The 122,081-nt window shown below is 43.7% G+C and overlaps 1 pseudogene; it reads left to right on the top strand.

Moving 5' to 3' along the window:
* The first annotated feature begins 50,950 nt into the window (after window positions 1–50,950).
* LOC115205746 (extracellular serine/threonine protein kinase FAM20C-like) lies at window positions 50,951–118,739 on the top strand (annotated as a pseudogene).
* The last annotated feature ends 3,342 nt before the right edge of the window (window positions 118,740–122,081 follow it).

Here is a 122,081-nt window from a genome sequence, read left to right on the forward strand (position 1 = left end):
CACATTCAGTGATTTATTTAGAATTCAAGGCACACTGAACCAGCATGGCTACCACAGCATTCTGCAGCTTAGTGAGACTATAATAATGACCCAAAACACACCTCCAGGCTGTGTAAGGGCTATTTGACAAAGAAGGAGAGTGATGGAGTGCTGCATCAGATGTCCTGGACTCCACAATCAACCGACCTCAACCAAATTCAGATGGTTTGGGATGAGATTGACCGCAGAGTGAAGGAAAAGCAGCTAACAAGTACTCAGCATATGTGGGAACTCCTTCAAGACTGTTGGAGCTGGTTGAATTATATTATTTTATACTAATACAATTGTTCAGAAAAATAGATTTTGTTAAACAAGTCATATTTTATTCTCTCAAAGGTAGGTGTCAAACTTATTGAAACCCTCTAAAGATTCTTATAAATAAAGTAGTGAAATGTTTGGTATTTGGTCCCATATTCCTAGCACGTAATGACTCCATATGGCTTTTGTGAATCTACAAACTTGTTGGATCTATTTGCAGTTCATTTTAGTTGTGTTTCAGTTTATTTTGTGCTCAATAGAAAGGAATGATCAATTCTGTATTGTGTCATTTTGGAGTCACTTTTATTGCAAATAAGAATAGAATATGTTTCTGAACACTTCTACATTAATGTGGATGCTACCATGATTACAGATAATCATGAATGAATTGTGAATAATGATGAGTGATAAAGTTACAGTGGGTCAAAGATCATATCCCCAAACCATCCTAACCTCTCACCTTTACCAATAACATGGGTGGTTAGCATGTCTTCGGGGTATTATCTTTGACCATCTGTAACTTTGTCACTCAACATTATTCACGATTCATTCAGGATTATGCGTAACCATGGTAGCATCCACATTAAGCTGAACTAATTCTAGTTTCAATCAGAGGACCTTACCTCTCTCAAACAGTGACACATTCGGCCACATAATTATATTCTAATCCCCCCTGCTCCACCTGAATCAGTGTTGTACTTACCTAGCATTCAGTGTGGCAGGTAATTGATCACTCCAAGACTCTGCTTAGCAGTCAGCATGTCCTCAATTGTAAAGCCTTGTGATGTGTGTTATACCTGTAGAATGTTATACCCTAGCCTGCAGAGCGGGGCTGAAAGCACTTCATGTGGGGCTGGCAGGATATTTATTTAACCTTCCACTGGAGCAGAAACATGGGCGCCAATGTGAGCCAGTTAGAGGCCTAGGCTCTGCCTCAGGGTGACATTATGTTGAGCAGCAGGGGTGCTGTGTGGGGGCTGGGGGGTTGTGGCTGAGGCGACCCCCTGGGGGTGAGAGGAGCTGGATGTCGGGTGACGGGTGAGATGGGTGACAGGTGGTGAGGTGCACTCCTGGGTGACTCGACACACGGATCACGTCCCGGTACTCCTAAATGGCATCCTTTTCTGGTCTAATGTTATTCAAGAATAGGAAAGGATTTTTTTTTCTCATTGTTTGGCCGTAGCCCCTAGCTTACAGTTTTTTTTAAGCAACTGTCATAGCGACAACAATATACCTGATAGAATAGAATAACAAACACTGGGACTTCCATGTGTACTTCATAACGTCCTTGGACGCAGTAATTCAAAGCTAGCTGTCGATGTCAACATATTTTCCACTTAAAAAATGTATCAAAACAAGGCCAAACTACACATTGGCATTGGTATCACATTATTCTAAACTCTCAAAACACATTATGCACAGCAAATTCTCCTCATCCCTGAAAATCAGGATATAAGCTTTTTACTACAGTGAAAGGGGCAAAATACAATATGTCAGCCCACTCCTTTATGCAGTGCATAAAACATTCTCATCCAGTCTTTTTTCTATTCATTTTTATTCAACACGTGTTGTTCTCTGCTATCTTGGGTCCCACTCTCTGACTCTCTGACTCAGTGCATGCATCATTCATGACTACATCTAACACTATCGTACCCCAAGTAGATTTCAAGATAAAACATGCTCATCAAGTTTACAACAACTGCTTGCAAGACCTTTCCTTTTCTTTCTAATTGAAGGAGAGCAGAGGTCCACGTTTTGTTGCACCAAGCTGGCCGGATTTACCGTTGCTTCTTCTGTTAGGAACAAGGTACTAGCTATATGTCTCAGGTGAAAAGCCAGTTGGTTTGTTTTCACGTGTCATTGCCCTACATTGGCAATTCACTGTAACCTTTCCCTCTCTGCCAGGAAATCAAGTCTTGTAAACCGTAAAGGGTGTTATCAAGACATTGCTCATGTTTTTCAGAGGCGAAAGGCTGCCAGACAGACTCTGGCGTGGGAAGATACAGAGATGGAAGAATCATATTTCTTCGGTATTGACCGCCTCGTCCCTCATCTGACATGTGCGTTAAACATTATTACAAATACATCAGCCTCAAAACCTGGCCCGGTCAACTGATGGCTTTTCAATAGCAGCAATTGTACACCTCACCTCGTGCACTTGCCCTTTAAGTTATTGATTGTGGTAATAGGACGTTCTGGTTTCAAAGCTTTTGAAAGCATATGAGACTGGATCTCGGAGCAAGACAGGCCTTGCTATTTAAAATGGTCAACTACATGAATATCAGCTAGAATATGATATTATATGGTATCAATGAACATTTACAAAGTAAATCAAGTTGTGAGGCATGACCTCACGATGCATTTACTGTCCCTGCTGTAAAACGGGAACGAAACATGACAATGTCACATAGAAATAACAATTCCCCACAGGGATATTCCCAGTTGCCTGATCCAGCACTATCCCTTTACGTCGCACATTGAAGTGAATTGTGATTAACTCGAGTCAATAGCAGAGTTCACCCATAGAAACGACATTCATTTTGATTTATTAAACCAGCATGGCCACCTTTTACTTAAAGGCCAAGTGCATTCAAAAACATGATGTTCCTGTGTTTTAGATACATTTCCATACTATGAAGTTGGAATAATACAGTGAACTTGTGAAAATGATGATAATGCCCTTTTAGTGTAAGAGCTGTTTGAAAAGACCACCTGAAATGTCTGCCTGTTTAGTTGGGTGGAGTTTTGCCTTTCCATGGTAACATGGCGACATTTCAGTTTTCCCTCCCAACTCAGACCATTCCCAGACAGTTCTAGCTAAATTCTTGTTTTACCATTTTTAATTCAAAACAATCACAGTAAGGTTACTTAATTGTTACCCAGAAATTATTTGAACCTTCGTTTACAATGTATCTTATTTCGGTTTGTGTGTTTGTTTGTTTAGCTTTCTCTAACTTTGTAGCAGGTATGGTCTGCATGTGTAGGTGCTTATTGCATCGTGATTTCAAGGTGTCCCAATATCTTTTCCAACTGTCCCCTTATATGGTTTTAATGCCCGTTCTAGAATGCCCTTCTAGCCAATCAGAAACTAGTACTCAACAATTCTGTGGTATAATTAATCAATAAGGCACGAGGGGGTCTGGTATATGACCAATATACCACGGCTCAGGGCTATTCTGAGGCACAAACAATGCAGAGTGCCTGGATACAGCCCTTAGCCATTGGGTGGCAGGTAGCCTGGCGGGTAGGAGCATTGGGCCAGCAACCAAAAGGTTGCTGGATCGAATCTCCAAGCTGACAATGTAAAAATATGTCGTTTTGCCCGTGAGCAAGGCAGTTAACCCACTGTTCCCCAGGCACCGATGACGTAGATGTCGATGAAGGCAGACCCCCGCACCTCTCTGATTCAGAGGGGTTGGGGTAAATGCAAAAGACACATTTCAGTTGAATGCATTCAGCTGTACAACTCACTAGGTATCCCCCTTTCACAATATTGGCCACAAACCCCTGAGGTGCCTTATTGCTATTATAAACTGCTTACCAAAGTAATTAGAGCAGTAAAAAGTAATGTTTTGTCATACCTGTGGTATTCGGTCTCATTTACCATGGCTTTCAGCCAATCAGCATTCAGGGCTCGACCCACCCAGTTTATAATTGATATCGAATACAGTAAAAACAGCTGCATTCGACCTTTAAAGAATAGCTGCAAGTATGGAAAACAAATCATGTGCCATTTAATTTAACACTTCATTTAGCAGGCTAAGCAGATAACCCATTATTTCTTTGTGGCAGAAGGCTGGCTGCCTCCGAAGAGAATGTTGCCTCTTTAATGGCGACGGAGTTAACAGAGCTAAGTGTTTCACACTCCGAAGGTCAGGAGCTTACAGTGATGGAATATTAGCTTGTGTTTCATTTAATGAAATCAATTATCTCTGTGCTCATAAAGGGAGATTATTGGGGACTATGAGTAAGAAAGAGCGAGAGAAAAACCTGAATGTTGCTGGACATGTTTGCCTCAGAAAAAGCTGAGGCGTTTTGGGGTTGTTGGAATGTACCACCTCACACGCCGGGGTTGTACCGGGTTGGATCGGACCATCACAGCCCACCAAGTATTTATCAAATCAATTTGTATACAAATGAGTATACAACTTAATTACACTAGAGCCTAAGTATATCACTACAGTAAGTAGCTCTGGGTAAGACCGTCTGATAAATCACTAAAATACAAATAAAAAGTGTACTCACTGAAACAGAATGTGCTTAAAACAAACAATGGAACAAAACATAAAATACATCCTCGTAATGGGATGTTTCAGACCCTGTTTCCTTAGTATCCTTTATACAATGTACAATTGGAATGCAATACAAAGAAATCCCAGTAACTGCCCACATCGTTAACAATTTGTGGTGTGACTATAGCCGTAGCTAGCTGCGTGGGCCCTATGCACTCAGCAGGATGCCACTCCAGGAAGGCCATTAAGCATCAGTAGTCAAGACCCTACTTCCTCTTCAATCAGAGGAGTGATTTTGTGTGGCTGTCTCTAACCTTCCCTCCAGCTAGTGAGAGACTGGGAGGGACACAGCTGATCAGAGCATCAGAGCCCATTACCTGACAGTCAGTGTCTGGCCAAACACTCCACACTGCCTTGTATTTTTTCTGTTCTGTGTTCCTGTACATCAAGGCCCTCTTTAGGTACAATTCATCACAATTGAATTGAAATGAATTGCATTTGCTCAATGAGTTGGGTTTGAACTATATATGAATTTGTGTTTGCGGTCAAATGGAAATTAGATGGGTTTTTAAGACTGTCACAAAGTGTTTTTTGAGTGTTTTGGGTGTGACATAATTCAGCACAATCAGAGCCATGTATATATATATCTAAACACATGGCTCTGAGCACAACTAACCTAACGTTGCAGGCCTAAAAAGACTCATGAGCGGAGTCCCCACATTCGTTTTTCAGGGGAAACGGGAGTTAGGTTGAAAATATTGTATCCCTGAAAACCAGAAGCATACGCTTTCTGCCCACTCAAAGGAGAGGAGAGCACAACCAGCAGCGATCTTGCTTTTCACTGGCCCTGCAACCAGGTGGGGGAAACTATACACATTAGGAACAAAACATTAGGAATATTGAGTTCCACCCCCTTTGCCCTTTAGAACAGCCTCAATTCGTCAGGGCATGGACTCTATAAGGTGTCGAAAGCATTCCACAGGGATGCTGGCTCATGTTGACTCCATTGCTTCCCACAACTTGTGTCAAGTTGGCTGGACGTCCTTTGGGTGGTGGACCATTCTTGATACACACGGGAAACTGTTGAGCGTGACAAACCCAACAGCGTTTTTATTTTATTTAACCTTTAACTAGGCAAGAACAAATTGTTATTTACAATGATGGCCTACCAAAAGGTAAAAGGCCTCCTGCGTAAACGGGGGCTGGGATTAAAAATAAAAATATAAGACAAAACACACATCACGACAAGAGAGACCTAAGACAACAACATAGCGTGGCAGCAACACATGACAACACAGCATTGTCGCAACACAACATGACAACAACATGGTAGCGACACAACATGGTGGCAGCACAACATGGTAGGAGCACAAAACATGGTACAAACATTATTGGGCACAGACAACAGCACAAAGGGCAAGAAGGTAGAGACAACAATACATCACACGAATCAGCCACAACTGTCAGTAAGAGTGTCCATGATTGAATCTTTGAATGAAGAGATGGAGATAAAACGGTCCAGTTTGAGTGTTTGTTGCAGCTCGTTAAAGTCGCTAGCTGCAGCGAACTGAAAAGAGGAGCGACCCAGGGATGTGTGTGCTTTGGGGACCTTTAACAGAATGTGACTGGCAGAACGGGTGTTGTATGTGGAGGATGAGGGCTGCAGTAGATATCTCAGATAGGGGGGAGTGAGGCCTAAGAGGGTTTTATAAATAAGCATCAACCAGTGGGTCTTGCGACGGGTATACAGAGATGACCAGTTTACAGAGGAGTATAGAGTGCAGTGATGTGTCCTATAAGGAGCATTGGTGGCAAATCTGATGGCCGAATGGTAAAGCACATCTAGCCACTCAAGCACCCTTTCCTGCCGATCTATAAAGTACATCTCTGTAATCTAGCATGGGTAGGATGGTTACCTGAATTAGGGTTAGTTTGGCAGCTGGAGTGAAAGAGGAGCGATTACAATAGTGGAAACCAAGTCTAGATTTAACCTTATTTTGCAACTTTGATATGTGCTGACAGAAGGACAGTGTACCGTCTGCCATACTCCCAAGTACTGCGTTGCAGTTCTTCACACAAACCGGTACGTCTGGCACTTACTACCACACCCCGTTCAAAGGCACTTAAATCTTGTGTCTTGCCCATTCACCCTCTGAATGGCACATATACACAATCCATGTCTCAATTGTCTCAAAGCTTAGAAATCCTTCTTTAACCTGTCTCCTCCCCTTCATCTACACTGATTGAGGTTAATTTAACAGGTGACATCACATAGCTTTCACCTGGATTCACCTGGTCAGTCTATGTCATGGAAAGAGTAGGTGTTCATAATGTTTCATACACTCAGTGTACAATGTAGGCTACACTCTTAGAAAAAAGGGTTCCAAAGACAGGAGATTCCCAACACCTCTGTATTAGGGTATAACTAGGCCCTCAAAGAAAGGCATTGTGACATATGGACTGTTTTATCATAAATAATAACATTTTTAAGGCTAATAAGGCTGGTGGAACCCTTCAGAGAGGGTTCTACACTGAACTCATATATAAACGCAGCATGTATATATTCCTGAGGGCCACAGAGACAAATATACTGAGTAAAAAATATAAACGCAACATGTAAATTCTTAGTTCCATGTTTCATGAGCTGAAATAAAAGATCCCAAAAATGTCCTATATGCACATAAAGCTTATTTATCTCAATTTGTGCACAAAATTGTTTATATCGAAGTTAGTTAGCGTTTCTCCTTTGCCAAGATAATCCATCCACCTGACAGGCGTGGCATATCAAGAAGCTGATTAAAGAGCATGATCATTACACAGGTGCACCTTGTGCTGGGGAAAATAAAAGGCCACTCTAAAATGTGAAGTTTTGTGTTCCCACTTGCCTCCGCCACTGATTCTAAGTTCAATTGCTTTCTAACTCCAACATTGGAGTCGTATGAATGGACTGGAGTGAAATGAACACAACGTAATTTGACAGACGCCCCAAATACATATATCTGATTCTCCAACCTGTCAGTCAAACCAGGATCCAGCCACTGAGCCTCTGCAGGCAGCGATGTTGCAATCTCTTCTCTAAGACAGACTAGTGAAAAAACAAGCATCAACAGAGAATTGTATTATAACAGACCTTGTATTGAAATGGAGTGACACAAGCCTGACAAACAAGCATACTATCGCTACTTTTGAGGAGCATATTTGAAATTGTTCTGCGGCCGCATGCTCGTCTAGATGTAGTAGATTGAAAACAGTGTGTTTTCTTGTCCGGACATGACAGCTGTTTTCAAAGCAAGTCTGGTATCTGACAATAAACAAAGATGGAGACATTGATCCTGTTGCGATACGCAGTATCTTATAAACTCTTTCAAGATAGCAGTGTCCTATTGAGGTGACTTTAAATTACCAACAAATAAGAACTCCTGTATTTGGAAGGTCATTTTGTTTTGTTTTCTCATATAATTCACAGTGTAATATTAAAAACATATTGCACATCTGTCACAAATACAGGTATTCACTCTCATCTACAACGGGTCCAATACATCATACCTCACAATGTATTGAAAAGTTGCTCCATTGAACACAGTTAATGGAGATAGATATTCAAATCATGCTGTCCTGTACCTCATCCCAAATCATGTTGTCCTGTACCTCATCCCAAATCATGTTGTCCTGTACCCCATCCCAAATCATGTTGTCCTGTACCCCATCCCAAATCATGCTGTCCTGTACCTCATCCCAAATCATGTTGTCCTGTACCCCATCCCAAATCATGTTGTCCTGTACCCCATCCCAAATCATGTTGTCCTGTACCCCATCCCAAATCATGTTGTCCTGTACCCCATCCCAAATCATGCTGTCCTGTACCTCATCCCAAATCATGTTGTCCTGTACCCCATCCCAAATCATGTTGTCCTGTACCCCATCCCAAATCATGCTGTCCTGTACCCCATCCCAAATCATGTTATCCTGTACCCCATCCCAAATCATGTTGTCCTGTACCCTATCCCAAATGATGTGGTCCTGTACCCCATCCCAAATCATGTTGTCCTGTACCCCATCCCAAATCATGTTGTCCTGTACCCCATCCCAAATCATGTTATCCTGTACCCCATGCCAAATCATGCTGTCCTGTACCCCATCCCAAATCATGTTGTCCTGTACCCCATCCCAAATCATGCTGTCCTGTACCCCATCCCAAATCATGTTGTCCTGTACCCCATCCCAAATCATGTTGTCCTGTACCCCATCCCAAATCATGCTGTCCTGTACCCCATCCCAAATCATGCTGTCCTGTACCCCATCCCAAATCATGTTATCCTGTACCCCATCCCAAATCATGTTGTCCTGTACCCCATCCCAAATCATGCTGTCCTGTACCCCATCCCAAATCATGCTGTCCTGTACCCCATCCCAAATCATGTTGTCCTGTACCCCATCCCAAATCATGTTGTCCTGTACCCCATCCCAAATCATGCTGTCCTGTACCCCATCCCAAATCATGTTGTCCTGTACCCCATCCCAAATCATGTTGTCCTGTACCCCATCCCAAATCATGATATAGATACACTTTCTGTCCTTTAATCAGGAGTTATCCATTTTTATCTGTACCCTCGAAGGTGAAAGACACACTAACGTGCGGTAAGTCTTTTTATTGGCACATATCAGAGAAATGAATTCTATATGAAACTAATATAGGAGCTTAATCTGCTCTTAGACCGGCCTATAATGGGATGTTGCTGTAAATCTATACACACCTTTGCAGAAATGTAAGCAATAAAACTTTTTAATAGGACCATAACATTATCAAATTGTACCAATACCGCCATCACATCCCCTTGTGAGAACCATTTTTCTTCTCTGTTAGACCAGGGAGGGCTATGTACAAACACACACACACACACACACACACACACACACACACACACACACACACACACACACACACACACACACACACACACACACACACACACACACACACACACACACACATACAAATACAAACAATGAAGAGCCAGATAACATTGCCACGACAAATAGAATGTCCTGTGATTTCACCCAAATCACACACTCTTAGAAAAAAGGGTTCCAAAAGGGTTCTTCGGCTGTCCCCATAGGAGAACCCTTTTTGGTTCCAGGAAGAACCCATCTTGGTTCCAGGTAGACCTCTTTTGGGTTCCATGTAGAACCCACTATGGAAACACAGAGTATTTAAAAGCATCCCAGAGATTTTCAGACACAGCTTGATATGGCATACACTTAGAGATAAATGGCTTTTCAGAATGTACTGTTTCATTTTCACCAGTCACACCTTGAGTCTAATTTCCATCATCAAACATCCCACTCTCCTTTCTTTGCGCGTCAACCACTGCAAAATGAGTGGGCTTGTCAGCACTTGGTGTGCCCCAGCACATCACCTCTCTGGAGAAAAACACATAGTGACATTTGGGCCTGCCTGGTTCTGTAGGCCCAAAGCCAGAGGCCACGGTATACGGGCCAGCCAGACGGAGGCACTGCGCGTGGGCTAGAAATGCCAGACTGCAGGGGTGAGGCACGTCACTCACTCTGCAATCCACTGTGTAATTAAGGAAAAGGCTATTGCCTGGGCAATGGACTGCATGGCTGCTGCCAAGGAGTTATTACTGCCCCCCCCCACACACACACACATACACAATCACACACACACAAAATGTGTGAGGCTGGGTGAAGAAGAGATTTTTCAGTAAGTACCTGACTCCTTTGATTGCCATTAACTCTGGCACCAGTATGTTATTCCATTAACTCTGGCACCAGTATGTTATTCCATTAACTCTGGCACCAGTATGTTATTCCATTAACTCTGGCACCAGTATGTTATTCCATTAACTCTGGCACCAGTATGTTATTCCATTAACTCTGGCACCAGTATGTTATTCCATTAACTCTGGCACCGGCATGTTATTCCATTAACTCTGGCACCAGTATGTTATTCCATTAACTCTGGCACCAGCATGCTATTCCATTAACTCTGGCACTGGCATGTTATTCCATTAACTCTAGCACCAGCATGTTATTCCATTAACTCTGGCACTGGCATGCTATTCCATTAACTCTGGCACCGGCATGTTATTCCATTAACTCTGGCACCAGTATTTTATTCCATTAACTCTGGCACCAGTATGTTATTCCATTAACTCTGGCACCAGCATGCTATTCCATTAACTCTGGCACTGGCATGCTATTCCATTAACTCTGGCACCAGCATGTTATTCCATTAACTCTGGCACCAGCATGTTATTCCATTAACTCTGGCACTGGCATGTTATTCCATTAACTCTGGCACCAGCATGTTATTCCATTAACTCTGGCACCGGCATGTTATTCCATTAGCTCTGGCACCGGCATGTTATTCCATTAGCTCTGGCACCGGCATGCTATTCCATTTACTCTGGCACCGGCATGTTATTCCATAAGCTTCTATAGGCTTCAGGGTTTCTGCAACAGGAAATGTTCTTGGTACAGTGGATTGTAAAGCCTATAAAATGTCATAAGGTACCAACCAAACCAGGCTGATCAATTTCCTGCCAGACATAATGAATGAAAAGCAAAAAGAAGGTGACTATAGTTCCTTGAGGGAGTGTTTGTTCTTTAGAGTGGCTACTGTCCAAGAGAAATAAGTGTGGTTTGTGTAAAGCTCAGTTTGTCCATAACCATAGAGGGTAAATCCACCAAAGCTGACTGCTCACACCCACTCGTCTGCATTCCAGAGCACAACCTCAAACCTCCACAGCAAGTCAACATGACCCTGGGAGTACACATCACACATACTGTAACACACACACAATAACCTGCCTGCCACACATACACACACACAAACAGACACACACACACACACAAACACTCACACACACACACAATGAGACATACCTGCCTGCCACACACACACACACACACATACACACACACACACACACACACACACACACACACACACACACACACACAGACACACACAGACACACACAGACACACACAAACACTCACACACATACACAATGAGACAAACCTGCCTGCCACACACACACACACACACACACACACACACGCACACACACACACACACACACACACTACCGTCCACCCCTCCCTCAGCTCCATAAAATACTTCATACAGATATACTCTTCTCTGGTTCTCATGAATACTGAAACATGCTGAAAACTCTCTGGACTGGACACAAGTACACAAAGGCACAGTAGCACATCTTCATCCATATACAGTGAGGAGTACAACATGAAATATGCATGTTTTCGCATGTCCACATCCACTTACATATGCATGAATACATACTGTACATGGAGGTTCACAGCATTCTCTCTCTGTCACACACACACACACATACACACATGCACACACACACACACACACATGCACACATGCACACACACATACACACACACAAACACACATTCACACACACACTGGTCACTAAGTCCCCTGACACCTGTCACCTCTCAAAGTTCAAAGTCAGCACTTTCTACAGTGAGTACAAACCACTGGGGGAATACAGGGGTCTCTATAATGGCCTTACGTTATGTATGAATGAGCATACATTTGGACATTGGGTGTTGGCTCATACATAGAGATAGATGTATCCTGGTCAGGTAAAGCTATGGGCCCTTGCTATAGCCTACAGCTGGGACCCAGAGTGGTTCCTGCATGGCTAGGTGACTTGGTCAGGAAAAACTACTAGCCATACTTGTACCCAATGATCGACACATCTCAAGAAGTTGAGAAAGATGCACACTTCTCAAGTTTCAGGATTCGATCTCAAACTTTGATAGGTGCATTGTGCAGTATTGTCAAAGTTATTACTTGTAATGGGTTTATAATGGGTTTGGAAGGAAGTTGGGAGTTCTTTTCTGGTTCTGGAGTTCTGCTCTATTTCTCATTGGTTTGTGTTGTGCGTGTCCAGCCCTCCGTGACTGAGTGGCCTGCCTGTGATGTCGGCCTTCTCACCCATGGGATTCACACCTTCTACACACACCAACATCTTTTCCGCCTTACTGAAGAAGCTAATGGCTTTTATCACAGCTCAGGTGTTTTCTCCTCTCTCTTTAATACCCCCCCTCGCTCTCTCTCTCTGTTTCTCTCTTTAATACCCCCCTCGCTCTCTCTCTCTCTCTGTTTCTCTCTTTTTATACCCCCACTCGCTCTCTCTCTCTGTCTCTCTCTCACTCACACTCTCCCATCATCTCTCTCTTTCTGTCTCTCTCTCACTCACACACTCTCTCATCATCTCTCTCTCTTTGTCCTCCTCACTCTCCCTCTTCCTCCATCTTTTGAGGAGATGTGAGAGATTCTCTGATGCCTGCATGAGGGTGAGAGTAATTTGCACAAAAGGGCCTTTGAAAATGTGTTTGAGGCGGCGAGGAGTGGGGAGGAGCTGGGAGGAGTGTCAGACCCGATGCAGTCAGAGTATAATGCACATGATTTCCATTGAGTAACACGTTGCCTGGCGGAGCCGCTGGACCCCATAGCCAGGGTAATGGCTTGACAAATCACATCTGTCAGATCTGTACTTACCTTTTCTCATTTGTCCTCCAGATAAAGAGCTAACTGGACAGACTTCTGGGGGATCGCGTGTGATTTACTGTACCAAGAACTGTACCGAGTCAGCCACAACAGAGCTGGAGATATTCTGTGATATCGTCTTGGAGGGGAGCGTATTAACCATATAATTAAACACTTAGTGGTTTTAACTGGGTAGCTTGTAATGAGGGTCCGTATTCATAAAGCGCCTCAGAGTAGCAGTGTTGATCTGTGATCAGGTCCTCCCTATTATTCATTATTATCGACTACAGTCTTGGAAAAATAGGTTCTACCTGGAACCAAAAAGGGTTCTCCTATGGAGACAGCCGAAGAGCCGTTTTGGAAACCTTTTTTTCAAGAGTGTAGGCAAAACAGATCCCAAATCAGATATCCTACACTAAGATGCTTTATAAATACGGTCATATCACAATGGACTCCCTCTGTCTTTAAGTCACACTTCATTTGGATCATCCCATATAGATACTCTACAGATGGTCATACTATCAACAAACTATCTGTTGATCAGCAACTGCATGGTAAGGCTACGGTTAGGGTTAGAATTAGGGTAAGGGTTAAGGTTAGGGCTAGGGCTAGGGTTAGGGTAGGGGTTAAGTTTAGATTTAGGATAAGGGTTAAGGTTAAGGTTAGAGCTAGGGTTAGGGTTAGTAGATAGTTCAAATCTTACTGATAGTCTGTAGAGCATCTACAAATGGACTATCCAAATAAAGTTTTACCTGTCTTTCTCTAAAAGTGTGTCAGGGATTAGAGAAACCACTGTGCTGCTGAGGGGGGGGGGGCTGCCATGGAAGAAGAGAGGGAGGGAGGCTGCCATGGAAGAAGAGAGGGAGGGAGGCTGCCATTGAAGAAGATAGGGAGGGAGGCTGCCATTGAAGAAGATAGGGAGGGAGGCTGCCATGGAAGAAGAGAGGGAGGGAGGCTGCCATGGAAGAAGAGAGGGAGGGAGGCTGCCATGGAAGAAGAGAGGGAGGGAGGCTGCCATGGAAGAAGATAGGGAGGGAGGCTGCCATTGAAGAAGATAGGGAGGGAGGCTGCCATGGCAGAAGAGAGGGAGGGAGGGAGGCTGCCATGGTAGAACTAAGGCTGGTGAACAAGCTGAGCTCCTGGAACAGTGGAGCATACAGGGTTAGCCGTGTTAGCTTAACTCGCTATCGCCAGCCGTGTTTACTAGCTATCTATGTGCTGTGTTAGCAAGGCAGCTCCAACCATACTAATTAGCTGCTGTTACGCTGTGCTAGATAGGCAGCTCCAGCTGTATTAACCAGCACTAGCTGTTTTACAGTTTTTTTACGATTGCTTACACACTAAAATGTAACTTTTCCCACAATTAGCAAAACCTTACACTCAAGGAGCAAAACACAAGGCTAGATTTGCACAACTGTAAGCACATTGTCAGCTTCACACTATTTGCAAAACATTACACACAGTGATTTGCAAAACACTAAACACACTTGTATACATCAGACACAGAAGTATATCATGATGTCACTTCCTTGCAATTCCAAAGCACTGACTGTCAAATTACCACACCTATGAGCCAATCTGTTAAACACAGCCATCAGGTGCACAAACACATGATTGCTAAATTGTAGACACACCAATCAGGTTTAAGCACTATAAAAATGCAGCAGGTAGGTTCACCTGCCTTCAACCAAAATGGAAGGAGTCAGAAGAAGAGTGAGGGTGAGAGGAGGAGTACACAGAGGAGGAGTACACAGAGGAGGAGAAGGAGGTAGAGGAAGAGGCAGAGGCCAAGCCAGAGGTCGAAGAAGACCTGAAGCAGGAGGAGAACGTGCACAAAGAAGAAGAGGACCAAACTTATCAAATGACATTCGTGCAACACTAGTGGACCATGTTGTGAACCACGGATTGACGCTGAGGGAGGCTGGACTGAGAGTTCAGCCAAATCTTAGCAGATATACAGTGGCATCTGTCATAAGGACTTTTCGACAGGAAAACAGGTAAAATATCTGTCTATAGTTACAGTAATCAGCCGCTTATTGTATGCACCATATCAGCACTTGTGATACCCCTTCCTGTGACATTGTACAGTAAGTTACATGTATTATTCTCTACATAGGATTGAGGGTCGGGAACGACAAGGAGGAAGGGGGCCCATATTCACGCAAGAACAAGAGAGAGATAATAAACATGGTTTTGGCCAATAATGCTATTAGGCTCAGAACTACAAGCCAACATTATTGGTGACCATGCCATTTTCAATAATGTCCATCAGGTCTCTCAGTCAACACTGGCACGCATCCTGAAAAGACATCAGGTTCAAATGAAACAACTTTATCGAGTTCCTTTTGAGCGGAATTCAGAGAGGGTCAAACGGCTGCGGCATGAGTATGTGGAGGTTTGTATTGTTCACTTTAGCACTGTGATGTTGCATACTGCACACATGACTTTTTTACATTGACTGTATACTAGACCTATCCTGAACTACACAATCTTGTCTTTCACTGTATTTCAGGGAGTTTTGCAGATGGATGCTGAGGAAATCCTGCATGAATTCATATATATTGATGAGGCAGGGTTCAACCTCACAAAAGCAGAAGGAGAGGCAGAAATATCATTGGCCACAGGGCAACGTGGACATTTCACAGCATGGGGTTCTCCTCCGTCATGCCAAAATGGGCCCTTACAACACACCTCACATTCTCTCATTTTTGGTCCGATTGCACCACATCGTCACAGCAGGTAATGAAATGCACCAGATGCAATACACTGTCACCTGGTACAATGTGTCATTCCACCGCTCTGCTTTGGTACAGAACTGGTTTCAACACCATCCACAGTTGACAGTACTATACCTTCCACCATACTCTCTGTTTCTAAACCCTATGGAAGAGTTTTTCTCTGCATGGCGGTGGAAGGTTTACGATCTCCAGCCCCAGGCTCAGGTACCCCTCATTCAGGCCATGGAGGACGCCTGTGACCAAGTCGACGCCGCAGCTGTGCAAGGATGGATTCCACATTCAAGACGGTTCTTCCCGCATTGTCTTGCTAATGAGGATATTGCTTGTGATGTTGATGAAATTATCTGGCCAGATCCAGCTAGGCGAAGAGATAATGTATAGTGTTTACTGTAGTATTTTCTGTACAATATTGTCAGTTTTTTTCAGATTATTTTTAATGTTTGTTGTTATTCACTGTAATTGCAACCTGTACTGGATACAGTATTTTACGTTTTTCTGTTTGCTGAGCTAACAGTGTTATGCACACTACTGTAGTAGCATGAAAACTGGGACATGTTTTGTTGTGATTCTCCATGTTGACATGTTGAGTGATTTGGGTATATGGAGAGAAATAAATGATATTTTCCTCAGTTTGCAGCATTGGTCTTGTGTAGTGTTTGTATAGTTGCACTTTCTCTGTGTACTTCATTTACAGTACTCTAATCACTGACAATTAGACTTGCTTAAAGTGTTTTAGGTTAGCAACAGCAGTGTGTAACTGGTTCAAAAAGATTGAAGTCATATGAAATGTGTGTTTTGTATAGTAACAAAATATAGTTTTTATGAAGTCGTGTATAGTTTTGACAAAAGTGTTCCCTTTTACAAATTATCTGAAGTGTTGTGCTACTTTGGTGTAGGGTTGTGCTAATTGTGTGTAGTGTTTTGACAAACCGGGCCCTGTTTTCAAAATTGTGCTTAAACAATTGAAAAAAAACTAACTAGCTTTGGCAGTGTGAGCTAGCTAGCTCCAGCAGCCCATATGGAGCTAGGGAAAACTGAAACATAGCTAGTGATGTGACAGGTCAGTTACAAAACAGATTATATATGGCTGGTTAGCGTTGCATTTCCAGGGCACAGATATATTATTTATACCCTCCCATGCGTGTCCCTGACTCTATTACGGGCCTTAAATTCCAGGGATAAAGGAACCATTCTCATGCGAGGAGTATGTGTGTGTGTGTGTGTGTGTGTATGTGAGAGAGAGAGAGAGAGAATGAGAGAGAGAGAGGTTGAGTGAGGCAGGATTACAGAAGCATTTACTGGTGTGTCCATGTTAGAGAGAGAAAGAGAGAGAGGCCCATTTATAGAAAAAATGGGCTGTGAGAAAGAGAAAGAGAGGGAGGGATAAAATAGAGAGTACATCAGAGGGAGAGGTGGAAGAATATGGAAAAGAGAGGAGAGCAGAGGGTGAATTAGTAAAATAAAGTAGAAGACAGCAGGAAGAGATAAATGAAGGATATAGTGTGTAGAGGAGAGCAGGAAGAGATAAAGGATATAGTGTGTAGAGGAGAGCAGGAAGAGATAAAGGATATAGTGGGTAGAGGAGAGCAGGAAGAGATAAAGGATATAGTGTGTAGAGGAGAGCAGGAAGAGATAAAGGATATAGTGGGTAGAGGAGAGCAGGAAGCGATAAAGGATATAGTGTGTAGAGGAGAGCAGGAAGAGATAAAGGATATAGTGTGTAGAGGAGAGCAGGAAGAGATAAAGGATATAGTGGGTAGAGGAGAGCAGGAAGAGATAAAGGATATAGTGGGTAGAGGAGAGCAGGAAGAGATAAAGCATATAGTGTGTAGAGGAGAGCAGGAAGAGATAAAGGATATAGTGGGTAGAGGAGAGCAGGAAGAGATAAAGGATATAGTGTGTAGAGGAGAGCAGGAAGAGATAAAGGATATAGTGTGTAGAGGAGAGCAGGAAGAGATAAAGGATATAGTGGGTAGAGGAGAGCAGGAAGAGATAAAGGATATAGTGGGTAGAGGAGAGCAGGAAGAGATAAAGCATATAGTGTGTAGAGGAGAGCAGGAAGAGATAAAGGATATAGTGGGTAGAGGAGAGCAGGAAGAGATAAAGGATATAGTGTGTAGAGGAGAGCAGGAAGAGATAAAGGATATAGTGGGTAGAGGAGAGCAGGAAGAGATAAAGGATATAGTGGGTAGAGGAGAGCAGGAAGAGATAAAGGATATAGTGGGTAGAGGAGAGCAGGAAGAGATAAAGGATATAGTGGGTAGAGGAGAGCAGGAAGAGATAAAGGATATAGTGGGTAGAGGAGAGCAGGAAGAGATAAAGAAGGATATGGTGGGTAGAGGAGAGCAGGAAGAGATAAATAAAGAAGGATATAGTGGGTAGAGGAGAGCAGAAAGAGATCAATAAAGAAGGATATAGTGGGTAGAGGAGAGCAGGAAGAGATAAATAAAGAAGGATATAGTGGGTAGAGAAGAGCAGGAAGAGATAAATAAAGAAGGATCTAGTGGGTAGAGGAGAGCAGAAAGAGATAAATAAAGAAGGATATAGCAGGTAGAGAAGAGCAGGAAGAGATAAATAAAGAAGGATATAGTGGGTAGAGGAGAGCAGGAAGAGATAAATAAAGAAGGATATAGTGGGTAGAGGAGAGCAGAAAGAGATCAATAAAGAAGGATATAGTGGGTAGAGAAGAGCAGGAAGAGATAAATAAAGAAGGATCTAGTGGGTAGAGGAGAGCAGGAAGAGATAAATAAAGAAGGATATAGTGGGTAGAGGAGAGCAGAAAGAGATAAATAAAGAAGGATATAGTGGGTAGAGAAGAGCAGAAAGAGATAAATAAAGAAGGATATAGTGGGTAGAGGAGAGCAGAAAGAGATAAATAAAAAAGGATATAGTGGGTAGAGGAGAGCAGGAAGAGATAAATAAAGAAGGATATAGTGGGTAGAGGAGAGCAGAAAGAGATAAATAAAGAAGGATATAGTGGGTAGAGGAGAGCAGAAAGAGATAAATAAAGAAGGATATAGTGGGTAGAGAAGAGCTGAAAGAGATAAATAAAGAAGGATATAGTGGGTAGAGGAGAGCAGAAAGAGATAAATAAAGAAGGATATAGTGGGTAGAGGAGAGCAGGAAGAGATAAATAAAGAAGGATATTGTGGGTAGAGAAGAGCAGGAAGAGATAAATAAAGAAGGATATAGTGGGTAGAGGAGAGCAGGAAGAGATAAATATAGAAGGATATAGCAGGTAGAGGAGAGCAGGAAGAGATAAATAAAGAAGGATATAGCGTGTAGAGGAGAGCAGGAAGAGATAAATAAAGAAGGATATAGTGGGTAGAGAAGAGCAGGAAGAGATAAAGGATATAGTGGGTAGAGGAGAGCAGGAAGAGATAAATAAAGAAGGATATAGTGGGTAGAGGAGAGCAGAAAGAGATAAATAAAGAAGGATATAGTGGGTAGAGGAGAGCAGGAAGAGATAAATAAAGAAGGATATAGTGGGTAGAGGAGAACAGAGCAGATGGCAGGTAATGCTGCTTTGCTCTCATTACTTTTCTCTCCAGCATTATTGTTTAGGAAATGGATATTACTGGGGACATAATAGCCTTTACTGGCAATTTCCTCTCATTTAATTCCCCTAGTCCTGCAGTTTCAATCAGCTTCAAAGCCAGATGAAACGCTTTGCTGGGTCGGGGAAGGTAGCATCTATGTTTCGTCTAGAAGAAAAATAGCACGCCTTGGCAGTCACTGAGCGTGGTTTATTCTCCAAGCAGTGTGCAATGCATACAAAATCAATAGAGCAGTGTAAAAATCCATGAGGGGTAAAACTGTACACTGTTTAATGATGTACTGTAATAAAAACAAATCTGTCATTGAGGGCGATGTTTCATTTACAGTTAGAGCAGTTAGGCCAGAAGTTTGTCACTGTATCTGTTATGGGCTACTTGTAAGACCCCATCTTAACCATATGATACGGTGCTTACAGTGTAAAGTATCTTTGAGTATAGATCTCCTCAGATGTAGAGGCTATAGTGAAAGCCTGTTTTCAACCTGTTTACCATCCGTCCCTGAGCGTGGCAGGATCAATCCCCTAGAGCCACTTCCCTTTAATGTCGCCAATCCACTGGAGATTTACCTTCCAATGTATTTCTTAATCCTGGCCAACCGGTAGGGCTTACAACACGTTTCATTTTTCTCTTAAGGAAGGATGATAGGCTAGGTTCACACTTTCATCAGCAGATTGCTACAAACAGTACACCGCTGCAGGCTTAATTGGAATAATTCAACACTGTACTTTGAAGTTAAAAATATGTGTGCTAGCTGCGTGGGGTTCCAGGGAGGTCACAGTGCTTGAGGTAGTTGCTGGTAGGGAGCCGAGAGAAACTAGGCCTATGATGACATCACTATTCCCAGCTATTGTTTACAGTGTTGTGGTGGTAAGCAGCAGTTTAGGACTGCAACATTTCAGCAATTCAGATGTCCTGCTCATTCCCTCCTCCACCCGAGATTACTGGAAAAAACTGCACATTTTGGTAAAGTTACAGGGGTTTTGCAACCTTACAGCAGCTCCATGTGTTTTTCACTACTGGTCTTGAAGTGCCCTTGTCTATGCTGATTTTAGTGTCTTCTGTATACCACCACCCTGTCCGTTTCCACTTGTTACACCGTTGAAACTGAGTACATGTATTGTAAGTAACATCTCAGGAGATTATTACATTGGTTGAAATACATGGGGAAAGCATGAGAAAGGCCCTACATAACATAGCTAGAAGAACTGAGGCAAAGATCTTCAATGTGCTGTCGCTTCTCTGGCTTCATTTCATAGGTTTAATACCAATACAGGGGTGAACCTTCAGTGTGACACCAGATGATAATAACACATGTGGGCTGAAAATATACAGTATATAGGCATGCTTTGATTTGTATTTTTCCAACATGACTTTCGAGAGTAGGGATTGCAATTCAGGACACATCGGCACAGTATTCCTCAAAGTCATCTCATTTTTGCATTTGTCCTTGAATGCTGACTCTGGACATTGTCACTTCTTCGCAAACAACAACAAAAAAGCATTCTACTGGTATCTGCAACATTTAATTTCCCAGAATGCCAGAGGAAGAGTAGAGTGGAACGTTACTCTGCGTTGACAAGTTAGAGAGCGAGGCCCTGACATTTCAAATGCTTACACGTTTTGTACGCTATTGAACTTCTCTTTGCCTACAGAAATGTTGAATAAATCACCAAATAAGTCAAGGCAAACAACACAACATATTTATTCCTTCACTTTGTGTCCTGCGGTGGATTCAGAGACAAGAATAATGGCAACAATTGTGTTGTGTTTAAAACCTGAGCTGAATGATAGAGACAGAGACTGGCAGATAGAAACAGAGTGGGCTGGTTTTCATCACATGCTTCTCATGACGGGCAGACAGTACGAACCAACCATTGCAACAAACACCAACTGCCACATTTCCAGATAGCCGGAATTCAATGGCCCGGGATTCAATCACAGGCACATTGTGGTCCTCTGTGGCTCAGTTGGTAGAGCATTAAGCTTGCAATGCCAGGATGGTGGGTTTGATTCTCATTGGGGAAACCTATAGGAAAACTGTAAGTCTCTTTGGGTAAAAGTGTCTGCTCAATGGCATATGAAATGTGACAAGGGCCCTGCATTTCCGTGACGTTCATGAAGATGGTATTCACAGTAAATGCTGTGGATGTAAGCATCATTTACAAGTCAAAGCTATGTTCTACATCCCATAATAAACAAACCATCTGTTATTGGTAGAAGGTAAAACAGCTTCAGTTTTGTAACAATAGGATCCCACACGTTCTAAGTGGAATGTTTGCAAAGAGCATCGATATGATGTGCTCAAGTCTCCAATCTGGGGTATGAGTTTGTACTGTATGTTGTATTTTTCTACAGGGTTGTGTAGGTAGAACAAGAAAACCCTGCAGACAGATATTTTATCCTGTTTGTTGTGAATTTTGTGAACTCCTTGAGGAAAACACCTATTCTGGTCCAATGCAGGGAACCATATAGGGAATAGGGTGCCATTTGGGAAGCATGCCATGTCAGCAAAGTCAGGGTAAAACGCCAGACATGGTCAGTATCAAAACCCCTCTTATAAATTTGGCTCAAAGTCGTCCGGGTTAGGGGAGGGTTTGGCCGACCGGGATGTCTTTGACCCATGCGCTCTAGCAACTCCCGTGGCGGGCCGGGCGCATGCACGCTGACACGGTCGCCAGTTGTACGGTGTTTCCTCTGACACATTGGTGGGGCTGGCGAGCAGTGTGTCAAAACGCAGTGCGGATTGGCAGGGTCGTGTTTCGGAGGACACATGGCTCTCAACCTTCGCCTCTCCCGAGTCCGTAGGGGAGTTGTAGCGATGAGACAAGACTGTAACTACCAATTGGATATCCCGAAATTGGAGAGAAAAAGGGGTAAAAGGTATTTTTTCAGGAACAACTACTGTAATCTGAATCATTCTAAAATATCAGATGCCACACCAAGGATCCGTACCTGAGTAGTACTGTATGTTGGAATGACAATGAATGAAAAGCAGTCGAATTAGAAGAAGAATGAAAGAAGTCATAAACTATTTAAAAACTGTAGAAGGAATAGAAGGAATATTATGGAGTCTGACAGCATTGATGCATCATTGGGGAAACTCTTTCTCTCTTTCCCCCCTACACTTTTCTCCCCCTCTCTCCCTGTTTCAACTATTTCTCTCTTTCCACCCTCCCCTTTTCTCTCCCTCTCTCCCTGTTTCAACTCTTTCTCTCTTCCCCCATCTCCTTTTCTCTCCCTCTCTCCCTGTTTCAACTCTTTCTCTCTTCCCCCCATCTCCTTTTCTCTCCCTCTCTCCCTATTTTAACTCTTTCTTTAACTCTCACTCTTTCCCATCCCCTCTCTTTCTCACTCTTTCTCTCTCTCTCACTCTTTCTCTCTCTCTCACTCTTTCTCTCTCTCTTTCCCACCCCTTCTCTTTCTCCCCACACCCTCTCTCCCCTCCCCTCCTCTCTCTCTATTCCCACTGTGTGGTAGAACCCTACCGAGGGCAGGCCTGACTCATAGTGGAGGTTTACCCTGTAAAACAGCAGTTAAAAGCAGCTATGATGAATCAAGACTTCTCAGTACATCGGAGAGAGGAAAGGAGAGGGAAAGGGAAAGGGGGATACCTAGTCAGTTGTACAACTGAATGCCTTCAACTGAACTGTGTCTTCTGAATTTAACCCAACCCCTCTGAATCAGAGAGGTTCGGGGGGCTGCCTTAAGAGAGCTTCACTCATTATGGACAGCTACTAAGCGCTTCAGCACTCGGCGGTCCTGTTATGTGAGCTTGTGTGGCCTACCACTTCGCAGCTGAGCTGTTATTGCTCCAAGACGTTTCCACTTCACAATGACAGCACTTACAGTTGACCGGGGCAGCTATAGCAGAGCAGAAATTTGACAAACTAACTTGTTGGAAAGGTGGCGTCCTATGATGGTGCCACGTTGAAAGTCACTGAGCTCTTCAGTACAGGTCATTCTATTGAGATTGCATGGCTGTGTGCTCGATTTTATACATCTGTCAGCAATGGGTGTGGCTGAAATAGCCCAATCCAATATTTTGATAGGGTGTCCACATACTTGTGTTTACATAGTGTAAATAGAATGGAAATGATGGGGGAATGAATAGGATGTGCATCCTCCCAGCCTCCTGGATCCTCCCAGCATTCAGTCTGATTGCACTCTCGCTGTCAGACATAGCTTGAAAGTAGATTTTTTTATCCTCTGACATTTGCACTGACTTTAAAAAAATGGATGTTGTAAAGGCTTCTTGTTTGGTGGCCAAATATTTACAGATCTTCCTGAAATGAGCTCATTTCAAACAGACCCTCCATCCCCTCAGGGCATGCAGCTGTAACTACAGACAGAGCTAGCTAACTCAGCTAACTCCAACAGGCACCCAAACTGTAAACCAACCGCACAGAAGACATGTTGTATATGGATAGGATATGTTATCGTGGCTTGTCTAGGGTGTCAGAGGTTTGAATCCTGTGGTGGAGGAATCAGAATTAGTTGGATAACATAGATAATTAAGATGTTTTATTTGCATAATATGCTTATGTGAGATACTTGTCATATGTGAATGTATTGTTAAACCATGTGAAGTGATGGCGTGATTAATGGGGAACCAATTACTTGTCTCCACAATGTCTGTGCGCAAGTCACTCCCCTCAGTGAGCTTGTCCAGGAGTGGAGTCAAGAGGGAGGTTACTTGAGATGGGAGTATCTAGAGTTGTCAATTGATTTATGCCATTGGATGAGCTAATGGTTTTGTTCTATACCGTACCAGGGAGAGACGGTTCCAGTTTGGGGTAGGAGGACCAGATACTGGTCTATACAATGAAAACTGTTGATACAGCAGTTGCTGTCTGCTATGTTTTATAGATATCTTTCACACAAAACTTAACCTTTGTGAACTGTTCCTAAGATCTGTTGTTCGTCATGTACGTTGAGAGGGGTGGATCTTGAGTATAAATGATCTTTGTACTTTTGTGTAATCACTTTTTCAATGGTTCATTAGAGATAGCGCATCATTGAAGGTCAAGTGCTTTTGCAAAAGCATCTTAATTATTAAAGATGTAGTTTTAAGTATAACTCTGACTGGTGTGTGAAGTTTGTAACTCTCCTCATTTGGTAATGCAGAAATTAGCCACCACAATCCGGCCTACTGGCCTACTGACACAACCTCTCTGTATCTTTCCCCACTGTCGTCCTCTATCTCTATCTGTTCAGTCAAATCAGAAAATACATTCAAAACAGGATCTTGCAGGCACAGGTCTCTGCATCCTAGGTGTTGTTTGAGCATCGAAGAGTTGAAAACTAGTCATGTGGAGTCATTGTCTGAATTATGTCCTTTCTCTGAACAAAATGCTGTTTGTCACTTGTCAGTGTTTTTAATGACAACATTTCCACCTTCCACTAGTTCTTTTCCTCTCTTGTGTTCCTCCCTCACTAGATCAATTTGGCGTATTCTCACTTCTTCCTCTCCCGGGTTGCATTGCCTCATATGTGACAAGTCATTCTCTGTATCCACCGAGCTGTCAATCATACATTCAGGTTGCATCCCAAATAACACACTGTTCCCAATATAGTGCACTGCTTTTGACCAGGCTATGATCAGAAGCAGTGCACTATATAGGGAAAAGGGTGCCATTTCAGAAGTAGTGCACTATATAGGGAAAAGGGTACCATTTTGGGCCCACACACTCAATCAATCATTCAACGCTGTGTTTTTTTCCATCTATCACATAGGAAGAAGGAAATGAGGGGGCTGCAGTACGTTGCCATGGCCAAACACGGTGTGGAATTAGAGTTTCAGGCATCAAGCTGCACAGGTATGTACATATTAATATACTCATTACCTTGCCTTTGGTGGGCAAGTGGGAGGTAGAGGGGGTATGTGACCTGTATGTACAGAGAACACTGGAGGAACTAGAGAGGCCAAAAAAACCTCCAGACATAGGTTGCATCCAAAATGGCACCCTGTTCCCATGTAGTGCACTTTTGGGATGGCTTTTCACTATGAACTGGGATCAGTCTAATGGAGTGAGTCTGTTTTCTTTTCTTGTAGATGTTTTCCCTTGCCCATTTGCCATCGACTCTCTTTTTATCAATAACAGCATATCAGCATCTCAACACCTCCCACCCCACCACCCACCACCCCTCTCCCCCAGGAACACCCAAAATACACAAGAACCCGTTTTAATCATGTTCCATTTTATTAATTCTCACAGCCGACGGAGAGCGACAGCCTTATTAATCATGTTCTGCCCTCACCGAAAAAAAGGCGGGTGAAACGACCGCGGGAAACATATTGTCGCTTGTTTATGCACCAAATTAATTTCTCTCACAACCACGTCTTGTTTCAGAATTAGATGAAATCCGCCCCAGGTTAAGGAATATTCATGGTTTGCGTGTTAATCCTTGTTTCGTCTTACTCCTCAGTGTATTTCTGTAACTTGGTTGGTAGCAGCAGGCCAGATCCAGATATGGTGATGAACACACTCCATGCAACATTGGCTGAACACAACATGTGTTAGGAGAGTAGAGGAAAATCTAGCAAATTATAGTAGAGAAGAGAATAGAATAAATCAGAACAGAATAGAATTTGATAGAATAGAAAATAAAAGAATAGGACAGAATATAATAGGATAGAATACGATATAATAGAATACGATAAAATAGAATAGGATATAATTGAATAGAATAGGATAGAAAAGAATATGATAGAATAGGAACAGAATAGAACAGGAACATAATAGAATAGAACAAACTAGAATAGTATACAATAGAATACAATGACTTTATCTTCCTTCTTAGAGTGGATGGTTGTCACAGGTTTTCAAACAAAGAAACAGCACAACAATAGCCATTGTTGTGGTACAAATGAACTTGGAATGTACTATGTGGTTTGCCTTCCAGCATTTGTAGATTATGTACAAATATAGATCCTATTTAAATGCATTTCTGCAGTGTTCAGTATAGTTTTCAATGTAATTGTGCATTTCAAGTCATTAGCAGTGCCAGTGTTTTTTTGTTGTTGATAGGTATGACATGTATTTTTTCAGCAATATGCTTTCCTGTTAATTGTGTAGTCAGTGGTAGTGCATTCTTGGTCAGTTATTCACACACACACATGCACATGCGCGCATGCGCACACACACACACACACACACACACACACACACACACACACACACACACACACACACACACACACACACACACACACACACACACACACACACACACACACACAAACACACCTCCTGCAGCCCACACAGAGGACTCTTCTAGCTGGGTCATGTCACTGGGCAGCACCATGCCCATTCAGCCCTGGCAGGACTGTTATCAGGCAGCCTGTAAAGCTGTGAGCTCAGAGGTTAATGAGTTACTCTTGACCATACCTGGGCCTAGGGAGATGCTGGGACACAGCCAGACTGGCATAGACTGGCACGGTGAAGTGGCATGGGGAGTCTGTGGAACCAAGAGTATTTGTTATTTCCCTGGTGCATCATCTCAGGGATCTCACTATCGATGAACAGCATCATTGTAGGCTGAGAGAATATAATAATATGCATTTAAAGGGCGTGGAGTAGGTTTAATGACCACCTAAGCTGATTGACCACTTGAAATACTATATTTAAATGCCTCTGTATTCAAGTTGTTTCTAAACCTGTGATTTTCGTATGCTTCCCAGTGGAAGTTTTGTCTCTCTACAATACAGTGGATGCCAGGTAACTAGGGGCAGGTGACAACTCTAACAGGATATTCCTATGTTCTCTCTGTATCTCTCTCTTTCTCTCTCTGTTTTAGCACGGCCCCTCCCTCAACTGGTTGGCATCCTACTATGGCTGTATGACAGTTATCTCCATAATTACAGTCATTGTCAAATCATTAAGAATACACATTGTGCTCAACATGACTCACTTTGCGTTAAATCAGAGGCTGTCCCTTGGGCACCACACAATAAGGATTGGGACAGCTCACTCAGTTAAGCAGTAAGGATAGGACAGCTCATCTACATGGTGCTGGAGGGACAGCATACATGGGGAGAGCAGGGTGGTGGACACAGGGGACCACCACAGATGATGTGGTTAGAGGGAAAGAGGGGACGAGGGAGGGATTGTCTCTCTCTGGTCAATCACCAAGGGAAGGAAGAGCAACTTTATTAGGGCCTATCCAGAGCCATATTGTTGTATAGTATGGTATGATGTTGTATAGTATGGTATGGCATATTATAATATAATATAGTATAGCATAGTATAATACAGTATATTACAGTATAGTACAGTATAATATAGTATGGTAAAATATAGTATATTATAATATAGTTTAGTATAGTATAATATAGTATAGCATTGGTTAATATAGTATAGTACATTATAGTATAGCATAGTATAATATAGTTAATATAATATAGTATATTATAGTATAGTACAGTAGAATATAGTTTTTTATAATATAGTATAGCATAGAATAATATAGCATAGTATAATATAGTATATAAAATAATAGTATATTATAGTATATTTCAGTGTTTTACAGTATAATAGAGTATAGTATAGTAGAATATAGTATAATTTAGTATAATATAGTATATTATCGTATAATATAGTATGGTATAATATAGTATGATATAGCATAATATAGTATAGTAGAATATAGTATAGTAGAAAATAGTATATTACAGTATAGTAGAGTAGACTAGAGGATAGTATAGTATAATATTGTTTAATATAGTATAGAATAGTGTGTTATAGTATATTACAGTGTACTAGAGTATAATATAGTACAGTATAGTAGAATATAGTATACTTTAGTATACTATAGTATAGCATATTATAGTAGAGTATAGTGTAGTATATTATAGTATAATATAGTATGATATAGTATAGTATAATATAATATAATATGATATAGTATAATATAATATAGTAGATAATAGTATAGTATAGTATATTACAGTATAGTAGAGTACAGTAGAGTAGAGTATAGTATGGTATAGTATAATATAGTTTAATATAATATAGAATACTATATTATAGTCTAGTCAAGTCTAGTCTAGTATAATAACAACCTCAATGCGTGAGTTTGTTCTCAACATTAGCCTCCGTTTGACAGTGGGTCATATACAGTATATGACATTGACTCTGGGCCTAGCCATCCATTCTCAGTGCTGCTGCTCTGCCCAACCCTACAGCAGCAGTCAAAGTGGGACCATCACACAGTCATACATGTAGCGCAGCATATCATTACAATAACGGACCAGGGCATACATAGTTCATCATCACCATTGGCGTTGTGTGTGTGAGTGGATGAGACATGACATGGCCTAATGTTGTCATGTTCATTTGGTGTGATTGTTTTTGCATGTGTGCTAAATCATGTTCGACCTAAATCAGATCGTCATGAATTGAAATGATTCCATGTAACTATGTTTGAGAAGTCACGTCATTCAAATCAACTCATCATCATTCCATAACTTGTAACTGTCAAGTACATTACATCAAGCTAATTATGTCTCTTTTCACTGTTATTATGTGTGGTCATAAGTATGCTAGCCTGGTTAAATGAGACCGAACGCTGTGCTCGCCATTGAGGAAAGCATTCAGTCTGGTTTAATCAGGCTATAGCCACGCAGGGTGGACAGTCAGATGTAACGCAATATAATTCCATCCAACGGGACACAAGTGCAAGCCCATCGTCAATCTAAAAACAAAAACGAGATATGTTTTTACAGTTGTTCCTATACTATTGACAGCAGAATAGTCCAAGATACATTTTTAACTGGAACAAACAGAGGATCTTCTAAGTAAAATGATTTGACCAGTGGAGGCTGGTGAGGGGAGGAGGGCTCATAATAAAGGCTGGAATGGAGTCAATAGAATGGTAACCACCACATGGAAACCAGGTGTTTGATGTGTTTGATACCATTCCATTCACTCCATTCCAGCCATTATTATGAGCCTTCCTCCTCTCACCAGCCTCCTAAACAACACAATAATCAGTCAGCAGCAGTCTGAAAGGCTTGAGGAGTTAGCCTGCAGTGGGCCTTTCCAAAGCTCTCCATGCCCACATACAGACAGGCTGACATACTGGCTGACCTAGCCTAACCTAACCCTCCAAGTGTGGGGTGAATGCTCTGAGGAACCGCCCTCTGACTAAAACCACTTGTTTACCCTGCACTCCCATGTTGACATCCAGGCCACAGTGACCCAAGGCCAGGTTGACATTCAGAGCCTTACCCACCATGACAATACTGTTCCCTGGTCAGGGATGAAAGGAGGGCTGGTCTTTCTGGAGAGAGAACCAGGTGGCAGGGACAGGGACAAGAGCTCCATTGGGAGGTATGAAGGGAGGCAATGTATGTTGGCAGAGAGGGAGAGAGGGAGGGAGGGGTTTGGTTAGTGTAAAGCTGAATATAGTCTAGTGTATAATGATATATAGAGGTAAAATGCAGTCAGCAAATATAGGCATGCATACCTATTGTTCTACTGTAGTTGACATGATGTATTGTGTAAATATTGTGCATACATCCCTTAATAATGATACATATATACATTATTCTTCTAGGGGAGAGGAGAAGATGGGTTGACTCCATGGTCCGTATAGAATGCCACCGGCCCAGCAAACACAGACGGCAAAACCCCAACAACTATCTATGCACGGAGGTTGTCCATTGTGACATAAGGTTGCCTGCGGTGACATGAATTGGCTTGTATTGGCAAAGCTTTAGGTGCTGTAAGTACTGGGATCGACTGGCGCAGGAAATAACTTCAGCATGGACAATAGGAGGGACAAACTCATCAGAGATGGGTTAGGTCAAGATCTGTTTATATTATATTGCCTGGTCCCAGATCTGTTTGTGCTGTCTTGCCAACCCTGGTCCCAGATCTGTTTGTGCTGTCCTACCAACTCGGCAAGGCAGTACCAACAGATCTGGGGCTAGGCTAGATGATATATCGTGGGTGTCTTTTTTCCTGCGTTTTGAATGAGGGCCAGTGTTTTCATCAAAGCTGATAGGAGATTAGTGAGGGTGTCACACAGGGAGACAGAGGAGGGCCATCTGCATACCTCACACCTTTCAGCGACAACACACAGAATCATGTCTGTAGTGTCGCTCAGACAGGGGTGGAAACATCTGCAAAAACCAACACAAACACCACACATATATGCACACATACAAAAACACACATACACACACATACACGTAAACACAAACACACTTGTATTACTTCCTGGAAGCCACTCATGACGAAAGAGCCACCTTAAGAAAACACACGAGATTGATTTCATTAAACGGGTAGTTAATGTTTTTCACAACTCATTAAAGATAATTGCAATCCTTTTCTCTTTGAGTGACACTAGTTATTGACTATCAGGCAGAAATAGCGGTTGATGTTATTGACATGCTTTACCGCTTCTCTGCAGGGACGCTACCAGACTCTTCAATCATCAATGTTGAATTATTCAAATGTAATTACACTGAAATTCACATCTCTTCCCCGCAGGATCAATAATGATCAGTTCCTTTAATCAGAGGAAATGTATAATTTGGTCCAATGGGGGTGTCATCTGCCCTCATCTGCTCTCATCGGCCTACAACTGTCGTCATCCTCATGGTAACAAAACCACAGAGCAAACAGAACGATAGCTCACAAATGCACGCAGACACACACTTACACACACACACATCCTTAACCATGTCCTCCCAGTGTGTCGTCATCCAGTCATCCGGCCAGCAGGCCTACTTATGGTCTTTCAGGAAGGAGAGCCAGAGCCAAACACAACACCAGGCAGAGAGAGGCAGAGTCACAGCCACAGACTGCTCCTGTTCCTGGGTCAAACACACAGCCTCTCCCCCTGGCTGGCTGTTTCTCTTTCAACTTCCAGACTGAGCTGTAACATGCAGTGTATGTCAGTGGAGGCTGGTAGGAGCAGCTATAGGAGGATGGGCTCATAGTAATGGCTGGAATGGAATAAATGGAACGGTATCAAACACATCAAACATATGGAAGCCACATTTGACTCCGTTCCAACATTCCATTCCAGCCACTACAATGGGTCTGTCCTCCTATAGCTCCTCCCACCAGGCTCCACTGGTGTGTGTGTGTGTGTGTGTGTGTGTGTGTGTGTGTGTGTGTGTGTGTGTGTGTGTGTGTGTGTGTGTGTGTGTGTGTGTGTGTGTGTGTGTGTGTGTGTGTGTGTGTGTGTGTGTGTGCGCGTGCACGTGCGTAGCTGCCCTAAACTTTAACAAGACAAGGGACCAGGCATGAACAGCCTACGAGAGACACAGCTGACCATGACTGTTACGCAATATGACCCATGCTCTTTACATGACCCAGAGGTGAAGGGAGGAAGTCAGGCTGGTTTCATCACACTGCTATGTCCCCCATCCCTGTTAGGAGTTTTATTTGTCGTATGGTATACACCGGCAAATGGAATGCTTACTTGCAGGTTCCTTCTCAACAATGCAACAACAATAAGAAATAATAAAAGATAAGAATATAAACATAAAGGAAATGGCTCAGTAGAATAAACATTTTATACAAGTATAATACAAGAAGGCACAATTTATGGTCCAATGTTTACACGTGTATTGGGGAAAGGTCTGATAGCAGCCGTTGTGATGTGTGTGTAGCATGAATGTATATGTGCGTATGTCTGTGTGGGTGCGTGAGGGAGTGCATGTGTGCTAAGGTGTGGAGAGTCAGTGGAGGTGGTCAGCACAGTTCAAGTGTTCAGCACTCTAATGGCTTGTAGATAGAACTGTCTCTCAGCCTGTTAGTATCAGACCTCATGCTCTGATAACGTCTGCCCGACGGCAAGTGAGATAACAGCTCGTGGCTGAGGTGTGTTGGGTTCTTGATGATGCTGCATGCCTTCCTCAGGCACTGTTTTGAGTGGATGTCCTGGAGGGGTGGAAGCACGGTACCATGGTTGTACTGGGCCATCTTCACCACCCGCTGGAGGGCCTTGCGGTCGTGGACAAAACCATTCCCGTGCCAGGCAGTGGTGCAACCGGTCAGGACGCTCTCGATGGTACAGCGGTTCAACCAATCCAGTAAATGTGGAGGAGGAGTTAAGACGGAGTGTCAGCTTGTTTAACGTCCAAAAGCAGAAGTTGCACCACAGGTTCTCTTTTCATTCCCCCTAAAAACCAAAACATGTGTGTGTGTGTGTGTGTGTGTGTGTGTGTGTGTGAGAGACTCTCCATGACTGCTTTTGGGACATTGGGGACATTATTTCAGCTAGTCTGTCCCACGAGCCTTGAAATTGCAGGAGCGTGTGACCTTATTTCCATGACCTTTGATTAGAGTGCGACCTTAGTCTCAGTGTCATGGCTATATGAGATGGAGTAGGGTGAAGACATTGCCCCTAGAGGCTGATCTTGGGTCAGTTTTGCATTTCCCCACTAATGGTTGAGGTTAGGATAAGGGAAAGCACCAGGAGCTATGTGAGATACTGTTGTGACGCTCAAGGACCCATTCACTGCCCTTATCCTCTGATCATTGATTAGCTATAGATTGATATACTTATTGATTAATTATTGGCTTTTTTTATGCATAGCAATAGTAGCCTGGTCCGAGATCTAGTTGTGCTGTCTTGCCAACTCCTATGGTCATTGCCATTGTTTGGCATGTCATGACAATAACCTTACGAGTTGGCAAGATAGCACAAACAGATCTGGGACAAGGCTATAGAAATGCATCTCTTTACCACATCCACACACACTATGGTAGGAATACTATTATCAAATACAGTGTGTTGAAGCCTCAGGGCAATATCCCAAGTATCTATTACAGTACATACTGTATGATAGCTTACTGGCAATATCACCCATCTGTCTGCACACGTTACTTTTGTTCGGGTGCACATTGATCCAATATCCCTCTTGCTGGAGAAACGGCTCAGAGATTGTGTCCCAAATGGCACTCTTTTCTCTATAAAGTGCACTACTTTTGACCAGAGCCCATAGGAAATAGGTTGCCATTTGGGACATACATCAGTCGCCTCCCTGGATAGCAGCAGATCTAGGGTGACATCCAGGGAAGGCTAATGAGACAGAGAACCACAGGGCTTCCCAATAACCCTCCTCATGACAGCGTATTAACAGCAGAACCACAGGGCTTCCCAATAACCTTCCTCATGACAGCGTATTAACATCAGAACCACAGGGCTTCCCAATAACCCTCCTCATGACAGCGTATTAACAGCAGAACCACAGGGCTTCCCAATAACCCTCCTCATGACAGCGTATTAACAGCAGAACCACAGGGCTTCCCAATAACTCTCCTCATGACAGCGTATTAACAGCAGAACCACAGGGCTTCCCAATAACCCTCCTCATGACAGTGTATTAACAGCAGAACCACAGGGCTTCCCAATAACCCTCCTCATGACAGCGTATTAACAGCAGAACCACAGGGCTTCCCAATAACCCTCCTCATGACAGCGTATTAACAGCAGAACCACAGGGCTTCCCAATAACCCTCCTCATGACAGCGTATTAACAGCAGAACCACAGGGCTTCCCAATAACTCTCCTCATGACAGCGTATTAACAGCAGAACCACAGGGCTTCCCAATAACCCTCCTCATGACAGCGTATTAACAGCAGAACCACAGGGCTTCCCAATAACTCTCCTCATGACAGCGTATTAACAGCAGAACCACAGGGCTTCCCAATAACTCTCCTCATGACAGCGTATTAACAGCAGAACCACAGGGCTTCCCAATAACCCTCCTCATGACAGCCTATTAACAGCAGAACCACAGGGCTTCCCAATAACCCTCCTCATGACAGCGTATTAACAGCAGAACCATAGGGCTTCCCAATAACTCTCCTCATGACAGCGTATTAACAGCAGAACCATAGGGCTTCCCAATAACTCTACTCATGACAGCGTATTAACAGCAGAACCACAGGGCTTCCCAATAACCCTCCTCATGACAGCGTATTAACAGCAGAACCACAGGGCTTCCCAATAACCCTCCTCATGACAGCGTATTAACAGCAGAACCACAGGGCTTCCCAATAACCCTCCTCATGACAGCGTATTAACAGCAGAACCACAGGGCTTCCCAATAACCCTCCTCATGACAGCGTATTAACAGCAGAACCACAGGGCTTCCCAATAACCCTCCTCATGACAGCGTATTAACAGCAGAACCACAGGGCTTCCCAATAACTCTCCTCATGACAGCGTATTAACAGCAGAACCACAGGGCTTCCCAATAACTCTCCTCATGACAGCGTATTAACAGCAGAACCACAGGGCTTCCCAATAACCCTCCTCATGACAGCCTATTAACAGCAGAACCACAGGGCTTCCCAATAACCCTCCTCATGACAGCGTATTAACAGCAGAACCATAGGGCTTCCCAATAACTCTCCTCATGACAGCGTATTAACAGCAGAACCATAGGGCTTCCCAATAACTCTACTCATGACAGCGTATTAACAGCAGAACCACAGGGCTTCCCAATAACCCTCCTCATGACAGCGTATTAACAGCAGAACCACAGGGCTTCCCAATAACCCTCCTCATGACAGCCTATTAACAGCAGAACCACAGGGCTTCCCAATAACCCTCCTCATGACAGCGTATTAACAGCAGAACCACAGGGCTTCCCAATAACTCTCCTCATGACAGCGTATTAACAGCAGAACCACAGGGCTTCCCAATAACCCTCCTCATGACAGCCTATTAACAGCAGAACCACAGGGCTTCCCAATAACCCTCCTCATGACAGCGTATTAACAGCAGAACCATAGGGCTTCCCAATAACTCTCCTCATGACAGCGTATTAACAGCAGAACCATAGGGCTTCCCAATAACTCTCCTCATGACAGCGTATTAACAGCAGAACCACAGGGCTTCCCAATAACCCTCCTCATGACAGCGTATTAACAGCAGAACCACAGGGCTTCCCAATAACCCTCCTCATGACAGCCTATTAACAGCAGAACCACAGGGCTTCCCAATAACCCTCCTCATGACAGCATATTAACAGCAGAACCACAGGGCTTCCAAATAACCCTCCTCATTCTCAGACTCAACCCTAGTGAACTGAAAGGACCCACCCCTCCACCCTGTGTTATTGTAGCATTTTAACCCTCACTGTTGACAAGCTGGCAATTGAACCCTCTGTAAGCCCATTGGTTCATTGGGGATATCTTCAGCTCCCCTTCGATGATGATAATAGAGCAACACGGTCTCATTTGTATATGTCAAAATCGTGACATTCAAGCCTTGTAGTTATGTGCACGTGACTATTTTTCCCCCCTACAAGCACAGACTTTTCTGATAGATACTTTATTAAGGAAAAATGTACCTACAATAACTGAGATACGGTGCATTCAGAAAGTATTCAGACTTCTTGACTTTTTCCACATTTTGTTACATTACAGCCTTATTCTGAAATGAATTGAATAGTTTTTTTCCCCTCATCAATCTACACACAATACCCAATAATGACAAAGCAAAAACAGGTTTTTGACATTTTAGCAAATGTATAAAAAATGCTAAACTGCAATATCACATTTAAATAAGTATTCAGACCCTTCACTCAGTACTTTGTTGAAGTACCCTTGGCAGCGATTACAGCCTCAAGTCTTCTTGGGTATGACGCTACAAGCTTGGCACACCTGTATTTGGGGAGTTTCTCCCATTGTCTACTAGCCTCTCAAGCTCTGGCAGGTTGGATGGGGAGCATCACTGCACAGCTATTTTCAGGTCTCTCCAGAGATGTTCGATCGGGTTCATGTCCGGGCTCTGGTTGGGCCACTCAAGGACATTCAGAGACTTGTCCTGAAGGTTTCCATCAAGGATCTCTCTGTACTTTACTCCGTTCATCTTTCCCTCGATCCTGACTAGTTTCCCAGTCCCTGCCACTGAAAAACATCCCCACAGCATGATGCTGCCACTACCATGCTTCACCGTAGGGATGGTCCCAGATTTCTATCTGTATCTATACCAGAGATAGCACACCTGATTCAACTTGTCAACTAATCCTCAAGCTCTTCAATAGCTAGTTCAGAGCTAGAGAAAAATTGTGAAATGACTGGAGTATCCCGAGGAGAGGTTTGAGAACCACTGCAGTAGAGCACAGCAGAGTGCAGTACATTACAGTAAAAAAAAGTATAGAAAGTTTTTTCAACATTCATTCAGAACCGAAAATGAACCTGATTTCAACGTCTGGAAAATGTGGATTTTCAACTTCCGGAAAATACCAATTTTCAATGTCCTAAAAAACAAACATGTTTTCAACATCCAGAAAATACATATTTTAAACTTCCTGAAAAGATGTCTTTTCACCTTCCATTCAGAACCTAAAATGAAGCCAACTTCAACATAATTTTGCTTACTGGAAACACACTGAAAAGTAACTTGACACTGTTGATCAAATTGCATTGACAGAGGAGGGTGTACTGAATTAATGCAAAATAAGGTAAGGACTAGAATTTGTTCTAGTGTGTTGATCTAGCTAATTAGCTAATTAGGTAGCTAGCTAGCATGTGTTGCAAGGCACAGCTACTTGCATGTGCATTGGCCGGGTTTAGATTTAACATAGCTAACTGTTTCTTAGCAAGACGATTAGTTTTACCAGCTACAGTTTGTTTGGTGAGAGGCTGATCTTGGTTGAGTTAATGTAGGCTAGCGGTGTTTGTGCTGAAATTGACATCTGGCTGCACACATAGCTACCTGGCCAGTTTGACAATCATGCCAGAGTAAGTAGCTGAGCAATGCACATTGAATATATTATAAGTTAGCAGCATGGCAATTTCCCAAAGTTTGATGTTGACTATGCACTTTACATAGCTAGCTATGCTTTATGGAAGAATGTAGCTAGCTATCCAGGATATATTGTCAACAATGGTACAGTCTCCTTGGCTTGTAGCTAACTGGCTATAATAGCAGCCAAGTACTCTGTGATTCGGCTGAAAATATGTTAGCATTGTCAGAAATGCTATAAAAAAGGTAGAACATCGTTGGTTCTTAATGGACAGAAATGACCTGGGGAGAGCGATAAATTATATATTTTATAAAAACTGTTTCTCCTATAAAACTCAGTCAATATGGCATTTCTTAAATCCAATGGTCAATTTATGGATGCGATAACCTCGTTTTAATCCGACATCTAGAATATGTGCTAGGAAGGCGCAGAAAATACACTTAAAGCTAACGACCCTGTTAAAAAAATCTGGTATGTGGTTCTGGGTAAGGGCCCAATGGCTCATGACGAGAGGCGGGGAGTGTGTTGTGTACCTCCAATTAAGTTGATTTGCGAATTTTCATTGAGATTGGTGTCATTGGTTTAGATATGATGATAGGGAGATTTGAATTTAAGACTGAGCTTCAACCAATGCCTATACTATTGTGGAGGCCACGTATCATTTAATGTGTAATTTACTAAGAGTGAAAGGAAACACTGGTTGATGAGGGATTGGTTGATGAGAGATTGGTTGATGAGGGATTGTCACCAAAGAGAAAAGAAGAACAAATCATTAGAGTTGTGGGTGTGATTGGACCAGTGTTTGTTGACCAGAGTGGTTCTGTTAGTTTTCTTTTCCCACTGAGGTACACACACACACACGATCAAACCACCCTCAGTGCTCCATTATCTCTATTGGCCATTGACGTCAGCCACTGATACGGACACCGTGTGAGACGACCAGATCTTGTCAGAAGGAGGAGGGGGCCTCTCTCTTTCTCTTTTTCTCTTTCTCTCTCTCTGATAGCGCTGTGACAGCCGAGGATTTGTTCTGTTCCAATATCACTGTGGCTACAGCTTAAAGTAGGTAGGGGCTGGCTGTAGATAAGCCTGGTGTTGTGTAAAAATGTGCGTCTGTCCCCGCTCAGGGGTGTCTCTTTCAGGGATTAGGAAGAGGCTGAGAGCCTGGGTCAGACAGTATCTCCTCTGGTCCTTCAGATTTACATGGCAGAGATGGAGGGGTGGAAGAGGGTCACTGTCACTCACAGGGAGAGGGGTGGTGGGAGAGGGGGAGAAAGGGGGATGGGGAGAGGGAGGAAGGGGGATGGTGAAAGTGCAGTAGATCAGTAGACGAGGAGGACTTTTGACCTCAATTAACCAGCTCGATCGCTCGTTAGCGGCAAATGAGAACTGGGGGTGAAACTGAGAAGTAGTGTTTTTAATTGGGATTATTGGCCTTAGTCTTTCAGCTTGGAATGGGGAATTGGTATCTGTGTGGGAGGTGACCAAGAACCCGATGGTCACTCGGACAGAGCTCCAGAGTTCCTCTGTGGAGATGGGAGAACCTTCTAGAAGGACAAACCATCTCTGCAACACTCAGGCCTTTATGGTAGAGTGGCCAGATGGAAGCCACTCCTCAGTAAAAGGCACATGACAGCCCACATGGAGTTTGCCAAAAGTCACCTAAATTACTCTCAGACCATGAGAAACAAGATTCTCTGGTCTGATGAAACCAAGATTGAACTCTTTAGCCTGAATGCCAAGTGTCACGTCTGGAGAAGATCAGGCACCGCTCATCACCTGGCCAATACCATCCCTACGGTGAAGCATGGTGGTGGCAGCATTATGCTGTTGGGATGTTTTTCAGCGGCAGGGACTGGGAGACTAGTCAGGATCAAGGGAAAGATGAGCGGAGCAAAGTACAGAGAGATCCTTAATGAAAACCTGCTCCAGAGCACTCAGGACCTCATACTGGGGCGAAGGTTCACCTTCCAACAGGACAACAACCATAAGCACACAGCCAAGACAATGCAGGAGTGGCTTCAGGACAAGTCTCTGAATGTCCTTGAGTGGCCCAGCCAGATTCCGGACATGAACCCGATCGAAAATCTCTGGAGAGACCTGGAAATTGCTGTGCAGTGATGCTCCCCATCCAACCTGACAGAGCTTGAGAAGATCTGCAGAGAAGAATGGTAGAAACTCCCCAAATACAGGTGTGCCAAGCTTGTAGTGTCATACCCAAGACGATTCAAGGCTGTAATTGCTGCCAAAGGTGCTTCAACAAAGTATTGACTAAAGGGTCTGAATCCTTATGTAAATCTGATATTGCAGTTTTTTATATACATTTGCTAACATTTCAAAAAAACGTTTTTCTTTGTCATAATGGGGTATTGTGTGTAGATTGATGAGGGGGAAAAACTATTGAATACATTTCAGAATAAGGCTGTATACATTTGCAAACATTCCTAAAAACCTGTTTTTGCTTTGTCATTATGGTGCATTATAGAGCATTGCAAACACCATGCTCTACCAACTGAGCCACACGGTGTAGATTGTTGATGGGAAAAAAACGATTGAATACATTTTAGAATAATGCTGTAACATAACAAAAAGTGAAGGGGTCTGAATACTAATAGGGGAGGCAGGTAGCCTAGTGGTTAGAGCATTGGAATTGTAACCGAAAGGTTGCAAGCTCGAATCCTCCAAGCTGCCAAGATAAATATCTTTCGTTCTGCCCCTGAATAAGGCAATTAACCCACTGTTCCTAGGCTCTCATTGAAAATAAGGACTTGCCTAGTTAATTAAAGGTTAAAACAACAATTATTTTAGCGTCATCTTTCTGCACTGTACATTACTTTGGGAATGTTGAGTGCATCCCAAATGGCACCCCATTCCCTATGTTATGAGTAGGGCCCATAAGGCTCTGGTCAAAAGTAATGCATTTTATTTTATAGGGAATAGGGTGCCATTTGGGATGCAGACCTTCTATGTATCAGCCCACATTCTCACAGCACAAAGAGCATTAAAACCTGTTACGGCTAGACGTTCCGCTAGCGAAATTGCAGAGCGCGAAATTCAAATTAAATTATTAGAAATATTTAACTTTCATAAAATCACAAGTGCAATACACCAAAATAAACGTAACTTCTTGTTAATCCAGCCACCATGTCTGATTTCAAAAAGGCTTTACGGCAAAAGCAAACCAATGTGATTATCTGAGGACAACACCCCACCATACAAACACATGAAAATCATATTTCAACCAAGAAGGTGCGACACGAAAGTCAGAAATAACGATATAATTCATACCTTACCTTTGAAGATCTTCATCTGTTGGCACTCCAATATGTCCCAGAAACATCACAAATGGTCCTTTTGTTCGATAAACTCCTTTTTTATATCCCCAAAATGTCCATTTATTTGGCGCGTTTGATTCAGAAAGACACTGGTACGAACTCGCCCAACATGACCACAAATTATCTAATAAGTTACCTGTAAACTTGGTCCAAACATTTCCAACAACTTTTCTAATCCATCCTTAGGTATCCTAAAACGTAAATAATCGTTACATTTTCAGACGGAATATACTGTCTTCAATAGTGGATAAAATCAAAGTGGAGCGAGCTACAGGTCGCGCGCCCCAAACAGAAGAGTCCACTTGGCTTGACACTCATTCTGAATAGCCATACTTCTTCATTTCTCAAAGGAAAAACATCAACCAATTTCTAAAGACTGTTGACATCTATTGGAAGCCATAGGAACTGCAATCAGGTGCCTCATAAATCTAGTTTACCATAGAAAGCTAATTGAAAACACAGTCAACTCAACAACAACAAAAAACTCCTGGATGGTTTGTCCTCGGAGTTTCGCCTGCCAAATAAGTTATGTTATACTCATAGACATTATTTTAAAATTTTTAGAAACTTTAGAGTGTTTTCTATCCAGATCGACCAATTATATGCATATCATAGCTTCTGGGCCTGAGTGGCAGGCAGTTTACTTTGGGCACGCTTTTCATCCGGACGTGAAAATACCGCCCCCTATCCCAAAGAGGTTTTAATTGAATGTATGTCATTGATTTCACAGAGCAGATTAACTGGTATGCAGACTATAGGTCAAGACAACCGCTCTCTGGGTTATGTTTTTTGTATTGATAGAATTGCTGTGAATATTGCATGATGTGCACGGTTAGTATGTGAGGGGGAACTAGGTTGTGATGTCCTTGGTTCTCTTCAAGCATGTGCAAGGTGTTGGTTCCTACAGGGAAAGTGACATAGCTCAAATCAATGCACACACACACATACACTCAAACACACGCATGTACACGCACGCACAGACACACACACTTTGACACACACACACACGCATGCACGCAGACACACACACACACACAAAACACACAAGACAACACATGCCAATAACACATCACTTATATCATCCGTCCAGATCTATCTATCATCTCTAGCTGAGAGCTGGAGTGATGATGCCTCATGCATCCATCATACCCACAATGCCCTGGTTAGCAGACAGACACTGTCGTCCTCACTCCTCCAAGGTCTCCTTCAGACTGCTATTAGAAGACACATAATAGATGAATTCTGTCTGTCTTTCTGTATTTTCTTTACCGACCTCTTTGAGTATTGCAATATGCATCATATTTACCTCAGACACTGCTTGTGATGTAGACTTGTTTTGTGTAATTTCTTATAAATGATTTCATATTGCAGTGAATGCTCTACAGACACCTGTGCAGACTGATGTGTTCAGTTTGTTGAATGGGAGCTGTTTCAGAGGTTAGCAGAAGGAACAGAATACACCACCTATCATCGACCCACAGTAAAGCAGACACAGTAAAACGGACGGGCGGACAGACATACCCCTATGCAAGCACACACACACACACCACACACACAAACAAACTTGGTTTAGCAAACTATATAAGTACACTCGCAAAGAACCTCGCGCTCAGTCCCACCTTTTAAAACACTCTAATTAATTAACCCTTCTATTGAGCCAAAGGGGTCCAGTTCAACATTCTACAGTGAGTATCCATGTAATCGTATCCCCTTCAGTCAGTCTACAACAGTCCAGCTCAGCCCTCGGGGCAAGATGAGCACTGCTGCCTCAGTCACACCCACACTCCTCTGTGTATACAGTGGGGGGGGAAAGTATTTGATCCCCTGCTGATTTTGTACATTTGCCCACTTACAAAGAAATGATCAGTCTATAATTTTAATGGTAGGTTTATTTGAACAGTGAGAGACAGAATAACAACAACAAAATCCAGAAAAACGCATGTCAAAAATGTTATAAAATGATTTGCATTTTAATGAGGGAAATAAGTATTTGACCCCTCTGCAAAACATGACTTAGTACTTGGTGGCAAAACCCTTGTTGGCAATCACCAGGTTTGCACACATCTCAGGAGGGATTTTGTCCCACTCCTCTTTGCAGATCTTCTCCAAGTCATTAAGGTTTCGAGGCTGACGTTTAGCAACTCGATCCTTCAGCTTCCTCCACGGATTTTCTATGGGATTAAGGTCTGGAGACTGGCTAGGCCACTCCAGGACCTTAATGTGCTTCTTCTTGAGCCACTCCTTTGTTGCCTTGGCCTTGTGTTTTTGGTAATTGTCATGCTGGAATACCCATCCCGACCCATTTTCAATGCCCTGGCTGAGGGAAGGATATTCTCAGCCAAGATTTGACGGTACATGGCCCCGTCCATCAAACCTTTGATGCGGTGAAGTCCTGTCCCCTTAGCAGAAAAACACCCCCAAAGCATAATGCTTCCACCTCCATGTTTGACGGTGGGGATGGTGTTCTTGGGGTCATAGGCAGCATTCCTCCTCCTCCAAACACGGCGAGTTGAGTTGATGCCAAAGAGCTCCACAACACTTACACCAGTTGTCCTCTGAATAATTCAGATGTTCATTGCCAAACGTCAGACGGGCATGTATATGTATTCTTGAGCAGGGGGACCTTGCGGGCGCTGCAGGATTTCAGTCCTTCACGGCGTAGTGTGTTACCAATTGTTTTCTTGGTGACTATGGTCCCAGCTGCCTTGAGATCATTGACAAGATCCTCCCGTGTAGTTCTGGGCTGATTCCTCACCGTTCTCATGATCATTGCATCCCCACGAGGTGAGATCTTGCATGGAGCCCCAGGCCGAGGGATATTGACAGTTCTTTTGTGTTTCTTCCATTTGCGAATAATCACACCAAATGTTGTCACCTTCTCACCAAGCTGCTTGGCGATGGTGTTGTAGCCCATTCCAGCCTTGTGTAGGTCTACAATCTTGTCCCTGACATCCTTGGAGAGCTCTTTGGTCTTGGCCATGGTGGAGAGTTTGGAATCTGATTGATTGATTGCTTCTGTGGACAGGTGTCTTTTTTACAGGTAACAAGCTGCGGTTAGGAGCACTCCTTTTAAGAGTGTGCTCCTAATCTCAGCTCGTTACCTGTATAAAAGACACCTGGGAGCCAGAGGGTCAAATTCTTATTTCCCTCATTAAAATGCAAATCAATTTATAACATTTTTGACATGCGTTTTTCTGGATATTTTTGTTGTTATTCTGTCTCTCACTGTTCAAATAAACCTACCATTAAAATTATAGACTGATCCTTTCTTTATCAGTGGGCAAACGTACAAAATCAGCAGGGGATCAAATACTTTTTCCCCCCACTGTATATCCAAAGTTGGACAGACCAATGTCTAGAATCCGGAATATGCATTGATTTCTCCCTTCTTCCATTTTCCATTTTCTATAGAAAAGAGTGTGTTTGTGTGTGTTCCCTCCCTTATTCTTTTATTTTTTACAGAAACTGAGAGAGATTGAATCCTCCAGCTCTTCAGCTCCAACCAATCAATGGTGGGAATAATTCCAGTCCTGCCGAGGGTAACTACTCCTGTCTGAGGTCACCCCATCTCTTAGGAGTTAAAGGCCACCAACCTTGGGCAACGTACATAAGTATTCACACCACTGAGTCAATACTTTGTAGATGCACCTTTGGCAGCAATTACAGCTGTGAGTTCTCTGGATGAGTATCTAAGAGTTTTCCACACCTGGATTTGCAACATTTAACCATTATTCTTTTCAAAATTCTTCAAACTGTCAAATTGGTTGTTGATCATTGCTAGACAACCATTTTCAGGTCTTGCCATAGATTTTCAAGCAGATTTAAGTCAAAACTGTAACTTGGCCACTCAGGAACATTCACTGTCTTCTTGATAAGCAACACAAGTGTAGATTTGGCCTTGTGTTTTAGGTTATTGTCCTGCTGAAAGGAGAATTCATCTCTCAGTGTCTGTTGGAAAGCAGACTGAACCAGGTTTCCCTCTAGGACTTTTCCTGTGCTTAGCTCCATTCCGTTTATTTTTTATCATGAAAAATTCCCCAGTCCCTAACGGTTACAAGCATACTCATAACATGATGCAGCCACCACCATGCTTGAAAATATGGAGAGTGGTACTAGGTAATGTGTTGTGTTAGATTTGCCTCAAACATAACACTTTGTATTCAGGACAAAAATTACTTTGCCTTGTTGCAAACATGATGCATGCTTTGTAATATCTTTCTTCTGTACAGGCGTATTTCTTTTTACTCTGTCAATTAGGTTAGTATTGTGGAGTAACTACAATGTTGTTGATCCACTCTCAGTTTTTTCCAATCACAGCCATTAAACTCTGTAACTGTTTTAAAGTCACCATTGGCCTCATGGTGAAATCCCTGAGTGGTTTCTTTCCTCTCTGGCAACTGAGTTAGGAAGGACGCCTGTATCTTTGTAGTGACTGGGTGTATTGATACACCATCCAAAGTGCAATTAATAACTTCTCCATCCATTTTAAATTCAGGCTGTAATGATAGCCACTCCAATACCTTGACTTTGTTGTCCTTACGCCATTTTGCCAGAACTTTGGAAGTATGCTTGGGGTCATTGTCCATTTGGAAGACCCATTTGTGACTAAGCTTTAACTTCCTGACTGGTATCTTGAGATGTTGCTTCAATATATCCACATAATTTTCCATCCTCATAATGCCATCTATTTTGTGAAGTCCACCAGTCCCTCCTGTAGCAAAGCACCCCCACAACATGACGCTGCCACCCCCGTGCTTCACGGTTGGGATGGTGTTCTTTGGCTTGCAAGCCTCCCCCTATTTCCTCCAAACATAATGATGGTCATTATGGCCAAACAGTTCTATTTTTGTTTCATCAGACCGGAGGACATTTCTCCAATAAGTACGATCTTTGTCCCCATGTGCAGTTGCAATCGTCTGGCTTTTTTATGGCAGTTTTGGAGCAGTGGCTTCTTCCTTGCTGAGTGGCCTTTCAGGTTATGTCGATATAGGACTTGTTGTACTGTGGTTATAGATACTTTTGTACCTGTTTCCTCCAGCATCTTCACAAGGTCCTTTGCTGTTGTTCTGGGATTGATTTGCACTTTAGGCACCAAAGTATGTTCATCTCTAGGAGACAGAACGCGTCTCCTTCCTGAGCGGTATGACGGCTGCGTGGTCCCATGGCGTTTGGAAATTGCTCCCAAGGATGAACCAGACTTGTGGAGGTCTACAATTTATTTCTGAGGTCTTGGCTGATTTATTTTGATATTCCCATGATGTCAAGCAAAGAGGCACTGAGTTTGAAGGTAGGCGTTGAAATACATCCACAGGTACACCTCCAATTGACTCAAATTATGTAAATTATCCAATCAGATGCTTCTAAAGCCATGACATAGTTTTCTGGAATTTTCCAAGCTGTTTAAAGGCACAGTCAACTTAGTGTATGTAAACTTCTGAACCAGTGGAATTGTGATACAGTGAACTATAAGTGAAATAATCTGTAAACAATTGTTGGAAAAATTACTTGTGTCATGCACAAAGTAGATGTCCTAACCAACTTGCCAAAACGATAGTTTGTTTACAAGAAATTTGTGGAGTGACTCCAACCTAAGTGTATGTAAACTTCCGACTTCAACTGTATATTACGCATAATGCATAATGCATTATAACTTACAACATAGGCTTTAATAACTGCTCATAACCCTGTAACTACATGCATAAAGCATAATGAGCAGGCTGTGTAAGGCCAAATTAAGCATTATAAAGTATTATAATGCCCTTTATTCTTGAAATTGTATTTTCTCTTCCATTTGTATGCAGAAAGTGTACAGGGCTGAAATCCACTATGTATGTCCTCAAACATAACATGTTCAGACTGGTTCCTACTGCTTTGAAATGAGCATTGTTTCTCAGATGTAATAAAACATACATATTTCCCTCTCTCTCTCTTTCTGTCAGTCAGAACCAATTGCATACAGATGCGGGCTGGGGCAATGACTACCTTTACACTTAGAGCTTAGCATCAGTGGATTCTCAGACGTCTGTTCATGCCAAATTGTTTTGTCTGGAAACACAAGATGAATTTGGACAGCAGGCTCGCCTTTGGGGAGAACAATTTGTTTACTTGTTAGCTTTAAGATTATATTTTATTTATTTAGATGTGCAAATCTGGCAGGGGCATGAACTTGAACACAAATGCCTTTGGGACAAGTGACAGAAGCCAAGTGAAACTCTTCAATTCTGTCGCAGTTAGTGGTGCCTTTAGAAGCACAGTGTACACACACACAAACACACACACACACACATGCACAAACACACACAAACACACAAACACACACAAACCCCTCCCCCCCTCCATTTCACATCATATTTATTACTCCATCATTTCCATTCTATTTATTTTACAGTAATGTTTTAAGCGGTAGACATTGTTGCCCATAGATAGTTCATGTTTATTGCTCCACATTGCTCTGCATCCCACACGGTTGAACCTGTGTGGCACATGACGAGGTAAATAGATTTTCTGCATGAGAAGTGTGTTGTATATTTAGCCAGTCAAAAGGCCTATAATTGGCAGATTGAATAAACTCCAAGGCACTTAAGCGGTTATTCATTTAATCCTCTTCCTCTGCTTGCATCCCAAATGGCACTCTATTCCCTACATAGTGCACTACTTTTGACCACAGCCCTATGGAAGTAGTGCACGAGCAAATAGGGTGCCATTTGGGATGGAAATGCGAGTGCTTTAGGTGCCAGGCTAGCTCTTGCTGCAGCATGTAATAATTGCATGTCTTTTTTGCTGTCGTAATGAAATGTTTGTCTCATTTTCTCACAACAGATAGTTATTGTTATCATTCACTTTCAGAAGGAGGTATTCAAGTTGTTGATGCATAACAGCCATCACAACACATTCATATGCATTAATGAGATCCTTATGGACAGTATTGAAATCATTAGGTTAAGTACAGAGATTAGGTATAGTGCCTATCATAGCCCATCATCTTCAGACAGTTAATCACACACACACACACACAGACAGACAGACAGACAGACAGACAGACAGACAGACAGACAGACAGACAGACAGACAGACAGACAGACAGACAGACAGACAGACAGACAGACAGACAGACAGACAGACAGACAGACAGACAGACAGACAGACAGACAGACAGACAGACAGGGGCAGACTGGCCATCTGGCATTTTGGGCAAATGCCATGTGAGATGGTCCATTTTAATCCAGTGGGCCTGTCTAAATTGTTTTTTTTCACAAAATGATCTTTATTTGGCTAATAATGGTGTATAGGATGATGTATTAAAAATGCTAGGGCTGATTTCTGGTCCTAGTCCGTCCCTGCAGACAGACAGACAGACAGACAGACAGACAGACAGACAGACAGACAGACAGACAGACAGACAGACAGACAGACAGACAGACAGACAGACAGACAGACAGACAGACAGACACACACACATAGGTAGACACACACACACACACACACACACATACATACATACACACAGACACACAGACAGACATACACACATACACACAGACACACACATACACACAGACACACACAGAGGGGAGTGGGGACATGGGCTTGCCATTCCCAAAAAGTTATCTTGAAACTTAAAGGGTTCTTCGGCTGTCCCCATAGGAGAACACTTTGAAGAACTGTTTTTGTTTCCAGGTAGAACCCTTTTGGTTCCAGGTAGAACGCTTTTCTTTTCCATGTAGAACTCTTTCCACAGAGGAACCCAAAAGGGTTCTACCTGGAAACAAAAAGGGTTCACCTGTTGGGACAGCTGAAGATGCCTTTTGGAACCCTTTTCTCTAAGAGTGTAGCTTCATGTCATGGAGTATGGGTATGTGCAATTGCGGTCAAGTGTATCCACCAAGTTGGACCAGCATGCTCCAGTGATGTCTAGGCCTGCAGTTGATGTAGCCTAATGGACCAAGTCCACAAGGTTTCCTATATTATTGGCTTCAGAGCATCAGTGTTGACTGTGGGCCCAGCTCCACGAGGGGGAAAAGGGGGGCTTAGCCCCCTCATTTGAAACTTGAGCCCCCTCAGTTTTAGTTTTATGTCGTTATATAAAAATAGCTAAAAAGTTCAAATAATTGATTGACAGGTTGGCGCAAAATCTGTATCTCCGCTGCACTGTGTCAGCACAATGGACAGAGGGGCTGTGTGTAGGGGATAGGTTATGGAAAGCCACTGGGCTGGTTTGGTATGACTTCTTTGGGTTTCCATAAAAAGTGGGAAAAAACGCTTCTCATCTGTGGTAGGCTACTGTAAGTGAATAACGTGATACACCTCTGCCTGTAATATTTGATTTTGATTCATAAGGGCGGGGTCAAGTTTACCGTTGAAGCTGCTTCACCAAAGACAGTACAGTATGAAGATAGGCTCAAACTGCTTCTCCAATAGAAATCCCTGATCACACTTGTAGTTGATGCCATGGTGACGTTGGGTAGCTAAGCTTATGCGCAAAAATACATAATCGGACCTAACAATCATCCCACGCCGAACTGCACATTTTATAGGCCGTCAAATCAAAGGCATCAAACCACAGAGGCCACTGCCAAGCCTAGCAGCTATGATGCTGCCTAGCTCCATCTAGCTCCCCATGCAGAGCCCACCCATCCTTCCACAAGTACTGCCAGGATACTGGCTCCACAGCCCCTCCGCCTCCGACTGTTCCTGACAGTCTTGGAACAGAGGAGCCAGTCCAAGTTAGCCTAGAATCCTCCCCTAGTGGCCTAGCCACCAGGTTTCTGTCCAAAAACCTTAATTTAATAGCAACAGGTTCATAGGAAGAGGGTGTCTGGAATGTTCAGTTACTGCAGAATTCAATATAATTCCAATGCAAGAACCCAAATGACGCTCCTGTGTAGAGCTACATATTGGTGTTTCATCATAGAAATAGATACATTCTATTATGGTTTTCTTGGTAGCCTATTGGTTTTCATTATTGTAAACTGTACCTGTTGGAAGCGTGTTTATGGTAGGCATTGCTTTATTGATTACATGGGTTGAATTTGATCCACAGAAGTGTATTGTGCCATATCAAACGCGTAGGTTTACTCATGAACAGCATGGTTTTCCATGTTTGAAGCTGGCCTATAGGCCTATTTGTTTGGCAAGACAGCTGTACATGGCTGCATGTCACTAGGCTGTAGGCTATGTTTTTGTTATGTGGATCTCCATTTGCCTTTTGTTTACTGTTAATGTAACTTGGCAAAATATATATTGAACAACAATATGAACAACAACAAACGCAACACGCAACAATTTTAATAATTTCACTGAGTTACAGTTCATATGAGGAAATCAGTCAATTGAAATACATTTATTAGGCTCTAATCTATGGATTTCACATGACTGAGAATACAGATATGCGTCGGTTGGTTACAGATTCACTGTGAGCCTCAGGATCTCATCACCGTATTTTTTTGCAATCAAATTGCCAATCGATAAAATGCAATCGTGTTCGTTGTCTGTAGCTTATGCCTGCCCATACCATAACCCCACCACCACCATGGGGCACTCTATTCACAACGTTGACATCAGCAAATCGCTCACCCACACAACTCCATCCACATGGTCTTCGGTTATGAGGCCAGTTGGACGTACTGCCAAATTCTCTAAAACGACGTTGGAGGTGGCTTTTGGTTGAGAAGTTAACATTCAATTATCTGCCAACAGCTCTGGTTGACATTCCTGCAGTCAGCATGCCAATTGCACGCTCCCTCAAAACTTTCAACATCTGTGGCATTGTGTTGTGTTACAAAACTGCACATTTTAAAGTGGCCTTTTATTGTCCCCAGCACAAGGTGCACCTGTGTAATGGTCATGCTCTTTAATCAGCTTCTTGATATGCCACACCTGTCAGGTGGATTCTTTATCTTGGCAAAGGAGAAATGCTCACTAACAGATATATAAACACATGTGAACAAAATATGAGAGAAATAATCTTCTTGTGTGTATGAAACATTTCTGGGATCTTTAATTTCAGCTCATGAAAGATGGGACCAACACTGTACATGTTGTGTTTATATATTTGTTCAGTGTAGATTGTGTCATTCCTTGATGTATCTGATATTTTGTTTACTAGGCTTACTTGGTACTGTTGTTTTGTTCTGTTTTCATTCATTCGTTTGCATTGCAGTATTTTTGTTTGTATTTTGGTAAAACAGCTGTATGTATGGCTGCATTCACATAGGCTGTTTGTCATAGGTGATTTACCCTATCTATCGTGCAGCCTATTCATTACCAAAACGGCCTTGCTTTAGTGTGCAGGGCGCTGTCCATTGTACTGATACAGCGCAGCAGAGATAGGCTGCATATTTCTCTCCAACCCGTCACTTCAAAAACACTAAATCAATGATCTCGGATTCTCGAAATTTGAACTTTATGTTTATTGTGGTATAGCGTGAAATAAGCCGAATTTAATATAATTCAAATGCAAGAACACCCCAAAAGTGTACCCCCTCACCGATTTCAACTTCCCCCTTTATCCTGGCGCAGGGTCTGGTCGACTGCACAGTGGTACATAGCAGTATTGCGCTTAGAAATAGAAGACGCCCTCTTCTTGCGCTGTGGAGAGTTGCAACCAGGTTTACAGTATATCGTTCCAACACGCTTTCTGAAGCTCTCTCTCTTTTTATGTCACTATCGCTGTTTGCATGTAGACGCAGCCAATCTCTTCCCTATGACGCCGGCGAGGCTGGGCTCAGAAGGGTTTGATCATAATATTTAACACACCCACCCAGTAAGAGCACCATACTAGTTCGACTGAGAAGTATAACAGCCACGGGACAAGTGGAAGCCAAAATCTCTGCACCTGCCAAGCGGTGTAGCCTACTCGCTCTGCTGTTCCTTGACCGGAAAGACGGTGACGGGAGATGTATATTTTTGACAGGATCTGGCCTAGGCTCGCATCTAGGTATCTTCAGCTGACAGTGCATCACATGATTTTTTAAATCTCGTCGATTTTTTAGCGTTGCTTTTCTTTAACGTATTTTTGTGTGCCTGTTGCTATTTCCTACAAGGACTGTGGCTACATTTTTAAATCTGAAATTTAATAAAGACTGTCCCAACGACTTTTAACAGAAATGACGATTGGACAGCATTGACACGTTTTTATGCTCAGCATTGCATGTTCTGACAGTGCTTTCGAGACGCAATTGTGCTAAAACACGTTTAATTAAAATTCCCTAAACTATTCACTGCTATTACGATTAGATATCGTTTTGTCCCCGTATTCAGAATAGCCACAGACCGATTTGCTTTAAGGTGCCTGCAATCCGCAATGAGTCGGCATGTCCATCTGGCTGAATATGAATAATTCCGTTTTTTCTAAAAGACCAGCGCTCTGTGCGTAAACATGGAGTTTCTGATATAACACGGATTATGTTTGGAATGACCAGAAAAAATCTCTTAATGGTCTACATTGGGTTTTTGCTCCATATTTCACATTGACTATCATTTTAATATATATCGGTGTTGCGCGCTGCTTTGATGGTTTAGTGATATAACATCAACTACTTAGAAGTGAATCCTGTACAAAATGATCAAGATGATACTGTTTCGTAAATTTCGAGTTTTGATACTCATGGTGTTTTTGGTGGCGTGTACCATGCACATTATGATAGACTTGCTCCCAAAACTAGAGAAGCGAGCGGCGGGACCGGAAACCGGCAACGGTGGCTGCCAGTGCACTCACAACCCGAGCGAGGAGGCCGGGAGCTGGGGGAAGCAACGCGCTAGGTCGGTGGCGGAACAGGGCTGGCCTAACAAACACACGCTGAGAATCCTGCAAGATTTTAGCAACGAGCCGAGCTCAAACCTCACGTCCCATTCCCTGGAAAAAATCCCTGCCACTGGGGAGAGAGCGGAGTCTTTCAAACGAATGAAACAGTACGACGGGGCAGCGGATAACCAGAAGCCGCTCATCAGAGACGCCAGCGAGGGTAAGACCGTTGCTGCGCCCGGTATCTTCCGGCTGCCGGCTCTGTTCGAGCATCCTTTATACAAGACGGACCTGCCGACCCTCACAGACGACGACACCTTGTTCAACGTCAATACTGACATCAGGTTCTATCCGAAAGCAGCGGGGAATCAAGAATGGTAAGCTGGGGATAAATGGAAGCAGGCGTATCACCTTATAAGAAATCAAGGTGACAGGTGTATAGTGCCATAAATTGATTATTACCCTCAAGCAATAGTTACTTAAATTGACTTCCTCCCTGGCTTTCACTGTTTTAATTAAATGAAAACAAAAGTGATATGAATAACTGATGGTCCACTTGTCCAGATACTTGAACTGAGCATCGGTCAGTGTATCTCTGCTTGCTATCCACTATACCCCCTAGCTTAAAGTCTACATGACTATATACATGACTTATTGTCCATACACTATTCATTGCACCTACTGCAAAGTGGTACTCCTGTATGCAAACCCATTCTGTATTCTCTACTGCTGTCTATCTCTCTATCCATCTATCTATCATCATTTCTCCTCACACTCTCTCCATTCTATGGGGACATCATTAACTGGAAGACAATCCAATCTATCCATTCAACTCTTCCTCTCCACCTCTACCGTTGTGTAGTGAATGAACTATCTATCCATCCACACTGAAACGATGGCCTTTCTTATGATCTGAACTGTGGTGGTCTTCTGAGCACCGCCCTGCCCTTTGCACCTGTAGGCTATTTACCTATCTTATTCTGCCGTGGTTTACTGTAATATCTAATGATCTTCTAAGCATGTGGGGGTAGGCATACTATTTTCATACTTATTTTGTTATTACAATGTAACAAATTAATTAACAATAGAGAGTTTGGCCACAGAAATGTGTCCTGTATTCAACCAACACTGTAGGCATACAGATGTTAGGTTATTTGATTTGATTGTAGCCTATGTACGACTTCAATAACGATGCTGTTAATCTTCAATCATGTGTAAACAACATATTGATTGAATTTCAAGGGTGAGTCTCTCCAATATATTTTATGATGATGTGATTGCCATATATGGTGGTTACATCCTAAACATTGGCTTTAGGTTGCTTAGCAAGATAGTGTTGTTTATTACTACACTATTTTACACCTTCATTAAACGTCAGCTTCCTTGATATTGCATGTAGGACTCTACTTTGACATCCAGTGTGATATTTTATTTAATTTGTGTCATTTGATTAGACTTAATGACATTTCTAAGGAAACTTTTTGATAACCTGGATACCATCGTAAAAATCTGAAATCCATCCAATCCCAAAGCAGATCCTGTAAAACACCCATTAATCCAGGAGAATACTGTGAGCCTTATGAACACACCTGAGGCTGGTGGGAGGAGCTACAGTATAGGAGGTTGGGCTCATTGTAGCGTCTGGAATGGAATCAATGGAACGGAGTCCAACACGTTGTTTCCATGTGTCTGATGTGTTTGGTACCATTCCATGGATTCCATTCCAGCCATTATAATGAGCCCAACCTCCTATAGCTACCCCCACCAGCCTCCTCTGCTGTAGCAGTCATCTTCATTACCAAATCTGTAGCAGTGAATTAGACAATGCACTGACAGTTGAGGTCCTCTTCTCTTCTCCTACAACTCATCCGTCGCTTCTGTTCTCCATCCACCAGGCACAATGAAGCCAATGTGGAAGAGGAGGAGTACCCCCCTACAGGGGAGGTGACAGCCGAGTCCTACCCTAACTGGCTTCGCTTCCACATCGGTATCAACCGCTACGAACTCTACTCCAGACACAACCCTGTCCTGGACTCCCTGCTCAAGGATCTGGTCACCCAGAGGATCACCAGTGTGGGTGAGTCTGGGAAGAACTGGAATACCAAGAATACTGTGCAGTGCATCTCTGTGAGACTGTTGTGTGTATTGGATGGAGAGATGGATGGAGAGAGAGCGAGAGAGAGAGAGAGACAGAGAGAGAGGGAAAGAGAGAGAGGAACTATGATACACACATAGACACTTAAGTAAAGGCATTTTATAGAAAGCCAAGTTTAATCAACATCCGGTGCTTTTGTCCCAATCCTGAGTTTCAATTAAACCCCACTTCATTTTAACCTGAGGCCCTTGTTACAGATAGCAAATACATTCAGAGGAAGTGGAAAATAGATGAAAAACCATCAATGCGTCTGTGTCAAACAGTTTGGCTATGGAAAATAATCTGTCAGACCTCAAAGCAATCATACAGAGTGTTTAGGTGACATTATGTGGCTGTCGCAGGCTAAATGGGTCCACCTCTGTGACTGCTTCTGTTCCCACTGGAGAGCTACTGCTGCTATGAAGTTCTGCCTCCCTCGCTCAACAGTCTGAGGTCTGCCATATCATAGACCTGTGTGTGTGTAAGGGGGGCGGGGTGGCTGTTTGGGTGTGTGTGTGTGTGTGTGTGTGTGTGTGTGTGTGTGTGTGTGTGTGTGTGTGTGTGTGTGTGTGTGTGTGTGTGTGTGTGTGTGTGTGTGTGCGTGTCTGCTTGCATGTGTTCGTGGATGCGAGGGATACATACGTACACAGCCTTGTGTTTATGCTGATGTTTGTGTCCATGCAAAGACGAGGGCTAAAATAAGAACCGCTGCACCACGCCATTAAAGTTCCCTCCAGCATTGATATTAGTTCCTCAATCACTCCTGGACAGGATGTAATCACTGGTGCTCCATGGCACCTCTTGTTCTAGGTGTGTGTCACCCACTGTTTCCATTGCTCTGCCTATCAATCAACTGCATCTACACTCAGAGATGGCCATATAAAACGCTGTGTGGGGGGAGGAATGTGGGGGTTGTGGAGGAGTGTGTGTGTGTGTGTGTGTGTGTGTGTGTGTGTGTGTATACTGTACCTCCACACAGACAGCAGCCTTCCCAATCAGTCCAGCCTGGATCAGGGAGAGAGACAACACAGGGTGCAGATATTGAGGAAAGTTCCACTTCAGCATTTTTCCTGCTGATAATGTTTGGTTGAGCCTGTCTCTCTGTAAAGATATTACCTTTTTCTCAGTGTGCAGAACATCTCATAACTCATACATCTACAGCAGCCAGGTGTGTGTGTGTGTGTTTGTGTGTGTGTGCGCGCGCACGCACATGCGTGTGTGTGTCCGTGCGTGCGTGTGTGCGCGTGTACGTGCGTAAGCCTGTGTGTGTATGTTTGAGAGAGAGAGAGCATTCATCATTATGATTTTATTTTTTTATTTTATTTCATCTTTATTTAACCACCAACAACACAGAGTTGCACATGGAGTAAAACAAACATACAGTCAATAATATAGTAGAAAAATAAGTCTATATACAAAGTGAGCAAATGAGGTGAGATAAGGGAGGTAAAGACAAAAAAGGCCATGGTGGCGAAGTAAATACAATATAGCAAGTAAAACACTGGAATGGTAAATTTGCAGTGGAAGAAAGTGCAAAGTAGAAATAGAAATAATGGGGTGTAAAGGAGCAAAATAAATAAATACAGTAGGGGAAGAGGTAGTTGTTTGGGCTAAATTATAGATGGTCTATGTACAGGTGCAGTAATCTGTGAGCTGCTCTGACAGCTGGTGCTTAAAACTAGTGAGGGAGATAAGTGTTTCCAGTTTTAGAGATTTTTGTAGTTCGTTCCAGTCATTGGCAGCAGAGAACTGGAAGGAGAGGCGGCCGAAGGAGGAATTGGCTTTGGGGGTGACCAGTGAGATATACCTGCTGGAGCGCATGCTACAGGTGGGTGCTGCTATGGTGACCAGAGAGCTGAGATAAGGGGGAACTTTACCTAGTAGGGTCTTGTAGATGACCTGGAGCCAGTGGGTTTGGCGACGAGTATGAAGCGAGGGCCATCCAACGAGAGCGTACAGGTCGCAGTGGTGGGTAGTATATGGGGCTTTGGTGACAAAACGGATGGCACTGTGATAGACTGCATCCAATTTATTGAGTAGGGTATTGGAGGCTATTTTGTAAATGACATCGCCGAAGTCGAAGATTGGTAGGATGGTCAGTTTTACGAGGGTATGTTGGGCAGCATGAGTGAAAGATGCTTTGTTGCAAAATAGGAAGCCAATTCTAGATTTAACTTTGGATTGGAGATGTTTGATGTGAGTCTGGAAGGAGAGTTTACAGTCTAACCAGAAACCTAGGTATTTGTAGTTGTCCACATATTCTAAGTCATAACCGTCCAGAGTAGTGATGCTGGACGGGCGGGCAGGTGCAGGCAGCAATCGGTTGAAGAGCATGCATTTAGTTTTACTTGTATTTAAGAGCAGTTGGAGGCCACGGAAGGAAAGTTGTATGGCATTGAAGCTCATCTGGAGGGTAGTTAACACAGTGTCCAAAGAAGGGCCAGAAGTATACAGAATGATGTCGTCTGCGTAGAGGTGGATCAGAGACTCACCAGCAGCAAGAGCGACATCATTGATGTATACAGAGAAAAGAGTCGGCCCAAGAATTGAACCCTGTGGCACCCCCATAGAGACTGCCAGAGGCCCGGACAACAGGCCCACCGATTTGACACACTGAACTCTATCAGAGAAGTAATTGGTGAACCAGGCGAGGCAATCATTTGAGAAACCATGGCTGTTGAGTCTGCCGATGAGGATGTGGTGATTGACAGAGTCAAAAGCCTTGGCCAGGTCAATGAATATGGCTGCACAGTATTGTTTCTTATCGATGGCAGTTAAGATATCATTTAGGACCTTGAGCGTGGCTGAGGTGCACCCATGACCAGCTCTGAAACCAGATTGCATAGCGGAGAAGGTGCGGTGGGATTCGAAATGGTCGGTAATCTGTTTGTTGACTTGGCTTTCGAAGACTTTAGAGAGGCAGGGTAGGATAGATTTAGGTCTGTAGCAGTTTGGGTCAAGAGTGTCCCCCCCTTTGAAGAGAGGGATGACCGCAGCTGCTTTCCAATCTTTGGGAATCTCAGACGACACGAAAGAGAGGTTGAACAGGCTAGTAATAGGGGTTGCAACAATTTCGGCATATCATTTTAGGAAGAAAGGGTCCAGATTGTCTAGCCCGGCTGATTTGTAGGGGTCCAGATTTTGCAGCTCTTTCAGAACATCAGCTGACTGGATTTGGGAGAAGGAGAAATGGGGAAGGCTTGGGCGAGTTGCTGTGGGGGGTGCAGTGCTGTTGACCGGGGTAGGGGTAGCCAGGTGGAAAGCATGGCCAGTCGTAGAAAAATGCTTATTGAAATTCTCAATTATAGTGGATTTATCGGTGGTGACAGAGTTTCCTATCCTCAGTGCAGTTGGCAGCTGGGAGGAGGTGCTCTTATTCTCCAAGGACTTTACAGTGTTGTGACGCCTGCCGTAGAGAGTAGACCAAGGTGCAGTGTGTTTAGTGCTCATGATAAATATAAATTTTTTACTCAGAACACTATACAAAACAATAAACAAAGAACCACGAACGTCACATTCTGCAGGCTTTACAGAGCTGTGCAAAAACAAGATCCCACAACTCAAGGAGGGAAAAGGGCTGCCTAAGTATGGTTCCCAATCAGAGACAACGATGGACAGCTGCCTCTGATTGGAAACCACACTAGAAATAGAAAAACTAGATTGCCCACCCCACATCACACCCTTACCTAACCAAACTAGAGGAAAATAAACGTCTCTAAGGTCAGGGCGTGACAAGTGTCCCAGAACTTTTTTGAGTTTGTGTTGCAGGAAGCAAATTTCTGCTTGAAAAAGCTAGCCTTGGCTTTTATAACTGCCTGTGTATATTGGTTTCTAACTTCTCTGAAAAGTTGCATACCACAGGGGCTGTTCGATGCTAATGCAGAACGCCACAGGATGTTTTTGTGTTGGTTAAGGGCAGTCAGGTCTGGAGAGAACCAAGGGCTATATCTGTTCCTGGTTCTAAATTTATTGAATGGGCATGCTTATTTAATATGGTGAGGAAGGCATTTAAAAAAAAACAGGCATCCTCTACTGAAGGGATGAGGTCAATATCCTTCCAGGATACCCGGGCCAAGTCGATTAGAAAGGCCTGCTCGCTGAAGTGTTTCAGGGAGCGTTTGACAGTGATGAGTGGAGGTCGTTTGACCGCTGACCCATTACGGATGCAGGCAATGAGGCAGTGATCGCTGAGATCTTGGTTGAAAACAGCAGAGGTGTATTTAGAGGGCAAGTTGGTTAGGATGATATCTATGAGGTGTGCCCGTGTTTACGGCTTTGAGGTGGTACCTGGTAGGTTCATTGATAATTTGTGTGAGATTGAGGGCATCAAGCTTAGATTGTAGGATGGCTGGGGTGTTAAGCATGTCCCAGTTTAGGTCACCTAGCAGCACAAGCTCTGAAGATAGATGGGGGGCAATCAGTTCACATATGGTGTCCAGAGCACAGCTGATGATACAGAAGTGTTCCACTGAGTGGGAGCTTTTGTAAAAAAAATAACATTATTATTCATGAATTCAGGCATGCTCAGATAGAGAGAGCAGTATGGATGGCCATCATAACCGTTGTGGAATGCATAGCAGTGCTTCTACTACAGGTGGCCGTGACTCACACTGTGGGCTACTCTACACTAACACTGGCCTAGTTTCAATCCACTTGAACCATGAATCTCATTTCAATGTTTCATCAGGGATGACCTTTTTGGGTTTTGTCGATTAGATCAGTGCTTCCCAGCTGGTTAATCTCATCCAGTTCCTTTTGGATAACGGGTCGCGGCTCATTATCAGTGTCCTAGTTACAAACAATGGTTTTGTTTGTGGGGGCGGGTCACAAGCAGTTTTCGAAAGCTTTATATATAGGCAGGTCACGGTGGCAAAGTGTTTAGGACAACTAAAGGATTAATGTTAGATTATCTGATAGCACTATCAATATGACCCAGCAACCGGAAAATCTAATACATCTTGCCCTATATCAAAAGAGAGAAATGGTAAGAGAGAGAGACCTAGCTGGGAGAGAGAGAGAGTTTAAGAAAGACAGAGAGTTTAAGAGAGAAATACAGAGAAATAAAGAGAGTGAGAGGGAAAGACAGAGAAATATAAATAAAGTGAGTGTGAGAGCAAAGGAGAAAGAAAGAGTGAAGGAGGAGACTGCAGGGCTTGTTTACATTGTGGTTAGGCAGAGCTGCAGGGTTGTGTAATATGCTCAAGATAATGCTCTGTAATATATGGACAAATCCCCTGAAAGCCTGTCCATTATGACAGAAACACAAGCCATTTAGACAGCCCCTCTCAGGCCTTTTGTTAGACAGATAATCAGGCAGAGTCTGGAGCGTGTCTGATTTAGCCTGGCCCACTCCCTCCGTGTGAAACGGAGCGACGGCCAGATCTGAAGGGAAAGATGGGCGTAGGTAATTGTACTGTTCTTTTACACGGGCAGAGAGAGTTTTGGAGTTGGAAGACTTCTAGCCTCCTGGGTAGTCTGGAGTTTTCCAGTTACTGTACAGCCTACCCAGGTCCAACTCTAACAGGGTTATTGAGTCTTCTCTTTGCAATAAAGGAGGAGATCCATGCATGGATTCAGCTAAACGTGTAGTAGCTACTGTTTCCTGCATAATAGTGTATTTGAACATCACTGGAATATGATCACTTAAAAGAACTGAAGGCAGTAGTTTGGTAAGACCTCCTATGAATACACATATTACTGTAAGTGCATTCACAACACTTTAAAATGCTTATAATGCATTATGAAGAGGGTGAAGAGGGTTTTCATAGAAAGTGTTACCGATCATTTTTCTTTAGGTACCGTATGTCTATGTTAAGAAAACACACAGACACACACGGAAAAAGGTGTCACCCAGGTTAGGTTTCGTCAACATCAAAGAGAGGATTGCATTGATGTTTCTCTAAAAGTAGGGTTTTTCTGTTTGCACGAACGCGCATGCACACACACATAGAAATCAGAACCATGAACAGCCACATCATATTTAGATTACGTTGATTGGACTAAATTGTTTTCAGTATGTTTTAGTTGTTACTGTACTAAGCAGAGGTGATTTGATTTTGTTGAAATGGTTCTGGAATACTGGAGGCAGCTTCTGTTTTCTTTGTGACTTGCGGTAACTCTCCGTGGTTCTAAATCAACAGGTATTTAATAGTCCGAAAATGTCGGAAACATTAACTTTCTTGACTATGCTGTAGGTTATGTAACTGTCTGTTACATGCAATATGCTTAGTGGACTTCACTGGACAGAGGTTGTTATCTGGTTTTGTGATAAAAGAAAGGTGTGGTTGAATTTATTCTGCCATTGTGTCTTCTTATTGTCTCTGCCTTTAGGCCTGTATATCACAGTGTCAAGGCATATTGTAACGGTTTTGACTTGAGGTTATAATTTATAGGGGTGCCAGGTAGGTTGTGCCTACCAGAGAAAATATTAGTTTCTCCTTTTAGTTTGATAGGGAATGAGTCCCATCTGGTCCGTCAAGTCTACACCAATACAAAGGACTCATGTAAATGTCAGGATGGAAATACACTTTTCATGAACCCTTAAAACAATGGAAATAACTTCAAAACAACTGTATTCTTTTGCGTGGATGTATTAACATAAATGATCACACACAACAATATAACAATAAGGAGCTTTAAACAGCTCTGGTTACTTCAGAAATGTCCTGTACCTCGGGCCTAAAAAGAGTCCAGCCCGGTAAACAAGTTCAGGGAACTCAACTGACCTTAGTCACGCAATGTTTGTCCGTCATACAGTGTAGCGTAAACCCAGTGTCCATCATACAATGAAAAGAACAAATATTTTACCACACATTTCAATAAATCCTCAACTACAACTAACTACATAAATCATCACAGTATACATCACACCCAAAACAAATGAAATACCGTATACAAAAAAGGTTATAGTCAGTCGGTCAGTCAGAGAAGCCAATCCGCCGACAGATCTCCAGCGGAGAAAGGCCACGAAAACCAACGGAGAGGTGTAGTCCACAGACGCAAAGAGTGGATCCGATCCTGGGTAGATTTTCTATTAGGCTACACAAAGCACACTTTTACAGCAACACAACAAACGGAAGAGAGAAGCTTCAGAACTGAGGGTCGAACACATCCTCATTCATGTTTCCATCACAACTCCACTTTTGCGCAGCTGATGCTGGCTATTTAATTGGGAATTAAAGGGGAAGCACCCTAGTGGAAGGAGAAGCACTATTTAATTCTTAATTAAAGGGGAAGCGCTCTATTTGAAGGAGAAGCACTGAGACGGTTCAGAAACATTCAGGGCCGTCACACACCCCCTCCCCTGGAAAAAGCCGACCATTGCCCTGGAAGGCACATCTTGGTCGGGGAAACCGAGAAAGGTCTCCTCATCACTTTCCTCTACAAAAATATTCATTACTTTTTGGCGCTCATGCTCCTCAGCCGAGGGGTCACAGGCCTTAAGACGTGAGACTTCTGGGTCTGGGAATCCGAGAAAAGTCTCCTCACTTTCCTCTTCAAAGATCTCCAGGACCTTGCGGCGCTCAATCTCCTCCAATTCCTCAGCCGAGGGGTAACAGGCCTTAAGGCGTGAGACATGGACAACGCGCATATCTTCACCTGTGTCCTCTTTCACCACTCGGTAGTTCAAAGGGCCGCTCTGCTCCACAATCCTATATGGTCCTTGCCATTTAGGAGCGAGCTTGGCCGAGAAGAATTGTTCAGCTTTTGAATAAGGATGAGAGCGAAGCCACACCCAATCACGAAGCTGGAACTGCATGTCTCGTCTCTTCTTATCATAATTTCTCTTCTGCTTGAGTCGAGCCTGGATCATGTTCTTTGAGACAAGAGCTCTCAAGTCATGGAGATGGACTACCTGGTCATAGCAAGCAGCGTCTGGAGTAACCTGCTGGGGCTGTAGCACCATCTCCAAGGGTCCTCGGAGGGGACGACTCAGGTTCAGCTCTGCAGGTGTGACTCCAGTGGACTCTTGCACAGCAGAATTCAGGGCAAATCGAAACTCGTGAAGGTGCTTGTCCCAGTGTTTGTGCTGGGTCCCTACATAGGAAGCAACCATTGTCTTCAAGGTTCGATTAACTCTCTCAGTGAGGTTGGTCTGTGGGTGATAAGCCGTGGTCAACTTCTGTCTCAGGTTCCATCTTTGACAGGTCTCCTCAAAGAGATCAGAGACGAATTGGGAACCTCGATCAGACAGGATGTAATCAGGCACTCCCCAGCGAGTCAGGATCTCTTTCGTAAGGATGTTAGAGACTGTCCTTGCTGTGGCCTGACGCAGGGCAAAGAGCTCCACCCACTTGGAATAGTAATCAACAAAAACAAGCATGTACACATTCTGATTGGAGCTTCTAGGAAATGGACCCATCAAATCCACTCCTAACATTTCCCAAGGTCAGGTAACCACAGTTTGCTGCAACTTGCCAGCAGGCTTTCTACCTTCTGGTTTGTACATTTGACAAACCTGACAGTTTTGGATGTGTGACTTCACATCCATGCTCAGATGTGGCCAGTACAGTAATGCTTGCAACCGCTTGTAGGTTTTGAACCTGCCCAAATGACCAGCTAACGGGTCTTCATGGAAATGATGAAGCAGTTGAAGGCGTAGAGTTTCAGGTATGTACATTTGGTATAGTGTTCTGTGAGGTAGTTGTACAACTCGGTAGACTTTGTCTTCAATGATGGTCAGCTTGGTGGTAGGATTGACCATCTTTTCTCCATCTTCAAGGATAGTCTGGTACAAAGCCTGTACTTCTGGATCATCCTGTTGGGCTTTCCAAATGGCCTCATCAGAGATGGGAAAGTCAGTTTTGGGTGAGTCTCGACTGCTTGACAGGACAGTAGCACATGTAAGATGAGGGCCACCATTACCACCAGCAGGAGCTCTGGATAAGGCATGTGGAACAGTGTTGTATTTTCCTTTCCTGTATTCTACTGCAAAGGTGAACTCTTGCAACCGTAGAGCCCATCTGATAAGTCTGGTGCTTGGTTTGTTGGTCTTGAACACCCACACAAGGGAGGAATGGTCAGTGACTACAGTGAAGTGTCTTCCCTCCAGGTAGTACCTCCACTTTTCCAAAGCCCAGACAACTGCAAGGCACTCTTGCTCGGTTGTGGAGTAGTTCCGTTCTGCTCCATTCAATGTTCGACTGGCGAACGCTAGCACTTCTTCAGTGCCAAGTCCAGTCTGTTGGACTAGGACAGCACCAAGTCCAACATCACTTGCATCAGTGTAAACAACAAAAGGGCAATCAAAGTTGGGATGACCCAAAATGGGAGGTGTAACGAGGTGTCGTTTCAGGGTTTCAAAAGAGGTCTGGCACTCTGCCGTCCATCGGAATTTCGCACCTTTTCGCTTCAATGCGTTGAAGGGTTCTGCCACCTGGGAGAAGTTCAACACAAACCGATGGTACCATCCAGCCATCCCAAGGAACCGTTGAAGGGCCTTGAGTGTGGTTGGGACAGGGAAATCTTGTACCGCCTTGGTCTTTTCGGGATCCACATGCGTGCCGTCAAAAGACACAATATGGCCAAGGAACTTCAGGGAGGTTTGGCAGAAGTTGCTCTTCTTCATGTTCAATGTCAGACCAGCTTCCCTTAGCTTGTCCAACACTGCTTGAAGATCTTGAAAGTGTTGTTCTCTGGTCTGGGAGTAGATAATTATATCGTCCAGGTAGACGAAACAGATCTTCCCTTTGAGCTCACCTAACGCAATCTCCATGAGTCTTTGGAAAGTGGCAGGTGCATTCTTTAATCCAAAAGGCATCACCTTAAAGGAAAACAAGCCCTCAGCACAGACAAAAGCAGTCTTGTCCTTGCTTTCCTGGTCCATCTCAACCTGCCAATAGCCACTATTGAGGTCAAGGGTAGTGAACACAACCGCGCCAGACAATGACTCCAGGATCTCTTGGATGGTGGGAAGAGGATAGGCATCAGTCTGGGAAACCTTGTTGGTCTTCCTGTAGTCCACACAAAATCTAAGACCACCGGTCTTTTTTGGGATGAGGACAACAGGAGCAGCCCAGGGAGAGGATGAACGTTCAATTATATTTTGTGTCAACATATCATTAATGAGTCCCTTTTGGATGATTAGCTTCGCTGGGGACAAACGATATGGCTTCTGCTTGATCGGCATTTCCTGTGTAAGGAATATTTTGTGCTTCAGGAGCCCGGTACGTCCCAGCATTGAGGTACATACATCAGCATTATTCTGCCGCTGTTCCGACAGCCTTAACACCCTTGGCAGTTCCAGCTGAGCTCTTCTCACAGCCTGTAAAAGGAGATCATCAGAAGGATTATCGAGGGTTAGTGGTACCGGAGCAATGGCAGAGAAGACTGCCACATTTGGACCCCAATCATGTAACTTTGTAGCTTCTGACTGGAAGAAATGCTTCTTGCTCGGATTGTATGGAAACCAGTAGCAATTGTGTGCGATATCAATCTGGACACCACTGAAGTACATGAAATCAATTCCCAACACGACAGGAAAAGCAAGGTTCTTGGTTTGTAGGATAACAGAAGGAATCATATAGGAGTGGTTACACAGGCGGAACTCTACCTCACTCCATCCAAGTGGTCGTTTAGCTTCACCATCAGCCAAATAGAGTGGACCTTCTGTCCACGGCTTCAAGTTGTAGTGTGGACCTTTAACCTCCTTCCACAGTTTCTCATTGAGCAGTGTGTAGGATGACCCGGTGTCCAGGATGGCTCTTCCTGTCCATGGACCTATGGACAGGGGTACCACCAGTTGGTGCGGTATTAACTGAAAGGAAGGGGATGTCGATGGGGGGGCGTAGGCAGTGACTCTTGGGGTTTCAGCTCTGGTCAAAGCACCCAGAGTAGGATGGTCGTTCCTGCGAAGGGAGTTAGGTGTGTTGGCCTGTTGTGATTTGTGGTTTCTGGAAGGGTTTACTTGATATGGTCTTGGACATGTAGCTGAAGAATGTCCCTTTTGGCTACATCTCCAACAGAACATGGGAGGGGTCTTGGCTGGAGACTCTGGCTGTTGTTGATGGTCTGGCTTGGGTAACGGTTTGGGTGTCTGTTTCTTTCTCTGTTCATATTGCTGTTGGCATTCTCTGTCCTTCTCAAACTGCTGTCCCAGGCGAACCAGTCCATCAACAGTGGTGACTCTTTCTCTGAGTTGACTGGCTAGTAGTGGGTTGATGTTCTTCAAGATCAATTTAATGACCTCTTCCTCCTCAATACCAGGTTTCCACCTTCTGCACAGGGAGTGGTAACCATATGCAAAGTCACGGATACTCTCTTTCTCTCTTTGCACTCGATTCCTGACTCTGTCTGCCAGCTCATCTGTGTAGTCCTCAGACAGAAATGCAGAGGAAAACTTGGCCTCAAAGTCAGCCCAGGAGGTAGTGGTGAGACGTGCCACATCCCACCAGTCTCGAGCTGTCCCATGCAACACATTCCTCAATGTGGCAAGGAGTTCTTCGTCAGCCAGGGGATTGAGGGCAAGAAAGTCACGACATCTTTCCAGATACATTAGCGGATCAGGACTGTCATCCTTTTTCCCAAAGGTGGGAAATTGCAATTTAATGGGCATCGCCCCCACATGACGTCTAATCAAATCACCATGAACAAAAGAGCTAGGAGGGATTGAGGAAGTAGAGGGTGAGGGAGTTATCGGACCATGAAAATGAACACCAGGATGCATGGTGGATTGCATCCTGTAAGGGGTGGCTGCAGCATGGCCTTGTCTTAGCTGTTCTGAGGTGCCAGCTTGGCCCTCAGTGGTCTGAACAGAAGTGGACACCAGAGAAGCTCTATGCAAGGAGTTGTGCCTAATGGAGGCCATGTCAACCGACACGTCATCCAACATTTTAACACAATTAGAGAGCTCTTTCTGCAAGTGGTCTACAGTGTTAACCAGAGGAGAAAAAACAGAATTAACGTCCTTGAGGACCTCAGTGTGATGATGTTGCAGGCGCCACTGGAGAGTGGCAGTGAGTTGGGTTTGTTGGTAGTCAAACTGCCTGTCCATAGCACCAGTAACATCCCGTCTTCCACTCTCACTGAGCTCTGTCAGCGTGTGGGTTAGAGTGCTAAGTGAGTTTCTGAATTCCATGGCACTCTGTTGTTGCTCTTCACTCAGACATTTGAATTTATGGTGGATTAAAGTTTGGAGATGTTGTTGAGTCCGACGAATATCAAGGATGTCACCTTGAAGTTGTAAGACTACCACCTCTGGAGATAAACCAGACAATGGAGGAAGGTTGGGCGTCAGAGGGAGGGCTAGCTCAGTACTTCCACACAGATCCATGTCAATAAGGGAGTAGCTGGTTAGACCTCCTGTGGCCTGTGGTCCAGACAGAGCATTCAGATTCCCAGGGCTCTGGCCCAAATCAACTCCATTAACATTATGATTTGTATTGTCGGCTCGATGGTCAGAATGGCCCTGTGTATTCCCATTGACAGGTATGATATGGATGAGCACATTTTCTTGGGGTGAATCCATTGTTTTAATTCCACACAAAAGATTTGCTTTGGTTATTTCTCAATGTTGAGGTCCCATCTGGGGTGCCATTTTTTTATGTAACGGTTTTGACTTGAGGTTATAATTTATAGGGGTGCCAGGTAGGTTGTGCCTACCAGAGAAAATATTAGTTTCTCCTTTTAGTTTGATAGGGAATGAGTCCCATCTGGTCCGTCAAGTCTACACCAATACAAAGGACTCATGTAAATGTCAGGATGGAAATACACTTTTCATGAACCCTTAAAACAATGGAAATAACTTCAAAACAACTGTATTCTTTTGCGTGGATGTATTAACATAAATGATCACACACAACAATATAACAATAAGGAGCTTTAAACAGCTCTGGTTACTTCAGAAATGTCCTGTACCTCGGGCCTAAAAAGAGTCCAGCCCGGTAAACATGTTCAGGGAACTCAACTGACCTTAGTCACGCAATGTTTGTCCGTCATACAGTGTAGCGTAAACCCAGTGTCCATCATACAATGAAAATAACAAATATTTTACCACACATTTCAATAAATCCTCAACTACAACTAACTACATAAATCATCACAGTATACATCACACCCAAAACAAATGAAATACCGTATACAAAAAAGGTTATAGTCAGTCAGTCAGTCAGAGAATCCAATCCGCCGACAGATCTCCAGCGGAAAAAGGACACGAAAACCAACGGAGAGGTGTAGTCCACAGACGCAAAGAGTGGATCCGATCCTGGGTAGATTTTGTATTAGGCTACACAAAGCACACTTTTACAGCAACACATCAAACGGAAGAGAGAAGCTTCAGAACTGAGGGTTGAACACATCCTCATTCATGTTTCCATCACAACTCCACTTTTGCGCAGCTGATGCTGGCTATTTAATTGGGAATTAAAGGGGAAGCACCCTAGTGGAAGGAGAAGCACTATTTAATTAAGAATTAAAGGGGAAGCGCTCTATTTGAAGGAGAAGCACTGAGACGGTTCAGAAACATTCAGGGCCGTCACAATATGAACTAACATGCTATAGAGCAAACAACACAATTATCACAACACACAGGTTGTAATATAGCTCTTTGGGGGGGGGCTTGGCTTCCCCAGTGATTTTACCTACACACTGCTACTGGACAGGTCAAGGAAGACAATGCTTGCAAATTGATTTATATTTTGGGAATATTGATAAGTGTCAGTTGGGACATCGAGTACGCATCGTCTCAATGCTCATTTTGGCCAAAACACCTTCGGACTCTAATTATCAATATCGAACACAACAGCAAGTGGCCACTCGATAAAGGGCCTAATCCAAGTGTTCGGTTTGAGATTCAGTCTACTGCGGTACATAGAACTTCATTGCCCCCTAGCGCTCATACGCAATAGGAACATATTCTGCACTGTGAATTCATGTGGAATTTTATACTTTTTCTTCGAGTTTTAATGTAAAACCGGCTGTTTAATAGTTAGGGAAATGTTTACATTTGTCACATCCCTAGTGAAGGTGGGGGGAGGGGGGGTCATTTGTGCGTGTGTGTGACTACGTGTGTGTGCGCGCGTGTATGGTCGTGTGCATGTCTCTGTGTCTCTATACCTCAAGATGGTACAGTAAATTCACCTTTGACCTCTTTGTCTCTTCCCTAAACAGTCATGAAGTCAGGAGGAACTCAACTGAAGCTCATCATGACCTTCCATAACTACGGACAGGCGCTGTTCAAGCCCATGAAGTAAGTACCAATCGTTTGTATAAAATGTACAAGAAGGATCAAGGATGACATCTACCTGACATCTACCTGACATCTCTTTGAGTAGTGTCTGTAGTGTCTGTAATGTCTGTAGTGTCTGTAATGTCTGTAGTGTATGTGGTGTCGGTGGTGTCTGTGGTGTCTGTGGTGTCTGTGGTGCCGGTGGCGCCTGTAACGTATGTGGTGTCGGTGGTGTCTGTAGTGTCTGTGGTGCCTGTAGTGTACGTGGTGTCGGTGGGGTATGTGGTGTCTGTGGTGCCGGTGGCGTCTGTAGCGTATGTGGTGTCGGTGGTGTCTGTAGTGTCTGTGGTGTATGTGGTGTCTGTGGTGCCGGTGGAGTCTGTAGTGTCTGTTGTGCCTGTGGCGTCTGTAGCGTATGTAGTGTCTGTAGCGTCTGTAGTGTCTATGGCGCCTGAAGTGTATGTGGTGCCTGTGGTGCATGTAGTGTCTGTGGTGTCTGTGGTGTCTGTGGCGTATGTAGTGTTTGTGGTGTCTGTAGTGTCTGTGGTGTCTGTGGTGTCTGTGGTGTCTGTGGTGTCTGTGGCGTATGTAGTGTCTGTAGTGTCAGTGGTGTCTGTAGTGTCTGTGGCAGATTAAATACGTTGACAAACTTAAAGACCTTGAAGCCTCCGTTCTATCATCCATTTATGAACGTTCATGATATCATAATATATCACGTTTGCCTATTTATGTCCTATGTATGTCCTAATGATGCCCTATCTATGTCCAATATAATACTATTTATGTCCTATTTATGCCCTGTTATGTCCTATTTATGCCCTATTTATGCCCTATTTATGTCCTATTTATACCCTATTTGTGCTAAGAAAGGCCACCATTTACTTTGCTTCTTTTACTCTTTACTCTTTTAACACCAACATACTATATCGTACTCCCTGATGTGCTTGATCAAATAAAGAAATTAACAAAGTGCTACCTAAAAATCAAACATTTTATTTCAGGGAAAAACAATCAGAATAAATGCTAGACATTTCAACTGCTGCGCTCATGACTGGTTAGGATCCATCATTTATTTTCTGTCTGATCTTTTCTAGTGGGGAATGATCAGTCTGTTTTCAATGAATTAATGAATTAACATCAACAGGCTTGCGTGTTAATTAAAAAGATAACCCAGAGCCGTCACACCAAGCTCTTGGGGGAGACATTTTGCCAGCATAAGCACGGCACATAAAAACCATCCAGCTGAGATATTATGCCCAGTGAAATCCCCCACCGTTAAAACAGACAGTGTGTGTGTGTGTGTGTGTGTGTGTGGTGTGTGTTGTGTCTTGGCTAACTCGCCTGTGATCAAACAGTAATTGCTCAAGAGCCCACTTTGACATATTGGATGCTGGCGTTTCCGACTGAATTGAACCACAGTGGAGAGAGAGAGAGAGAGAGAGAGAGAGAGAGAGAGAGAGAGAAAGAGAGAGAGAGAGAGAGAGAGAGGGAGAGGGAGAGGGAGAGAGAGAGAGAGAGAGAGAGTGCAAGCAAGCTGCCTCTTGTTCATTGCAGGTGCGATGTTGTGGTGACCCATAGAGGTTTAATAAGTAATCACACTTTTCTGTTAGCTAAACTCCAATGCTTACTTTGATGTTGAATAAATACAAATAAAGACTACAACAAAGGCTATGGTTTAAGATTATGTGGTACTTTGTAACAAAGTGAGCTTGCATACTCCAAGTCCACTTACCCACATTAAAATTAAGCTGATTCACGACTCAGGCTTTTCCCTCTGTGTTTAGTTCCTATTTCTGAATGCCTGTAAACGAGACAATGTCTAGAATTCATCTTTCAGAGGTTCCAATAGTGTTTGCAGAAATATGTATGATTCTGTGATGTCCCTGAGCCCCACAGACAGCTGGGGAGGCAGGACAGACTGAGGCTGTCTCGCTGTGTGTGTGTGTGTGTGTGTGTGTGTGTGTGTGTGTGTGTGTGTGTGTGTGTGTGTGTGTGTGTGTGTGTGTGTGTGTGTGTGTGTGTGTGTGTGTGTGTGTGTGTGTGTGTTGACTGGCAGTTGTGCCTCAGCACGTGTCAATGTTCACACTGTTAACATGCAGAGTTACTGCCCTGGCTGTCTCCTCGTATCATGTCTCCTCATATCATTCAGCAAGTCCTGCCGAGCATACAGCTAATTTGGCCTGGTTAGCTTTGGGATAGCTTTGCGTTAGCTTAAGGGTTAACTATGGGTTAGCTTTGGGCTAGCTTTAGGCTGCCTTTAGGTTAGCTTTGGGCTGGCATTAGGCTGATTATGGGCTAGCTTTGAGCTAGACCTGCTTGGCTGGCTTTGGGCAACCTATGGTCATTAGATTGGCAGGTTAGCATCATGCACCTCAACCAAACCCGGGTGTTTCTTGCATGTGAGAAAATAATGTGAAATAGTAGAAAGCCAGCTGCACTTGGGGTGTTTGAAATACAGTATATTGAATGATGATAGTCATTGGGGTGTTTGAAATACAGTATATTGAATGATGATAGTCATTGGGGTGTTTGAAATACAGTATATTGAATGATGATAGTCATTGGGGTGTTTGAAATACAGTATATTGAATGATGATAGTCATTGGGGTGTTTGAAATACAGTATATTGAATGATGATAGTCATTGGGGTGTTTGAAATACAGTATATTGAATGATGATAGTCATTGGCCATAGCAGCTCATGTAGAAAAACACATTTGAGTGTCACACCACAGTAACATCTTGTTTTTCATCAGATACGTAGTCTTTAGTCTAGCTATGAGATGAGACATAGTTTTCAGTTGTCTTTCATTTAATGATGTGTTATTAACCTGAAATCTCCTAATGACATGTCTGAGATTGCACTAGACTTCTTATTAGTCTGAGGGATGAACTTGAGTGGAATGATGGGTGTCTGTGGTGCAACAGGTACCGTTTAAAGTTCCTCACAGGACAGATGGTTACTGATGATACTGAAAGACGGAGTAAGAATGTAGAATGTACAGGTAACTGCCCATGTAAAGGAAGCACCACCATAAAGTGTTTTAATAGGGCGTTGGGCGTTGGGCCACCACGAGCCGCCAGAACAGCTTCAATGCTTGCATTTGTTGATGATGGTAAAACATGCTCCAGAATCTCCCATAAGCGTTCATTTGTGTTGAGATCTGGTAACTGAGACACACACACACACACACACACACACACACACACACACACACACAAACACACACACACACACACACACACACACACACACACACACACACACACACACACACACACACACACACACCCTTTAAACCCCCTGTGCTTCTCTGAGACCCCTCTTTCAAAGTCACAGAGATCTCTTCTTCTAGCCATGGTAGCCAAAATAAAGGCCATTTTTATACATGACCCTAAGCATGATGGGATGTTAATTGCTTAGTTAACTCAGGAACCACACCTGTGTGGAACTACCTGCTTTCAATACACTTCATATCCTTCAATTACTCAAGTGCTTCCTTTATGTCTATGCTAGATATAGCATACTTTATGTCTATGCTAGATATAGCATCCTTTATGTCTATGCTAGATATAGCATCCTTTATGTCTATGCTAGATATAGCATCCTTTATGTCTATGCTAGATATAGCATCCTTTATGTCTATGCTAGATATAGCAACCATTTATGTTTATGTTCGATATAGCATCCTTTATGTCTATGCTAGATATAGCATCCTTTATGTCTATGCTAGATATAGCATCCTTTATGTCTATGCTAGATATAGCATCCTTTATGTCTATGCTAGATATAGCATCCTTTATGTCTATGCTAGATATAGCATCCATTATGTCTATGCTAGATATAGCATCCTTTATGTCTATGCTAGATATAGCATCCTTTATGTCTATGCTAGATATAGCATCCTTTATGTCTATGCTAGATATAATGAACATGTCTGGAGTGTGTTTTGTTGGGGGGGGGATCACTGATCTTATAGGCAGGGCCAGTTTTTGCTGTATGAGCTCTCAGGAAAGCTCTGAGCTCTAGTTATATGCTATAATTATCTTTTATAACCCAACTGTATGCTACAGATGTGTTCCTTTAATTAGAGCAGGCTTGCCATGGCAGCAACACGATCATGCCACTGCAGCATTTTGAATGGCTGATAATTTGAATTCAAAGTCTAACTAACTAGCTATATGCTATAACTACATGCTACGACTATGGCCCGGAGTTTCCCTGTTCATATGACCGGACCCAGGAAAAACTCCTGGTTCTGTTCATAGGTTCCAATGACATTGACGTGTCTTTGATTCTAAGCTGGACCCGGGTGCTGTAGCTTCAGAGTGTTAGCTAGCTACTGAGCTGTGTGTTGGTCCTCCCCCACCTGTCCTGTTGTGCATCTGGATGTTCACCAGGCATCAAAGCAGCTTCCATGTTGTGTTCCTTTGAGCTTGATTTAAATGTGTCTACCAGCGTGAGGTAGGAGCGAGGTCGGACACGCCAGAACTCTGACACTTTGCCAAACCGCCGACTGCTCCATTTGTAGGGCCTCATAAAAAAGTTAGGACAGCTAAAATATGTGTTTAGATTTTGCGGCGAAGGGTTGAGAACCTCAACAACTAATGCAGCTCACCGCTCAGTGCACGTGGAATGGAGTTCATAAAACCTATTGAGATATCAACTGAATCGATCTCAGCAGTGAGGCCTAGGATGGTCTGGGACACACTTGGAAGACTAAGTGGAGGAATGTTGTTGTGTTCAGATTTCCGATGCCTCGAGAAAAGATTTTCAATGAGTCTTCCAGAGGCGTGCCGGTGGGAGAGATAAGCAAGGGGTCTAAGGGGAGTTCATGCTCACACCCTTGGTAGAGAGCCAACAAGTAGGCCTGCAGGGTGGTTCAGTCAAGGGCTTCATTATCCCACAGACTCACTGTGAAGAGTCCTGGCTCACATAGTACAGAGGAGGAGATCAGATCAGGGAAGGAGAGAGTGAAAGAGAGAGATATGTCTGTAGGAAGGAGGGAGGTGGGAGGTGGGCAAGGCCAGGCAGGGCAGAAGGGGTCAGAGATAGATAGATGGAGGGACACCACATAAGAAAAGGAGGTAGACTAGAGGAGACAGGAACAGAGCTGAAGCCTGATCAGACAGTTGGCTCTGCCCTGGGTCTGTAAGTTGGCAAGAAGAGGGGAAGTGGGTGAGAGCATGGAAGGGCAGAAGGGTTGATTGAAGGGGTATGGAGTGAGGGTATGTAAGGGAGGTCAGAGAAGACGAAGAGACAGAACAGTGATTGTGGCATAGACAGAAAGCAGAGAGGAGCGATGCAGTAGTTGGCACTGGCCACATCTGTGAGCTGGCAGTGCCAGCCGTGGAGGAGGTTTGAGCGCACTGCAGAACAGACGCACTATGCCAGGGCCCATCCACAAGGGTGCCCATCTGCCACGCTGCCTCCCTGCCCTGCCCTGCCCCGAGCCTGGCATCCATCCTGGGCAGTGGGCAGTGGGCACCCATCCTGCGCCAACCGAAGCTGGCATCGCAGATTTGGGCATGGTATACACGCGCTGTAATGTCAAGTTAATTGGATTTGTCAATAGGGAGGAAAGGGAACAACATTGGCGCAGAGAAATGCGATGACAGAATGCAGCTCATCCTCATAGAGGAAACAACAAGCCCTGTGTTTCTTTCTCTTCTATGATTTTCCACAAATAGATATCCGCTCGGTGCTAGGTCAAAATGGTTGACGCACCGAGTGCTGAATAAATAACTCGGGAAACGCTTTGATTTATTGGTTACGGAAAGGCAAAGAAGTGTTTGTTTGGCTTTCGGGCTAGAATCTCGGTGCACAGGGGTGCTTTACACACGTGTCCCGTGTATATATATAGGACCCGTGTGTGTTTGTCCCTTCGCGCTACGCCCATGTATGTATGCGCCTGAGGGAGGTGAGGTAGGAACTCGCTTACAGTATATCTAGTCCACATGAACTCAATGAGAAATAACAAGGCTTCATCTCTCAGCCCTGCGAGGACCCCAATGTGTGTTTGGCAGTGGCCTCTTTACTGCCTGCACTAAAAGGCTGCTGTGTTTTCATCAGCTCAGGCTGTTAATACTTATTTTCCAACCATTAGCTCATACATATAGGACCCCCTCTCTCTCTCTCTTTCTGTCACTCTCTTGTTCTCTCTGTCTGTGTTTTGTCAATCTCTGACTCTGCCCATTGCAACTCACCATAGAGAAGAGGGAGTGGGATGGAGGAAAGAGAGAGAGCGAGAGAGCGAGAGAGAGAGAGATGGAATCCAATTTGATACTCCATCCATCACCCGTAAAGTCTCTGCCCACAGAGAGACAGATTCATCTGGTTGTTTTCCTATGGCCTGATAACATGAGATTGATTATATCAAGTTGATAACTCTTCGTATTGATCTCTGCACATTTTACTACAGAATATCGATCACATTCAATCTTCGTCTTGGTAGTTTCGTGTGGCTGGAATATTTGTACGCTATGTCTGAGTGGATTTTGGTCGTGTTGTATCACGGATCGTAAATCCAACTCCACAGATTGAGCTTGATCCAAATGGCTAAATCCAGAAGTTAAAACGTGCACGACTGCTCCCAATCCGCTGTGGGAAAAGTGGAGGGGAAATGTCTCTCTTTCATGGACAAAAGCCATGAACAATCTACAATTCCCTCTTCTGTATTCAAACCCCCAGCTTAACACAGAGCTGTCCTCTCTGTCTCACGCCCGACATTTTGCGATCCATGTAAAAAGGACAAAAAGAAGGAGGGAGGACCGAGTGTTGAAATGCAGTCTGTTATGTTTTCTCTTTCTTTTCTCTGGAAGTCAAATGAGATGACATGGTTCATTTAACAGGGCCAAGGGAGGACTATAAAAATGCCATTAGTTCACATGAAATGGAGGAGCATTGAGGTGTGTGTGTGTGTGGGCGTGTGTGTGAGCGCATGCACGTGTATGTGTGTGGTTGCACGGACGTGTCTGAGCGGATGGAGCCAGTTACCACGGACAGCTGTCTGCACAGCTGCAGTTCATAAAGCGCGCGCACACACACACACACACACACACACACACACACACACACACACACACACACACACACACACACACACACACACACACACACACACACACACACACACACACACACACACACACACAAAGAACTTTACAAGTGCTGCACCACATGCAGTATTTCACACTATAGGAAATAACCCTCAATCTATAAATCCTAAGAAATCAGCACATTGGGTAGGTCAATATGACTTCTGGTTATGATTGTACAGACGTGTCCTATGTGGTGTGAAATGCCACATTAGTTTGTTTTACGCTCAGATTGATCAACTTTCTGCACCCGATTAGCAGTTAGCAGTTAGCGGTTAGCGGTTAGCAGTTAGCGTTAGCAAACCCTTGGCCGCTCTGTACCTGAATACCAGTTAGTGGTTTGCATTAACCTGATCCTCAGTTAGTTACGGCTACTAGGTTAGCGCTAGCTAACCCTTGGCACGGAGAGGTTCCTGAGCCTCAGCGTCTGATCGTGCAACGCTAGTTACAGTTGGACCTCGCTTGTCACTTTTACTCAATGTATACATCAGGATCCGTCCCCTCGCACTGACAAGTGTGCCTGTTCTCCTCCAGGGAAGCGAGCTGATCATGATGCTGTGTCCATGTGCATCAGGCATCAATTTGTTAGCCCTGGCGCTTCTGATCATGGCTCGGAGAATAGATGAGATCCACATAAATATGTAATTATGAATAAAATAGACAAACATAGATTAATCAGCCTGGAAGCACGGAGGCAAACTGCCAGACATTTGAGTTGGAAATTGTAGAAATGACACAATTCCTGCCTAGAGATAATGAAGAGCTTGGTTGATTCATAATGTAGTCTGTCATGAGCAATAACAGGCTCTCACTGTCTCATATGTCAACTGGTGACAGGTGTCACCTCTGCTTACTACTCAGAGAGATAGGGGGGAGAGAGATAGAAAGGGAGGGAGACATAGAGAGAGGGAGGAGAGAGAGAGAAATGGAGGGAGACAGTGAGAGAGGGGGGGAGAGGGAGAAAGAGAGACAGAGAGAGACTAAAAGAGAGAGAGAGAGAGCGATAGAGAGAGAGAAAGAGGGAACAGAGAGTGAGAACAGAGAAAAATACCAAAAGAGAGACAGATTTATTGCCACGATGAAGCCAAGAAGTAGAATTAATGTGAGTTGACTGTTTCTGTTTTTAACACGTTGGCTGGGAAAGTTGTTATTCTGTTCCTGGTTTCCTGGACAATGTGTTGGAGATCACTCGTCCAATGCGATGAGTGAGTTTGACGTGGTAAGCTGCAGATGATGCAGAGGGCAGTGAAATTCCTTCCAACACACACACACATGTACACACACACGTCCGCACATGCAAATACACACAAACACACACACACACACACACACACACACACACAATCTCCATGGCACCGGCCCTGTGTAACACTTGGAAGACATCTGTTCCACAGCTCAGCTTGAAGTGGGCCAGGCCCAGTTATTCTGCTCGCAGCGAGCAGGTTGAATCCCAAATTGAAACCTATTCCCTATATAGTGCACTACTTTTGATCAGAACCATATGGGCCTTGGTCAAAAGTAGTGCACTATATAGGGAGTAGGGTGCCAATTGGTAAGCAGCTACAGTGTCCAGGATCTCGCTAAAGCCTTCTTTTATTTGACTCTGAAGCTGCTGATCTGATGGAGATGAGGATTGCTCTTCTGAAACGATTTCTCTGCCTTCCTACCTCCCTCTCTTCTTTCATTTTATCTTTCCTCTCTCCTCATCCCTGCTGGCCTCTGTGTTACTGTCTGGGAAGTCAGAACACGGACTGATAACAATTTTGCATTCTCAAACCGACTTAAGCTTTCTGTTTTAGCATGAATACAATACAATTCTCTCTCTCTCTCTCACCTCTATGAAAATGCCTGCATGAGTTGTGTGTGTGCATGCCTCCTTGTGTATGTGTGCATGCGTGTGTTTGCACCCTGTGCGTGTGCTGGTGTTGACAGGAAGTGCGTGTCAAGACCAATCACGGTGAATTGTTCACCTGGGGGAGATCTGAGTGGAAGTGCATAGCTACCCATGTATTAGAACAGTAATGGCCAGCAGTAGGACATTTAGAACATGTCATAATGAGACAGTCATCATCAACCCCATTACATTCAGTATTTAAGTTAGTGTTCAGCACGGCCGTCAACACAACGGCTTCACACCATTTGATATCTCACTCAAATAAAAACGCAGTGCATTTTTTTCACTGATATTGTCAAACACCTAAGGATTTGGTCTTTTTACAACCATGATCTGAATGAATTGTCGGTAGTGTATTTTAGATTCATGCGTATGTGTCGCTCTATAAGAGTTGTAGTGGTCAGACTTCTCACTGTTTGTTCTGTGATGCTGGTCTATGTGAGGCTGCGTGTGTTCACACAAATCTGTGTTACTGTGACACATTTCCATTTAATTTGTCACAAGTGTTCGCATGAGAAGATACGATGTCTGTCTGTGTTGTTATTCATCTCACTGTTATTTTCTATCTGTTTCTCTATCCATCTGTCTATCTATTTTCTCTCCTCTCTCTCCTGTTTCCTCTCTCTCCTCTCTCTCCTGTCTCCTCTCTCTCCTGTCTCCTCTCTCTCCTGTCTCCTCTCTCTCCTCACTCTCCTCTCTCTCCTGTCTCCTCTCTCTCCTCACTCTCCTCTCTCTCCTGTCTCCTCTCTCTCCTCACTCTCCTCTCTCTCCTGTTTCCTCTCTCTCCTATCTCTCCTCACTCTCCTCTCTCTCCTGTCTCCTCTCTCTCCTCACTCTCCTCTCTCTCCTGTCTCCTCTCTCTCCTCTCATTCCTCACTCTCCTCTCTCTCCTGTCTCTCCTGTCTCCTTTCTCTCATCTCTCTCCTGTCACCTCTCTCTCCTCTCTCTCCTCTCTCCCTGTCTGTCTCACCTATCTCCCCTGTCTCTATATCTCCCTCTTTCCCTCTTCTTTCTCTCTCTTATGTGACCCCCCCCATGTCTCTGAGCGAGGAGGTAGTGGTCTATCATCAAACATTCCTTTCCTCGCTGATCTCATCTGTCTGGCTTGGAACATGTGCCTGCCGCTATGCCCGTGTGTCACCCCCAATCTGACAAAACTTCTCTGACATACAGACAGACACGTCTTATTTTAGATTCACGAACCGAAGCCCGGCATTACCCCTCATGCACACCCCCCTACACACACACACACACACACACACACACACACACACACACACACACACACACACACACACACACACACACACACACACACACACACACACACACACACACACATTAGCCTCCTCAGACAGCTCTTCTAAATGTTTTACTAGGTCAGCTCCAGTGGCAGCTACAAGCTCCACGCACTGCCTTCCCAGAATGCTCTCTTGTTGGACTTGTTTATTAGATTTGCAGCGGTACGTTTGATCCTAATCCGGCCCTTCCTTCCTTCCCTCCCTCCCATTCTCTCTCTCTCTCTATGATGTTTTCGGTGGTGCTCTGTGGCATTGTGGGTCTCCACGTCTCAATATGATTACAGCTGATCTGGGATCTGTGGATGAGGCTATGAGTGGCAGGAGTATGAGTGGGTCTCTTATGTAATACACTGATCTGGACGCAGTCAGGGAAGGCAGGGCTCTCAGCATGGGTCACTGGATTATGATATTTCTTGTTCATTACAGTGTGATTTTACAATTTTACAGTTTTAGGTTATAAATAGCCTGATCCCAGAACTGTTTATGCTGTCTTGTAAACAATTATCATATGAGTTGGCTAGACAGCATATACAGATAAGGGACCAGGCTACATACAGTTGAAGTCAGAAGTTTACATACACCTTAGCCAAATACATTTAATCTCAGTTTTTCACAATTCCTGACATTTAATCCTAGTAAAAATTCCCTGTTTTAGGTCAGTTAGGATCACCACTTTATTTTAAGAATGTGAAATGTCAGAATAATAGAAGAGAGAATGATTTATTTCAGCTTTTATTTCTTTCATCACATTCCCTGTGGGTCAGAAGTTTACATACACTCAATTAGTGTTTGGTAGCATTGCCTTCAAATTGTTTAACTTGGGTCAATCGTTTCGGGTAACCTTCCACAAGCTTCCCACATTAAGTTCGGCGAATTTTGGCCCATTCCTCCTGACAGAGCTGGTGTAACTTAGTCAGGTTTTTAGGCCTCCTCGCTCGCACATGCTTCTTCAGTTCTTCCCAGAAATGTTCTATAGGATTGAGGTCAGGGCTTTGTGATGGCCACTCCAATACCTTCACTTTGTTGTCCTTAAGCCATTTTGCCACAACTTTGGAAGTATGCTTGGGGTCATTGTCCATTTGGAAGACCCATTTGCGACCAAACTTTAACTTCCTGACTGATGTCTTGAGATGTTGCTTCAATATATCCACATAATTTCATCCCTCATGATGCCATCTATTTTGTGAAGTGCACCAGTCCTTCCTGCAGCCAAGAACCCCCACAACATGATGCTGCCACCATCGTGCTTCACGGTTGGGATGGTGTTCTTTGGCTTGCAAGCTTCCCCCTTTTTCCTCCAAACATAACAATGGTCATTATGGCCAAACAGTTCTATTTTTGTTTCATCAGACCAGTGGACATTTCTCCAAAAAGTACGACCTTTGTCCCCATGTGCAGTTGCAACCGTAGTTTGCTTTTTTATGGCTTCTTCCTTTCTGAGCGGCCTTCCAGGTTATGTCGATATAGGACTCGTTTTACTGTGGATATAGATACGCTTGTACCTGTTTCCTCCAGCATCTTCACAAGGTCCTTTGCTGTTGTTCTGGGATTGATTCGCACTTTTCGCACCAAAGTACGTTCATCTCTAGGAGACAGAACGTGTCTCCTTCCTGAGTGGTATGACGGCTGCGTGGTCCCATGGTGTTTATACTTGCGTACTATTGTTTGTACAGATGAACGTAGTACCTTCAGGCGTTTGGAAATAGCTCCCAAGGATGAACCAGACTAGAATACAATAGCACCAGCTGGCTTGCCTGTGTTCAGCTCTGTTTATTAGAGAATTCTGCATTCCTTATCTTTACACAACCTTGTTCTATCTCATTTGCTTGGAATGTTACTATTAGGTTGTCACCACAGATGAATAAGGGACATTTGTGAACGTTTGCATCCTGAAAGCCAACTGCCATATTCTCAATCTCTGGAATGCTGAAAGTCCTGTTTCTCTGTGACTGCATCTCAAATTGCACCCTATTCCCTACATAGTGCATCACTTTTGACCAGGGCCCATATGGCTCTACTAAGTAGGAAATACGGTGTCATTTGGGATGCAGACTATAATGCAGTGAGGAATATTGGAGATTCCGGAGAGCTTGTTTTAAGAACAGAGCAAACCAAGAAACCTAAACTCCAGAGTATTCTTCCATCCCGTCGATGTCCACTGAGATAGGTTATTTTGCTTACTTGTGGAAAAATCTCTAAGGCTCGCTAAAATTAAGTACCTTTTTACTGAAAAATGTGTTTTGCTTTTTGTGTATTAATGTGAATATTGATATGTATATTGATGTGTATAGTGTATATTGATGTGTATACAGGGCTCGTCTGTGAAAGAGACCTTGGTCTCAGCATGGCTGCCTATCAAAATGATGGTTAAATAAAACATGCCTTTTAAGAACATTCAAACCTAAAGTTATGAGGAGCCACAGTGTCTGTCTGCTCAAAGCAGGTGGTGAAACAAAAAGTTCAACCCTGCAAGTCTCTTTTTTAACCGCAAGGAATTTCAAAGACTAATTGGCATCTAATTGGTTTGATGAATCTAACATCTATGATTAAGACACTCTTTTTGCAATGTATTTCACCACGGTGGAAAACAACTTAGCCCATGCAAGTCAAATCTTGCCAATGGCCCCGCATTTTCCAAATTCCTTCCTGTCTGTATCCGTATAATCACGTTAATTGTGTTTTTGGCTGCGCATTCAGATTTAGAAAAAACTTTATTTCAAGGCGGTGTTGAGAGAAATCCCACAGTTGTATTTCTTTCGTTTCCTTTAGTGGTGGTGTTTCTTCCTCACAACCTAGCAGGAGGTCTAGGCCCACCCTCCACCAACCCACTCTACAAGACTACATATCATTAAGAAACTACATTTCCCTGTAGGCATCCATTTTGAACGTTTTAGTCATTTAGCAGACACTCTTATCCAGAGAAACTAGGGTTCAGTGCCTTGCTCAAGGGCACATCGACTGATTTTTCGTGGTTTCAAACCAGTGACCTTTTCGGTTACTGGCCCAACGCTCTAACCGCTAGGCTACCTGCCACCCCTTTCACAAACTAAAAATAATGGTTCTTTATTAGTCCAGCTCTGGTGAGACAGACATTTCTCTATTGATCTGCTACCAAAACAACTAGTAATCTATATGACTAACCAACACTTTGCAATGAACAAACAGCACTTTGTCAAAGAGCATTGTGGACAATGAACATGTATACTATAGCATGGGCTTTGTGACAAAAGACAAAGGTTTAAAAGCTTCCATTGTGGGAGCTGGGAACGCCTCACCTCCCTCAGTCTCACTGAGTTCACTCCTTGAACACCACATGACTCCCTGTTCTCTTAAGTCCCCGAACCAGGGGAAGGGAGTAGAAACACGACACAAGAATAGAAGTCATTGTCTCCCAATTAAACCAGAGTCTGTTGCTGGTCCCCTGGGTTCTTTGTGTGTCCAGGATGTAGGAGGGGCCCTTGTGAGCAGGTCTGGTATCGGCTAGGTCAGGGAGGCACCTGAAGGATAGGAACCTGATCCGTGGAGGTTGGGCACCTGGAGGATGGGAACCTGATCCATGGAGGTTGCCTTGCCTTGCCCACCCATTTCCTTTCCACCCCCGCTCTCCCTCCCCTCTGGCTGGGCAGCGGTTCAAACAGAGGAGCCCCTGTGTGCTGGAGGTGGATTCTGGAGGTGGTCTCGCTCTCTCTCTCTCGTCCTTTCTCTCTCTCTCGTTTTCTTTCTCTTGTTCTCTCTCTCGTTTTCTCTCTCTCGTTCTCTCTCTTGTTCTCTCTCGTTCTCTTTCTCTCTCGTTCTCTCTCTCGTACTCTCTCTCATTCTCTCGCTTGTTCTCTCTCTCCCCCGTCTCTCTTTGGTCATGCTGGGTATTGTCCGCAGTGGGACAGGGCCTCGATTCGAGAGATAGGCATGGATAGATATAGCCATGGGGCGTTGAGAATGGGAAAGGGAAGGGAAAGGGGATACCTAGTCAGTTGTATAACTGAATGCTTTCAACTGAAATGTGTCTTTCTCATTTAACCCAACCCCTCTGAATCAGAAAGGTGTGGGGGGCTGCCATAATCGACATCCACATCTTCGGTACCCGGGCAACAGTGGGTTCACTGCCTTGCTCAGGGGCAGAACTACAGATTTTTACCTTCCCAGCTCGGGGATTAGATCCAGCAACCTTTGGTACGGTCTCTCTGTGTCCTTGCTCTGATGGTTAAAGGGGTTGGGGGATTGATTGTGTGTGTGTGGGGGGGGGGGGGGAATAGGATAGGAACAATCTACCCTACTGTGGGATGTGTAGGACTAGTTCTTCTATACCATGATGCATCACACTGTAATGGTGTTATGGGATGATACATTGTCCATGGTATTCATCTCATCTACATCAATAACACTGGAAAGCATAAGGCTGATCCACTGGCTCTCATCACCAGCAGCACATATCCTCAGGGTGCAGTGAGAATGCTATAGGGACCATTACAATGCTATACAGGCCAGTGAATTGTGTACTGTCTTTGGTCTCATTATAATATGTCTAGTAGCATGTACACAGTGGGTAGTTATTATCAGTGGTGTAAAGTATTTATGTAAAAATGTAAGTCGTTTTTTGGGGTATCTGTACTTTACTTTACTATTTATATTTTTGACAACTTTTACTTCACTACATTCCTAAAGAAAACATTCCTTACTCCATACATTTTCCCTGACACCCAAAAGTATTTGTTACATTTTGAATGCTTTGCAGGACAGGAAAATGGTTCAATTCACACACTCAAGAGAACATCCCTGGTCCCCCCTACTGGCTCTTATCTGGTGGACTCACTAAATACAAATGCTTCATTTGTAAATTATGTCTGAGTGTTGGAGTGTGCCCCTAGTTATCAGTAAATAAATAAAAAACAAGACAATTGTGCCGTCTGATTTGCTTAATATAAGGAATTCTAAATAATTTCTACTTTTACTTTTACTTTTGATACTTAAGTACATTTTAGCAATTACATTTACTTTTGATACTTAAGTATATTTAAAACCAAATACTTTTAGACTTTTACTCAAGTAGTATTTTACTGGGTGACTTTCACTTTTACTTGAGTCATTTTGTATTAATAAGGTATCTTTACTTACAAAGTATGACAATTGGGTACTTTTTCCACCACTGGAGCACACAAAAGAAAAGCAGATCTTGGGGATTTGTTTTTGGATGTGCACCCTGCTCTCACCTACAGTAGGCAGATAGAAATCAAGGAATGTCCTTGTCTGCATCCCATATAGCATCCTGTTCTCTCCATGAAATGTCCTTGTCTGCATCCCATATAGCATCCTGTTCTCTCCATGAAATGTCCTTGTCTGCATCCCATATAGCATCCTGTTCCCTCCATGAAATGTCCTTGTCTGCATCCCATATAGCATCCTGTTCCCTACAGGAAATGTCCTTGTCTGCATCCCATATAGCATCCTGTTCCCTCCATGAAATGTCCTTGTCTGCATCCCATATAGCATCCTGTTCCCTCCATGAAATGTCCTTGTCTGCATCCCATATAGCATCCTGTCTCTCCATGAAATGTCCTTGTCTGCATCCCATATAGCATCCTGTTCCCTCCATGAAATGTCCTTGTCTGCATCCCATATAGCATCCTGTTCCCAACATTAAATGTCCTTGTCTGGATCCCATATAGCATCCTGTTCCCTCCATGAAATGTCCTTGTCTGCATCCCATATAGCATCCTGTTCCCTCCATGAAATGTCCTTGTCTGCATCCCATATAGCATCCTGTTCCCTACATGGTGTATTAGTTTTGAACAGGGCCCATAGTACAACATTTGTGACACATCCCTTGAGTGTGGTGATGCTGGACTATGGCCAGTATGCTCAACCCTTACACAGGAATAAACACAGCCCCCAAGATGTTTTTCCAACTGCTTCCCCACTTCCACCACCACCATCGCCCACTCTCTGACCACAATGACATGTTGAACCCGCCATTTAGCAGTTGATGCATGTGTTTCATTTAGGACTTGTCCTTATAAACCACTTTCAGAATAACAAGGATGTTGACAGATCTAAATCAGAAAACTGAAAGTTGGGGAAAAACACAGTACAAACACAAACACTCTTGATTTGAGACCTCAAACTCAAATCCATTTACAAAAATACTTTTAGCAAAATGGTGTTATGAGTTGCAGAATTTTGCTAATTTTCCCCAAATTCACAGGTTTTCCAGAAATCCTGTTTGGAGGATTCCAGTTTCTCTAGTAATCTGTAGGGAACCCTTGAGTTGACTGTAGTTTCACACTGGAGCTGAGTCTGTGCAGTCTATTTATTAGGACGCTAAATAAAAGACAGAGCTCTTAAATCACCACAATTCTGTCATCACTCATGCACCGCCGGTAAATGGCATTTTAATGAGTCTCACGTTGGATTAATTAAAGGGAAAATGGCAGACGTGTCTATAAACCCCACGGAGCAGCACTCACGGGATGCTGTTGTTGTTTTGGGAGAGGGAGCTAGAGTCCAAAATAAACTGCCACTGCTGAGTGCCAAGCCCTTCGCTCACTGCTACTGCCATTGTTGTGGATGTTTATCTGTTTGACTGTTTTTGTGGTACGTCCAGGTCCTTTAAGTAGAAACAGAGAGGAGAGAGAAGGAGAGAAGAGAGAAGGAGAAGAGAGAAGGAGAGGAGAGAAGAGGAGAGGAGAGAGGAGAGAGAAGGAAAGGAGAGAAGGAGAGAGGAGAGGAAAGAGAAGGAGAAGAGAGGAGAGAGAAGGAGAGGAGAGAGGAGAGAGAAGGAAAGGAGAGAGAAGGAGAGGAGAGGCGAGGCGAGAGAGGAGCGAGAAGGAGAGTAGAGTGAAGGAGAGAGAAGGAGAGGAGAGAGAAGGAGAGTAGAGTGAAGGAGAAGAGAGGAAAAGAGGAGAGAAGAAGCAGGAGGGCCAGTGGTACTCCTTTGTCTAAGGAGAGGGAGACAGAGAGGGAGAGCGATTAGGGTCATGGAGAGCTGGACTCCTACCTAGTGACCCTAGCTGACTGACCAGGCTTTGGAATTGCCAGCCAGAGCCCACACATGCCAGACAGCTGGGACTCTAGAACAAATGGAGAAACAGTTAAGAGAGCTGAGAGAACTGTGGAAAGAAAGAGAAGAGAGAGATACATTTGAACTCTTTAAGATAGAAAGAGCAGAGATATACAAATCACATTTTAGTTGTCATAATGCCTTGTAAATAACAGGTGTAGACTAACAATGAAATGCTTACATACATGTCATTTCCAACAATGCAGAGTTAAAGATAAAGATGAAAAAAATATATTAAAAAGATTGAAATAATGACACAAGGAATAAATACACAGCGAATAACGAATAACAATAATGAGTAAAAAAACATGGCTATATGCAGGGAGTTCTGGAGGAGAAAGAGGTGCTGGCTAGCGGAGTAGAACACTTGAAAAAGAAAAGGAGTGCCTCACTCTAGGAGAACGTTTCCACAGACAAGCTGTCTTCATCAGGGTATAATGACAAACACGGCGGGTCACTAGAATACATAGTGTCAAAGGACACATACAGGTGTCTGTAATCATGGCCGGGTGTTGCTTGATATCAATCAAATCAATAAAATGTATTTATAAAGCTCTTTTTCATTGATATCATTGGTTAATTTACAGATATAAGTAGAACATATAAAAAACAGAAATGGACAGCATACGATCATAGATACAATTTGGCTACATTGGCCTACAAATACAATGCAATATACATTGAGTACCAGTACAGAGTCAATGTACATGGGTCCAAGGTAATTGAGGTGGCTATGGACATACTGTATAGGTAGGGGTAAAGTGGCAAGGCAACAGTTAGGTAGCCTGCCTACTGTACTGTAGGCTATTATCTCTGTTTTCAGAGAGAGAGAGAGAGACAGAGAGGGTGTGAGAGAGAGAGAGAGAGAGAGAGAGAGTGTGAGTGAGTGAGTGAGTGAGTGAGTGAGTGAGTGAGTGAGTGAGTGAGTGAGTGAGTGAGTGAGTGAGTGAGTGAGTGAGTGAGTGAGTGAGTGAGAAAGAGATAGAGATAGAGATAGAGAGACAGACGGTAAATTGGAGGAACCAAACTTCTCATTAGGTCAAACTAATGGATGACACGTCTTCTCCAGATATGAACCCACACAGATGGAGGATAATAATGAAGGCTCAAATGTTTAGTCACGACCCAATTAATTGCACTATGTAGACACACACACACACACACACACACACACACACACACACACACACACACACACACACACACACACACACACACACACACACACACACACACACACACACACATACACACAGACACACACACACACACAGACACACACACACACACACACACACACACACAAATGGTCTCAATCTTCTGCTTAGTCATGGAAATAATTGCCTGCCTGAAATGAACATATTTGCTCTAATTTAGTACTGCACTGTTGTCGGACAAATACTTTGACCATCATTGAATACATTCTTAATGATCACTGGACTCTACACCAGAGGCTCTGCTCAGTGGGTTTCAAGAGGCTCTTTCGAAGAACCTTTTCACAGAAATGTTTGATCGCACTCCAACACTGGGCCTTATTGGATCTTGGCATGTCTTCCCACAACCCTCCCTTTCCCTCTTAGCGGCTCACTTTCTATCGGACCTGCCTGCCAAGTTCCACCGTGAGACCTGCCTTGAGTTGTCGGAAGAAAGAGAACCTGATATTAGATTTAAAAACATTAAAAACCCACGTTTGTTTTCCCTGGTTGGAGATTGGAGCCCTTGCGACCCCAATATAATGTAATTAGGGTTGAAGGTTAGTTACCAGTGCAGTCTTGACGCATGTATATCCTTAGCAACTTTGTCAGTTGGCCAAAGAAAAAGTGCTCTCCCCACACTTTGTATCCAGAAGTACATTGTAAGTGTTTTTTTTCTACGTTTCTTTCAACCTTGCTTAAACACAGATGCCAGAGAGAGAGAGAGAGAGAGAGAGAGAGTTGTATTCCAACTTTTTTGTTTACCCACTGACAAGCTCAAGCCAGGGAGGAACGTTCTGCTAACCCTGCAGTTTCATGACACGTTCACATACACTTTTTCTCTTCAGCTTCTAGCTCACAGACCTACAGTATGTGGTGCTGCTGAATACTAGAAGGCTCAATATATAAAAAGGAGCAGACTGCATCCCAAATGGTACCCTATTCCCTACTTTTGCCCAGGGCCCATAGGGCATTTATAGTGCATTCGGAAAGTATTGAGATCCCTTGACTTTTTCCACATTTTGTTACATTACAGTCTTATTCTAAAATGGATTGAATTGTTTTTTCCCTCATCAATCTACACACAATACCACATAATGACAAAACCAAAATAGGTTTTTAGAATTTTTAAATAAAAATAAAATAATGAAATATTACATTTACATAAGTATTCAGACCCTTTACTCAGCTATTTTCAGGTCTCTCCAGAGATGTTTGATCGGATTCAAGTCCGGGCTCTGACTGGGCCACTCAAGGACATTCAGAGACTCGTTCCGAAGCCACCCCTGCGTTGACTTGGCTGTGTGCTTAGGGTTGTTGTCCTGTTGGAAGGTGAACCTCCGGAGCAGGTTTTCATCAAGGATCTCTCTGTACTTTGCTCTGTTCATCTTTCCAACAATCCTGACTAGTCTCCTAGTCCCTGCCGCTGAAAAACATCCCCACAGCATGATGCTGCCACCACCATGCTTCACCGTAGGGATGGTGCCAGGTTTCCTCCAGACATGACGTTCAATCTTGGTTTCATCAGACCAGAGAATCTTGTTTCTCATGGTTTGAGAGTTCTTTAGGTGCCTTTTGTCAAACTCCAAGTGGGCTGTCATGTGCCTTTTACTGAGGAGTGGCTTCCGTCTGGCCACTCTACCATATAGGCCTGATTGGTGGAGTGCGGCAGAAGTGGTTTGTCCTTCTGGAAGGTTCTCCCATCTCCACAGTGAAACTCTGGAGCTCTGTCAGAGTAACCATTGGGTTCTTGGACACCTCCATTACCAAGGCCCTTCTCCCTCGATTGCTCAGTTTGGCCGGGCAACCAGGTCTAGGAAGAGTCTTGGTGGTTCCAAACTTCTTCCATTAAAAAATGGAGGCCACTGTGTTCTTGGGGACCTTTAATGCTGCAGAATTGTTTTGGTATCCTTCCCCAGACCTGTGCCTCAACACAATCCTGTCTCTGAGCTCTACGGACAATTCCTTCGACCTCATGGCTTGGTTTTTGCTCTGACATGCACTGTCGAACCTTATATAGACAGGTGTGTGCCATGTCCAATCAATTGAATTTACCACAGGTGGAATCCAATCAAGTTGTAGAAACATCTCAAGGATGATCAATGGAAACAGGATGCACTTGAGCTCAATAGCAAAGGGTCTGAATACTTATATAAATAAGGCATTTCTGTTAAAATAAATATATAAATTAGCAAAAAATTCTTAAAACCTGTTTTCACTTTCTCATTATGGGGTATTGTGTTTAGATTGATGAGGAAAAAGTTTATGTAATCCGTTTTAGAATAAGGCTGTAAAATAACAAAATGTGGAAAAAGGGAAGGTGTCTGAATATTTTCCCGAATGCACACATACCATGGCCCATAGGGCTCTTGTCAATAGTGTAATATATGGTAGGTATAGTAGGGGGTCATTTGGGACACTCGTTCTGGTAAACACCCATTGATTTTGTGTTCAGGCTGAGGGCTGAGACACAGGGACAAGCAGTGGAAAGTGCTTACGATCCCTATCAGCACTAAGAGGCTGAAAGCCATACAGCTTGTCCTCATTACCATAGCGACAGGCCTTTGTGCCACTTTCTGATCCTTTGTTGACGATTTTAGGGCTAGTGTTACGGAAGATGGGGACATATTTTTGCATTCAACATTTTATTACATTTTTTATAATATTAAATTTGTAAATCTGTAGGCATTACATTCCTTCTGTCTCCTCTTACCTTCTGTATTTCTTCCCTCTCTGTGTCTCTCTCTCTCTCTCTCTCTCTCTCTCTCTCTCTCTCTCTCTCTCTCTCTCTCTCTCTCTCTCTCTCTCTCTCTCTCTCTAAACCTGTGAAGGATTGAAACAACTGGCTGCTCTTCTCTAGGGAACATGAATTCCTGACTGTTCTCCCACTTCACATGACTCCTTTATATCTGCACAGAGTGCCGGGCCAGACGCAACTTTATGAGAGGAAATAACTCTCCGACAGCATGTGGCATTCCCAACATACCCGGCTTGCATCCCCGTTCTGTCACAGAGCTGTACTGTACCGATGTAGATACCTCATCAGGATAGCTGAAGGATCCAGTGTGATGGGTGGATTTTAGTCTTGCTACCAAGACTAGAATTAAATAAAGGTTAAATAAAAATAAATAAATAAAAAATACCAGTTACAGTATTGTATCCTCTTTCTCATAGGACAGTTTTTAACCCTACAACAGAGGGGTGTATTCACTAGGAACCAAACAGAAGAAAATGGGTTGAAACAGGAAGGGATTAACCTGAACTTGTCTAAAAAGGAAAGCTAGTTTTTGTTGCAAAAAGTGTTCCATTGAAAATACTTTTGCTTCGGTTTTCTGCAGTGTGCATGAATTAATACACCCCATATCTTTGGGGGTATTTTGGGCTAAACTATAAGCTGTAACTGCTAGAGGAACTGTGATTGTATGCTTGTATTCCCTTCACACAACCAAATCTATGGGAGTATTCATTGTTCAATATAGTCCCTCGGCCTTGTGTATTTTGATATTTAACCATCACATTGACACGAGAATGTCCTCCTCTGCCATGTTTGCTTACTCTGTAATTCAGAATCGGCCACAAAGTCTATCATGAATTTATTTTCATCCCTAAAAGTCTAAGAAAGGATCACCTCCTTTCAGAGTTCATTCCATCGCTGCCACATTGAAAACCGCTAATCCCCTGTAGGTAAGTTTAACAGAATATACAGTATCTCAGTATTAGAAGAGAGAGAGAGAGAGAGAGAGAGAGAGAGAGAGAGGGAGAGAGAGAGAGAGAGAGAGAGATCAGTCCTCATCGTTCTTGTTTCCTGGTGTTGTTTTCCATTGGCTGTGACATCGTAACTTATCTACAGTAGCTGAGCATCCAGCTGTGGATGGAGGTTGGAGCAGTTAGAGGAGAGACAGGAGACACCATGAGGCTAGCCTGGTTCCACATCTGTGCTGTCTTGCCAACTCCTATGGTCATTGCCAGCCAAAGGAGTTAGCAAGACAGCTCAAACAGAGCTGGAACCAGGCTAGCCTCAGGGTGTCTCCTGCCTCTCCTCTAACTGTTAGCACGAATCCCGTTGCAGCCTGGGAAGAGTTCATCCCTGGAGAAGCATCACTCAGGTTCAGCCTACTGAAGTGTAACCCCCCCCCCCCCGAGTTCCACCTCCAACTCAGGGGATAATCATAATCCCAATATTGGATACGGAGCACAACGCAGGCTTCCTCAACAAACCTGGTCTCAAATGACAGCCTATTCCCAATGGGCCCTGGTCAAAAGTAGCACCCTATATAGTGAATAGGGTGCCAATTGGGACACACCCCTAGAATCAACCTAATGTGACCTATTCTTGTTTGCGTGAACCTTGAACTGTAATTCGTAAAGTCGCTGTGTTTTTGTGTTGCCGACGACGCCACCATTATTTATAACATAGTAAATTGCAGATTTAGAGATTAGCAGAGCTGGTGATGAGAATTAATCTCTGTGTCATTGCTTATTCAGCTATACCGCCTCGTCTCTCCTCTTCTCCTCCCTTCTTCCCTTCCTTCTCTTGACGACCCACCACATGCTCTTGATGAGGAAAATAATGGCCATGCATTTCCCAACTAATGCCCTCCAAGAAATCTAGTCTAAAATGGTGGATTATGAATGATGTAAAGACTGATGGTGGACATATACATGGAACATGGTTTCCTCAGAAAGAGAGAGAGGGGGAGGGGAGAGAGGGGGAGAGAGAGAGATGCTGAGCAGTGTTCGTTCTGTGGTATTGTTTTTACCCTGTAGACACCCTGACTGACACAAAAAAAGGCCATAGGAAGATAGGAAGCCACTGAGCCAATAGCCTTCACAGGACCTGAGGCTAATACTGGATATGTGGCCGACAGTTCAATTCACCCCATAACTTTGTCCCACCAGGAGATACTGTATATATAGTTTGTATCCCAAATGGCACCCTATTCCCTGTGTAGTGCACTACTTTGGTCAAAAGTAGTGCACTAAATAGGGAATACAAAGTAGTGCACTAAATAGGAAATAGGTTGCCATTTGGGACGCACATTTGTCTGCACAGTCTGGCACATCCCCAGCTGATATATTCAAAATTAAGACATTTTAATAACCTTTTACTGCAGTGGGCTATATCAGGGTCACACATAGTATTTCTTGGTAGTCTTAAACAAAAGTATACACCTCATACACATGGTTATGGACTTTAAAAAGAGAAGACACCTGTATCATGTCATATATAGAGTTGAAATATATTACACTTTGAGTTTGCATCACAGTATTACACTTTATATACATCGCAGAAGACTGAAATATAACAAAAAAGTTTTTCATAAAAACACCAGAAATGTAAAAAAAGAATAATGAAATGATGAAAAATATGAATAGCGTTCCACCCATGAGGCCACTAGGTCATTTGACTGCAGGAAAGAGCTACACCTGTTCTAAAATGCACATCTGTTAGTAAAGAGCACATTAGTAATCAGATCAGAACAGATGATGGCATAGTTATTGCTAGTGCTGTAGCTGCCGGAGAAAAAGGCTAGTGCTTACAAAGCTGGGTTTTAGTAGCCTACATTCATCTATTACGTGGCCTTGTGGAAAATAGTAGTGACATTATTAAATCATTGTGAATTATTTAAAGCAAGGCAGTCAAATGATTTCATCAATGTTAAATTTGTATTCAACTCATTGTAAAACCAAACATATTTTACATACACAATATAGTAGCCTAGCTAGGGTTGCAAAGCTACCAGTAATTTACTAAAGTTACTGGAATCTTCAATAAATTTGATAATTAACAAAAAATCTATAGCAATCTATCATAACTTTGGTTTTTAAAAACATATTCATACATAATATTGTTTTTGTTATATCTGTGTCCATATTTCCCATGAGTGTCTTGTAGATAGAACATATGGTTCAAGAGAAAGTAGCCTAGTTAATGGAAAAAGTATCTAATCAACAACTACATTATTTTCAATTAACTCTGCAACTCGTCTAACTATTGAATTTTTTCACAACGGCCAACAGTTTGACGCCAAACATTGACAACAAATACATATTGACATAGTAAAATAAACAAAAGTGTGAAAGAAAATAGAGGATAGGATATTTCATGCTGAAACCATCATATTAAACATCATATTAAACACCAATGGTATTCACTAAGTTCATGGTTTATATTTAGGATAATGTTTTACAGCTTTGTCATTAAATGTTTTAAAATCATCTTATTGAATTATTTCATATATTTTACATGTGGTAAGGCCAGAGAGAGGGCCAGCGATAACTACAGACACCTGTGATACCAAAAATGGCCACTAGATGTATTGTGATAGATTACATAAAATGATTGAAAGATATGAAAATTCAGGTAGTTTACTGGTAGACTTAAAGCGTTTCCAGTTATATACCCACCCTTTGCCACCCTAAGCCTAGCGAGCAGTGACAACAGCATACAGCAGACCTAGCTACTGGAATTCATGGAAGTAAATGGATTCATGGAAATATAAATAATATGCAGTACGTTACTTACATACTCCAACTGAACTTGTGATTCCAGGATGCCCACTAAGACGGTTGTGTGAAGGATCCCAAAAGCCCAGTATAATTCTGCAGCTTTACGGCAGGTCTTCACAGCGATCCCAGCTCTTTTGTTCTGAGCCATCATTGACTGAGCACCAGTCTGTCTGTGGAGAGTTAAACTCTGGAGATCTTGGCTGAATATGCTCCGACTGCCAGTCAATTAAGGATAAAGAATAACAGAGATGGTTCGAAACAGCTGTGGGCCTACGGAACAAACTAGAGAATATACTGTAGCCATAGTAACAAAGCGTTCATAGATGTTAATTCACACTTTGTGGGTCAATGTTCTGCTGTTTGTCACAAATGTATGAAGATACACTAAACGTTAAACGCATACAGTAAAACAGGATATGAATAGAGGAATGAACCCCTTTCAACAACATGTTGTGTCTGTCGATGCTCAAAGACCTATCAATCGGGACATTGGGTTTAGAGTGTGTATTGTGGTAACTACACTGTAGTAGTACAGTGATATTCCTGTCTAGGAAGTAGACCATGATCCTTTGTGGTGTTGTGTTGTTATGTGTTAACCTTATGTTGATTTGTGCCCTACACCAGCATAGAGTGTAAATGGCCAAGCCCTGGGTGGTTACCCAGACTTAGAGGACCCATATGTCAGGCCCTAAATACCCCTCTCAGACAGGACCACCCACAGGGTGGCTGGAGCACTGGGACACACAAGCAGCACACACACATACAGTACATACAGAGACTTGCACAAGTATGAACACACACTCACATACACATCAATATATACAGTATATGAGAGAGAGAGAGAGAGAGAGTGTGAGAGAGAGAGAGAGAGAGAGAGAGAGAGAGAGAGAGAGAGAGATCTCTCTCCCTGGTCTGAAATGTGCCTTGACAGAAACTCGGTCTGAGTGCAAGACAGACAGCCTGCATGGTGCCTGGGGTACACTTTCATCCACAGCATAGGAGGGGAGGAGAGGAGAGAGGAGAGGAGAGAGGAGATCCCAGGAGAGGAAGGAATATGATGATGGGAGGAAAGTGGAGATGAGAGAGGGGGAGGTGAGAGGATGTGAGAAGAGAGGGAGTGAGTAGAGGAGGAGATGATGGGAGGAGAGAGGATAAGATAGGAGAGAGGGAGAGAGGAGGAGTTGGGAGACGTAGATGAGAGGAGAGGAGAGGATAGAAGAGATGAGATGAAGAGGATATAGGAGTCTGGAGGAGCGGACAGCAGAGGAGAGAAGTGTAGAAGAGAGAAAAGAGGAGGAGAGGATGGTGCTGCAGAGCAAAGATTCTCAGTAAACCTCATCAGGAACCACCAGGAGCAAGTCTAATTAAAAAACACAATGACCCCTAATTCTCCAAGCCCTGGAATATATTAATATTCTATCTATTATTATTATCCAAGTCGTTTAACGCTACTGTTTCCATTCAACTTATGTTATTCAGATGTATACAGGACGAATGTTTAAGCTATAATGAGGACTTTTAAAGAATACGTGATTCGTGTCTGTGGTTGTTCTTTGGTATGATCACTTTCAGATACCTGGGTTTTGCTTAGGTCTGTCGTGACCAATATGATGTGGCTGTCAGGTGTGTGCGTACTGGTGGAGAAGTCAGGAGAGCAGAGAGTTGTGAACAGGCACACACTTTATTGAGGCAGGAGAAACCTGTCTCAATAACACAAACAATTTCACACAAAGACATGAGGGGGAACAGAGGAATAAATACATGCAGTGTGATAGGGGAATGAAAACCAGGTGTGCAGGGAACAAGAAAAAACAAATGGATCAATGAAAAATGGATCGGCGATGGCTAGAAGGTCGGTGACGTCGACCGCCGAACGCCGCCCGGACAAGGAGAGGAGCCGACTTCGGCGGAAGTTGTGATGGTGGCATATAACTACAATGGTTAAATGTCATTCTTTTCTATTCTGATGAGAACGTATTGCAAGTGAACAGCGCTTCGAATGTACTATAAAGGCAGCTATATATTTTTGTCAGGGACAAAAACGTTGTAGATCAGAGAATATTTCTCCCTCCATACCTCAACATTCTGCTCAGTCTTGCATTAATTTGAAACCTCATCAGCATCTAGCGACGGTGATAAACGAAGCACCTGCCTTCTGATCATCATTAGTATTTTCCTATAAGCATATAGCCTGGTTAAAATGGACTAAAGCTGTGAAACAGTGGTGAGCGTGATTCAGTCGGTTTTATCCAGGCTAGTATGCATGTATATGCAACTTTATCAATATGTAGTCTATTTCAGTACAGTATGTTGCATCTCAAGTAGGGAATATTTCTGTTTCCTTCTGGCTGTTTCTCACCCGGTGTGCCAAAAATATCAGGGGCCAGAACGAGTTGTGTAACATTGATTTGAAATTCAGTCTAGTGAGCTGCTTCAGCTCTGCCCTGTGTGTGTTCTGAGATTCCCGCTGATAGATACGTGAGGGACTATTGGTTATCTGTGGAAGAAGAGGAAAACACATCTCCCATCTCACCAGTGCAAGCATTCACCCAAAGCTTACATATACTCACCCACTGCACTTCATTTCAATTTACTATGCTCCTTCAGGCTTTATTGAATCTGTACTCCCCTGTCAACCACATAGTGGCGGATCCTCCTCGAAAATTAGAAATGTGAAGGGAGGAAAAAAAGTCTATTTTTGTGCAAAAATCTGTTTGTAAGCGACATAATCCTATAATTAATTTTTCAGTGAGTGAACACGTGACTAGTCACGTTGAAGTGTGTCTGGTTTGGTTATTGCGAAATGAGAGCGAGAGAGAGGTTGTGCTAAGTAGAGTTGGTGCCAAGTGAGAAAGTTTAAGTACGCGGTAAAATATCCAAATAGATTTGGAAAATCCAAGCAGGTTGGGACCCTCTTAGCAGTAGCGTAGAAGTATATAATATTCTTACCACTGGCTTATGGAGCCTCTCACTGAGCTGAACTCCTACTAGGCACGGGCTGCTTCTCTCGCTCTCTAACCATTCCTCTGTCTTTCTCCCCCCCATTTCTCTTTGTCTCTCTCCCTCTCTATCTACCTCTATCTCTCTCTGTTCCTCTCTCAGTGTGGGCATACAGGAAGCAATTACTTAGTGAACCTCATTGTTTGTCGTGGCCCAGTATGGTGGCTCCCGAGTGGCGCACTGGTCTAAGGCACTGCATCTTAGTGCTAGAAGCATCACTACAGACACCCTGGTTCAATTCCAGGCTGTATCACAACTGGATGTGATTGGGAGTCGCATAGGGCGGTGCTCTATGTCACAAATGTTGTTGTAAGAATTGGACCAAAATGCAGTGTGGTTTAGGTTCATCATCTTTATTATTATTTTATCTTTTTATTATAAACTCAGCAAAAAAAGGAATGTCCCTTTTTCAGGTCCCTGTCTTTCAAAGATAATTCGTAAAAATCCAAATAACTTCACATATCTTCATTGTAAAGGGTTTAAACACTGTTTCCCATGCTTGTTCAATGAACCATAAACAAATAATGAACATGCACCTGTGGAACGGTCGTTAAGACACTAACAGCTTACAGACGGTAGGCAATTAAGGTCACAGTTATGAAAACTTAGGACACTAAAGAGGCCTTTCTTCTGACTCTGAAAACACCAAAAGAAAGATGCCCAGGGTCCCTGCTCATCTACGTGAACGTGCCTCAGACATGCTGCAAGGAGGCATGAGGGCTGCAGATGTGGCCAGGGCAATACATTGCAATGTCCGTACTGTGAGACGCCTAAGACAGCGCTACAGGGAGACAGGACGGACAGCTGATCGTCCTCGCAGTGGCAGACCACGTGTAACAACACCTGCACAGGATCGGTACATCTGAACATCACACCTGCTGGACAGGTACAGCATGGCAACAACAACTGCCCGAGTTACACCAGGAACTCATAATCCCTCTATCAGTGCTCAGACTGTCCGCAATAGGCTGAGAGAGGCTAGACTGGGGGCTGTAGGCCTGTCATAAGGCAGGTCCTCACCAGACAACAACGTCGCCTATAGGCATAAACCCACCGCTGCTGGACCAGACAGGACTGGCAAAAAGTGCTTTTCACTGACGAGTCACGGTTTTGTCTCACCAGGAGTGATGGTCGGATTCGCGTTTATCATCGAAGGAATGAGCGTTACACCGAGGCCTGTACTCTGGAGCGGGATCGATTTGGAGGTGGAGGGTCCGTCATGGTCTGGGGCGGTGTGTCACAGCATCATCAGACTGAGCTTGTTGTCATTACAGGCAATCTCAACGCTGTGCGTTTACAGGGAAGACATCCTCCTCCCTCATGTGGTACCCTTCCTGCAGGCTCATCCTAACATGACCCTCCAGCATGACAATGCCGCCCAGCCATACTGCTCGTTCTGTGTGTGATTTCCTGCAAGACAGGAATGTCAGTGTTCTGCCATGGCCAGCGAAGAGCCCGGATCTCAATCCCATTGTGCATGTCTGGGACCTGTTGGATTGGAGGGTGAGGGCTAGAGCCATTCCCCCCAGAAATGTCTGGGAACTTGTAGGTGCCTTGGTGGAAGAGTGAGGTAACATCTCACAGCAAGGCGATGCACTGCAGTACTTAATGCAGCTGGTGGCCACACCAGATACTGTATGTTACTTTTGATTTTGTCCCCCCCTTTATTCCATTTCTGTTAGTCACATGTCTGTGGAACTTGTTCAGTTTATGTCTCAGTTGTTGAATCTTGTTATGTTCCTACAAATATTTACACATGTTAAGTTTGCTGAAAATAAATGGAGTTGACAGTGAGGACGTTTCTTTTTTTGCTGAGTTTAGATATTTTTTTTATTTCACCTTTATTTAACTAGGCAAGTCAGTTAAGAACAAACTCTTATTTACAATGACGGCCTCTCCCCCACTCTTCACCCTCCCTTCCTTCCTCCCTCCCTCATATGATCCTATCACAGGCCCAGACAAAGATGCCTGTTAGATGGGGGTCTTACATTTGCTGTGGGTTACATATAGATGATGGATCTCCCCCAGTGCTCCAGCCCTCCCTCCCTCCTTAACTCCTTCCCACCCTCCTTCCCTCCCCTTACAGTAGCTGGCTGGAGGTGCAGCAGAAATGAAATGTCATTACAAGGTCACTCAGAGCCTTGTGGTACACTGCTGCAGTGGGGGGGCAGAGTATGTTATCCTGCAGCCTTATCATTGTTTGCACCATGCACTAGCCAGCTGAGCTAACCATACAGGACTACCTCTAGATCCCATATGGAGGGGAACACACACATGAACCTCAATGCACCTCACCATGGCTTCAGGGCTGTTCAGCAGGTGCAGTCCTATACTGTACATGTACGCTTTACAGCTGGCAGAGACGGGCTGGAACACACAGGAAACCACAGATGTTATACTGACCAGTTTGTCTGTCTGTATGTATGTCACTCATTCCTCATGCCCAGTGGGCTCACATCGCCGCCAACGACAGAAGGAAAGAAGGGAAATTTGTCGACTTGTGGGCCAACCAATCAGCTACACCCACTGGGATGGGGGCAAACCCCATAATACAAAAAACAGAGAGGAATGTGTATCCATGAACCAGCACAGTAACTGGTTCTATGACCAATGTCTCAAAAAACAAGTCATCATATGTGAGACCAAAAGAGCTCAGCCCTGTTTGACAAGCCAGCCAAGCTTCGCAAACATCAAGAGGGTTGTAATGGAGATGTTTGTGGGAAAATCTGTTAAATCATTGCAAAGAATACTACGTGGATAATCAGCTAAATGTATCTGGTCTCATAACAAAATTAAAGCTGTTGGATGAAAATATCTGTTATTTTTGCCTTTTGTTTCTGTGATTCTATGCCCATCATTCCTTAATAAAAGCTTTATAATAAGCCTCATGATTAATTTGTCTACATTTTTCATTGACTAAGTGGTGGCCTTTGTCCCCTTTTTTTCTGCCATAAAATATTTCTGTTGAGTGTGTGTAAAGCGACAGCCTGCAGACTGCACATCAACAGCATCTCACACACTTCTATTGGCGTTGCATAGGAAAAGACACTACGACCATTGTATTCTATCAGAAGCGTTCAACCTTTTGCCCACATATGAAAGCAGCATACCTTGCCTCTTCCACTGAATCAGAGTTCAGTCATTTTTTTTCCTTTTACCTCTGCATTGTCAAAGTTGTCTACACACAGGTCCAATTGTGCTTGTCCAGCACGGTCGAAACTGGCGTCTGTGACTTACGTAATCCTAGCTGTCTGCCTTGTTTTGTGCTGTTTTATAGGACAGGGTGAGAAAGGAAAAAGAACTAATCCCTCAGAAGTAAAATGAGGGATTCCAGAAATCCAACCGATAGCTCTGCAACTTCCTTATCAGCTTGATGAAGTGCTAGAGTTTTGTACAGGGTCAACAAACTGCTAGAAACAAATAGTGTGCTAGAAAACTCCTCGGAAACTTCCCAGTTTATTCACTTGATCTATTTTCTTTTTTCAATTCATACATTGAGTATAAATGGAGTTACAAATATTTTACCACTACCGTATCCATATAAGGAAGTACCTCAGTTGCCATTACCGTTTGACTCGTTCTATGGGGTCATACTGACGCTAAAGTGTTCTCTCTTTTTTACTGTGTGACATCTCTGCTGCCCTCTCCCTGTCAACAAGATCACTGTCACTAAGAGGGGGGGAGGGAGGGAGGGAGGGAGGGAGGGAGGGAGGGAGGGAGAAAGGGAATGGGAGAAAGAGAAAGAGAAAGGGTGAGAACGAGGAAGGTAGAGATATAGAGGGAGAGAGAGAGAGAGGGGCAGGATATGAATGAATCAGCAAAGCCTGTGTCTTAGCTGGTAGTGCTAGCCCTCCCTCCCTCCATCTCTCTCTCTCTCCATCTCTCTCCATCTCTCCCTCTCTCCCTCCCTCCAGACAGATATATTAATAAAGTACACTGAGTACAGCACTGGCTAGATCTCGTAAGCACAAGCAGGACCATGGAAAAGTTTCAGTCAGCACATCTCCTACACAAAGCAGGCTTTTCAGCCTCATTCCCCTGATACAACTGGTCCACAGATGGAGACTCAGAGAAGGATACGTGTTTTCTCAACAGCGCTCGTCCTCAAGTGACTGTATGGCTGTTTGTTTGTGTCAGTTAAGTGCAATACTGTTTAAGTCTGTGTAAAATGTATTTCACTACATCTAAAACGGTGAATATACAGTACAGAGTGTACAAATCATTACGAACACCTTCAAAATATTGAGCGTGAAAAATCCTGCAGCGTTGCAGTTCTTGACACAAACCAGTGCACCTGGCACCTACAACCATTCCCTGGTCAAAGGCAATTAAATGTTTTGTCTTGCCCATTCAGCCTCTGAGTGGCACACATACACAATCCATATCTGAATTGTCTCAAGGCTTAAAAATCCTTCTTTAACTTGTCTCCTCCTTTTCATCTACGCTTATTGAAGTGGATTTAACAAGTGACATCAATAGACATCAGTCAGACAGACAGTATCAGCAGCTCCAAGCAGCACCAGCAACAGCAGCTGAGACAGACCATGTTCCATGTCTCCTGTCTGTCCTGTCTGTCCTGACTGTCCTGACTGTCTGCCTGAGGGGCTGAAGGAGCTGCTACAGGATATGAACAGGAAACTCAAGCAGCCGTGTGGCTCACTGTACTCTACTGCTGGGTCCCGCTGTCTTAAACTGTCTGTGTCCCAAATGGCACCCTAGTCCCTTTATGGTGTTTTAGGGAAAAGAGGGACAATTCAGACATGCACATCTGGGCAGCCTGCTCCCAGACTGGAACTATGAATGTTAGCTATAGATATGTAGATAGATCCTAATGCAGTCACTTGGGGGAAATCTTGGTTACTCACATTCATAAATGATTTCAAATGATTTTACATGAATTTGCACTTTAGGAAAACGTTCACTACATTGTCCTACTGCATCTTTTCAGTGCAGGAGAACTCTGGTGCTCGTGGCCTTAAATGTTCAATCAATCAATCAAATGTATTTTATGAAGCCCTTTTTACACCAGCAGTTGTGCTTTACAGATACCCAGCCTAAAACCACAAAGAGCAACCAATGCAGATGCAGAAGCACAGTGGTTAGAAAAAACTCTCTAGTAGGCTGGAACCTAGGAAGAATCCTAGAGAGGAACCAGGCTCCGAGGGGCCAGTCCTCTTCTGGTTGTGCCCAGTGGAGGGTACATGTGGCCGGTGGAGAGTACATGTGGCCGGTGGAGGGTACATGTGACCATTAAGGCTACAGTAGATGACCAGCAGGGTCAAATAAAGACAGAGAGTTGTGCTTCATACTGAACAGGATTTTGTAAATGCTAACATTCTTCTAACGTTGCCTCAACCTTTGTGTCTTCCAGGCAGACCAGGGAACAGGAGACACCCCCGGACTTCTTCTACTTCTCTGATCTGGAGAGACACAACGCTGAGATCGCTGCCTTTCATCTGGACAGGTGTGTGTGTGTGTGTGTGTGTGTGTGTGTGTGTGTGTGTGTGTGTGTCTGTGTGTGTGTCTGTGTGTGTGTCTGTGTGTACATTATGTGTGGAGTTGGAGATATTTCCGGCATGACTAACACACACCTCAAATGTTTTTGTTTTGTTTGGGGGGGGGGGTAGATCAGCTTTAATACTGCAGATAGATTGTGGGTGTGTCAATGTAATTATCTGCATCATTTCCAATCCCCCACATATATTTTTTTATATATTTTCCTTTATTATTTTCCCCTAACCCTACCACCTCTTCACTAATTGGAGTAAACTAATGGACAACGACACTTAGGCTTTTACTTCCTGCTTATACATACTATAAACATTTTATGGACATGGTATATTTTACATAAGTTATCTCTTTAGTTATTTTTATCCCACCCTACCAACAACCCCTCCCATCTATCTTTAAAAACCATCCAGTATTGACTTCTACTTGAAATGTTTCACAAAAGTTCTGAACCTTTCTATTCTCATAGTTTGCACTGATTTTAAGTTAAAGATGAAAACCTTTACAAAAGTACTATTATTTTATTGATCGACTGACCATGACTTTTCAAGTCACCCGGCAGTGCTATTTGCAAAGATAGCTTTAATTAAATGCTGTGATGTTTCAGCCATTCCTGAACCTGCGACCAAAAACAATCTACATATGGACAGTACCAAAACAAGTGATCTAATGACTCTGTCTTTCACAGCAAAATCTGCACAGCTGGGATGGTTGTATCCCCCATATATATAACATTCTATTGGTTGCAAGAATTTTGTATTATAATTTAAATGTAATAGCTCTATGTTTTGAATCCAGCGTTGTTTTGTGTAGCAGTTCATAAACCATGTGCCATGGAATCGGTTCATCAAAAATCTCTTCGCAACTATTTTGCAACCTGTATGGCACAGGTGTCAATTTTTTGGTCCTTAAATGGAACTGGTTTACTTTTGACATTTTTTTAACCAATTTTGGTCTTTAATAATAGGGATAGGCGTCCCGTTAACGGGACAGTTGTAAATCATTTAGCGCCTTGTGTCACGATTGCAGATTTTAGAGAAACAACAAATGTCGGTACATATAAGTGTCTTATATCGGCTGAAAGCTTCAATTCTTGTTAATATACCTGCACTGTCCAATTTACAGTAGCTATTTTCTGCGAAAATGCCATGCTATTGTTTGATGAGAGCTCCTAACAACAAAACATTTTTTTCACCGCGATAGGTTTGATAAATTCACCTCTGAAGGTGAAATGTGTACATTCTGAAATCTTGCTCTGATTTATCATCCAAAGGCTCCCAGAGATAACATGAAGTGTCGTTTTGTTAGATAAAAACTTTTTTCATATCCTAAAAAGGTCCATATAGCATGCACGATCTATTTTGTATTTCCACTCATTCAATTTGCAAAGAAAGGAATCTGTGAAAATCTAACCCTAAACGTTGTTTCAACAAGTCAAATCACATTTGCATGTATTCCTCAGAGATCCTAGAATGTAATCAGACTTCATTATATCATTAGGGGTGTAGTATATCCTATATGACACCAAATTTGGTCAGAGAGCAACACCGTCATGGCACGCCGATGACGCGGCCGGTCTTCACTTGATCGACTGGAACTTTGTCAAAAAAGCTCCAATCAGGGTCACACAGGCTAGCTAGATAGCCAATGAGCTACGGCAGTGTTGGGAAACCCCGTATATGTCGCAAAGTGTCACTGCTAACCTTGTGCGACAGCAAACCTTTTCCTTTTGGACAACAATTATAAGAATATGGAAAGTTATGAAGTTATGAAAACTGGGTGTTTTGCAAATGTTGAACTTAGAAAATGGCTACTAATACTGGAAAAGCTAAATCAAAGTCCAAGTATACAGATTTGATGATATTCTTGCAGAAAAATGTAATGTAAATATGAATGTCTCCTTCACGATTTGCCCAAATGTACCTGGGTGACTTCACACTAAAAGTAATGTGGTTTGCTCATACTTCAAGTTATCCATCTGAAACCTTTCACATACACTGCTCCCATCTTGTGGACACCATCAGAATTACAACCAGAGTGATGGCTAGATTTGGGGCCTTTCTGTTGCATTTCAAAGATGAAAAAAAAGGTTGGTTTTGTCTTTGTCTTTTCTTCTACCAGATCTATTGTGTTATATTCTCCTACATTCAATTCTCATTTCCACAAACTTCAAAGTTTTTCCTTTCAAATGGTACAAAGAATACGCATATCCTTGCTTCAGGGCCTGAGCTAGAGGCAGTTAGATTTGGGTATGTCATTTTAGGCGAAAATTGAAAAAAAGGGGGCTATCCCTATAATGCATACCTCGATTGTTTATACACAGCAGGCATCACACATGCTTGTTTTCACCCTCTCTGCAATCCAATACAAACACACACACACACATGCATAGACTTTTACACAACTCAAAAAAATGTCTATGTGGAATCAAAACAGAGACAGACATGTCTCTGGTTTTTTAAGGAAATTAGAGTTTTCTTCCAACAAGTCTGCCCGTTTTAAGCTGTGATAACTGTAGTAGTAAGTTATCAGTTCTTCCATTCATCATTATACTATGGTATACATAATGGTATGGTCCAATATATAATGGTCTGGTCCAATACATAATGGTATGGTCCAATACATAATGGTCTGGTCCAATATATAATGGTCTGGCCCAATACATAATGGTATGGTCCAATATGTAATAGTCTGGTCCAATATGTAATGGTCTGGTCCAATACATAATGGTCTGGTCCAATACCTAATGGTCTGGTCCAATACATAATGATATGGTCCAATACATAATGGTCTGGTCCAATACATAAGGGTATGGTCCAATATGTAATGGCCTGGTCCAATACATAATGGTCTGGTCCAATACATAAGGGTCTGGTCCAATACATAAGGGTCTGGTCCAATACATAATAGTCTGGTCCAATATGTAATGGTCTGGTCCAATATATAATGGTCTGGTCCAATACCTAATAGTCTGGTCCAATATGTAATGGTTTGGTCCCATATGTAATGGTATGGTCCAATACATAATGGTCTGGTCCAATACATAAGGGTCTGGTCCAATACATAATGGTATGGTCCAATACATAATGGTCTGGTCCAATACATAATGATATGGTCCAATACATAATGGTCTGGCCCAATACATAATGGTATGGTCCAATGCATAAGGGTCTGGTCCAATACATAAGGGTCTGGTCCAATACGTATTATTCTGGTCCAATACATAAGGGTCTGGTCCAATATGTAATGGTCTGGTCCAATGTATAATGGTCTGGTCCAAGTTTGGGTTAGAGTTAGCTTCTTGCATTAGATAACACTTACTGATGAATGGAATAATGTCAGGACCTGTTCTAACAACCACAGTGAGTCCACATTCTCACAGTATCTGTTCTCTATGTCATCCTAATCAGACCAGGAGTAAGAACATCAACACTTAATAACCCTAAAGTTACACACACAAACACACACACAAACACACATACACATACACACACACACACACACACACACACACACACACACACACACACACACACACACACACACACACACACACACACACACACACACACACACACAGAGACACACACAGACACACACACACACACACAGCCCAGTGGAATGCCAGGCCAGGGCCAAAGGCATGTGTTTGTGTGGGCACAGTGGGCTGAGGAGAGGAAACCAAGGGACATGCCAAAGCTAGCTGGGCATCATTTAAGGCAGGGAGGAGGTAACTGTGCTAGCCCCTAAAGACTAGCTTGTATTTAGGTTGTTGTTAGGTTGTGTATGCCAAGCGGAGGCTGGCTATATGAATTACGGCCTTGTTGTTTGGCCCAGGGCCGCACCATCTTCTGGCCAGCAGCCTGTGTAACTCTGCGTTTGTGTCCCAAAGGGCACCCTATTCACATTGTAGTGCACTACTTTTTACCAAGTAGTGCACTGCAAAGGGAATGGGGTACCTTTTGGGATGCGGTCTCTCAATCGGATCTAGATGTATATAGCAGTGTGTTTAAAGCAGTCTGGAATAGCTAGAGGAATGTGTAGAAAGAGGAGAACAGGAGGAAATGAATAGCCTCTTCTCTTCACTCCCTCTATGGTTGGACAGTGGACACTGTTGATACAACATTGTGTTATCGTTATACTGTGTAAGGGTTAACTCAAAGCCTTTCCACTTCCACACATTGTACCATGTTAACCTACACTGTGCAGTACTCTACACTCTCTGTATGCAGTACTCTACCCCTGACAAGAGTGGGGTACAGAGAGAGAGAGAGAGAGAGAGAGAGAGAGAGAGAGAGAGAGAGAGAGAGAGAGAGAGAGAGAGAGAGACTGGCTCCATACAGGAGTTCCTTTGTCATCTGGTTCATGGTGACTGTGCACTTTGAGCAGCTATAGCTCCTGAGAGCTTTCATCTGGTGGCTAGGGTTTCATCCTTGCAGCCCCACGCCCTGTCTCCCTGTCTCTCTCCCTGAGGGCTAAGACTTAAAGGTTACACACATACACACCACACACACACACAAACCCACGCTCACACACTCCACTCCCAGGAGTCTAAGCCTTAGAGAGGTCATGCTGCAGGAAGCAACGACAAGGATGGTTAAAGAGGTATGGAATGAGTGGGAGGCCTGGCCAAGCTAGTGTGGCATAGACAGAAATAAGGTCAGTTGGAAGAGAGGAAGGAAAAGAGAGAAGTTAAAGCAAGAAAAGGATGCACAGAGAGAAGTAGAGGGGTAGAGTAAAGGGATGAGAGTGAGGAGAGGGGTAGAGTAAAGGGATGAGAGTGAGGAGAGAGAAGGAGAGGGGTAGAGTAAAGGGATGAGAGTGGGGAGAGGGGTAGAGTAAAGGGATGAGAGTGAGGAGAGGGGTAGAGTAAAGGGAATAGAGTGGGGAGAGAGAAGGAGAGGGGTAGAGTAAAGGGATGAGAGTGGGGAGAGAGGAGGAGAGGGGTAGAGTAAAAGGATGAGAGTGAGGAGAGAGAAGGAGAGGGGTAGAGTAAAGGGATGAGAGTGGGGAGAGGGGTAGAGTAAAGGGATGAGAGTGAGGAGAGGGGTAGAGTAAAGGGATGAGAGTGAGGAGAGAGGAGGAGAGGGGTAGAGTAAAGGGATGAGAGTGAGGAGAGAGAAGGAGAGGGGTAGAGTAAAGGGATGAGAGTGGGGAGAGGGGTAGAGTAAAGGGATGAGAGTGAGGAGAGGGGTAGAGTAAAGGGAATAGAGTGGGGAGAGAGGAGGAGAGGGGTAGAGTAAAGGGATGAGAGTGGGGAGAGGGGTAGAGTAAAGGGAATAGAGTGGGGAGAGAGGAGGAGAGGGGTAGAGTAAAGGGATGAGAGTGAGGAGAGAGAAGGAGAGGGGTAGAGTAAAGGGATGAGAGTGGGGAGAGAGGAGGAGAGGGGTAGAGTAAAGGGATGAGAGTGAGGAGAGAGAAGGAGAGGGGTAGAGTAAAGGGATGAGAGTGGGGAGAGGGGTAGAGTAAAGGGATGAGAGTGAGGAGAGGGGTAGAGTAAAGGGATGAGAGTGAGGAGAGGGGTAGAGTAAAGGGATGAGAGTGAGGAGAGGGGTAGAGTAAAGGGAATAGAGTGGGGAGAGAGAAGGAGAGGGGTAGAGTAAAGGGATGAGAGTGAGGAGAGGGGTAGAGTAAAGGGATGAGAGTGAGGAGAGGGGTAGAGTAAAGGGATGAGAGTGAGGAGAGGGGTAGAGTAAAGGGAATAGAGTGGGGAGAGAGAAGGAGAGGGGTGGAGTAAAGGGATGAGAGTGAGGAGAGGGGTAGAGTAAAGGGATGAGAGTGAGGAGAGGGGTAGAGTAAAGGGATGAGAGTGGGGAGAGAGAAGGAGGGGGGTAGAGTAAAGGGATGTTAGTGGGGAGAGAGAAGTACTGGGGTAGAGTAAAGGGATGTTAGTGGGGAGAGAGAAGTACTGGGGTAGAGTAAAGGGATGTTAGTGGGGAGAGAGAAGGACTGGGGTAGAGTAAATGGTTGAGAGTGAGAAGTTCAATAAACAGCACTTTAAAAGCCAACGAAAGGAGCTAAGAGATTATACTGTAAAATAGATAAATTATTAATAATTTTTCACACACACTAGCAGGAAGAAGAGGCCCGTACACACACACACTCCACCGTTGACACTTTGGATTGAAAATCATTCCTTGCTTCTCCCTCGAGCAGGAAATTGTGTCCTGGTTTTTATGGCATATCATTTACAGATGTTTATTTGTGATAATAGTTATTGATGATGTAGTGAGGAAGAGTATTCCATCATGAAGCCCTTACAGAATAACTATAATAAGGTATGAAAGGCCCTAAAACTATTCTCTCTCATCAGCATGTGGTTCCATACACAGTGTGTTTATGACAACACAATGGCTTGTAGAACGACGGTGTCATATGTGTTATCCCTTGTGGGATCAATGAAGTCTTATTGAATTGACTTCTTCTCCTGGGTTTTCTAATGGGATAATTCTAGACATCTACGTTATGTTTCACACTGATCTTGATGTATGTAAATCTATGGTCTCTTCCCTCAGGATCCTAGACTTCCGGAGAGTGCCCCCGGTGGCGGGAAGACTGGTCAACATGACCAGGGAGATACGGGATGTGACCAGGGACAAAAAGCTCTGGAGGACTTTCTTCATCTCCCCAGGTAAACACACTGCTACTACGTTTTGACAACGATCCCACAGACTACCTACGGATTCCGGCAAATTCAAAACGTAGATGAGATATTTCTTTGTCTGTTTCTTAAAGATAACTTATTCCCACTATGGTTAGCGTTACTATGTGATCCTAGCTACATCAGTAGTTGAGGATAGTTTCCATACTTGTGACGAGGGAAAACTCTGGTTCCTAGCTACTGTGTAGGTGTCACGACTGTCAAAATGATCGGACCAAAGCGCAGCGTGTTCGTAGTTCCACATATTTTATTTAACCGTGAAACGTAATGCAAAACACCAAAACAACAAACCGTGACGCAGAGAGGAAAACACACTACTCAAAATTATAATCACCCACAAATACAGGTGGGACAAACATCAACGTAAATATGACCTACAATCAGAGGTAATGAGGATCAGCTGCCTCCAATTGGAGATCAACACCAACATAGAAATACAAAACTAGAAACTGAACATAGAAATACAAAAACAGACAAACACCCCCTGTCACGCCCTGACCTACTCTACCATAGAAAATAACAACTTACTATGGTCAGGACATGACAGTACCCTCCCCCCCCCATATACTGGGCCGTGGAGGCCCACTGGAGATCTCGAGCGTAGAGCTGGCACAACCCGTTCTGGCTGGATGCTCAACCTAGCTCGACTAATGAAGGGCGCGGGCACAGATCACACCGGCCTGTGAGTGCGCCCTGACGACACGGTGCGCATCACCGCATAACACGGTGCTTTCCCCGTTACTCGCTCCCCACGGTAAGCACGGGGAGTTGGCTCAGGTCTCCTTCCTGATTCTGCCAAACTTCCCAGGGGGGATGCCTCTCGTGCTTCCTTCGTTGGGCTAGCTCCTCGTAATGTCGTCGTTCCTCCCTCGCTTTCTCCACCTGCTTCCATGGCAGGGTCTTGTCCCCTGCCATTACTCCTCCCATGTCCAGGACGTCCTCCATTCTCTCTTTTCCCTGGCCCAGGATCCCTGCTCCCCCTGGGCACGCTGCTTGGTCCTTTTTTGGTGGGTGATTCTGTCACGACTGCTAAAATCATCGGACCAAAGCGCAGCGTGTTCGTAGTTCCACATATTTTATTTAATCGTGAAACATAATGCAAAACACCAAAACTTGAAATAACGAAAACAACAAACCGTGACGCAGAAAGGAAAACACACTACTCAAAATTATAATCACCCACAAACACAGGTGCGACTAACATCAACGTAAATATGACCTACAATCAGAGGTAACGAGGATCAGCTGCCTCCAATTGGAGATCAACCCAAACAACACCAACATAGAAATACAAAACTAGAAACTGAACATAGAAATACAAAAACAGACAAACACCCCGTCACGCCCTGACCTTCTCTACCATCAGGACGTGACATTAGGCCTGTAGAGGAATCATACTGGCTACTTAGATTAAAACTCTGGTTCCTAGCTACTGTGTAGGCCTGTAGAGGAATCAGACTGGCTACTTAGATTAAAACTCTGGTTCCTAGCTACTGTGTAGGCCTGTAGAGGAATCAGACTGGCTACTTAGATTAAAACTCTGGTTCCTAGCTACTGTGTAAACCTGTAGAGGAATCAGACTGGCTACTTAGATTAAAACTCTGGTTCCTAGCTACTGTGTAGACCTGTAGAGGAATCAGACTGGCTACTTAGATTAAAACTCTGGTTCCTAGCTACTGTGTAGACCTGTAGAGGAATCAGACTGGCTACTTAGATTAAAACTCTGGTTCCTAGCTACTGTGTAGACCTGTAGAGGAATCAGACTGGCTTCTTAGATTAAAACTCTGGTTCCTAGCTACTGTGCAGACCTGTAGAGGAATCAGACTGGCTACTTAGATTAAAACACTGGCTCCTAACTACTGTGTAGGCCTGTAGAGGAATCAGACTGGACATGTATATTTACCTCTAGTCAACAGTAGTGTATTGTGTATTCACTATGCCGTATACAGCTTAGTTGAGTTTATTTGCAGGAACGACACAGAAAAACACAGAATCTCCAGGGAGTCCCCCAAAACACACACACACACACTTCAAAAGCCTTTCTGAAAACAAGCAAACTGCAAAGCACAATAATTCACCAGAAAAACTCCTATTTAGAAGCTGGATCCAAGTCCTCCCCTAACAAGGAGTCCCATAAATAATTCCCTTTAGTTTAGTGCTTCAGTGCTGGGCCAGTGGTGGCGGGGAAAACAGACAGACAGACAGACAGACAGACAGACAGACAGACAGACAGACAGACAGACAGACAGACAGACAGACAGACAGACAGACAGACAGACACTGAACACACATCTGTAAAAGGTAACCTAAGCATCCTCATAGATGAGTTGTTAAAGCTCTTGTCCAACAGATGGACAGAACAATCTCAAGCCCTCTGTCTGTTACTTGTCCTTCATTCAGTCCTTTCAATCCCACTTTAAATGAACTGAGTGAAAACCCAGTGTGTTTCATGATACTGATACAGACATGTACCATGTAGACTGGTTTTAAAGGGATTTAGCAAAGAGGCCCTTTACATGAAATTGGAAGTTCAGTATGTTACAAAATAATGTTTGATGGTTCCCCACCCAGACATGAGGTGGTGGCTAAAGTCAGTTACATTTTGTAGTGGCTCTTTCATGAAAACCCAACAACTTATTCCAGTTTCTCCTGACCCATAGACTAAGTAACAATGTGAGGAACCATCTAAGATTAAGTTGTAAAATAGTGAGCTTCCCCTTTAATGTAAAGGGCCGTTGCTGAGTTCTGAACTTCTAAAACCTGTCTTCAGACTGTCTGTTAGATCCCCATGCAGCCCAGTGAACAGCTATGTGGAATAACAGAGACCATTCTATCTGACAGGAGATTACTGCTACACTCAGACAGTTTGCTGGCTCAGCACTCGCCTCCGTACCTCCCTGAACCCAAGATTAAGAAACCAATACCAGTCTGGCTCTACAACACCCTGCCAGCTTCCTCTCCTTACCTCTCTGTCTGTCTATCTGTCTCTCTGTCTGACTCTCTGTCTGTCTGTCTCTCACTCTTTCCCACTCCCCCTCTCTCTTTCTCTCTCTCTCTCACCTTTCAACTTTCTCTCTCTCGCCTCTCTCCCACACACACACACACACACACACACAGACACAGACACACACACTGTCCCCCTCTCCTCTTCCCATGCTCCCCTGCTGCCATCTAAAACCCAGTGTTTTCCTCTCTCCCCAGCCAATAACATTTGTTTCTACGGCGAGTGCTCCTACTACTGCTCTACTGAGCATGCTCTGTGTGGGAAGCCAGACCAGATCGAGGGTTCTCTGGCTGCCTTCCTGCCAGACCTGGCCCTGGCCAAACGCAAGACCTGGAGGAACCCTTGGAGACGATCCTACCACAAACGCAAGAAAGCAGAGTAAGAAACAGACACTCCTTCCACAAATGCAAGAACATGCATATACCCTTATAGAGAACAAGGAAGCAGAGTAAAACACACAGCATATACCCTTATAGAGAACAAGGAAGCAGAGTAAAACACACAGCATATACCCTTATAGAGAACAAGGAAGCAGAGTAAAACACACAGCCTTTATCCTTATAGAGAACAAGGAAGCAGAGTAAAACACACAGCATATACCCTTATAGAGAACAAGGAAGCAGAGTAAAACACACAGCATATACCCTTATAGAGAACAAGGAAGCAGAGTAAAACACACAGCCTTTATCCTTATAGAGAACAAGGAAGCAGAGTAAAACACACAGCATATACCCTTACAGAGAACAAGGAAGCAGAGTAAAACACACAGCATATACCCTTATAGAGAACAAGGAAGCAGAGTAAAACACACAGCATATACCCTTATAGAGAACAAGGAAGCAGAGTAAAACACACAACCTTTATCCTTATAGAGAACAAGGAAGCAGAGTAAAACACACAGCCTTTATCCTTATAGAGAACAAGGAAGCAGAGTAAAACACACAGCCTTTATCCTTATAGAGAACAAGGAAGCAGAGTAAAACACACAGCCTTTATCCTTATAGAGAACAAGGAAGCAGAGTAAAACACACAGCCTTTATCCTTATAGAGAACAAGGAAGCAGTAAAACACACAGCCTTTATCCTTATAGAGAACAAGGAAGCAGAGTAAAACACACAGCCTTTATCCTTATAGAGAACAAGGAAGCAGAGTAAAACACACAGCCTTTATCCTTATAGAGAACAAGGAAGCAGAGTAAAACACACAGCCTTTACCCTTTTAGAGAACATGGAATCAGAGTGAAACACACAGCCTTTATCCTTATAGAGAACAAGGAAGCAGAGTAAAACACACAGCCTTTATCCTTATAGAGAACAAGGAAGCAGAGTAAAACACACAGCCTTTATCCTTATAGAGAGCATGGAAGCAGAGTAAAACACACAGCCTTTATCCTTATAGAGAACAAGGAAGCAGAGTAAAACACACAACCTTTATCCTTATAGAGAACAAGGAAGCAGAGTAAAACACACAGCCTTTATCCTTATAGAGAACAAGGAAGCAGAGTAAAACACACAGCCTTTATCCTTATAGAGAACAAGGAAGCAGAGTAAAAGACACAGCCTTTATCCTTATAGAGAACAAGGAAGCAGAGTAAAACACACAGCCTTTATCCTTATAGAGAACAAGGAAGCAGAGTAAAACACACAGCCTTTATCCTTATAGAGAACAAGGAAGCAGAGTAAAAGACACAGCCTTTATCCTTATAGAGAACAAGGAATCAGAGTGAAACACACAGCCTTCCATAACTGTGTACCCTTTATATATAAGGTCACCTCACACCCCTTGATTACCCCAGTTCACTGGGGTTCACCAGATGACACCTCACTACACAAGGTGCCATGGCATGCCTTATCAGGAAGTGACTCAGCAGGAACAGCCAGTTCTCTAAGGAAAACACATCCTCCAGATCCCCACCTCTGATATAAATAGGTAGATTGTTGTTGCAGGAGAAGTAGCAGCTCATTATAAACTGAGTTAATTGCCCCGGGAGACAGGGTCTTCTCTCACTTCCATGTTCCTGTGTTCTCTGTTTACGTCAACAGAGTGCAAAGAGAGAACATGGAATGACTCCATCTACTTTATTTGATACTTTCACTGTCTATCTATCTGTCCATCTCTGCCTTTCTCTGTGTCACTGTGACTTCATCTCTTTCACTTGATTTGTCACTGTGACTTTCTTACTCATACTCTCCTTTTTTACTTGTCACACTTTGTCTCCTCCCCTTCTCTCTCTCTCTTTCACTTTCCCCAGCACCTTCCCTCTCTCACTCTCTCTCTACCCCTCTCTCTCTTTTTCACTCTCCCTCCCATTCACTCCCATCCGACCCCTCTCTCCCGCTCTCCTTCTCTTGTCAAGTTGCTGTGTGCCTCCCTGCTTTCGAGCAGCAGGGGTCTGTCCTTAACAACACACACAAAGCACACACAGGCATGCAGGCAAGCAAACACACACACATACCCACACATCATGGCTCGACAGGAAGGGAGGGGAGCTGCCAAAAGGGACTTGACCAAACAAAGTCTCTCACACTATCTAAATGTCACTCTCTCTCTCTCTCTGTGTGTGTGTGTGTGTGTGTGTGTGTGTGTGTGTGTGTGTGTGTGTGTGTGTGTGTGTGTGTGTGTGTGTGTGCCCATGTGATTGGTTGTGTGGTCAGGTGGGAGGTGGACCCAGACTACTGTGACGAGGTGAAGCAGACTCCTCCCTTTGACCGTGGTTCTCGTCTGCTGGACATCATGGACATGACCATCTTTGACTTCCTCATGGGTGAGGACAGAAGCTCCATTACACACTATTCCCTCCACTGCACTCTATTCCCTATATAGACATTCTTGGTGAATAGGGGTCCTCTTTTCCTATGTATATTAATGTTGTTTTCCTCTGTATCCAGGTAACATGGACCGGCACCATTACGAGACTTTTGAGAAGTTTGGAAACGAGACCTTCATCATCCATCTGGACAATGGAAGAGGGTGAGGAGAAAACGCAACACATCTCAACTCTTTTTAATCTGTTCTCTAGACGGCTGGTAATGTTGATTTGTCACATAGCCTTCTAAAACTCTCTTTCATTAACTTCAGTTCTGAGTTGTTACACTAAGCAACAGCACATAGCAAAGGCATAACAAATGTTTTAAAGGTATTTTTAAGGTCTGGGGTATGCGGTGCATTTCAGAATCAAGCTACAAAGGCATGTGGCAAACTCTCAGTCCCTGACTGTCACACTCAATGGGAAGGGAATGTGAGTGGAATGTTCAATGAGAATAGAATGTTCAGGACTCTGGAGCTTAGCTTTCAGTCTGATGGCTTCTTCACTGATCCTGATAGAGGTACTGCTGTTGGTGACTGTGAGACAGACTGTGAGAAACACAGACCAAGGTGTTGTATTATCAGCCAGTGAGTGGTGTTGCTTGGCTCACCTCGCTCCTCTCCTCTCTTTTCTGCTCCTCTCTTCTCTTCTTTGCAGGTTTGGGAAACACTCCCACGACGAGCTCTCCATCCTGGTGCCTCTGAGCCAATGCTGCAGGTCAGTATCTGTTACTTTACCTCTCTCTCTCTCTCGCTCTCTCTCTCCATCATAACACACCCTCCTGTGTAATCTGCTTTCTTGCACAGTTTCACTTTGTCATTACTAAGTATAATTAGTGTGCATTTCTTCGTTTCCCTTTATATTCCTAGTATCCTTACTAGATTTACAAGTGCATCCCTTTTTAAGAAGTCCATTTGTAAAGTAAGACCTCTTGCCTCTCCCCCTTCCTCCCTTTACCCACACTTCTACCTCCCTCTCCCCCTTCCTCCCTTTACCCACACTTCTACCTCCCTCTCCCCCTTCCTCCCTTTACCCACACTTCTACCTCCCTCTCCCCCTTCCTCCCTTTACCCACACTTCCACCTCCACTCCCTCTCCCCCTCCTCCCTTTACCCGCACTTCCACCTCCACTCCCTCCCTCTCTCCCCTCCTCACCCCTTCCTCCCTTCCCCCTCCCTCTCTCCCCTCCTCCACGCCCCACAGAGTGAGGAAGTCGACCCCACTTGCGTCTGCAGCTGCTCGCCAAGGAGGAGTACCAGCTGAGCCGTCTGATGGAGGAGTCCCTGCTGCATGACCGCCTCCACCCCGTCCTCATCCAGCCCCACCTGGAGGCCATGGACCGGAGGCTGCGCCTGGTGCTCCAGGTCCTGGCTGTCTGCGTGGAGAAGGAGGGCTACAGTAAAGTGGTGGAGGTGGACGACCACCACTGGGCCAGAGAAGCCAGAGGGGGCAGGGACACAGCCACCCACAGGAACCCAGGGCACAGGTAGTGAGGCCTGGCTAGGAAGAGAGGGAGATGGGGGGTGGAGGGGTGGTACCCCTGGTTCTCCCGCTTCTCCCCATCCTGGACCTCCAAAGAAACTACCGCTGATGGTGAACCAACCATGGGTGTCTGGTCTCACGGAGAGACTGACTGGATCCTGTGACTGTGCGGGAGCCGCCATTTTGAATTCAGTGAATTCCGAAACTTGCCGTCAATGCCTCTATGGAACCTCCCATGTACGTGTGTTTATATATAGGTACTGTTGGTCCACAGATATAGCAGTGAGCTGAGGGGAGAAGAGGCCTGGTCTTTGCTAAGTACCAATGTTTCATGACTTCTCTTGGACATGATAAATAGGGACCATTCTGATTTTACTTTGTTGGTTTTCTTATTTTATGTTTTTTGGGTTGTTTGAATGCGAAGGCTATCATTGTTTGCTCGGGTTAACACTAAGCTAGCTATAGTATATTTGTGTTACACAACTAAATGAGATTTTACTTTAACAAGTTAAAATGTGGTTTGAGCTTTATTTATGCACAGTAACTGGAGGAATGGAATAGAAGGTTTATAAAGCTTTAATTTTAAAGGGAGAGAATGAAAACAATTTAGTATATTATTTATGATGAATGTCAGTATGACCGTTATTTATCAGTTGCCTCCATTTTCAACCCATCACTATCTATGACTATGCTATAGGCCTCCATTACTATGAGACATTATACAAGAGGCTATTTACAGTACAGAAATGACCTGCTATTTACAAAGAAATTACATGGTAAAATGGTAATTGTACAGTAATACCCCATTAATTACTACATAAAGTACTCATTTGGTACGTTGGGATTCAAACCAGCATTTATATATACACCATTTTGATCCAGGTAGTTCCCAATTGTGGTGAATTTTAAGCATAAAGTATAGTGAAAGCCCCAGCTAGAACTCAGTGATGCCACATAGTTTCCTAATAAGCACCACCTAAATACCAGTCGAAGCAGTACACCATTAAAGAAAGTGCTACCGGTTTCCTTTTCAATAAAGCTTTCAGTTCAACTTAAATTCAGTGTTCAAAGCCTGGATGGAAGCAGCTCTCTTAAACAAGGGCTCTTATAGAAGCACCTCTCAGCAGCCCAGAAGTTGACTAGTGTTGAGTGCCCTTGCCCTCGTCCATTAAAATGAGATATCATTCAATCTTTCCATTTCTTTTCATCAAAGCCTTCCATCAAAATGTGTCACTCGTTCATGGTTGGCACTTAAGATAATTGCTGCCCCATTTATTCAGAAATTCAGCATTTTTGACTGAGGAACTTCTAAATCAATGCTTTGCTGGAATGGCTGGAATGAAAACATGCTGCGTGGTATACTAGGACATGTTTTTCAAGGACATGAGAATGGCCTTTACAGGACGTTGTGATAGATGATGACTGTGTGACTGACATGGCTGACATGTTTGTTTTTGCTGAGATCTCACGTTAGCTGAGCCTATCTGTTCTGGTCTTAGCTGGCATGGCAGCCCTGGCTTACAGGATGTGGAGATTCATACAAATAATAATAATACAGGACTATGTAAATACTGCCATGAGAGAATATGAATCTGACACTATTCATTTAATTGGCCTTCGAGGTCTTGGTAAAAATCCCCATATAGCTGCATATCATGTAACAAATGAGAGATTTTTGTTGTTTTTCCCCCAAAATACATTATCTCTTTGCTTTATCCCCACATGAGATTGTTTTATTACCAACAATCTCTCACCAGTTTTGCTCACACTTCACGCAGCCTCAAGTTGACGTCAGTAACACCGAAATGATTATTTTGGAGATGGAAATAGTCTAGTCTCTATCCATGTGGCTGTAAAGATGGGTTGGAACTGTGATTACAGTGTATACCAGTATTCAAGTCAGATGCACTACCCCGTTGTCATGCCATTCATCTTTCATACCAACTAAAGTTACCATTACAACACCAAACAAATGTAAAATGAAGTGTTCTGTTACAATGCAGGCTACACAGTAACTCACAATGTTTCTGTTGTATTGTTCAATGCTTTTCCAAATGAAAATAGGATTTATTGATGTGTCAACATTTAAAAATGGATGTGGAAATAAGGGGTATGTTCTAAGGTTTTTCATTTTTTTAGAAACATTCCTCTTTATGTTTTGGTACTAATTATGTTTTGGTACTATTTAATGTTATGTCCATTTTATGATCTGAAAAGCTGTGTTTGATTGCTGGAAGTGTTGAGCTCAATACAGGCGTTCTATATTCCACCAATAGCCCCTAGAATCTGTCTACGTATGGCTAACCTGGTGCCTGTGCAACGTTGGGTATACTTGAATGTTTCGGGTGGCCATACGACCAGGACTACAACTACATACAGTTCACACTACAGCCTGTGTGACCTCCACTCCCTCATTTAGCAGACGCTCTTATCCAGAGCGACTTACAGTAGTGAGTGCATACATTTTTGCATACTTTTTTGTACTGGTCCTCCGTGGGAATCGAACCCACAACCCTGGAGTTGCTCTACCAACTCAGCCTTCTCCTCCCTTCATACAGCAGCAGTTAAAGGGTTAACTCAGCCCTGGGCGATTTTCATATTGTCACTGTAAATATCTATAAATATATTGGAAGACCTAAGAGGCTGCAGTGCTGCAGCGATACGCTTCTGTTCTGTTTTCTCCTATTGCGTTGTTGCTGTGAACATCTGTTTGCTAAATGATAAAGGTGTGCAATAAAAAAAAGATTACATCAGAGAGTGTGTGTGTGTGTGTGTGTGGTGTGTGTGTGTGTGTGTGTGTGGTGTGTGTGTGTGTGTGTGTGTGTGTGTGTGTGTGTGTGTGTGTGTGTGTGTGTGTGCGTGCGTGTGTGTGTGCGTCCGTCAGTCTGAGTGCATGAGTGTTTGTGCATGTGTATGTGTTTGAGCATGTGTGTGTGTGCACGAGTGTGTGTGTATCTATCCTTGGAAGGGGGTCAGAATATGAAATAAGAATTAAAGAGATATTTTAACATCTGACTAGAGGATGACGTCTTCAGGTGCACTCTGACCCCTGACGTCTTCAGCTGCACTCTGACTCCCTGACGTCATCAGGTGCACTCTGACCCCTGACGTCTTCAGCTGCACTCTGACCCCTGACGTCTTCAGCTGCACTCTGACCCCAGACGTCTTCAGCTGCACTCTGACCCCAGACGTCTTCAGCTGCACTCTGACCCCTGACGTCTTCAGCTGCACTCTGACCCCTGACGTCTTCAGCTGCACTCTGACTCCCTGAGACTCGACCCAGCTTCCCCCCTTAAACTGATACCTCAGCAGCCTCCTGCAGAATCACACATAGACACACATAGGACACTTACACACACTCTCTCTCACACACACACACACAATCATTCACACACACACACACACACACACACACACACACATACACACACACATAGACTTAGACACAGACTTACACACACGCTCTCATACACACACACAAGCACTCACACACCCTCTCATACACACACACACAAGCATTCGCACACACACATAGACTTAGACACACTAAAACACACTCTCTCTCTCTTACACGCAGACACACACTCTCTCACACACAGTCACACAGTAATCTGAAGACTGCAGTGTAATCTTTTCGCTGAGTGTTAATCTCTAAGCTTCTCTCCTTAAAGGTATTATCAGCATCATCTTGTTCTTCCGGGAACTTGGAGCTCCTCTACCTACAGCTGTTTGTACTTTCAGCAACAGCAGCTGTTGCGTAATGGCATAACCCCAATACTCATGGTTCAATAGAGGGTTCAGGATGATAATGCATTTGGCCACTAGAAGGAGAACAGCAATACTCTTTCTGGTTGATTTTACTGGCTTGAAAGCATATGTGCATAATCAACACCCTATAACTTCTCCCTGTCCCCATCGCAGACCATCCTTCACCAACCCTGACCTGGCTATGATCACACAAAATAGATGGTACGCTAACAAGCCCTCTACAAGGTCCTGAAACCTAAAGAGTAGATATTGTCGTCATGTCCTATCATGAACAGGATATCACTTATGATGTGAATGTCTGCTCTGATGTCATGTCTGATGTCATGTCTGATGTCATGTCTAATGTCATGTCTAATGTCATGTCTGATATCATGTCTGATGTCATGTCTAATGTCATGTCTGACGTCATGTCTAATGTCATGTCTGATATCATGTCTGAGGTCATGTCTAATGTCATGTCTGTCATGAGTGTCTTGTGGCTATTAACATGCCTTGGTTCTGAACAAACAGTATTCTATTGAGAGGTCTAGTCCTGAGTATCCTGTATTTGTCTGTGTTTGATTGTGAGGCCTAGTCTTGGTGTCCTTTATTATCTGTGTTTGATTGTGAGGCCTAGTCTTGGTGTCCTTTATTATCTGTGTTTACTGAGTGACCTTGGTATCCTGTATAAACTGTCACTCTCCACTCTCCAGGTTCCCTGGATGCAGGAAGAGGTGGACAGCCCATCGGCGTTGCTAGGCAACACAGTGTGAGACCATAGTGACGGCTATGGTGTTCAGCAAACAGACAACAGATCCTTAATGTGAGGATCAGCCGGCTAATACCAAGCTCTACAGCCTGGCGCCCAAAAACAGCAGTTTTAGTTAAAATACTTGTACGGTGTCCATATTAGGACAGTCAGTCTCAGCATGACAGTCTTATAAAGGAGGTTTAACTCACCTTTCTTTGACTTCATTGACATAGCCTTCTAAAGGATGGAACAATGGTACTGTACAAGGGGATCTACCAGGGTTCAATTAAAACAATTATGGATAGGATTTATGCAGTGCTTTTCCAGAGGTTCAAAGTGTTTTACATTGTATGGATGAGGGAATTCACATCATCCACCACTAATGGTGTCTTCCATGGTAAGCATAAGACATCAAGCATGTGAAGAAAGTCCACCAAAGAGCATAGCCAAGCCACAATGAGACCTCCATTCTTGCTGTACGTGTATCTTCATTGAACACCAACATCACTAAATGAAAGTCAAGGATGTTGGGACAACAGCAATTGAATGACTTGAATGGGAAAGTCCATTCCAGTAATTGTATGTCTGTGGTGGAGACCCCTAACGTGAAAGCATCTGAATTGATTATGTCTTCTATGACTAGACAGTAGAGGAGACCCTGCAGTGAGGATGGCATTTGGTTCTGTTTAGCATCTGTGCAGCAGAGTAGGCGGATGGGAGGAGCTATAGGAGGACGGGCTCATTCCAATGGCTGGAATGAATGGAACGGAGTCAAACATGTAATTTCAATATGTTTGATGTGTTTGATACCGTTCCATTTACTGCCTTTCCAGTCTCAAATAGGGCCCGTCCTCAAATAGGTCCTACCACCAGCCTCCTCTGGTGTGCACTTACTGCAAAGCTGCCCTTTGAGACTTTGCTTGATAGGGAGGATGTGGAGACTACTAGGAAGCATGAGGAGACTGTTAGGGAGGATGAGGAGACTGTTAGGGAGGATGAGGAGACTGCTGGGGAGGATGAGGAAACTGTTAGGGAGGATGAGGAGACTGCTGGGGAGGATGAGGAGACTGTTAGGGAGGATGAGGAGACTGCTAGGGGAGGAGGAGACTGCTAGGGAGGATGAGGAGACTGCTAGGGAGGATGAGGAGACTGTTAGGGAGGATGAGGAGACTGCTAGGGAGCGTGAGGAGACTGTTAGGGAGGATGGGGAGACTGCTGGGGAGGATGAGGAGACTGTTAGGGAGGATGAGGAGACTGCTAGGGAGGATGAGGAGACTGTTAGGGAGGATGAGGAGGCTGCTAGGGAGGATGAGGAGACTGTTAGGGAGGATGAGGAGCTGCTAGGGAGGATGAGGAGACTATAGGGAGGATGAGGACTGTTGGGGAGGATGAGGGAGACTGTTTAGGGAGGATGAGGAGGCTGCTAGGGAGGATGAGGAGAACTGTTAGGGAGGATGAGACTGTTAGGGAGGATGAGGAGACTGCTAGGGAGGATGGGAGCCTGCTAGGGAGGATGAGGAGACTGTTGGATGAGGAGCCTGCTAGGGGAGCGTGAGGAGACTGTTAGGGAGGATGAGGGACTGCTGGGGAGGATGAGGA

This window comes from Salmo trutta, chromosome 1 (assembly GCF_901001165.1).
Source record: "Salmo trutta chromosome 1, fSalTru1.1, whole genome shotgun sequence".
Classification (NCBI taxonomy): domain Eukaryota; kingdom Metazoa; phylum Chordata; class Actinopteri; order Salmoniformes; family Salmonidae; genus Salmo; species Salmo trutta.